Source organism: Sphaerodactylus townsendi, linkage group LG12 (assembly GCF_021028975.2).
Source record: "Sphaerodactylus townsendi isolate TG3544 linkage group LG12, MPM_Stown_v2.3, whole genome shotgun sequence".
Classification (NCBI taxonomy): domain Eukaryota; kingdom Metazoa; phylum Chordata; class Lepidosauria; order Squamata; family Sphaerodactylidae; genus Sphaerodactylus; species Sphaerodactylus townsendi.
The window spans coordinates 18,716,130-18,860,308 of NC_059436.1; the positions used below are offsets into that span (position 1 = coordinate 18,716,130).

A 144,179-nucleotide genomic window follows, 5' to 3' on the forward strand; every position below is an offset into this window, starting at 1 on the left:
GCACTCCAGCTGTTATGGACTACAATTCCCATAAGCCCCTGCCAGCATGGCCAATCGGCCATGCTAGAAGGGACTGATGGGAATTGTAGTCCATAACATCTGGAGTGCCAAAGGTTCGCCACCACGGGTATAAGCCCTTAACACCTTGTTAAAGTAACTGCAATGTTGTTGGGAACTACTGGGAAGGTAGTTGTTTATTTTTGCTATGTATGTAGTTGATGGGAGTTCTTCTGGGGACCTTCATCATCTTGGATCCCATTCACCAAGCCTCTGAAGTCTTCATAAGCCAACCACCAGCAGGAAGAATTGGACTTGGCATTTATCAGTAGATTGTAAATATAAGGACTTGAAATGCAACCTAAAAGGACTGTAAATTGTAGATGTTAAATGTTAATGTTAAAAGTGTTATTTGTTAAGGAAGTAAACTATTTTGTTTTAAATTTAGTTCTTTGCAACTCCTTCCAAGTTCTGTCCCACAGAACCCACAGATAGAGGTTACACAGACACTCAAGTTATGATGCCAGCTGAGTCTTTTGTGCAATTTCATTTTCCACTTTCTGAAAACACTTTAAGATTTTCTCTGTCTACTGTCTGGGCTTGATCTTGAATACTGTACGTGGCTAAAAACTGCATGTGGAGCCCCAGAGCAGGACCAACAGCACCCGAGGCTGTTTTGACTCAAAAAAATGATGTGGGAGAGAACCATTTTGCCCTACCAAAAACACAAACTAAGTGATTACATTAATCAAATCAAGAGTTTCTTGAGGCTTGAAAGGTTGTGGAAAGCTCGCACACAAACAAGAAGTTAATTTGATTTTTAAAATGAAACCAGGAGAGCCAGTGTGGTGTGGTGGTTCAGAGAAAGTACACTGTAATCTGGAGAACCGGGTTTGATCCCCCGCTTTGCCACTTGAGCTGTGGAGGCTTTTCTGGTGAACCAGATTAACTTGTGCACTCCACCACATGCCAGCTAGGTAGCCTTAGACTAGTCACAGTTCGTCGGAGCTCTCTCAGCCCCACCCACCTCACAGGGTGTTTGTTGTGGGAGGGGGGGAAGGGAAAGGAGAGAAAGGGTGGGATATAAATCCAAACTCTTCTTCTTCTCTTCTATATCTGCACCCATTGGGTCAGTGCAAAAAGCAGCCTGCTATGCCAGTGTAATAATACTCCAGTTATTTCATACACCGAACAATGCTGAAGCAGAAGATCCGCCACATTAAAAAAATATGCATCCTATCCTCTGGCAATCATCTCTTTTTAAATTGATGTCAACCAACCTCCTTAAAATGTGCCTTTTGCATATTCTCTTCCTTTAACTTGAAGTTTTGAGGATTTTGTGAAGACACCAGTAAAGATAACTACAGGCCATGCTTAAAGACAATGACTAGACACTTTTATCAACTATTTTCAGATATGCACTCCTTATAGACCAATCTGGCATGAAATTAGTGTCTTTTGATTGTAATTCTCACCTTATACAGAATTCTAACTGGCTGTAACTAGGAACGTTCTATGTATAATTTATGCATCGCTACTGCTTGGGAGTCCACCACAAAGGAGAGTTAGAATGCAACCTGTTGGAAAGAATAATCATCCACACTTCTTAAATGCCTCAGGTTATTCCCTGCTCAGAAATTCATCCACGTCTTCTCCACCTTTCATTTCTTTGTAAGCTTACATCAGGGGAGAAAACTCTTAAAAGTTTCCCTTGCATACTCGCTGGAGGAAAAGAAAATGAATTGCCTGCATAGGAACATGGAAAGCTGGCTGAACTAACTCCATACCTACATCTTTCCGTAGTACAACTTACCATTTTAAAAACTTTCCATCATATTTCATTTAGAATCCTAGGCCCTTTCTCATGCACGTGGCCTTTTTTACATGCGCCTAGGGGATGGCAAAAACGCTGGCCCCTAGGGAGTTGGTTCTCAGATAGTGCATGAAAGCTGCATCAGCAGCTGCGACCAACTGCCTCCCCCCCCAGCGGCGCGAAGCCACTGTTTCCAAACGGTTTTCTGGGAACAGCAGTTTAAGACTAAACAGCGGCTCCAGACTAAACATACCCAGCTCCTTAAGCCGTTCTTCATAGGGTATGGAATCCTGACCTGTTACCATTTTGGTCGCCCTCCTCTGGACCAGTTCCAGCTTATCAATATCCTTCTGGAATTGCAGCACCCAGAACTGGACATATCTGACTTATGGTGACCCTGGTATTCCTTGGAGGTCTCCCATCCAAATACTTGCCAAGGCTGACCCTGCGTAACTTCTGAGATCTGACAAGATCAGGCTGTTCTATGTTATCATAAATCCAATGCAAATTTGACCGAGTAAACACGTGTTCAAATGCTGTAGAAATCACAATCCTAGACATCATAAATGACTGTGCTTCGGAACAATTGGTCAGAGCTAACCAGAAGAATGGAAAGATGGAAAGATCTTTGACTTGGTTCTGAGGAGGAATTACTTTCTCATAGCATATATCACACTGCTTCTACTTGCCTTCTTCTCTATTTGGTAATCCACCTTTGTTGCATTTTTGTAGTATGTATTGTACTGTTTATTGTATGTTTTATACTGTTCTGAGTGCACTATTCTCTCATTTTGCAATCCAGTCTTACTGCATTATTGGTTATTAATGAAATAAGTAATTAACTAAGTAAATGTTCTGAGAAATACTAAGTCATACAAAACAATACCAGACTAGAGGGTTTTACAGTCTGACTCTATACAGGGCAACTTCATCGGAAGAGAAGGGGATCTAATTTTGCTTCTCTTCACACTATTAGTACCAGGCATAACATCTATTGGAAGACAGATTCCACAGTTGTTACATGGAGAAACAGCCTTTTAATTCATTCATTTTAAATCTCGTGCCTATTAATTTCAACAAGAGCCCTTCAGTTCTAAAGAAAAGTTTATGTTCCCCCTCAGCCTAACTGTACTCACCACAAATGACTCTCCATCTCTCTCTCACACACACAGACACACAAACACACACTTAAAAGTCCTATTTGAAATGCCAAAGACCTTTCACAAGCTGCTGTCCTTTATTTGCTGCCAAGAAACTAATATATTCCATCTTCATCCCCAAATGACTTAATGGCTGTAGATATTTAAAGGAATTCCCTAACACCCCACCCCCACCCTGCCTCATTCCCTGGGGCCTTTAATGCTTTTCATAGCTACAATTAGCTAAAGGCCAAGTGCAACCTTTTAAAACACCCCAGCGCTTCATTTCATCAATCATCCTGCAAAGAGAGGGAATTAGGCTGCTAATGTTAATTTCATCAGACAGAGAGTTGATTTCCCCCCAGGGTTACTGTGTGACTTACTGTGTCAGCTTAGACTAACCCTAAATTACCCAGACTCCAGTCTTGTGCAAAGAGGGATGAGGTCTACTGGTGAACAGCTAGGCTGCTGAGCCAGATCTATCTGGACCATGCTATTTTAATGCACAAGGACTGAGAAAATCAGTTGTCTCTATTCTCTTCATAGGAAAAGGTGCAAGGAATGAAGAATTTGAGTTGAAGCATTCTTAATGATGCTGGGCATCAAGAGATGAACTATAATGCTAGTGTAGTGTACTGGTTAAGAGCAGGTGGATCCTAATCTGAAGAACCAGGTTCGATTCCCTACTCCTCCACCTGAGTGGCAGAGGCTTATCTGGTGAACCAGATGTGTTTCCGCACTCCTACATCCCTGCTGGGTGACTTTGGGCTGGTCACAGTTCCCTAAGAACTCTCTCAGCCCCACCTACCTCACAAGGTGTCTGTTGTGGGGAGAGGAAGTGAAAGGCACTTGTAAGCTACCTAGAGACTCCTTACAGGAGAGAAACGTGGGATATAGATCCAAACTCCTCCTCCTCCTCCTCCTCCTCCTCCTCCTCTTTTTCTTTCCATGAAGATCATTTCAGAGGTAGCCATGTTAGTCTGCAGTAGAACAACCAGGTTAGAGACCAGCAGCACTTTAGGGACCAACAAGATTTTCTTGTTAGTTTCCAAGGTGCTACCAGACTTGAATCAAGCTGCCTTTTCCCCTACACTCTAAAATATGTACTTAACGTATCTCAAGTCTGAGAAAAATGATCTTTCAGTTACCATCTTTCAACTTCTGACACCAATGTCACCCATCTTTCAGTCTAGTTTCTCAGAACGGCTTTATACTTTACAAGGAAATGGCAGTGCAGCATGCAAAGATATCATACCTCGATAACATGCCTCCCAATATTTGACTTTACCCTACTTTCTCCCCGCATGCAGACCTATCTATGTGCACCGAGTCAACCAAGAATGATCTTCCTTAAAAATTATGGGCACAATCCAGTTCAAGAAGTTCCCTCTTTGGCTATATTGTGCCCATGAGCCTTAGAAAGATGTGTCAAGTTTGAAAAGCTGAGGCTCAGACACTGCTGGCCAGATACCGGTTCTGCTTTGCCAGTGAATCTACACCTTCTATTAAGCAAAAGGGTGAATTTCTCACAGTGGAACCTTGAAAGTGTCCTCTGTTGATATTTTCATGGCCTAGATCCCATCCATTTGTCATAATCCGCCAAGAACCTTGGGTTTAAATTGACAATTTGAGCAACTGGGAATGTCAGAACAGGTTTAAGCTCTGGAAAGCAACTCACACAAAATGTGTCTGGGCCTTGAAGAGGACACCACCATAACATCAACAGCCAGTCTGACATTTTAATAAGATGAGAAAGAACAGATCTGGTAACTTTCACATCTTGCCACACCTTGAAGGCATAAGTTTGGAAGGAACACTTGGAAACACACTACTCAGGACAGGACATAATTCTCAAGCAGGCTGCATCAATTAAAAAAAACAGGATATGTGCAGACTGTCCTCACTGGTTAGCTCAGGAAACACTAAAGTGGATTTCTAAATAGGAAAAAATTGAACTATATTAAAATAAATTAAAAGGTCAAACTGACAATGTTTTTTTCTGAATCTGCTTAATTCCTCCTGAAGTAATGCCAGCTCTTGCATTACTTTCACAGGTTCCACAGTCCTCTAAGAAACAAGGAATATTGTGGCAGTAGTGTAATGCTCATTAACTAAAATACACAAATGCCACATACGGAGATGTAAGTTTACCTAAATGGGCTCTGTTGGATTTTGACCCTGCCGTATTTTGTGGATGAGCTTTGAAACATGTTTTCAGAGTTCTTTTTTCCTTCAGAGGCCTGTATTATTTTTGTGCACACCACACCACAAATGCTGTGCTGATCAGATGGCCAATGTTGTCAGCTCCGATCTTCAGAGAGGAGGAGGGTGGCAGGGAGGCAGAATCCAGGCACTCTGCTTCTCAACCAGGTAGCCAGCAATTAAGATACAGCAGAGTCAATACTCCTATTTCTCAAACTTTTCCTACCCAGTATCCATTTCCATGCTATTAGAAAGAATTCATAAGCCAAGGGCAAGTTCCCTCCATCTACGCCTCTATGTCCAGTTCGTTGGCCTCCCAGGGCAACTGGTTGGCCTTTGTGTGAAGAAAAATGTTGGACCAGATGGACCACTAACTGATCCACCAGAGAACCTTTTATGTTCTTCTGCCATCTGCTTTACCAACCAGCATCGTCTGGATTCAGTTTCAGTTGTTCGTCATGAATACGTCCATGTCTGTAAGGCCTTGGTTCAGCGCATAAATTACAGGTGACAACAAATGCCAAATGAAGCTAACTCAAATGAAGACAAGTCTGAGGGTCTTTCTGGACAAATGGTTTGTCAAGAAATAAACATACCGTTGTACCCTGAACATTCATTTCCCAAAGGTTTATGATCCCAAAGTCTTTGCAACCTGAGGACCCTGTGAACTTTGCAAAGGCCTTCAGATACAGAATAACACCCTAGGAATATCCAGGCCTCCAATCACAAACCAAGGAGTCATGAAATGGCAATCACATCTATTGCCACAAAACAAATGCTGGCAGAAAAATCAAATGATTAATAATCATCAAATTCCTATGAATGCCAACTGTCAGAATGAAATAAACAAGCCACTCATCAATCAGCAAAGTTTTTAGCCCAGACTAAGCAAACCATCTTGTTGTCTCTTTAAACTATCAGCTCCGTGTTAAAGCTTTTTCTCTTCCTTTTAGGAGTCACCCGAGACACCATACTTATGATGAGTGAAAGCATGAAATGCCCACAACTGCTAACAAACTGGTGGCACCATTAGAGAGTTGTATATGAGCTTCAGGGATGTGGAAGTAATGCAGTCTGACTGTTTCCGCATAAAAATGGCTTTTTTCCCCAGCTGAGCTTGAATAAATGAAAAGTACAAGAAAGTCCACACTAACTTGGGAGCCAGAGCCATCTATCCCTAGCCGGCTATTTCTGAACAACTTCAACGCCACTGCCAGAGGTATTTCCAGTTCACTGCTGGGAGTCTATGAATAGGATGTTTTTCTTACTTTTTGCAAGAAAATGAAAAAAAAAACAACCCAGACCACTTGATTTCGACACAGGGCTGGGGGTGAAAATCCTTGTAAGCTTAAAACAAAAATCATGCTTGCTAACCAAAGCATTTGCACTCCGTCAGATACTAAGCTACCTAAAATGGATCTGTGGATCTATAGTTGTTTGTAAGCATTGAATTCTGCATGTACCTTTCAAAGCCTGAAATGTTTCTGAAGGCTGCTGTGATCTAGGAGTTTAGTACTGAAAAGGTGTTTTAAAACAGTGTGACTTCTGAGTTCATTTGTGTGTACAAAGGCAAAAATGTGGTTAGATCCAGAGGTGGGATCCAGCAGGTTCTCACCAGTTCCTGAGAGTGGGTTACTAATTATTTGTGTGTGCCGAGAGGGGGTTACTAATTGGGTCTGCTTTCCCATTAGAAATTCCGTTAGGTCCAAAAATAATAAAGTCCTGTTGTTTCCTATGTGGCTGGTTAGCAAAGGTAGAAAACGGGATAATTCTCCCTGATGGGCTGTTTTAAAAACATGTTTTAGAAATATGGTAAAGTTCCTTGTTTAAGGAAAGTATCCTCCTTTTGATTTCTAGAAACAAAATTAAATATTTGAAAGTATTAAGCATTTGATAGGCAATCAATTAGAGGAGAAGTAGTTGTTTCTGTTGGCAGTAGATGATAGGACTTGCTATAATGAGTTTAAATTATGGACAGAAAGATACCAGCTGGAAATTCGGAACTTTTTTTTACAGTAAGAGTTTTTTACAGTAACAGAGCAATTATTAATGCCCCACCCCCGGAATGCCTGGCCACGCCCCCGTCATGCCCCGCCCAGCCCCGTTGGCGCTACGCCACTGTTTGAACCCCACCACCATGGGAACCTGTTACTAAAATTTTCGGATCCCACCACTGGTTACATCCATTTGTCTACTTCTGAGATCCATTTGCCATTCAGCATACAGGGCTTAAAAAGCAGCTAACCAGAGATCGGGGCTTAGACTTATTGGCAGATGTCAAGTTTACATCCATGCCATCTGACCTGTTTTGAGATCTTTGCTGTCAAAACCATGGGAAGGGCAATAAATTGGACAGTGATCTTAACTATCCCTGTTCAAAGTATTTCATAAACCTAAACATGTTCCACCAGCGATATTATTTGATGAAAATGTGGCCAAGCAAAGGTGATACTTACTTGATCTTCAAGCTGAGAGCCAGTGTGGTGTAGTGTTAAGAGCAGGTAGACGTTAAACTGGGGAACGGGGTTTGGTTCCCCGCTCCTCCACATGAGGGGCAGACTCTTATCTGGTGAACTGGATTTATTTGCCCTCTCCTCCAGGTGAAGAATGCTGAGTGAATTCTGTCAGCCTCACCTACCTCACACGGTGTCTGCTGTGGGGAAAGGAAGGGAGAGGAGTTTGTAAGCCACCTTGAGTCTCCTTACAAAAGAGAAAGGCAGAGTATAAATCCAAACTCTTCTTCTTCTAATGATTTACCAAATCTCCCCGAACAAGACTGACTTTCCCCCCACATTAAAAAGTACAGGAGTCTTATGGAAGGCAGAAGCTGGCAATTCTCAACATCCTACTCCAGTTGTATTTCTCGTCCTCTATTTTATGTCCTGAGCATTTCAAAATATACCTTCGTAGTCATGGGAGATCAAATGGGATTGTGTACTTTCAAACACCATAATCTACTGCCTAACACTGGTTCAACGTGGGATTAGCCCAACCATTGAACAACGTGAGCAGCTGGTCTACAGGGAAGCAAATAGAAGAATAATAAGATATGCAAAGGTTTTATTTTTGCAAATGTACAGACACCAACTATAGCATGTTCTTTGCAAAAGTCACACTGGAAAAAACATGACATGAACACCTGCTTCTGAGAAAAACATCTTTCAGTCTGTTTTTTTCTCTTTTGAGTTCATTTTAGTCTTTCAACCAATAGTGGCTCCCAGCTAAAGAAGAACTCAAAAGAAGATGAAGAAGAGGAAGTGTTTGGATTTATACCCTGCTTTTCAGTCCCTGTAAGAAGACTCAAGGCGGCTTACAAACTCTTTTCCCTGCTTCTCCCTACAACAGACATCTTGTGAGGGAGGTGGGGCTGAGAGAGTTCTGAGAGAACTGTGACTGGGAGCCCGGCAGGAACGGAAGAGTGCAGAAGCAAATCTGGTTCACCAAGTAAGAGTCCACCACTCATGTGGATGGGGGAATCAAACCTGGTTCTCTATATTAGAATCCACCAGCTCTTAACCACTACACCACGCTGCAGGTGTCTTTTGGCTCTAGATCCTTATCCATCAGAGTTAGTACTTTCATGTTCCTTAACACTGTTAACTGTCATCTACTATTTGCCTTGGGACCCATACAGTACAAGCTAATGGAGACTTGCAGGAAATAAATAACCACAGTAAGAAATGCACAGAAAAGCACGGGCATTTGCAAGACATTTCCTTCCCTCTTCATTGTCTTATGTTTTTCTGAGCTCAGTAGTTTTCACTGAACACTGGGGAATAAGTGCAGAGTAACGACACTTCTCTCTCTTCCTTCTCAATGCATCGCTTCTATTAAAATGATGAAGCCTAGCTTGGGACATCGTCTGCCAGAGCGATAATGTGGAGTGACAAGCTCGGTGCTTCTTGGATTTGGGAGCGAGAGGGGGGAGGGGTAAAATGCACTTTTCTCTATTGATTTGTGTCCTCCGCTGAAAAATCAGCAGTGTTCCCACTGCACGGTTTAGGAACCAGCCTCCTGCTCACCCAACCGAAACCAGAAGTTCTGAAGGGATCCAAGTTCTTATTCACAGCAGAAAAGAGGGAGGCACTGCCCGCCTTAGCAACTGCGACATTTGGATGGAAGGGACATGGGCAGGAGTGACTTTAATGAAACATTTCTCCAATCTGAAGCTTTCCGGCAGCTTCTCTGGGGAGAACAGATAATTTCATAGGCTGGCTGAATGTGGTGAAGTGAGAAATTTAGCAGAGGGATGCTTCTGCTGTTACTGTTAACTGGCGATGCGGTATCAATTACCCAGTATGTGTGCCTATCTCAGTGCCAAATCTTTTACATTTATTTAGTTATGAATTACGATCCAGTCACACCCAGTTTACTTGAGGCTGCTTTTGAAATAAAACTGGCAGGATTGATACAGCACTTCAGTGCTTGAAACATGGCATATACTTTATCTCATCCTTACAACTCTGTGCAATCTATTTCTATCATACTGCAGAAGAGGAAGGGGTAGCAACTTGCCCACGGCCACCAACTGTGAGTCTGTGGTTGAAACTCTGTCTCTTAGTCACTAGGTTAAAAGGTCTCAGGAATGCGACCAAGTTGCTGTTCTGCTACTCCACCTCTATAGATTAGAATCATAGAGTTGGAAGAGACCCCAAGGGCCATCAAGTCCAACCCCCTGCAATGCAGGAACACATAATCAAAGAACTCCTGACAGATGGCCATCCAACCTCTGTTTAACAACCTCCAAATAAGGAGACTCCACCACACTCTGAGGTAGTGCATTCCACTGTTGAACAGTCCTTACTATCAGGAAGTTTTTCCTGATGTTTAGGTGGAACCTCTTTTCCTTCACCTTGAACCCATTACTCCTGGTCCTAGTTTCTGGAGCAGCAGAAAACAAGCTTGCTCCCTCAAGATTGGTAGTCCCTCAGGATTGGTAATCTTCAACCTTTCTAGACAAATCACATACATTTAACCCAGGGGTCCCCAAACTTTTTAAACAGGGGGCCAGTTCACTGACCCTCAGACTGTTGGAGGGCCAGACTAAAAAAAAACTATGAACAAATTCCTATGCACAAATGATTGTAAAATGTTTGATTTCACCTTTCAGCCTTTCTGTCATGGTCTATTTTTAGAACAGTGACCAAAGTATGTCAAGTATAGGGTGGGCTCCAAATATTGTTGGGGAGGCTGTGGAATACCTTCCCCTGTAAAAAAAAGCAGAACTTTCCCAATGAAGCATTCCATCTAACCCGGGATCAGGTATCTTCCTGGGTTCTTCCTCCCTAGCAGCCAGCGAGCGATTCACCAGCCTGGCTGATGCCAATGGGAGTGAGGCGGAACAGAAAGCCTGAGAGCAACACATGGAGTAGCCGAGAGGGAAGGGTGGAGCAGGAGTTGCCACGTGTAAGGTTTCCAACTCTGGGTCAGAAAATTCATGGAGATTTGGGGGTGCCATCATGTAATTGCAATCAACAGCCATTGGGGCTGGTTCCTCCTCTCCCTCGAGCCCCCACTGCATATGAATGGAGCCATCGCCGCCATGCCTGGCGGGCCGGATAAATGCCTTCAGGGGGCCACATTTGGCCCCCGGGCCGTAGTTTGGGGACCCCTGATTTAACCCCTCTCTGTTAGCATCAGAAGGAACCCAGAATGCAACATGACACCACAGGACAGAAGTCAACATCTCCAAACTGATCTATGCAAAAAAGGAATCTTCTCTACCATTGACTGACCTCACCTTACTGTCTTGTGGTAAAGGACAGGCAAGAGGTATGACACTTTTATTTATATATTTATTTATTTATATTTTAAATTTCTAGGCCGCCTCTTCCCCGAGGGGCTTGAGGCGGCTCAACAACATGGCTGTTATTAACAGCAACTCAACAACGTGACATTAGACATTAAAACTCCGGCAGCAGTTACATATAGTTTGAACAATCCAAAAAATTCAAGCAGGTTAAAACAGTTCAAACAGTTTAAACAGGCACCCCACCTAAGGCTAAAAGCAAGGGGGAAAGGAAAAAGAAGGAAAGGGAGGGAACAGGTGGGCCCGGATGGAGTCACAGCAGGCCCAACCAAGATGACAAAGATGGAAATCGGCAGAATTTCAGTGGAATTTCAGTGGGGGGCAGTAAAACCGCGGCCAGCCTCTCCAAAGGCCCGGTGGAATAATTCTGTCTTACAGGCCCTGCGGAACTCGCTAAGGTCCCGCAGGGCCCGGACTGATGGGGGTAAGGCATTCCACCAGGCAGGGGCCAGAGCCGTAAAGGCCCTGGCCCGGGTCGAGGCCAGCCGCATCGTCGCGGGGCTAGGGGTCACCAGCAATTCTGCCACTGCCGAACGCAGTGGCCTATGTGGGACATAAGGGGTGATGCAGTCCCGTAGATATGAGGGCCCCATGCCGCGTAAGGCCTTAAAGGTTATTACCAGCACCTTGAAGACGATCCGGAACTCCACTGGGAGCCAGTGCAGATGGCATAGCACTGGGGTGATATGGTCTGAGTAATCACCACCTGTTAAAAGCCGTGCCGCTGCATTCTGGACCAGCTTCAGCTTCCGGATCAATCGCAAGGGAAGGCCCGCGTAAAGCGAGTTACAGTAATCTAACCTCGTGGTGACTGTCGCATGGATCACAGTGGCCAGGTCGGACTGGGAGAGATAGGGGGCCAACCGCCGTGCCTGGCGAAGGTGAAAAAACGCAACCTGGGTAACATGAGCCACCTGGCTCTCCATTGACAAGGCAGAGTCCAGGCAGACCCCCAGGCTACGTGCCAGGGATGTCGGGGCCAAAACGACCCCCTCCAGTGTAGGCGGCTAGAATTCCCTTGGTCTCTCCCCCCGGCCCAGCCAGAGGACCTCCGTCTTTGATGGATTGAGTTTTAACCTACTCTGCCTCAACCAACCAGAGACCGACTCCAAACAGTGCTGTAGAGCTGCAGTTTTAATCTTTTAATGCATGTACTAGAGCAGCAGTTCCTTCCAAAACAACAAAATGTCAGCTCAAGAGGGGCTCAGCAACTCACCTGAGGGCCCCAACCCATAGACCAAAGACCTGTAGAGCATTAAAGTCTGCAGATCACATAGGAAGGCCCCAGAACCAAGTTGATGGGCATTACTTTTGTACAGATTAGGTGCTCCTTAAACATATTTAGCCCTATATTATTCCAATTACTGTTGCAACAGATAGATTCAGGCAGGTAGCCGTGTTTGTCTGAAGCAGCAGAAAAACGTTGAGTCTATTAGCACCCTTAAGACCAATAAAGATTTATTCTTGCATGCACACAAAAGCTTATCCCAAGAATAAAACTTTATTGGTCTTAAAAAGGCCACTGGACTCAAACTTTTTCATTGCAACAGAATACCTGACCTGTGAATCCATTACCTGCTCCCATGCACAAGCAGTGGTTCCAAGCAATCCAGTCTCAATCAACCTAGTTCATGAGGAAACATGGTTGGCAATGCAGGAAATGGAAAAGGGGAAGGAGAGAAAAGGAGCAGCAGAGACTGTGCAGGAACGTTGCTGCCTTCCAGTTCCATAGTAAAGAATGGGATCTGAGCACCTTTGTGCCTTCTGTATCCTCTAAGCAATATTCCAAATGGAGATTTTAAGCAAAGTTGGTAATTAGGACATACCAAGTTAAACTAATGCTGCAAAACCAGGATCATTTAACAAGGCAGATGAAGGGAATGCTCCCATCAGTCTGAAACAGGAGAAAACTTCTGCTTCCCCAAACTGTGAGAACAAACGGGAGCTTAAAACATGCCAAGAATTACATATTGTTAGTGCATGTCACAACACTTCCAAATTAAGCCAATCTAGAGGAACAGCTGCACTTATGAAATTATAGGGAGCTCGCTTCTGTAACTTGTACCTATGGGAGTGCGATTGGCTGACTCACCCCCCCCCCCTTTGATCCCAAGACTGGAGCTCAAGACATGCTCCGGGCACTCTCCATTTGGTGAAGGGGTGGTCGTGGCCTCTATTTAACACAGGTACAGTAGTGGCAGACAAGCTGGTATTCCACTCCACTCTGTGGGGAGTCACCTCCATTGAGAGACAGGCAATCCAAAGACCGGGACTTCAACAGCTGGGAGGGGAGCAGTCACCCCCTTGAGTAAACAACGGACCATAATTTTGGAGCAGTTTCTTGAGATTCTGCTGCCCTATGCTTTTGGTTTTTGTCAGTTTGGATGTCCTTGAATTTACAACAGTGGTAGCTGCTTCTGCAGTCTGACCTTCTACAGTGGTCTGATCCAGCAGAGCTCTTCGTGTATTCTTATACAGGTGTAGTGGTTAAGAGTGGTAGACTATAACCTGGTGGACTGGGTTTGTTTCCCCACTTCTCCACAAGAAGCCTGCTGGGAGACCTTGGGCTAGTCACAGTTCTCCCAGAACTTTCGCATCCCCACCTAATTCACAAGGTGTCTGTTGTGGAGAGGGGAAGGGAATGACTTTGCACTTGGAGACTGCTTAAAGGTAGAGAAAAGTGGGGCATAAAAACCAGCGTTTCTTTTTATGGCCCAGCCTTATTCCCTCTATGGATGAGTTATCTAGATTGATGGAACTAGAACTAGACCGCCCCAGACAATTCCCCAGTGCAGGAGAGGACAAATCACATCCGGTCTTCCTTCTCTTCTCTGCCTTCTTGCTCTTTCACTGCTGCAAGGGGATAAATACTGGGTGGGTGCCAGAACTGGGCACTGATATTGATGGACGGTGTGATCTTTTGTGCTGAAACGTACGTTGGTATTGTTTCTCCCGTAACGCTGGTTCTCCTCCAACAGCTATCCATGATTATTCCATTTCTATTTATAATTATTCTTTTTAGTTTCAATACCAGTCTTCTGGGCGTGCAATCTCCATCCCTCTATGTCTGTGTCTGACCTGAATCCTTTTAACCCAGACAAAGAAGTTGACATGCGATGTGTCCTAAGCACATTTGGTAACAGCTACTTGACTTCCATTTATATAGATGATATCGTCGGGGTTCAGCTGAATGTGGGGTGATCATCTATTAGCTCAATTTGCCAGGTACTGTCTGAGCTGTAAGCCAGCTGACTGCCAACCTGACCTAGGTACTATTACCAAGTGCAGTACCCTAGACTTTGTAGGCAAGAAGACCGCACAAACAGTGTGGAGTTATGGCTCTGTTCTCAATCACCCAGCTACATACTAAAAAGGAACTGTATGTTGTATTTGCTTGGAAACAAGCTTATTTTGTTCTGATACTGTCGGATTGTTCTTCCTCCTGGACTTGTTTCAGAATGGCCAGTCAGACCATACCCCCATTATAGTACCTTGTCAACCAGTGGTGGGATCCAAAAATTTTAATAACAGGTTCCGAAGGTGGTGGGATTCAAACAGTGGCGCCCCCCCACACACACACACGCACCTCCAATCCCTATTGGGCAGGGAGGTTGCTTTAGTAACCCCTTCTCGGCACTCAGAAAAAATTAGTAACCACTTCTAGAGAAGTGGTAAGAACTGGTTGGATCCCACCTCTGTTGTCAACATCAAAAAATCTCAACCTGAAGCTCCTCTAGTGGTCCTTAACCTTTTAAGCATCCATGTTCCAGCTCATCCTTTTTTTCTTCTTGGTGAAGAAGTGACACCTTTGATCACTGCTATCGTCTTAGTCCCCTTCCACACATGCAGAATAATGCGCTTTCAATCCACTTTCACAATTGTTTGCAAGTGGATTTTGTATTCCACACAGTAAAATTCAGCTGCAAAGTGCATTGAAAGTGGATTGAAAGTGCATTCTTCTGCATGTGTGGAAGGAGTCTTATAGAGATACCCTCTAAGTGAGGTTGCTGTTTAATCTACCCCACTATGGTCTGGAACCTAGTCAAAGCCATAATTATTTTGGGCATCGTTCCCAAGCCAGAGAACATTCTTTTTCCAGCACCCACCACACTCCCCTTGAGCCAAGATAAGCAATGGCGGTAACAGCCAATGGAGAGGAGTTTGGGACACAGCCTGGAAATGAAGTGACTCTGCCCCACCCACGCCCAAACTCCCAGGGATGCCTGTTGGCATGTCTACATATAGGTTGCACATATGTGTGTTTGTGTATTTACATTCACACACTCGTAATAACCTGTCAAGTGTAAGCATTTGTTCAAAGAGAATCTATACAGCTGTTCTTTAACTGCCCGATGAATATCTGTTTGCTTAACCATTTTGACCCGAGCAAAAGTAACTTGCTTCTCCATAGAAGGCAGGGCTGCTCTATTACCAGGAGTAAGCAAGAACTCACCCACATGACCAGCTTTGGCTGCTAATCCGGGTTGATGGCAGGGAGGGGCAGTTCTGGGAGTCAGCCATGTGTTTAAAATCATACAGTGCGTGTTTCTCCCCCCCCTCCTTTTCCCCCTCCTTTTCTTTCCAGACATGCAAAATTACTTTGTGCAGCCATAGATGTGTCTCTCAGCTGCGCTGCCTCTGCATTCCCTCTTCCAGATGCTGACAGGCTCCGAATTGGTGGACAGAGAAAAACAGCTCCTCTCCTATCTGTATGGACACTGGATGGGGGATGAATAGCAGCAGAGAAGAAAGAGCAAAGTTGGTTATTTTTCTGGCACATGGATGCAATTACACGGAGCGCATTCCAGAGGCGTTACTTTGAATTGTGAGCAGGTCTGCTTGCCATTGCCGAGTGGAAAGAAGTGAAAAAGGAAAAGAAAAGTCTCTCTCTCTCATTCTCTCTCTCTCAGAGACGGAATGTCTGCACTTTCTATCCTGATTCTAGGTAAGATGGAAGGTTTTCATACATTAATTTATTAACAAAACTGAAGTTACAAACGTAACTGTAACCAATTCAGGAAGGGGCCAATGGGGGGAAAAGCACTTTTTAAAAAATTGGGGATCGAAGTCTATTGTTCATAGACCGGGTCTGCTTTTTGTTTTCATTTTGGTTATTTTCACAGTTAACGCAAGCAAACAAAAGTTAAAAAAAACCCTTCTTCCTCCCCCTGTTAGAATTTACCCTACTTGAAATGTGAGACTACATTCCTTGAAAGGTACAGATGATTTTTATATAATAAGCTATCAGAGTTCAATTCAAATTTGGAAGAAAATGTGTATTTTGCTGACAGGGTTTTTTCGCTGATAGATGCAGAAGACTTTTTTTTTAATAATACAAACCATACGCAACTTTTGTCTTTCTCGAATGTGAACAAAAGATCATTGTTACGGGATGGTGGCCGATCAGCTTAGCGTCTGTTGTATGTATGTGTGGCAGGATATACTTTTGTGCTAGGATTTATTTCTGATATTTTAAAAGAATCCATTGTTTCCAATTGACACCGTAGTCAGCCCAAATTAGAAACAGATGTGTCAAAGAGGGAGGGAGGTGCGGGAGAGAGTGGTAGAGGGGGACGGAAGGGATTAGAAAAGATAGAGGAAAAGGGGAAAGAAAAAGGGGGAAAGGAAAAGAGCATGTAGCGGAGGCGTAGAGAGAAGACAAAGGTCTGGGTGATCTAAGAGGAGAATGGGAAATAATGAAGAAGGAGAGAGGCAATAAAGGGGAATATGGCTATTTTGCACATTACAGAAATGCAAACGAGGATTGCAACCGAATAAAATAATAGGATCTACAATTAATCGTGGCTTCCCAGCAAGTGTAGGTCTGCCTTGTTCCCATCTCATTTACACTTTTCATTTTAGATGCACACCTAACGAATCAGAGGTGAACAATGGGAACATATAGCTTGCCAGGTCTCCCTCCACTGCCAACAGAGGTGGGGGTAAAGGGCAGGGTTTCCAGCTCCAGTATGGGAAACTCCTGGAAATCTGGGGGCGGAGCCTGGGGAGAATAGAGACCTCAATGGGGTACAATGCCATCGAGGCATGCCGGTTAAATGACCAAATAAAGAATCTGTCTGTCAGTCAGTGCCATGGAGACCCTCCGAAGCATCCATTTTCTCAGTGGAATTGATCTCTGAGCTATAATTCCAGGGGATTCCCAGGTCCCTCCTGGAGGCTGGCATCCCTCCCACCAAAGTCCATCATTTTAAAGCTGCACTGATTTCAACGAAATAGAAGATAAGCATGCAGTGGAATCTGTTCCATTGAAATCAGCATCAAAAGACTTGTGGAATCTTAAAATTTGTTGCTGTGAACCAAATAATCATGAGTTATAGGCCACTTCCTCAGGTGCACAAAGCGTTATCTTCCTCTCTGGCTCATAAAAGCTTTAAGATGTCTCGAGACTCCTTGTCATTTTGGCAGCGACAGATTAGAAAACTGAAACCAACGGGCCCTCAAAATGGAGCTAGGTAATTGCTCTAGGGGTAAAGTCACCCCAAGAAACTGCAAAGTAGACAGACAAACAGTGCACACCAGAGAAAGCCATGAAGCAGGGAGTGGTACTGTACTAAGGCATTGTACTTAAAATAATTGCTGCAGATGGTGAGACTCCCTCGCTCAATAAGCACACCACAACGACAGGCTGGAAAGGAATGGGCCGCAGCCCGTTTATTAAACATCAAACATATGAACAAGAACTATTTACATCAGAGCTGGGCGGCAAACGGGTCGCACATCACATCCCAATGAATGGGAAACTGGCGGGAAGGGAAGCCCCAGAGATCATACTCCAAAATGCTTCCACACTTCCCGCCCCTGCTGAGGAGACGGGCACCGGCTGAGCCCCAAGGCCGACCCCAGCCCGTCTTCCTCCCGTGCTTGCTGGGGTGTCGGGCAGCGGCCCGGCCTGCCGGCCTGCCAGCCTGCCCGCCCCACCCCCCGGCCCTACATAGGGCGCAAGCCTGGGAGCCCCAGCCGGAAGGCTCGTTCTCTCCCCAGATGTGCGACACCGTTGCAAACCTGCCAGGACTGTGACAGTAAGGACCCAAAAATTCCCGCCAACCCTAATTACAGGGAGGGTGGGTGGGCCACGCCTTGCTGGTTCTCGCCGCCGGGAAGGGCGCGGACCGGGGAAGGCGTCTTAATATACCCAGGCTCCTCCCGCCTTTTTGCTGGGAGCCAATCATTGCACCCGGTTCTGCAGCTTGCCGCCAGGCCATGCATGCCCCTTATCTTGCTGCGTTGCTCACCACGGCAGCAATGGCTGCCCCTGGTTATTCAGGTGCATCTTATTTTGTACAATACATGGAATTCATTGCATCAGAGAGTGGTGGAGTCTCCTTCTTTGGAGGTTTTTAAACAGAGGCTGGATGGAGATATGTCAGGAGTACTTTGATTGTGTGTTTTTAAACAGAGGCTGAATGGACATATGTCGGGAGTACTTTGATTGTATGTTTTTAAACAGAGGCTGAATGGACATATGTCGGGAGTGCTTTGATTGTATGTTCCTGCATGGCAGGGGGTTGGACTTGATGGCCCTTGGGGTCTCTTCCAACTCTACGATTCTGAGATTCTATGTCTCTCACTGACACTTATGTTATGTATCCCATACAAAAATTGGTAACTATTCCCCATGGATGGCAGGAAATAAAGGCTCAGCTTCCTGTGCCATCTTCACAGAACAAACAAAACAAGTTAGCATGGAGGAGGTAAAAAATGGAGGAGGTAAAAAATATGACAGTGGAGGGAATGAGTAAGAAAGCAAAACATAAGTAAAATGAGATGAAGGCTGGTCTCCCTTGTGATGAAGCCTCCTTCTTCACCTCTCTGGGGACTCCACAATATGGAAAGCGAGCTTCTCCCTCACTTTCCACTTACACATTGGACTGACAGGCAGGCAGCTCTGTGAAAAAAAACTCGGTACCCGAGCCTCAAGAGAGCTGTCACATCTTGATCCCTCCTCACCACGCTGGGAGAGTGGGAAGTAGAGATAATGACAGGAAGTCTCCTAACCCTCATAGGAAAGAAAGCTAAGGGACAAGGGGAGAGCAGGTCAGAAAGATGCTATAGGGGATAAGGTGTATGGAAGCACAAGGAAATACGCGATGCCAAGTGGTGGCAAACGATGCTTCCAAAAGTCAGAGCGTGAAACCAATAGGAATAGCCACTGAACTAGCAAATGAGCATGAATGGCACACCAAGATCACTAACCCTTATTTATTCAGAACATTTCTATGCTACCTTTTTACCCATTTTAGGCTCCCCGAGGTGGTAAACACTGAACATTAAAAAGGCATTTTAAACATAAACATATACAAATTCCTTAAAATAATTAAATAAAACACATAAACTGATAACAATGCATAAATAGGAAGGGAGACTAACAAGAGCTAACAAGCGAAAACCAAAACTCAACAAAAACATTTTTCACTCACTCGTGGAAGACAAAAGAGAGAAATGAATCTCTTCAGCAAGAGTGTCAGGTTTCTGCCTATCTAAGGCCCCTTCCGCACATGCAAAATAATGCGTTTTCAAACCACTTTCACAACTGTTTGCAAGTAGATTTTGCTATTCCGCACAGCTTTAAAGAGCACTGAAAGCAGTTTGAAAGTGCTTTATTCTGCATGTGCAGAATGAGCCTAACCTCACATGGTGGCAGCAACCGAAGCAGCACCTCTGAAGGCAAACAGAGAAGGGCCAAATGGGAGCAGGTGCTTCTTGGTCCTTCTGGTCTGTGGGCCCCAAGGAGTATAGGGATTTGAAGACCAATTCCAGTACCTTAAACTGAAGCAATTTGGGGGCCAGTGTAGATGCCCCATTCATCAAATTCCAATAAAAGTTTCCGTTATTCAGGGTAGTTTCAAATGTTCAATCTTGTCTAAAGAGAGGAACAAGAGGCATCTAAGTAACGTTGCACAAAATCTGTGGTGGAAGAGCAAGTGGAGGCATGGATCTCCTGGATTAGCCATCAAGTCCCAAGGAAGGAAGTGCATTTTTACACTCTTTTGACTTCTGGGATCCATTGTAGTATACACTGTGAAATCATCTTCAGAATGGCAAAACTCTATTATCAATACCCGCTACAATTTAAAGGCAGTTTATTTGCAGGAAAGGTGATAAACATGGTAGACCTGTCATTGGGACCTTGAAAAAAAATCTACCATGGTCAGATCATTGGAGGGGTTGTGAATGGAGGCTTCCCCTGCTTCCAGTGTTCAATCCATAGCGACAGCTTAAATCCAAAGACAAGCTTCTCTGTCCAGCTAAAGCAAGACGTTGCTGGCCATGATGTTCTCATCATGCAAATTGCACCCAATAGATGAACTGAGCAAAGAGAAGTGTAACCATTTTTTAATATAAGGGGAGGCCCGTTCACAAAGGCCTGAATATAAAATATGCAGAATCCAGAAGGTTTTTATGTGCTGTTGCCACCCGGAGATCTCCCATTATTACAGTTGATCTCCAACCAACCAAGATGAGTCCTTCTGGAGCAAATGACTGCTTTGGAGAGTGGATTCTATGGTATTATACTCTGCTGAGGCCCCTGCCCTTCCCAGGCTCTACCCCAAAATCTCCAGGTGCTTTCTAACCCAGAGCTGAAAACCCTGTGTGTGTGTGTGTGTGTGTGTGTGTGTGTATGCGTGTCACAGAGATACTATGTTCACACACGTAAAGTTCACAGCACAATACTTCACACACCTGACAGCTCTTACTTTCTATGGCATAACCACCATACACTTCTACTACTATTTTAATTTTATTTATTTATTTATTTATTTATTTATTTATTTATTTACTTACTTACTTACTTACTTACTTACTTACTTACTTACTTACTTACTTACTTACTTACTTACTTACTTATTGGTTTTGTATACTGCCCTACCCCCGGAGGGCTCTGGGCGGTGCACAACATAATTTCCTCATACAACATATACAAACAAAACCCCATTAAAATTAGATTAAGTTAGTTTAAAACACAGCAGTAATTAACAAAGATGGCGTCAGCAATAAACCCCAATTAAAACCCCTCCCAGAGAGAGGGGGGAGACAAAACAGGAAAGTGGGTCCCCTAGATGGCAAAGGAACTCCAAGTATTCCTAAATATAACATTCAAACATTATTCTAGAAAGGGAAGAGGGCAGCATAGAATATACAGTGGTACACTGGAGCCAATATTGCAACAAGATAAATGTGATGACCAGAGTTTGGAAACATAAAAGCTGGAAACATAAAAGTATTTAAAACATAAAAGTATTTAAAACTGCAGTGTGTCATACATGTACTTCAAATTCCATTACAAAAAGAAGAAAATCCTATGTACGCTTCTGCTTATTAAACTATAAACATTCCGATGACCCAGAAGGTAATTTTTTCCCCTTCCCATCTATACTTCATACTAGGTAATTCAAGCAGCTGCGTGCTGCTTAAAAATTCTAGCATGAGCTTTTGGGGGGCTAGCATGCATGTCATCCAATACATACCACGCATGTACCTCATCCAGTGTGCTCTAAACATTGCAGACATAGTCCAGAATTTTTAAAATTGTTAGTTTTCAAGGTATCACAAAACTCTGACTTACAGCAGCAAATTGATAAGGATATCCCTCTGGGACTGGTTAGCATGGAAGTTTTCCCACTTATCGCATTTCGTTGGGCAAAGCGGAAAATCCAGGCAGTCTCAAGGCCAAAGTCCTGCAACTGACTTTGAAACACAACCAGAAAAGGACTCACTGGCCGATTATCCACTGCAGGCTGTTCCCCACCTTTGCCCTGCTCTGGCACGAAAAGTCACACCAGAAGTGCTTTCTCTTTCGGCCCACCTCAAAAAGGAAGCACGTTGGGGCAAGAAATCTTGCGCTTCCGTTCGTACCACCTGCCACAGCACTGGTGGGCGATTGGCCACTCTGTGGCAATTTTCTCTTTGCCCCCCTATTCCTGCAACAGGTAATGTCAGCAAGCATATTCTTGTTGCAAACTGTCTTGGACACTTCTCAGAACAGAAGGCTGGGATAAAATTAATCTGCAATTGAAGCTTGTCTCCTGCTCCTCAGCCAAGTCTGAAGCCTTCCATACCCCAGGAAGCCATCCTGGGACAGAACTGGCCATAGAGCTTCCTCATCCGAGGAAAGTATTTGGGCCACAGAACATAAGAACATAAGAACAAGCCAGCTGGATCAGACCAGAGTCCATCTAGTCCAGCTCTCTGCTACTTGCAGTGGCCCACCAGGTGCCATTGGGAGCTCACATGCAGGGTGTGAAAGCAATGGCCTTCTGCTGCTGCTGCTGCTCCTGAGCACCTGGTCTGCTGAGGCATTTGCAATCTCAGATCAAAGAGGATCAAGATTGGTAGCCATAAATCGACTTCTCCTCCATAAAGCTGTCCAAGCCCCTTTTAAAGCTATCCAGGTTAGTGGCCATCACCACCTCCTGTGGCAGCATATTCCAAACACCAATCACATGTTGCGTGAAGAAGTGTTTCCTTTTATTAGTCCTAATTCTTCCCCCCAGCATTTTCAATGTATGCCCCCTGGTTCTAGTATTGTGAAAAAGAGGAAAAAAAAGGTTTTAGAGGTGGCCAAGAAGATTTGCTGGATAGATGCCCAAGTTAGAAAAGTTGGGACGTGTCAACACAAGCCTCTTGGAGAGAGATTTACACACGCATAGAAGATAAAGGTCACAATATCGATTCAAGGGTCACAATGATGGTACAGTCAGTGACAATCACACGTTCAGAAAGTTTCAATGTTATCAGTGGGCCTATTCACAGCTGACATATAACAATTCTTTTGCACCTTGACTGCAGCTACTTCTTTAAGGGGACATTTGAAATGGCTTTTCTTCCACTACTGAAGTGTCTAGAAATATCACTGGACACAAATGCTCCGCATCAGTGGGGATTTAGTGATGTGGGGCCATGCTATGCAATCATGAAGAAGAAGATTAATGAGGAATAGCAGGGCATTTAAGCAACCTCATCCCCAGACCTTGTTTACATGCATTTTCGTTGAATCCTGGCAGCCGTCTCGGTGGTGCTGCACAAGAAAGAGGGGCAATCCTAAGAGAAAGCTGGAAAAGACATAGCCTAGAGAGAAATAAAAAATCTGAAGATGTCTTTCCTGCTCTATCACGGCACTACTGAAGGCAGTTCAGCAAATCCCACAGCAAAAGAAACCTCACACTTCTGCCAGGATTGCCAAAGATGGAAAAAATACAATGCAAGTAAAGTTTAAATTGCCTCTGCCACCCGCTCCAGCGTTTATGCTCCATATATCAGCTGGATGTTAAGACTGCAGTCCTATGCACATTTACCAGAAGAAAGGTTGCATTACACTCAGTGGAACTTCCTTTTCAGTAAATGGTTTTAGGAATGCCTGCAAATCATATTTACAAAGATAGAACATTAAATTCAGTCTGCAAACTGGATTTCTATATCACCCTTTAGCAGAGAGTTGGCAGCCCTTTAGGTAGCATGATGGATTAATTTGCTGAAGATTTCCAGGTTGGAATATTTATGTTTGTGTGATCTTGGATAAAATGTTTGCACTTTGATCATTCAAAAGCTTTATTGGGTGGACTCAGGAATATCAGATCTATTGGCTGAACTGAAAAGCCAAGCAATAGTACTGATTTCCATTTATTTATTTATTTATTCGTTTGTTTGTTTGTTTGTTTGTTTATTAGATTTTGTGGACCACCTCATCCCCAAAGGGCTCTAGGCGGTTCACAATACAATAAAAACCAATAAGTTACTTAAAAACCATCTAAAAACATTTACAGTTCAATATGCAGCATCAATTCCAATGATAACAGACTAATCATATTGGTGGCACCCGGTCTTAAGGTCGGACTTAAGGCTGGGAGGGGCTGGCAGCACTCAAAGATGAGACCAACCGGGGCACCGCCAGAGATGACAAAACCATGGCAGGTCCTCACAAGGGGGCAGTTTTATATTCCGCCCTACCCCCAAAGGGCTCTTTTATTTTCAACCCAATTCCTAGCTGAAACTGTCAAATCAGCTTGTGAAGGTACTATGAAATTTTCTTTGGGAATTTTGATATTTAGAATGATGACTATGAATGCTCTGATTACATGTTCAGATTACAGAAGTTGGAATCTTAGTACAGAATTGCACAAAAATGGCACTTTGCCCATTTTTATTAGTCCTACGAAGCTTGTAATATATATACCAACCCGGAAGCTCCTAATGGAAAAAATAAGTTTATTTTATTTGCCCACATTTTCTTTGTGTCCACTTGCTTGCACTGCTCATGGATTATGGTTGCTCTACAGCCTGCAGTATATGCTTGCAGCTAGAGGACTGCAGGACTGTATTTTTATGCCATCTTGTAAAACAAGTAAGGTCAGATAAGATCAAATTTTACACGGGAGACTTGTGGATACGGAATCCCAACTGCTGTAGGCAGCAGTCAGCACAAAATGACCATGCCCTCAGTGGTAAAGCTGCAAAGCAAAGACTCTGCAGGGCCCTTCTTACATTAAACAAAGGTGTTGATTAGATTAGATTTTGGCACTTGATAGTCTCATGAAGTGGGAGGGGGTGCATTTTAATTGAAGAAGAAATCACCTCCAACAAAATACAACACCCCAGCCTAGGTGGGAAAGATGTGCCATTCATCTCCACAGATAAGGCATGTTATCAGTTGTGTCTGAGGCCCCTTCCGCTCATGCAGAATAATGCACTTTCAATCCGCTTTCAATGCACTTTGCAGCTGGATTTTACTGTGCGGAATAGCAAAATCTACTTGCAAACAATCGTGAAAGTGGATTGAAAGTGCATTATTATTCTGCATGTGCGGAAGGGGCCGGAGAGATCCCAAATCAAATGAAATTTTTGCTTGCTAAGGAAGCAGGGAAGCACATAAATGAGTCTCACATTAAGAACGTAAGAACATAAGAACAAGCCATCTGGATCAGACCAGAGGCGGTTTCAAGTTTCAGCAAGTTGCTTGTGTCACTTTCTTACTTTTCCCTCTGGTAAATCCAGTGAAAACACTCCCATTGATAAGAAAGCACATTAGGTACACAAAGAGGTCTCTTTATTTGTTATTGTAGGGCAGGAACCCCACTCACAATTGACCCCTTCTAAACTAGAACATGTTCTTGGTTTCATTTCCACACATTTGGCTGCTCCTTCTTCTCAAGCGCCGTGTAAGCTGTTAGCCATTTCTCACATCCTCAGAGGCGCAGGCATAATATATGGTTATAAGTACAGCATATGCGCATGCATATATGCAGTCTTGATTTCAACAGCGCCTCCACATAAAACATAAATTAGGAGAAGAAATCCTTGATTTCCATTCCTGACTGCTCCTTAGGACAAGCATCAGAAGGAGAGCGTGGCACTCTTCCACCATGTGCATATTTATGAGCTGCTTTGTTCAGCTCACTCGGCTAAAAATATTTTTTTTAAAGTGCCTTGATAAAAATTTTAAAAGCTAAGGAAATGTCTAATATGGTACTGAAATCCCCATCAGAGCAAGGATGCAGAGGAGCACCAGGAAATGGCGCAAAAGAACTGCTCCGTTACAGCCCAGATCAGTGATGGCGAACCTTTTTGAGACCGAGTGCCCAAATTGCAACCCAAACCCCACTTATTTATCGCAAAGTGCCAACCCGGCAATTTAACCTGAATGCTGGAGGTTTTAGTTTAGAAAAAAACGGTTGGCTCCCTCTTCCTCCACCCCACCTGCTCGAGCAGGGGCCAGCCTGCTCTAATCTCCAGCAAGTCCCGTGCGCACCGCTTTGTGCCTCTCAAGCATCTCTGCCTCCTCTGCACCTCCCCCCCCCTCGGGCAGCAGCCACCTGGAGCACAGGCACCAGGCCTGCCAGCCAAGTCCTCCCTGCTCACTGCGGTGTGCGCACGTTGTGCTCAGTGGCCCAGGCCAGCCTAGATGTGTTTCTGGGGGGGTGATTTTCCACCCCCCCCACATGACGAACTCTGTGTGTGCGTGCCCACAGAGAGGGCTCCGAGTGCCACCTCTGGCACCCGTGCCATAGGTTCGCCATCACTGCCCCAGATCCTTCGATATCACACAGAAGCAACAGTCAAGCACTTTCTTTCCATTGTTCCCCCCAACTTCAAAATTAACAACAAAAATTCATAGGCTTTCAACCTTTGAGGCAAATCACTCTGTGACATCATTGTTTAAATTTAGAGGGGGATTTTTGGAGGGGGTTCGGATCGTTAGACTTCAGGCAAAAGCCTCAGAGCCCAAGGCCTGTCACTTCGCATTACTTCCAGTGCCACTTCCAATTATTTCCAATCACCATTCTAGGGACAAGAGGAAACGGAGCCAGATTCTCCAGCATCAGGGTTTCTTTTTTCCTTGAACAAAAAGGTCATTTATCAACATGTTGCTGATAGAAAGGTCTTTAGGACAGACCTGTTGCAGGGTGCATTTGGGACAACAAGGGACAGCAATTGGACAGCTGGCTCTTAAGATTTGGGCCATTTGAATTCCACTCTTCTAATGGAACAAAACAACAGGTTTGAGCTGCAATAAAAAGTGTATTTTTTTTCAACTCTACCAAGCTTGAAAATCAGCACCTTTCTTAAACTTAGCCCACCTAGCCAGCTATACCCATGCTATAGTAACCTCTGGACTTCACTGGAATATGGCGCTAGTCATCAAGATGACTTAAAAAATTCAGTTGATGCAAAATGTTACAGCTAATCTGCTGTCAGCAGCAAGTAGTTATACACCTTTTAGACTGATTTTGAGATTGCTGTGCTGACTGTTCCCAAATTCAGTGTACAGTGCTGACTTTTTCCCATTAGAGACCTTCATGGCCTAAGGACCCACACACTTGAAGGACCACCTTTTCCATGCTGTTCTCCTTGTGAACTCATGGTCAATGCCCGTGTGGTGTAGTGGTTAAGAGCAGGTGCACTCTAATCTGGAGAACTGGGTTGGATTCCCCGCTCTGCCATTTGGGCTGTGGAGGCTTATCTGGTGAACCAGAGTAGCTTGTGCAGTCCAACACACACCAGCTGGGGGACCTTGGGCTAGTCACAGTTCTTCTGAGCTCTCTCAGCCCCACCTACCTCACAGGGTATTTGTTGTGGGGAAGGGAATGGAAAGGAGATTGTAAGCCCCTTTGAGTCTTCTTGCAGGAGAGAAAGGGGGGATATAAATCCAGACTCTTCTTCTGTGACCTAAGGATTGCATCTATCCTGCTACTGTGATGTGAGGGTATCCATGTCATGGCACCAGAGATTGGCAAAAGGTAGCTCATGATCCACCATCCATCCATTTCCAATGGACTTCTAAGTGCTCCTTGATTGCTGGGATCCTTGCAGAAAATGTTGGACTAGCTGAAGTTGATCTCAGTTATCTAGCGAAGCTGTTCATAAGCAACAGTGCATAATCAGTATTAGCACAATTAGTTATGCCGTAGCTGATTAAAACATGCTTAGTATGCAGTCTTGCTTCATAAATCAAAGCACACTGGTAGACCAAGAGAAATACTATTTTTAAAATACAGAAGGCTGAAGTCAAACCACAAGCCAAATTCTAGAAGGATTTGGAGCAAGACAATGTTGTGACACCTTATTGACAATCTGGATTACGACAGCGTGTTTTGAGGGCAACCTGTATTTTCAGAGGTACACACAGCTGTCCCTCGCTACAGCGACTAGAAAAAGTTGAATGTGAGGTTAATTCACTGCTTGCTTTGTAAAGCTGGCTTTGCTTTTCCAGTGACGCCAAAAATCTGTAACTAGTTAAAACTGACTTTTCAGTGGGAGTTCACAGCCTTTTCTTGCACAATTTCACTGCTTGTTGGTAAAATCCTATGCAGCTTTTCCAGTCTAAATCCACTGGAATGAATGGACCTAGATTGCATCGGACTGCACTATTAAATTCTTCCAGAATAGAAGGAACAATAACCCAGGCTTGGCTTCTCTCAGGTGCTGCAACAAGCTGTATCTGAAGCAAGCTAAAACCTGACAAGGGAACTGAGAAATTCAAGCAGAGAAAGGAAGCCACAAATCTATGTATCTGTCAGCTGTCTTCTAATGCCTTAGAATCATAGAGTTGGAAAAGACCACAGGGACCATCAAGTCCAACCCCCTGCAATGCAGGAACACACAATCAAAGCACTCCTGGCAGATGGCCATCCAACCTCCCTTTAAAAACCTCCAAAGAAGGAGACTCCATCACACTCCGAGGTACTGCATTTCACTGTCAAACAGGCCTTATTGTCAGGAAGTTTTTCTTGAGGTGGAATCTCTTTTCCTTCACCTTGAACCCATTACTCCTGGTTCTAGTCTCTGGAGCAGCAGAAAACAAGCTTGCCCCCTCACCAACATGACACCCCTTCAAATATCTAAACATGGTTATCATGTCACCTCTTCACCTTCTCTTCACCAAACTAAACATTCCCAGTTCCCTAAGGCTCATTCCGCACATGCAGAATAATGCACTTTCAAACTGCTTTCAGTGCTCTTTGAAGCTGTGCGGAATGGCAAAAGCCACTTGCAAACAGTTGTGAAAGTGGTTTGAAAATGCATTATTTTGCGTGTGCGGAAGGGGCCTAAGTCTCTCCATGTAGGGCATGGATTCCAGACCTTTGACCATTTTGGTTGGCCTCTTCTGGACCTGTTCCAGCTTGTCAATGTCCTTCTTGAATTGCAGTGCCCAGAACTGTACACAATATTCCAGGTGACTGTTCAGTGGGAGACTTACACCGGCCCAGTCATTTGCTTCGATAAAACATCAAAGTAATTAAAGCAAGCAGAAATGTACTGCTTTTTCTCACACTGAAGCATTATTTCGACATTTAACCCTGACAAGCGGCATTTCTCTTCTGCACTTCATGCTTTAATACTTATTCATGGCAGAAACAGCCTGAGAAGCTGAAATGTGTTTTTGGGATCAACATGTGAAAAAGTTTTCCATAGTATACTTAAGACGTACAGAAAGGGTGCAGATTGCATAGTCACTAGTTATTTAAGTAGATATTCTTGCAATTTGTGAAGCGGGCATTGCTGATACTCCCAATACCTGCCTTTTTTTTCCTAAATCCATAACCCAATTTTAACAGGCAGAATAGTTTTAAGAGAAATTTTGGGACTCATTTTTGCCTTCTGCCTGATGCAAACAAGGATGGACCACTTGACTAATATGCAGCTCCATCTTGAAAGCACAACTTTAACTGCTACAGGTTGACCATTAAATGAATAAATAACCAGGGGACTCAGCTGTCCGTGCTTGCTTGGATTCTGGCTACTTCCATGGTGTGAGTGAAGACTTTGAACAGCAAAAAGAACTGATGAAAAGGGAAAAAAAGATTTTACAACTGCTGGATTAAAAGTAAGAAATGTGTGGCAGCATTTAACTTGCGGAAGAGAGATCACACCTGTTGAATGCTCGAACAATGGAACACTCACATCAGACCCAGATGGCAATTTCAAGTACAATGCAAGAAAAATACAACGATGAACATTTTCAAAGTAGTGCAAAGAAGGGATTTTTAAATATCTTGGTCTGTGTGTGGCTCTGGAATGTGACAAGATGAGCAACTCTGTGAGTCTCACCTAAAATGGTTGCTTTCCTCCAGCAGCAGAATCAAAAGTAGAATTAAGAAACCCAATGATCACTCCCACCAAGTCAAGTCCCATAAACCAAAATTCAGGTCATAAGAACATAAGAACAAGCCAGCTGGATCAGACCAGAGTCCATCTAGTCCAGCTCTCTGCTACTCGCAGTGGCCCACCAGGTGCCTTGGGGAGCTCCCATGCAGGATGTGAACGCAATGGCCTTCTGTGGTTGTTGCTCCCGATCACCTGGTCTGTTAAGGCATTTGCAATCTCAGATCAAGGAGGATCAAGATTGGTAGCCATAAATTGACTTCTCCTCCATAAATCTGTCTAAAAGCTATCCAGGTTAGTGGCCATCAGGTCCTTCCCGGACGAGCTCTGAACAAGTATTTTTGTGAGCAAGAAACATTCAAACAGGCACAAAAGCCATAAATTCAGGCAAAGTGTGGACTCTCTACTAGCATGCAAGAAGGAGAGGGAAGACCAGAGTGCAATGGCCAAGCAGCCTTTTGGGGTTCTGGCTACCAAATAGCATAGTGAGATGGGGAAGTAGAGCCCAGGCATAGATTTGACAACTCCCACTATGCAGACCCTCATTCTAAGAATCCCACCCTGTGTGTAAGCCACCCTGACTGGCCTTTGGCTGGGACAGGGGAGGATATCAATTCAAATGAAGTAAAGAACAGAAAAGCCAGGTGGGAAGGTCAGAATGAAGTCTTTGTAAACTGGGGAGGGGGGGGGATATGTACCAGGATGTGTAGCACTGTAGCTTAGTAAAATCAGTACTGGCATTATAACAAAAGGCTGTAGGGTCAGAAGCAGCTAAAAGATACACCCAAAGCAATATTCAGCAGAAGCAGCAAGATGCTATCCTTATTCAGTTCTTATACACACCACCCTTCATTTTGGCCACCCAATTCAGCACTGTTGGTCACCGAGCAAATCATGTTCTCCCTCTCTTGTCCACATTCCCCTTTATTAGGTATTCATCACCCAAGTCCCACTCTTTGTTTATATTCTAAGAACATAAGAACATAAGAACGAGCCTGTTGGATCAGACCAGAGTCCATCTAGTCCAGCACTCTGCTACTAGCAATGGCCCACCAGGTGCCTTTGGGAGCTCACGTGCAGGAGGTGAAAGCAATGGCCTTCTGCTGCTGCTGTTCCCAAGCACCTGGTCTGCTAAGGCATTTGCAACCTCAGATCAAGAAGGATCAAGATTGGTAGCCAGAGATCGACTTCTCCTCCATAAATCTGTCCAAGCCCCTTTTCTGCCGCACATCCTGGGCTATGAATGGCTGCAAAGGTATCGGGGAGCCTGTGCTCTGTTAGAGCTGCAGTGGGAAGCCATCTTTTCCTCTTCAGGGGAGCGCAATTATGTACAGTAGCATTTTTGCTGTTATTACTTTCCAGTGCTAAAGGGCTTTGCTTTGGGATAACACAGGATCAGGACTAAACTGCCACTCTTTGCCCCTCCTGCAGCTCCCCCCCCCACACACACACACATTTCCAGCACACTTAAAGTTCTGGCCTTATAAATCAGAACTGTGACATTGTTACTACATAACGTTGATTTATGATGTCATGAAGGATTAAATACTAATCCTATCCACATCCGGCTGGTTTAATTGGAGGCTAGGATTATACCCTAACATACAGAAAAATTCCAATTGTATAATCAGCTGCAAAATATCCTCGGAACTCTACCCAGGCTCTTTGAACACAATATATTATGTCTCTGTCCCTTGCCGTGCAACACGTATACGCAAGTATATTTCGACCCAAACTCACATACCCAACAAACCTAACGGAACTGCAGGTTGTTAAAAGTTTCCAAGCTCATAGTAAAATTACTAATGAATTCCTAATTTAAAATTACTGAGAGCTTGGGGAGAATTTTGGACTCAATGCTAACTCAGTTCTGATTTTTTCACTCTTCCATTCTCAGCCCCTTCATATCTGTAAGATTATTAAATATTTTTTCTCTCTCAACTGAAATAAGCTAACTGAAGCTGCATTAATAGTTTCCGTTCCCTCTTTGGATAAGCCTCCCATGAAAAAATCTCCAATAGGAGGCAAACATGAGAGAGAGAGAGAGTTTATGCACATAGAACAATTTATTTAACTGGCCTGTTAAACAAATTATTTGAGATGCCAATATTGCCTGTCTTCTTTAACAGTGACGCTCTAAAAGAAAAAACTGTTCCCAAAGCTATACCACTCGTCTATTAAAGGCACAGAAACCCTCTTCAGGATGAAAACATGCTGGAAGTCCATGCTATGAATGGAGACAGACTATAATTTTTCAGACGGCCGAAAGAAGCATCATTTGAACATGAATTAGGTTAAAAGTGGAGCAGGGTAGAAATTTGAAAGGAAAAAATATTCCTGTAACTCTTAGGAAAAACATATCTATCTATCTCTCTCTCTCTTTTGACAGCCAAGGTGGTGTAGTGGATTCTAATCTGGAGAAGCAGGTTTGATTCCCCACTCTTCCACCTGAGTGGCGGAAGCTTATTTGGTGAACCAGATGTGTTTCCACATTCCTACATTTCTGCTGGGTGACCTTGGGCTAGTCACAGTCTCTTCAGAGCTCTCTCATCCCCATCTCACAAGGTATCTGTTGTGGGGAGAGGAAGAGAAAGGAACTTGTAAGCCACCTTGAGTCTCCTTACAGGAGAGATAGGTGGGGTATAAATCCAAACTCCTCCTGCTCTCCTCGTACTCCTCCTCCTCCTCCTCCTCCTCCTTTTCCTTCAATTTGGGATTGCCAAAAGGAAAAAAAGCTAAAATAAACAGCAGAACAATAAAACAGGTATAAAACATATGAACACAGGAGTTTTAAAACATAAAATAGGGCTTCTTCCATCCATTTTAATGGATCAGCATGCTCATACAGGAACAAGCAGACCTTTATGTTCCTACACCCTGTACTGTTTAGAGTTTTAATGGGAATAACAAGCACCTACAGCCATCCTCAGAGGTTCACAGGCAGCTAGAGTAGTCCTTCCAAAACAGAGGAGATATTATACCTTTTAGTCATGCCAGCTAGCACTAATGTAACACTCTCATCTCCATTCACATTTTTCTGGAGGTTTTTGTAATGCTTCGAAAACCTGGCACAAAAGATGTGCACAAAGACAGCCCACCACTCAACAGATTTCTTAAGAGCTTAACAAAAATTCTGCTTGATTTCTCTTAGAAATCTTTTTTGTCTTAGGCCCCTTCCGCACACGCAAAATAATGCATTTTGAAACCACTTTCACAACTGTTTGCAAGTGGATTTTGCTATTCTGCACAGCTTCAGAGAGCACTGAAAGCAGTTTGAAAGTGTATTATTCTGCATGTGCGGAATGAGCCTTAAAAAATGCAGCAAATAAATCTGAGGCACGAGATACCTAATAATCTCTAAGCAGATACACGAAAACAATCCCAGTAACACAGTGGGGTAGATCTGGCAAGCCATATCCTCAGAATCAATTCTATTCAGCCAACAACCACAGCACAGCCCTGCTTTAAATCAACAAATGCATGGTGTGGTTGCAGTGACAGAGCCATTATTCTGGGCCAAGTGAAAGTTATTCTCTCTTTGTTTTCAAAGTCTTTAAAATATGTTCATAGCAGTGGATAAGGAGCAAGATATGAGAGTTATAAGGAGACTTGTGGGGACCTTTGTGAGGCTGGCATTATGGAGGATACAGCTTTAGAGGGGGTTTTCTCACTGTCCCTTCTCAGAATCTTCTCATGGCATTGATCTTCAGTAAATATTGCAACTTGAGACCCCCATATTCCCTTCAAGAGCCTGTCTTTCTTGAATTCAGTTGCATCAGTTCACTGGAAAGACAGATGAAGCCAATTCCCATTTGAGAAAACCGGGCATGTACTTTTTCTAGCGTGTCAACATCCTGGAACCTGCAGTGTTGCTATAGTTATGTTTTCAAGTTTTGTATAAAACAGCTCTGCTGCTTTCCAGTTACTGACGCACAGGATTTTTGCTCTTGTTTAATAGTGATGTGCAATATGCAATAGGAAACAGCCAGTAGTACATTCATTCAAGTTCACATGTAATGTTTTGAAAGCACACCAGAAACTTTGAAGACATTTCAGAACAGGATAATTACCGGTAAGATCATTTCACATGACACTAAAGTGCTTTTACTAGTGCACTTTCTGTAATGTCAATATCTGCAGTGGACAATAGTTGGACAGGTAGCCCCATCCTAAGACCCCAGTACTAGTGGTATTTAGTCACTATCCTACATTTTTCCTGCCAAGAGAGAGCCTAGCAATGGCTCATTCCGCACATGCAGAATAATGCACTTTTAAACTGCTTTCAGTGCTCTTTGAAGCTGTGCGGAATAGCAAAACCCACTTGCAAGCAGTTGTGAAAGTGGTTTGAAAACGCATTATTTTGCATGTGCGGAAGGGGCCAATGTCATTAGAGTCCATAACAACTCCACTGGCACCCACCAGTCATGTTGTAAAGGGTTCAGGAATAAATCTAAATAGCAGCAGCAGCAGCAGCAGCAGCAGCAGCAGCAGTGGTAGTAGTAAGAGTGATGGCATAAAAATGCCAGATGGCCAATTAATCAAATGCTACTAAAAGGAAGCCTATAAACACTTGGGCATTTTTCAGCAGGATTACATCAAGTATAGGCAAGTGAAGACTGGGTCATCAGAGAATACACACAGAGGGTCAAGAAAATTTTGAAATCCAAATTAAATGGTGGGAATACCATCAATGTCATAAACATCTGGGCCATACCCGTCATCAGGTGCACCACTGGAACCATCAACTGGACACAGACTGATTGGGTAGAAAAACCTGGAAGCTTATGACAGTGCACTATGCCTTACACCCACTAGTGATACTAATAGACTATACCTGCCCCAGAGATCTGGTGGCAGAGGATTACTGAAAGGAAAGCGAACAGTGGAGGAGGGGAAAGTGCACTGGCCAATTATGTGAATGAAAGTCAAGCACAGTCATTGATTGAAGTGAATACCGGGAATTTACTGCAAGTCTAGAGGACCTAACAGGAGTACAGAAAAAAATGTGATTAAAATGAGGATTGAAAGCTGGCACAATAAAGCATGGAAAAGATGAAGGACCTCTTAGGAGTGTGCGTCTTCCTACATTGATGAAAAATAGGATGAAAATAATGGATATTTTTTATAAATGTTGAAAGAAGAATTGCATGCACTTGCAAAAAGGTCATACATGGAAATCTGAAGAAGAGAGAAACTATATGAACCATGGAACAGGCACAGAATTTCAGGGTCCCATCAATACCAGAGCCATTCATATCCCTATTATGGATATCCTAGGACTAAGCCATACGAAAAGTCATACTCTGGATCTTCTATTTTGTACTAAGCAAGAATCTGGTGACCTAATCAGGGAGATACTGTTGAGTACCTTGTTATGGACTGATCATTTCTTGGAAAAGGTCTAGCTAACTGTCATCATCACCCCCACTATATCGAATCAATTGGAAAGTTTGCTGTTATGGATCAAAATGATTTCCAGAAACCACAACCAGATTTTAAGAGACCTCAAGGCAGTTCTGTTGAAGCCCCAATGGATGTCTGGATTATGAAGCTGATCGAGGCATTTACACAGAATCACACCCACACACTCCTAAGAGGTTTACAACTGAGCTAGAGGAGATGGAGTGTGAAAGGAAACAACTGGAATGACAACATCAGATGCTCATGCTGAATTGAACATAGCAAGCACAAATTCTTTCAGAAAGCCTATGAAATGATGTTCACCACGGTGAATAAGACTTCCTTCTCCACTGCTATTCTATCAGCTGAATCTCAACTAGTACAATAGTTTAAGGCGATTATGAATTCAACAGCTCCTGGGTGTAAGTCCCAAAGCAATAACAGATTGCTTTTCGTATTGTCGAAGGCTTTCACGGCCGGAATCACTTGGGTGCTGTGTGGTTTCCGGGCTGTATGGCCGTGTTCTAGCAGCATTCTCTCCTGACGTTTCGCCTGCATCTGTGGCTGGCATCTTCAGAGGATCAATTCCACAGATGCAGGCGAAACGTCAGGAGAGAATGCTGCTAGAACACGGCCATACAGCCCGGAAACCACACAGCACCCAAGACTGCTTTTCATCAGTGATGATTTTGCACCTTTCTTTGCTAGTAAAATCACTCCGATCTGGCACAGCATGGACTCCAGTTTTCCTATAGATGTTCTCCCTTAGATAAACCCTGCCTGGTTACATCAGTGGAAAGTTTTGGTTTCTTGAGCTATGCTAACAATATAATCACAACTATGACGGTAACGTCATCCAAGGTAGATTCTTGCCCTAGCTGGTCAAAGCATGTGGAGAAAAGGTTATAAGTTTATACCTCTTTGGTGGAGAATTTTTCTTCCCCTAAAGCAGTGATGGCGAACCTCTGGTATGGGTGCCAGAGGTGGCACTCAAAGCCCTCTCTGTGGGCACGTGCACACAGAGTTCATCATGTGGGGGGCGAAAAATCACCCCCCCACACACACACATCTAGGCTGGCCTGAGCCACTGAGTATGACGTGTGCGCACCGCGGTGAGCAGGGAGGACTTGGCTGGCGGGCCTGGTGCCTGTGCTCCAGGTGGCTGCTGCCCAAGGCGAAGGGGGGGGGGGTGCAGAGGAGGCAGAGATGCTAGAGAGGCACAAAGTGGTGCCCGCGGGACTTGCTGGAGGCTAGAGCAGGCTGGCCCCTGCTCGAGCAGGTGGGGCGGAGGAAGAGGGAGCCAACTGGTTTTTTCTAAACTGAAACCTCAGCATTCAGGTTAAACTGTCGGGTTGGCAGTTTGCGATAAATAAGTGGGGCTTGGGTTGCAATTTGGGCACTTGGTCTCAAAAAGGTTCGCCATCAGTGCCCTAAAGCCACTTAAGGAAGTGGTTACTACTTTTAAAAAATCTGCAGATCAAGAACTAATTGTGGATCAGTTTCAAACTTATTTATTTTAGTTAAGCTAATACAGAGAATTGTAGGGTTTTTTGGATAACGAGTCTGCCATTGACCCATTTCAGGTTAGCTTCAGGCCTGGCTATGGGACAGTTTTAGTTGCTCTTGTGAGCCATGTCTATTTACAAATGGATAAAGGGGGAGTGCCAGTCTTGATACTATTTGGTTGATCTATGTCGTTTGATACAGATGTTAATGCTATCTTACTGAGGCATTTAGACCTGAAGATGAAAAGAATGACTCTTGTATGTTTTTTATCTTTGTTAACAGATTGTATACAGAGGGTATTCTGGAAGAGATTATGGTGCATACTTTGCATGGAATTGGTTTGGTTCTGAGTCTGTAAAGATTTTGGGGGTGATCTTCAATCCATCCTGTTTGTGAAAAGCTTTTTCAACTGTATCAGGAAGGCAACTTATCTTTCCTTCTAGACTTAACTGGCCTGGCACGTTGACCCATGCCACTGCAAACCTTGACCTTAGACTATTGTCATGTTTTCTACACTTGAAAACAACTCAGAAACTTACTGTGGAATAGCTCACAGGAGGCCAAATGATCTGCCTCCTTCCAAGAATTTAGACAATGATGCATGATAGATTGTCTTCAATGGGCCTTTGGTGGATAAGGGCTATATTTGTATCTTTACAGGAGGATTGCTTTAATGAAACTAAGAACTGCCCTCCATCCTATAAAGGGAACAGTGTGGTATACAAATGTTTCAATTAAATAAAAAGTCCTTCTAAATTTCAAAGAAGCCAATTGCAAGCACACAGATGTCTCCTGTACCTCTGACAGTGGTACAGAAGAAAGATCATGGGGGTAAAGTGTAGAGAGCTGAGGAAGGACATGGTAAACCACCCATAAACATAGTCTACCTAGTAAACATTGTGATGTGATGTCACCCCATTGGTCATTAATGACCTGATTCTTGCCCAGGGAATTACCTTTATCTATTAAAGTCCAGCAGGCAAATAGTCTGCCAGAATGTTTCTTCCCTCTGAACTTCTGAAGACTTAGGCTCATTCCGCACATGCAGAATAATGCACTTTCAAACTGCTTTCAGTGCTCTTTGAAGCTGTGCGGAATGGCAAAATCCACTTGCAAACAGTTGTGAAAGTGGTTTGAAAACGCATTATTTTGCGTGTGCGGAAGGGGCCTTAGATTTTTTTGAGGAGCTTCAGCTGTCCCGGAAATTCTATGCAAAAGAATGTTGTACCTTGTTTCTATTCTATAATACATCACCTCTTGCTATACTGTTCCCTATTCTCTGTAGATCAAATAGAGCAAGAGTAACATAATTATGCAATGTAACAGGATTACACTTCCCAGCACTAGCTGGGGATACTCATTTACATCTCCAACTAAATATCTCCTCAAATTAACACATTTTATGCAAGTGAGCTTTGATGTGAAAAATGAACATAATATTTAGCAGAGCTCTTCCTCCTTATCAAGGAGCGCCATTTAGGGAGAGTTTCAGACCACTACTGATTAATGCTGGGCCTAGACCACTGAGTATTAGGAAGTATTTAAAACCCACAACAAATACTCTTGAAATAAATTGAGGTTAGTATGTGTTTTGCAGCTTAATCTTGAATATGCCCTAAAGCAGTTCTTTGAAACTTATACTGTAAATCCTATACACACACAACTGAAAAATCTTAGCTTCCCTAAACCCTCAAGTGATGCCCCACCCCCATAAATCCTTATTCCTCATTTTCACCAGATGTTATGGGGTAATCTTAAGTAAGTGGAGGTGCCTAGATGAGAAACAAGCCCTCAAAAAAGTAGCCGGGTTCGGATCTGAACTGCGACATAACAGGCAAGCAGTTTGTATTAGTTGCACATTGCTGATGTTGAAGGGAAAGACCTCCTTGTTGCTTTTAATCACTGCCGGTTTTATTTTTCTGTGTCATCCCTGCCAGTGCCTATAAGCCTCAAACAAAAGAGGCCATCCTGCCCTACCACGTTGGGGTGGGGGTTGAAAGTGAGGCATTCCCTTCAGCAAGGATGTGGCAAACAGACTCATATGTTCCAATGGGAGGGGGAAATCCTGGGAGAAAGTGCGTCAAACCCAGTCCAGATTCTGACGTCTGCAACATGCTTTAGGTTTCACTTGAAAACAACACTTGAGAATCCCTCATTGGACATCCAATCTGCTAAATTTTGTTTTAAACTACACCCTGAGTTTAGAGGTCACTGATACATAAATTCCAAAATGTGACAAGATATCCCAGCGAACATGCAACTGCTCCAGTCCTGCTTTTGAAATACAAACCTTGAAGTTGTTTTAAAATCATTAAGACTTTGGCTCCCAATTTAAATTCTGCCATGAATTACTATTACAGGACAAAAATACCAAGATCTTAGCATAAGATCTTTCCTGATTCAGAAAATCCATGTAGTAAGCAATAAGTTATGACCCATCATAATTGTGCAAGTAATTAATATGTATGTATTATAAACATTACTGCTAGTAATTTTTATGTTTGCTGGGCACTGGGACATTACACGTTTGCTGGGCACTGGGTCTACTAATTTGACGGGTGATGTTTCTTCTGCATGCATTACAATACATCTGTAAAGGACTGTAAAGGCAGAGAATTCACATAATATTTAAGACGCAGGCATTACAATGTTCATCACATTTTGTCCTGTCTAGTTTCCATTGAAAATCAATGTTTTTAAAGTAGTATAACTTGCCCAATGTAAATCAGAGATTTAGTCAAAAAGTAGTTTTTTGAAAAATAAAACCTGTCAATCTTAGCCAAATAATCATCTGCATTTTTGAAAACTGATGTAACATTTATGTGCTCATCTTTGCATGTGTTTCCAAATCTCCAAGAAACAGAATCCAGATGTTAAAATCTGAGATAAAATATCTTTTTGAGTGAAACAGCCTGAGCAGCAAGAATAGTTTTTTTTTTTAAACTCCAAATCTGGCAGTTTATGGATTAAAAGAAACAGAAAGCGTACTGGCATTGTATCTAGTAAAGGGAGCTACAAAAGAGCTCCACCACAAACTGAACATGGCATGTCAAACAAAGCAAGATTTACAGCAAATATCTCCTATTTTACAGCTTGTTTGGAAAACAATTCCTTTTTTAAAAACACAGAAAGTCCAGGAAATAACGAAGATTGTGCAAGAACCATCCATAACTTGTATTTCAGTTCAGTTTGGAGTGCAATTTCCTGGTCTGGATATTGCATGTGCTATCAGAAGTTTTTCTTTTTAGATACTGGGGAGAGACACAGACCAAATCTGAAAAGCGCATTCTGAAGGCCGGTTTCCTTTAATCTTTGCACTTTTTAACGCATTCCAGAAATATTACACAAGGAAACTCAACAGGCACAAATATAATATGAAAATATGTCACACTGATACTTCTGGGAAATCATGCCTTATGCCACAGAAGACTTATTTATTTAATTAATGTATAGGTCGCCCTCCCCCGTGGGGCTCAGGGCGGCGAACAACAGGATAAAATAGGATAACATAGTAGTTTAACAATTTAAAACCCACAAAATTGCTATTAAAATTTCTAAGAGGTGTTAAAAACATGCAGAGATGGCGAGAAAAGTTCAAACCCCACCCCCCCACACACTGAGTCCACTGGAGGCCTGATGTATTTCTTCTTTCCTCACCTGAGCCCCCTGCCCCATTCTGAGCCCCAGCTCCATTGATTCCGTGAATCGGCTTCCTCTTTGCCGCCACCAGCCCCGAGAGCGAAGCCTTGCTGGACAGTTTGCCCATGCTCCGCTCCCAAGATTCCACCTGCAGCTTCTTGGCCTGGGGCTCTTGAGTCCTCCTGCAGGAAGTCTGTAGGCTTGGCTTTAGACAGCAACTTTGCAGGGGGGCGAGCAGATTCTTGGTCGGAATCAGAGTCTTCCAACAGCCGCCTCGCCTGGGCTTCCTCCAGGAGAGCCTTCATCTCCTGCTCATCCTCCTCCACTGCCAGCCGCTTCTGCTCCTCCTTGTCATCCTTGCACTGCTGCAACATGGATTCAAAGTCCACGTGGGCCTGGCACTGGTTCAGCTCCTTCAGCTCCTGCAGGTTCTCCAGAATCTCCATTTTCAGCTTGGAGTCTTTGGTTCTGTTCTGCAGAACCTTCATTGGGTTGTTGAGCTCTTCATCTTCTCTCTCCTTCTGCACCCGCTTCTCCTCCTCCTCCTCCTCCTCCTCCTCCTCCTCTAGCAGCCTTTCCGCTGGGAAGTTCCATGTAGCCCCATGTTCCAGGGCATAGTCAATGTTTTAGGGGTCTGTCTTGAAAGTGATTTCTGCAAGACAGTGTGTACATTTGATATAAAACCGGAAGATGGGAAGTCCCAGGTAGGATTCACTCTGAACTGTCTCCTTGCGGGCATTAAACTTCTTGCCCTTGTAGATGTACTTGCCACATGTCTTGCACCTCATGTTAAAGGGAGCCATAAGCCGCACCACATACTGCCGGTCCTTTGGAAGTTTAAGCTTGGGGAACTTCGATGGATTGAAGTCTGGAGGGTAGTATTTATTCAACACTTTTCTCTCTGGCTCATTCCGCACATGCAGAATAATGCACTTTCAAGCTGCTTTCAATGCTCTTTGAAGCTGTGCGGAATGGCAAAATCCACTTGCAAACAGTTGTGAAAGTGGCTTGAAAAGGCATTATTTTGCGTGTGCAGAAGGGGCCTCTGCCATCTTATCATTTCACACTTGACTCTCCCTTCCTCTCACTCTCAAGACTTCTGGGATCCTTGGATGTCCCTGCCCCTCACACTATTTGCCCAGAGGAAACCACCACCACCACCCCCCTCATAGATGGAAGTTGCACAAGTAATTCGGTATACATCTGGTGGTAACTCTGTAAAGTTATATCCAAACCACTTCAGAAAGATTTTTGCTTGCCGCAGAAAAATTATAGAGCATTTGTAATTATAGGGCAGAAGTCTAATCCAAAACTGGCAGGAAAAGGGTTGGATATTCTCCTTCTCTTATTATAAATAATGGGGTGAGCCATTTAATTAATAGTCTGCCTTTAACCAATTCATTGACTATATTCACACTGAGTCTTGTGACTGCCAGAACATCGCTATAAATACTGAAAGCAGTTTACAATTTAATAAAAACTGCTATAAATTGTTTGAAGATCATTTTAAAGATGAGCTTCAAACAATTTATAGCATCTTTAAAATGGGATTATTATTTTTTTTTTGAAAAAGTGAAACTCGTGTCTCTACCCATATTACTCAACAAGAACTTAAGACGACTGCTGTTAAATCATTTTAGACCCTGGATTTTATGACCTTACAGAGCCCCCATATACTTTCAGTGTAAAGCTACATCCTCTTTTTGTAACCCTCTTCTGCTCCAAAATGCAGCCCTAACAATATGACTGATTTATTAAGCAGATGAAAGCTTGGAGCACTAATAAATAGGTTTGCAATTCTGGAAGAAATGATGACATAAGAGCGTTTTTCTTTGTTTCAACAGACTTAACAAAATATTGGATAAGCAAACAAATTTACACAGAGACATGATCCACGTACAACCATTGTCTGTTGTCGTAAAACAAGCCTTAGGAATATCTAGGGTTCCATTTTCTCTGCCTCTTCCCTCACATGCAGCTTAGCAACTTTTCACTTGCGCTTTCTCAATGAACCATCACTTGCCACCATCTGAATCACAAATGGCAATTTCTCTTCCATCCCAGCTAGGATACTAAATCACAGTTTAATCCAGGTTTGGAATCATGGTATGGATGGGGTAGCTTGTGGTTTAGATGAAATAATAAACAACGGTTTTGCTGTAAAAGCAGAAGCAATGAATTTAGGAACCACATGTGAAGGGAGGAGAGAGGTATGGTATGAAGAATTTCTACAGATTGTTATCATGGCAGACTATGGTTTGTTATGCGGGAAGCACTTCCCTGGTGCACAGGGCTAAATAGCATTCTCTTCCAGATTATGTTATTAAGAAGGAGAGTTTGGATTTATATCCCCCTTTTCTCTCCTGTTAGGGGCTTACACTCTTCTTTCCCTTCCCCCCCCCCCCGAACAAACACCCTATGAGTTGGGTGGGGCCGAGGGAGCTCCAAAGAACGGTGACTAGTCCAAGGTCACCCAGATGGCATGTGTTGGAGTGCACAAGCTAATCTGGTTCACTAGATAAGCCTCCACAGCTCAACTGGCAGAGCAGGGAATCAAACCTGATTCTCCAGATTAGAATCCACCTGCTCTTAACCATTAACCCACACTGGCTCTATATTAAAGTGGTTATTGCTAGTATGATTCACAGCTGAGAATATGTTTAGTTTCTTTGCTCATTTCTACAGAGTACTTAACTCATTTTTGAGGAGCCACATGGCGTAGTGGTTAAGTACTTGCACTGCTACTCACACTGTCAAAGGTCGAGCCCCCTGTGAGTCAGATATCCTGGCAGCTGGCTCATGGTCAACTCAGCCAGCCATCCATTTCTTGGTTGGTAAATGAATACCTAGCTCATAGCTAGGGGGTAAAGAATAGCCGGGGAAAGCAATGGCAAACTACCCCACAAAAATGGCTTGCCTATGAAATCACTGCTTGCAGAGGTACTCCAGGGTCGAACACGACTGAAGGGGAACTTTACCTTTACTTAACTCATGTATACAGTTTCAAATATTTAGTGATCTGGTGGATCACAAACTAAAATTACAGGGCAACTGATGTTTAATTTACTCACTAATCACAAGTTTTCAGATACAATATACCTAAACTATGCAGCTCAAAGGCATTTGTTTGTTTGTTTTTAAATTCCCAGATGTCTTTGTTTGAATGTTGCTAATCCTTTTGTATGTATTATTCAAATCAAGGGTTCTGCTATGTGTGTTCAGGAGCAGTTTGGGATCCCTTTCGTTTATTATTCAGATCATTAAACTGACAGTAGAATCCTGTGCAGTTACTCCAATCTAAATCCACTAGCATCAACAGACTGAACTCTGCGTAGGATTGGACTATCAGGACTGGGCAGACAAACCCTTCCAAATCATTTCAGCGAAACAGCAGCAAATTTGTTTTACTGCAGAGATGCAGAATATCACTGCCAGTCGCTTACACTCGTAAGAAAGGGCAGCCAAGCACATGCTCAATAAAACAGAACTCTCCTAAGGCACCCTTGTTTAAGGTACAAAGCAATGAAAAACTGCTTGACGTGCAGCAGAATGCACAACGAACAGAGAAACTGCAAGCTTGGTCCTATACACATTTCTTTAAAAGTAACTCCAGTAAATTAAATGGTTTGTTCCCTCAAATAGGTTTGCATACAATCACACCACCTAACTTCCATATATGGATATCTCTTAAAGAGGCAAAGATGTGGTAGTTTCAGTGATCAGGACATTTATTTTTGTAATGTGATTTCAGACACATACACAGACCCCGGTATTCAAGACTGTTGACAGTAGAACAGGGAACAGTAGAACAGATTATTTGAGAAAATTTGTATCCCGCTTCTTATGCACAATGCACATGATAAAACACAGAAAGTGAACATAAGAACATAAGAACATAAGAACAAGCCAGCTGGATCAGACCAGACTCCATCTAGTCCAGCTCTCTGCTACTCGCAGTGGCCCACCAGGTGCCTTTGGGAGCTCACATGCAGGATGTGAAAGCAATGGCCTTCTGCGGCTGCTGTTCTGACCACCTGGTCTGCTAAAGTATTGTCAATCTCAGATCAAGGAGGATCAAGAGGTGGTGATGGCCACTAACCTGGATAGCTTTAAAAGGGGCTTGGACAGATTTATGGAGGAGAGCCCTTCGGGGACGGGGCGGGATAGAAATTTAAAGTATAAATAAAAAAAAATAAAGAAGTCAATTTATGGCTACCAATCTTGATCCTCCTTGATCTGAGATTGCAAATGCCTCAACAGACCAGGTAATCGGGAGCAACAGCCGCAGAAGGCCATTGCGTTCACATCCTACATGTGAGCTCCCCAAGGCACCTGGTGGGCCACTGCGAGTAGCAGAGAGCTGGACTAGATGGACTTTGGTCTGATCCAGCTGGCTTGTTCTTATGTTCTTATGTTCTTATGTTCTTAAGATTGGTAGCCATAAATCGACTTCTCCTCCATAAATCTGTCCAAGCCCCTTTTAAAGCTATCCAGGTTAGTGGCCATCACCACCTCCTGTGGCAGCATATTCCAAACACCAATCACACGTTGCGTGAAGAAGCGTTTCCTTTTATTAGTCCTAATTCTTCCCCCCAGCATTTTCGATGTATGCCCCCTGGTTCTAGTATTGTGAGAAAGAGAGAAACATTTCTCTCTGTCAACATTTTCTACCCCATGCATAATTTTGTAGACTTCAATCATATCCCCCCTCAGGTGTCTCCTCTCCAAACTAAAGAGTCCCAAACGCTGCAGCCAATGTAAAGTGTAAAAAACATCAAACAAAAGCCATACAATCAGGAATTAGATTGAAATTTAAGCCTAACCAATGGGAATGTTGTTTCTCAGTTCACTGTGTGGTTACTTCACTAGGATAAACGTTTGGACATTATAGTGAACAGATCACTGGCTCGGTTACCCCAGTAACAGGGACAGGTTTCTGCTTCTTTACCTGCTCTGGTACTTGTCCCTTCTAAAATTGTCAAAATGCAGTGCCGATTTCAAAAACATGCATGCGTCAAAATGCTCGAAAACCTGTCTCCTCCACCACCTTTCTTCAACTCAGCCATCATTAAAAGATGCAAAATTGTCAAAGGCTGTTCTTGAGACTGTGCTTCTAAAGTTGTCCTTAGTGTCACAACAATAGCACCATGAAAGGAACACAGACTGAAAGGAGTTTTGACTTAGGAGCTTTACGATCTCTCAGTGCCATTCTGATTGGCTGAGCTCTTCAGTCTCCCTGGAGGCCAGTAGATTTAATGGTCTTCTTTTAGCTGTCTCATAATGCAAAAATGAGTAAACATGTAGAGTTTGGCGTGTGGCATTCTGCTCTACAGCCTTGTGTCTGGAAGAGTGGCCGGGTTAGGGAAAGAGATCCTCGCGTTAAAACGCTGGCATGGATTTCTTCTTAGCTTGTTTAAACAAGACGGCTGTGCGGAGTGTAGCTCGGGGAAAAGAATGTGAACTGTTTGGGACTGGAGGTTTCTCTGGGCTATGGTAGCTGTCAGATGTATATACACAAGCTATATCAGAATGAGATGCCTCATTTCTCTTGGCAGTTGTGCGCATTTCACCTGATTACCATTTATAGTAAATGTTCTTTAATGAGCACAGTTGTGCTTGGGCCTGTGCTGACACAAAGGCAAGACGGAAATTGCCCAAGATTGCAAGATGCTTGACGGGATTCTGGTTTTTTCGAAGAAATACCCACACCTTCTGAAGGGATGGGGGAGCCCTCCTCCTCCTCCTCCTCCTCCTCCTCCTCCTCCTCCTCCTCACAATTCTGAATGAGCCACAGATCTTGATAATCACTGACAGCTGTGGCTTAGTTCATGCTGCAACTTGCTCCCTCCAAGAGGAATCGGAGATTAGGACATTCCCTGCCACTGGCAGAAGAAGCCCAAAGAAGGTCAGGCCAGCATAGTGCACAAAAAAGTCAATATTGTGATTTATAATCCTGCATGGCAAAAGAACATAAGACTGGCTCTGTTGGATCAAGCCAATGGTCCATCTAGTCCAGCATCCTGTCTCACACAGTAGTCAAGCATTGGCCCAGAGGCATAGTGGTCAAGAAGATGAAGAATTTGAATTTATATTCCTTCTTTCTCTCCTGTAAGGAGACTCAAAGGGGCTTACAATCTCCTTTCCCCTTCTGCCCTTCCCGCCACAACAAACACCCTGTGAGGTTGGTGGGGCTGAGAGAGCTCCATAGAGCTGCAACTAGCCCAAGGTCACCCAGCTGGCATGTGTTGGAATGCACAAACTGGGGCCGTTTCCGCACGGCCCATTAATGGCACCCTGGGGACGGGAAATACGCCGTCCCCAGGGACCCATTCGTACAGGCGGCGCTGCTGCAACGCAGCAGCGCCGACCTGACTCTGCTCCCTCTCCCCCAGGGCGGCGTCAAGCCGCCCTGAAAAACAACCCTTTAAAGGGTTGTTTTTCCTTCAACAGCGTGTTCCCGGCAGCGCATAGGTGCGCAGACAGCACCGCCGGCTGAACACGCTGCTGAGCTTCACCGTCCGACTCACCTTGTCGCAAATTAGGTTGCCTGCTGGCTGTCAAAGCGCCATAAGCTGTCCTCCGACCCTGGAGGTCGGAGGGCAAAGCGTGGGCGTGGGCTTCGACGCCGAGCAGGCGAACCGGCTTGCGACAAGGTGAGTCGGACGGCTGACTCCATCAGGGGAAGAGGCGGCTCCGATACGGAGTCAGCCGCCCGGCTGTCGCTTCTCCAGAGGCCGTCCATCTACCCGGCGACTCCAGGGCCGTTGCATGCTTGCATGCGAATGGCCTCCGCCTCCACGCCGGCGGAATTCTTGCCGGCGTGGAGGCGCCCTTACGGCCGTGCAGAAAAGGCCTGGGTTTGATTCCCTGCTCTGTCACTTGAGCTGTGGAAGCTTATCAAGTGAACTGGATTAGCTTGTGCACTCCAACACATGCCAGCTGGGTGACCTTGGACTAGTCCCGTGGTGGCGAACCTTTGGCACTCCAGATGCTATGAACTACAATTCCCATCAGCCCCTTCCAGCATGGAGTGCCAAAGGTTCGCCACCACTGGACTAGTCACAACTCTTCGGAGCTCTCTCAGCCCCACCTACCTCACAGGATGTTTGTTGGGAGGAGAAAGGGAAAGGAGTTTGTCAGCCCCTTTGAGTCTCCTTACAGGAGAGAAAGGGGAGGTGTAAATCCAACTCTTCTTCTTCTCCTGTCTGTGCCACTGTGGAACCCAACAGGAGGAGGAGGAGCTGCATCACTGCCATGGTCCCCTGCCCCCACCTGGACTGAGGGTGTCCAAGCTATAAATGTTCATGGCCATCACTGCATTCACTGGCAGAGAACTCCACAGTTTAAAAGAATTAAAAGTATTTCCTTTTGTCTGTCCCAAATCTAGTGCCCCTCAACCTTACAGGGTGCCCCCAAGTCCTCTGAACTGTAACACACAGCTCAAATTTTTCATGGAAAATGGGATTATCAAATGTTTGGATAAATGGGAATGTTATTTAAATATGTTTGGCTTGGCTAAAGTTAAGGAGATAAAAAATTAGGCCAAGGCCAATGGTGCAAAATAATTAAAGATATATTTTATGACTCAGATAAAATTCCCTATGTGTTTCGCCCAAGAGGCTTCTCCAGGAGAATATCCTTGGCCAAAGTTAACCAATGAATGTTAGATACTGTTTAGTTTGGTTTATTAGATTTATGCCCCACCCTTTCCTGACAGGGCTGGGAAATTGCAGCCACCTGGGACTTCAAAGAGCTGGTGATGAGACATCAAACCAATCCTAAAGGACTTTGATAAACATACATCAATCCTCCTTGAACTAATTTCCCTAGATTTGCACCAGGAGGAGAAAGCTGCCAAGTGAAATAGCATTATATATCTTATTTGTGGATCACCTGCGTAGAGACAAGATAATTTAACACTACCAGAATTACTCACTTTCAGAAGCTGCGGTTGATCAGCTTTCAAGGTAATGAAAGAACACAAAACTGGGCTACTGGATTTTATAACAACAGATCCTAGCGCAGAGGAAGATGTCACACTGGTGATGACTTCAGATCAGAGTACCATAGCCTTCTTGGCCAGTATGGGGCTATCAGGGTGATTTTCCATCAGTTTCTGCTTCAACTTTGTGATCAGTTAGCCTTTATGCTTGGCCTCATTTGGGTGGGTGGAGGCACCTAAAAAGAGCGGAGAACACAGTCACTTGATGATTTTTCACCACTGCAGTCAGATTGACACTGGCCATCTCAAAATGGCTCCGGATGTGACTGGAGGTTGTGGGATGCAGCCTCCACTGTGTCTGTTCTAATATCCTGCTCAGCCAAGTCACTAGCACATTCATAGTTCTAGCCATATGTTCCACATTTTACTAATACCAGATGTTTTCCTGCTCATGTTGTTAAGTGTTAAGGATTCATCATGAAGGGACCTTGATCTTGCACACACCCACACCCCTTTTCTGTTCATGTATCTCCCGTTGCTGACGTTTGACTATATGAAGAAACATGCCACGTCCGGTTTGTGTTTTAGAAAAAATAGCAGTGCTAGTCTGACGGTTCCAAGTTCCAACCTCTTGGACTCTGCATCCAATGCATGTGATCCTTCCGCTTCTTGAAGGTGATCTCCCCACCTGAGGGGACTGCAATCCACACAACTAGAACGCACACAGAAACTGAATCAAGGTCACTCATTTTTCTGGGAGACCACCAAGTAGTTTTCTAAGCTGATCTAAACTTCTATTGCCTTTCTTGGGAAAGGAACATTTTGTCCCTTTGATTTTACCCAATACAGCTTATTGCGTAATTAATGCACACTAATTCCTTGCTTGTTATGTACATATACATTGGTGTGTGTGTGTGTGTGTGTGTGTGTGTGTGTGTGTGTGTGTGTGTGTGTGTGTGTGTGTGTGTGTGCGTGTTTGTGGCAAAGATTGTGTTTCCACAGAACTCAACCCATGCTTTTGCAACTGGGGAAATGTGATGATCCAGCAATGAACTATCCTTCAGTAAGCCACAATCAGATGCTATTCTCTTGAACAGATGAGGCCCCAGGACACACAACCAAACCCATAGATAAGACGTTTTTAACTGCGGAATTCTGTCAGGTGATTTACCTACGTGCGTCTCTAGAGCTCCCCTCCACACACACACTTTTAAGTTAAGCAGAATTTATTACTGGCAAGACAGCATTGCTGTTATCAGCAAATAAAAAGCAGTGACATTAAAAGTAATTGACATTAAGATGCTATGACATTAAAATTAATCGTGTTTGATAGTTGCTTGAGATTGCATCTAAAATGCTCCAGGGTTCGAGCTTCAGCACATTCTGACATTCAGTCCTCCCCGCACTTTGTGCCTCTGTTATGCAATGTTTTCCCCCCACTCCACTCTCTGCAACCATCTGCACTGTCAAGCTGTGTAGATGGGGTACATCTCTCTCTGTGTGTCTGCACACACAAAAGGATGAGCACAGAGCAAGAAACACTGAAGCATGCAGCTGAAAGGGACTTCAAGGGTTATCTGGCCAGCTCCCTGCACCATGCAGGGAATGCACCACTATGCTCCCCCCCTCCCCCAGTGGCCCCTGCTCTGTTTGAAGATTAAAGGCATCTTGCAAAATGGGTTTAAGTTAGGAAAGAGAATGGCTCGATTGCTGGATGCCTGCTTAGAACTCACTGCCACAGAAAACAATTGAGGGGATGTTTTCCAGTTTCATTAGTGTCACAGGAGCTGCTGCAGCGCACTGTCCAAGAAAACAAAACAATGTTCGGGAGTTCCCAGTGCAAATTTTGTCTCTGCCTTGTGAACTCACTAGGTCGTTTTTATTTTTATTTTTCTTTATCTTTATTTACCTTTAATAGACATAGGTAGATCAAAATTTACACAGACACATTCTGCAGTCTCAGTTATAATTCAATAGCAAGGAAATAGTCCATATAGCTTGATGGTTGACTTCGAGGGGTTCAGATCACTTCAGATTTTTTTTAAAGAAATAGCCAGAGCAAATGACAGGAAATACCCCTACACATCAATGTAAAAATACAATCTAATATAAAATTGCAATATAAATAGATCTGATTAGCAAGTTAAAAACAAAATAATACAGCAATATCGTATTTATTTATTATTTATTTTTTACATTTATACCCTGCCATATCTCTACGACTCAAGGCGGTATACAATGAAACAATCAAATAAATACAATAAAGCAACCCACTCCCCCCCCCCCCCATCTGCTAGCCTATTTTACAGGGCTTTTGTAAAGGTTGTAACCAGGTTCAAATTCCCGCTCTTGCCATGCAAGTTTGCTGGGTGACCTTGAGCCAGTCGCACACTCTCTGCCTAACCTACCTCACAGGACTGTTGTGAGGTTAAACGGAGAGAAGAAAGATATCAACTCCTTTGCGTCCCCATTGGGGAGAAAGGCAAGATGTAAACAAAGTGAATTGGATAAATAAATAATCTCTATACCAGGCATATGAAGACCCCTATGAACCAGGTTTCAATTTTTCATGGCAACCTTGTGAAAGAATTTGCACCTAAGAACTGCCACTTCCTGACACCCAAAAGTTTTCACACCTTCAGTAATAGTGTTATTAGGAAATTCAGTAAGTACAACTCCCAGCCATACTCTCCCTTCACTATCCTATTGGATATCGTTTCAAGCCAATCCTTTCAAGCCAATCACACCCAATCTTCTGCTATTCTTAAAATGGAAAATGTTCTTCTATAAGAAGAATGTTGGAGATTTCAAATACTATTTTAAGCAATTACTGGTTAAAAAATTAGTCCAAATTCTGCACCAAAAAAGCCAGGCAATCAATTCTACTCTAAATTTTGTAGGGTAAAATATTTACACGGATGGCAAATTTTGTTAGCCAAGCCAACAATTGTTTTATTTTCACTGCTCTCTCTCTCTCTCTCTCTCTCTCTCTCTCTCTCTCTCTCTCTCTCTCTCTGAGGAATGTGTGGATTTGGGTTAAAAGAAATGATGCATCTGAAAAGAATCCATATAAACGTATGTGCTCATGTTTGAGGTATGTTAGCTGTCTGGATTCTTTTGGTATCTCAAGAAAGAAGGAACCTTTGTCCTCCTTCATGGAATGGAGTGGATGTAGAGCCCTACATAAAAACGGCCTTTTGCAATCTTGTTTCCCTACAATGGGTACAGCAGGATTTTGGTGCTGTTTAGAGCTGCGATCTCAACGTGGCGCCTGAGGGCACTATGATGCCCATTTTCTTCTTTTGCAAACAGTCAACACTGCTTTTTCCTCCATCTTTGCAGGAGGCACTTCAACAAAGCCCAGGAGACTCACCTTTGGGTCTGTAGGGACCACCCATTCTGAAATAGCTGCCCCCTCATAGAAAGAGGACTGGCTTGGAACCTCAGGAACCCATTTTGTGATTGGCCATGCCTACCATGGAATCCATTTAGTGGTGGATTCCATTCTTCTTTCTTAAATCTCCGAGTGTGCGCAGCCTCAAGAAGGCTGGGTGACGCCCTGGTTTAGAGGGGTATGGAAAAATCCAAAATGCAAGTGACCACAATTTTATAAGCAACAGGACTGATATTCTGAAGAGCTTGCCAGTATGCATGCATACAGTCAATTGTATGTTTTAGAAGTTTAGCTGGCATGTTTGAAAGGCTGCCTACACCGGTTCATACATCTAACCAAAAATGCATCCCAAGAAAGAGATGAACTGTTCCTTCAAACTACTGAATACAATACCCAATAAAAAGATTTATCTAGTCAGTTACCAGCAGCAAGCAACACAGTATATCTTGTTTTAATAGGGACAATGAAATCACAACTGTTATTGCATTTAGACTGTTCCCCAAATTTAAATCACTTTCCTGCATTGTTTACATACTAATCTTTATCCTCCACAAAGGACAAGGGAGAATAGTTTCCCTAAAACTTTTACTCGTTTATGCACCATGAAAAGAGAAGAATCGCCAGTGATGCAAGAGGAATAAAGCTGACATTAGTGTACTGACATTAAAGATGGCTTACAGAAAATATGAAGTTTCAAAAATACTTCCCCTCATAATATTTAATAGAAGAAGAGGAGGAGGAGTTTGGATTTGTACCCCACCTTTCTTTCTTGTGAGACTCAAGGTGATTTACAAGCTCCTTTCCCTTCCTCTCCCCACAACAGACACCTGGAGAGGCAGGTGGGGCTGAGAGAGTTCTGAAGAACTGTGACTGGGCCAAGGCCACCCAGCAGGAATGTAGGCGTGTGGAAACACGTCTGGTTCACCAGATAAGCCTCTGCCACTCAGGTGGAAGAGTGGGGAATCGAACCTGGTTCTCCAGATTAGAATCCACCTGCTCTTAACCACTACACCACACATGCATATGTGCACCTCTGCAAAAATGTGGCGTAGGAGGTTAAGAGCTCTTGTATCTAATCTGGAGAAACCGGGTTTGATTCCCAGCTCTGCCGCCTGAGCTGTGGAGGCTTATCTGGGGAACTCAGATTAGCCTGTACACTCCCACACACGCCAGCTGGGTGACCTTGGGCTAGTCACAGCTTCTTGGAGCTCTCTCAGCCCCACCTACCTCACAGGGTGTTTCTTGTGGGGGGGGGGGAAGGGCAAGGAGATTGTAAGCCCCTTTGAGTCTCCTGCAGGAGAGAAAGGGGGGATATAAATCCAAACTCTTTTTCTTCCTCTTCTTCTTAAAAGTTTTTCCATTACATCAATGTCACATTCAAGTGCAAGTAGCTGATTTCAATTAAGGGAACTTTTTCACAGAATCGGATACTTCTGTTTTCAGCTAACCTTGAAAGTAGCAGTGGGAGTCTCCAGACCCCAATTCATTGGGAAAAGAATCTCTTGTGCTTGTGCAGAAATAACATAGGAACAACCTGAATAGTACCATGCTATGGAGATCTTCTAGGAATTATCCTTTCTAGCTCACAACGATGCTATTTCGTGCATCCCAGCTCTGGGGGGAAAATATTATTACTACTGCATACAAATGTAGCTTAAAGGCCATCAGCAACTAGACAGATGATAATTTTTCCAGGCACAAATGAAAATTTCTGCTTTCTAGACTAAGCTATACGCACTACCCTCTGACTTCTAAGAGTGTGTTCTTTGATAATATAGTGGCCTTTTCATATTTAATTAGCAGATGTGCTCTGTAGCTGTCCAAATGAAGCAGCATTGGTTGAGGTCCAGCATGCTAGAAACGTTGTGCTCATTCACCAGTACTCAATGACATCCCATAGCTCTCAGCTGCAGTATCCTTCTGTTCAGGTCACCGATATCAACATAGCTGGTTTGTGCAAAGGTCTCTGCAGCTTTGGCTAGACCTAAGGCAGCCTCCGGTCTAAAACTGGGACAACAGCCCAATGAAAGCTGCTCTATTTCTTCATGCAAAGGTCAGTGCTTGTCAGGCAAAGTTCATGTATGCACTCCACTCCAGGGCTTCCCTGAAAAAGCATATTTGGACTCCTGGGCTCCTGAAGCGTTTGCTATAAACAAATCACAGCAGTGCGCATTTAAGGCAGAGCAGGAAAAGAAAAACGACTCCAGGCAGCGCCTCGACTTTGCATGAGGAATGTCCCAAGTTCCGTTCCCAGAACCTCCAATGAACAAGGATCAGATAAGAGATGATATGAAAGACTCCTACCTGAAATGTGGCCATTCTGACTGTGTTAGACTGAAAGGGGCTTTCCTGACCTCTTACTTAAGGCACCCCACCCCACGAGGTGGGGGCCACAATAGAGAATGACATTCATGGTTTTATTTGTTGTAGGACCTTTATGTTTCCCATGCCTTACACAAAACATGAATGACTTCACTAAAATGCTGACATGTGTTCATGTCCAGTTGGTCACCTCCCAATTCAGTCTTTGTTTGGGCCTTTCCTCACTTACCTTAAGCCCCGCGCTACTCTCCTCAAGTAGCGCGGGGTCCCCCGGCACTCCCCACGACAGGGGCGGCGACAGCACAGCCGCCCCAAAGCTGCCGCTGTTGCGCCCCCTCAGCGCACGGCATCCCTGGCGCTCTTGTAAATGGCGCCTTTTGATGACCCTGCGCAGAGGGCAGGGTCGTGGGGATGCCCGGGCATGCGCCATGGATGCCGCTGAGCGCGCGGCATCGGGGGGATCGTGGTGAGTGGGGAAACGCCCTTTGAAAAGATTTCAGGACACACTGTTAGCATGTTAGTCTATTCTCAAATCCAGACATGATGCTAATATCCCCAGAAAACGGGGGCCTTCTTATACATACAATTTTATTCATACTATTCATTATTTATTTTTATTCAGGCCAATCCATAATATTTCTATTCAGGCCAATCCAATCGTATAAGAGTGGAATAAAATGTGTACACCTCACAGGATTTCATGTGAGAACACTTGATTATCATTTTTAAGATAACAGTTTCTTGGTACTGCTTCTAAGGAAAACTGTTTCACAGAATACAGGCGCAAAAGAAAAAAGAGCAAGAGAAGTATTGATGCTTTCTTAGAAGTGCTCATAGTGATGGGCAGCTATCCAGAGGGTATCTAGGGAAAATGTAGCCCGGTGCATAATCTTTTGTGCCCCCACCCCTGTATGGGCGGCTGCCCTCCCCCACCACAACCAAACAACTTTTTTTGCACCAGGTCTTGAAGTAAGTGTATGGACCTGGGAGAAGGAGGAGGGGTGAGGGGGCAATTTTCGGGGTGGGGGGACGTGACTAAATAGCCACAGCCCGGGGACATTTGACCCATATGTCCCCCTGGGCGGTATGCCCCTGCATCTATCACTTCGTATGCAGATAGACTGCAGCTTTGAAGCTTGGATTTATCAGCAAAGAAAACCCATCTGATGTGAGATGGCTACCAATCTTGATGGCTACCAATCTTGATCTTCCTTGATCTCAGATTGCAAATGCCTTAGCAGACCAGGTGCTCAGGAGCAGCAGCAGCAGCAGGCCATTGCTTTCATATCCTGAATGTGAGCTCCTAAAGGCACCTGGTGGGCCACTGCGAGTAGCAGAGTGCTGGACTAGATGGACTTGGGTCTGATCCAGCAGGCTAGTTCTTATGTTCTTATGTGATATCTGGACTAAGACTAGGTAACTTTGGGAAGAATTTCAGAAGCTCCAGAAAGGTTCTAACAGAGCCCCCAAAACATTTTCCAGCTGCAAGGTGATTTTCATGTGTGGCCATTTGCAAATACTCGGATGGATCTGCGATCCCATGAGTGGGAAGAAATACTATAGAAACCGTTCTTTCTGAAATGATGCCGCATAAAGACACTTAAATGCTATCGTCTAATATTTTATGGACAATAAGGAAGAAAAGAAGGGACAGTGCTGTCATTTATTTATTTATTTATTTGCTGGGTGAAGACTGGCTGCACACGCACATTTCAGCCTAAGTGAGGATATGAAAAGTGACACCGAACTAATCTACCAGGTATTCATTTTTGTCTCGTATTAGCACTGCTTGTAGGGTATAAGTGAAACGTCTTATCTGGTTATGTAGAATTATTGGAACATGCTCAGCACTTCACTAGTATGATATGAAAATGGCTAATACAGAATGATGCGGGTACCTGAGAGGCGCATTAGCTTTCCCAGATTGTGATGGCTGGCCACACATGCAAAACAGTAAGGTTACTTTTTAAGAACTGATTTGCCTTTTTCAAAATCAGACATTTCAACACCATTATAACCAAATGAGTGCCAGTTGGTGTAGTTGTTAGAGTGATGGGCCCCTTCCACACATGCAAAATAATGCGTTTTCAAACCACTTTCACAACTGTTTGCAAGTGGATTTTGCTATTCCACACAGCTTCAAAGAGCACTGAAAGCAGTTTGAAAGTGCATTATTCTGCATGTGCGGAATGAGCCATGGACAAGGATCTGGGAGAACTGTGTTCAAATCCGTGCTTTGCCATGGAAGTTCACTAGATGACCTGGTCACACCAGTGGTGTAGTGCCAACAGGGCAAGGGAGGCGATGCCCTGGGTGGCACCGTGGAGGGGGCATGGTGGGGACATTCCGGGACATTCCGGGGTGGGTGGCACCAGGGGTGCAGGGGGCGTGCGTGACCTGGGCACAGTTCCCCCTCGCTCTCCCCCAGGTCACACACACAACCTAACCTACCTCATGGGATTGTAGTAAAGATCAAGTGGAGCAGAGGAGAACAATTTAAACTGGTTTGGATCCCCACTGGAGAAAAAGATGGGGTATAAAAGAAGTAAATAAATGCAGAAAAACAAATGGATTCAGTAGGAGAGAACCTGTTTGCATGCAACAGATCCCAGGCTCAAACCCTGGCTTCAGCTGAAGGATTTCAGGTGGCAGGTGTTGTGAAAGATCTCCTGGGCCCATGGCTTTAGAGATCCATTCTCAGCTACAGACAAGTGGACGGGCCTTCAGACAGATGAACTGTCTGACTAGATATAAGGCAGCATAATAAGTTAGTCAGCTCTGTGTTAGTGTACTGTAGTGTACTGTTAAACGCAAAGTGTGACTCCCATGAAGACCCTGGGTCTCCTGCAGGATTAGTTGTACTTTTGGATATCCAATCAAGCCTTTTACTTCTGTGTATTCTATTTTCCTCTCACACCATCAGTTTAAAATTGCTAGGCCTCTTTCCACACATGCAGAGTCATGCACTTTCAATCCACTGTCACAACTGTTTGCAAGTGGATTTTGCTATTCCGCACAGCTGCAAAGTGCACTGAAAGTGGATTGAAAGTGCATTATTCTCAGAGGTGGGATCCAGCGGGTTCTGACCAGTTCCCGAGAGTGGGTTACTAAGTATTTGTGTGTGCCGAGAGGGAGTTACCAATTGGGTCTGCTTTTCCGTTCGAAATTCCACTAGGTCCAAAAATCATAAAGTCCTGTTGTTTCCTATGTGGCTGGTTAGCGAAGGTAGAAAACGGGATAATTCTCCCTGTTGGGCTGTTTTAAAAACATGTTTTAGAAATATGGTAAAGTTCCTTGTTTAAGGAAAGTATCCTTCTTTTGATTTCTAGAAACAAAATTAAGTATTTGAAAGTATTAAGTATTTGACAGGCAGTCAATTAGAGGAGAAGTAGTTGTTTCTGTTGGCAGTAGACGATAAGACTTGCTATAATGAGTTTAAATTATGGACAGAAAGATACCAGCTGGAAATTAGGAACTTTTTTTAACAGTAAGAGTTTTTTACAGTAACAGAGAAATTATTAATGCCCTGCCCCCAGAATGCCTGGCCACGCCCCTGCCGTGCCCCGCCCTGCCCCATTGGCGCTACCCCACTGTTTGAATCCCACCACCATGGGAACCTGTTACTAAAATTTTTGGACCCCACCACTGATTATTCTGCATGTGCGGAAGGGGCCCTAGTTTCTCAGGAAGGTGCCATTTTTGTGTCAGCAGGTAGGTTAATATTTTGGGACTGCCTTCCATCTTGGAAGAGTTGTGGATCCCATCTTTTACACATGATTTTTTTCACAATCTGGAAAATATATCATCTATGTATTGTCAAAGGCTTTCACGGCCGGAATCACTTGGGTGCTGTGTGGTTTCCGGGCTGTATGGCCGTGTTCTAGCAGCATTCTCTCCTGACGTTTCGCCTGCATCTGTGGCTGGCATCTTCAGAGGATCATCTGAAGATGATCCTCTGAAGATGCCAGCCACAGATGCAGGCGAAACGTCAGGAGAGAATGCTGCTAGAACACGGCCATACAGCCCGGAAACCACACAGCACCCAAATATATCATCTATGTCATATGTTCTTTTACTGTATAGTACAAGGCCCTTCTGCACATGCAGAATAATGCACTTTCAATCCACTTTCTATGCACTTTGCAGCTGGATATTACTGTGCGGAATGGCAAAATCCACTTTCAAACAATTGTGAAAGTGGATTGAAAGTGCATTATTCTGTATGTGTGGAAGTGTCTTGGTGACGTACTTTGTAACACGTGTTTATCAAACTGGAGCCCAACAAATAATATCCATTAAAAGAAGGAACTTCTATCAGCTGAATGGAGCTTTGCTGTCTCCCCACATCCTCCACAAACCTCCCCCAAGTTCCGCTTTTGATGGACCAAATGAGAGTCAAATCAAAATTCTTGCTGCAGGAGGAGGGGGAAATTAGAAGAAAACCCTGCCCCCGCCCAGTAGAGAAAGTTAGTGTTAAGGATTCACTTCTCTGGCTCTTATATGAAAGTTCTTTGGTGTCCAGTTTTCATACTAGGTCTATCACAGTTATGTGGCAGCATTCACAAAGATATCATTTCACCGGAACTACACAATATGTTATAACACTGTGTTGCCATGAGGTAACTGTCTGAAAGCATTATAACACAAAGCTGTGAGCATTCTGCACACATGCCAAGAGACTGTTACCATCTGTGATTCTAACTTTGAACAGTCTGCAGAAAGACAATCTCCCATTAACCTATCATCTCAGTAGCACAGCAATTATAAAAGCAGTAAATTAGGGCTAATGTGGGGTTTATTTATTTAACAAAATTGATAACTGCCTTTATTTATTTATTTATTATCATATTTATATACCGCCCCATCCCCTGAGGGCTCTGGGCGGTGAACAACAAATTAATATTACATAAACAATAAATAATTAATATAAATAACATCATTAAAACATAAAAACATAAAATTAAAACATAAAATTTATGCCCTTATAAGAGCTACCACACTGGTTAAATTAAAAAACATACATAATAAAATCACATCTTACAAAACCATTAAGGTAAACGAAATTCAGACCATCACAACAATTAAAACCAGAGCTAAAATACCGGTACAATGTAAAAACTACAATGAAAACGTTGGGTGGGAAGGAGAGATCATTGAGGGAATGTTGAATGAAGCAAAAAAGTCTTTGCCCACTGGCAAAAGACCACTGGCAGAAGGGGGGACAACCCGTCTCCTAGAGAGTTCTAGAATTTTGGTGTCACGACCAAGAAGGCCCTCACCCTGGGTTGCCACCTGCCTAATCTCAGAAGGCAGGGGCATCCAAAGCAGGGCATCAGAAGATAACCACAGTGGTCAGGTAGGTTCATAAAGTAGGAGGTCCTTCAGGTATGTTGGTTCCAAACCATATATTTCAACATCAACACCAGCACCTTGGAGGATTCCCTGACACTGATTGGGAATCAGTACAGGTAGGCCAAGACTGGAGTGATATTATCCCTACAATGCATTCTAGTCAATATCCTGGCTGCCGCATTCTGCACCAATTGACTTTTTTGAACATTTTTCAAGGGCACTTCCATGTAGACTGGACTGCAGTAATTTAATCTAGATGTAGCCAGGGTGTACACCACAATGGCCTCGTCTTTCCTTCCCCAGAAAAGCAGAAGCTGGCTATTTCCCAGTTGCCGGTTTGCTGTGAAAGAAATCAAAGCAGGTTTCTCTGCCTGGTTCATGGACTTGAACCAACAGGTCAACTCTGAACCTTAATTTCCACCCTTGTGCACAAAAGGTCACACTCAAAATGGACCAGCATCCTGGATCAATGGCAGTGCTTGCTTATGATGGGCTTGAAAATGTAGCATTCATCATCCTTTACCATTTTATGATCCGTCACCCTCTTTCCATTCATATTTTTAGCTTTGATGTGGTGATAATATTAATGAGATCTGGAACACAATTTATCATGTTGTACCCTTTCTAGAGGGAAAGGTAATCCCCTCTGCAAACACCGGGTCATTACTGACCTATGGGGTGATATCACATTACAATGCTTACTGTATTCTTTGCAACAAAAAGAACTAAGTAGAATTGTGACTTCATTTGGCATGTGCGGGACCGTCTTTGTTTTAGAACAGAGCTAGGTAGGCACTAGGACCCAAGAGGAGCATTCTAAAACAAAGGCGGTCCAGCACATGGCAGATGAGTAATTGTTGAGTAATTACAATCAAGAGAGTCTTCAATCTGCTTGCTGAGAGAGCACCTTGACTCTCAGGGCGTTTCCCCACTAACTCATAGCCCCCTATGCCGCGCTCTACTCTCAGCGCGCGTCATTTCTGGCGCGCGCCCGGGCTTCCCCACGACCCCGCGCTCTGCACGGGGTCATCAAAAGGCGCCGTTTTGAAGAGTGCCAGGAATGACGCGCGCTGAGGGGGCGCGTCAGCGTCGGGGTGGCTGCGTTGTCGCTGCCCCTGTAGTGGGGAGTGCCGGGGGACCCCGCCCTACTTGGCTACAGTAGTGCAGGACAGAAGGTAAGTGGGAAAATGCCCTCAGTCATCAGGAAACAAAACTTTGTAATGTGAATAGGATAAACATTCTGTGAGACATTAAAATGGAAAAACGTACATAGAGCACACTCATTATCACCTAACCTTAGGTCTCCAGTTTCGTACATATTGGTTAGAATTCTTCCCACTTTTCAGTTTCTCTATCTGTGCTCAGTCAGTTAATCTTCCTATTCACCAGGATTTATTCTGCTCCACCTTAAGGGGACTACATTATAACAACAGTTCAGCAATTTTTGTAGATGAGATCATGTTTTTTATTGAAAGCATTCTGCCATCTACTAGCCCTCATCTCTGACAGTAATCCTAGTATTTTAAAAAAGTGCATTAATGCGCCTTCAACATGGTCTTATTTTTAGTGCTTATTCAGTCACTTTTCCAAAGGAGCCAGAAAATAATGGTCACTCCTCCACCTACATGCCGGATTGGTCATCTCATGTTTCAGCTGGTAGGAATGTATGCGCATCACCCATCAGATCCCGAACTTCTTATTTCTCCTAACTAGCTTTTAAAACCATTCAGTTAAATTATTCTGTTTGACTTGATCTTTATTCATTCTTTTGCAGTTCAGATTCCAAATGACTCACATCATCATTTCAAAGAGCAAATCAATTCGCGTTCCTTTTATCTGGGTGCAACAGGGCCTCCTCCTGAAAGCCCGAGTCCTGAGCACATGTGATTCAAATTAGGCAGGGCCTCCGAGGCGCTCTGTCTCCACCGATGGGCTTTGCTGACCTCCCCGTTGCCAGTGCAGCTCGGCTGTTCCCTGTGGGAGTTAACAGCAGTAAATATTTTTTATTCCAGACACTTCAGAGCTCAACCAAATTCCTGAAAGCCTCGAGCAGCCTCGGAGAGCAGGCTGCGAGCAACATGCACACAGGGCTGGGTCTCACTCATTTCAGCCCGCTCACACTCTTGGGAGGAGGTGACCTATAGCCTCTCTCCTCCCGCTAGCCAAAGAATACAAAGAGCAGATGTCACAGCACGTACGGAGTCTGGCTTAAACTGACTGACTATCCCACACCACGTTCCAACCAATCCCCAGTTTTTTTCCCTTTTGTGTAAAAAGACACCATGTTCTAATTGCCCTGGCTTACAATGTTGTAGAGGCTAGCCAAATTAAAATTTAAAAAGAGATTTTTTTCCTTTAAAATGTTTTTTAAGTTTATTTTTCTATTGGTAACAAACGTAGACCTGTGAGTATTATAGGATGCTTCAGTAGAATCATCGAATCATAGGCTCATTCGCACATGCAAAATAATTCACTTTCAAACTGCTTTCAGTCCTCTTTGAAGCTGTGCGGAATGGCAAAATCCACTTGCAAACAGTTGTGAAAGTGGTTTGAAAATGCATTATTTTGTGTGTGCGGAAGGGGCCATAGAGTTGGAAGAGACCCCAAAGGCCATCAAGTCCAACCCCCTGCAATACAGGAACACATAATTAAAGCACTCCTGTCAGATGGTCATCCAGACTCTCTTTAAAAACCTCCAAAGAAGGAGACTTCACTACATTCCGAGGTAGTGCATTCCACTGTTGAAGAGCCCTTACTGTCAATAAGTTTTTCCTGATGTTTAGGTGTGTGGTGATCCCCCTCCCCCTCCTGCAGTTGAGGCTGACAAGCCGTCCCACCGTCCCTTTCCGAGGTGTTGGTCTCCTCGTCTCGAGCCCCGGTCTTCCGGGGTCTTAGAAATGTCAGCTGCCTGAACCACAGGGTGTCACGCAGGAAGGGGGGGGAAAGAACCCTTCCCTTCCCTTCAGGCCCTTGTCCTACCCCCAATTGGGGTCTTTCGCCCCTCCCCAAGGGGCTGCTGTCGCCCGGGCTGAACGTTCGTGCTCACACCCCCGAGAGGCAGCGGCAGTCCCCACGCGTTGCCTGCGTTCCGCCTCGCTGCGCTCCTCCACCGCTTCCCCGTTCTCCCTCTCCGTCTTGGTCTCTCCCTTCTCTCCCTCCTCTGTCTCCTCCTCTTTCCACTCCTTCCCCGACTCTCCTTTCCCTGACTCTCCTTTCCCTCCGTCCGGGCACTGCCTTGGAGCCCCTCTGACCCCCGCGAACGCACTTCTCTCTCCGGGCTCCCACAACACCCTCCCTCGCCCTGTCACGACCAGCCCCCTTCTCCCAGCCGCCTCCTCCTTATATCCACTCCTCCCGGCTTCTGGGGCGGTCCCTGCTTCACGGCCGCGCCCAGCTGCCGCAACGCGCCACAGCTGCGCCGGCAGCCTGACGAGCCGCAGAAGCGCCACCTCGGTTCCGCCCGGCCGCTTCGGCTCCCTGCCGGGGCTTCCCAGCCGAGGCGGGCCGCCGGCGGGCTCGGCTGCCAAGTCGCGGCGAGCCCCGCCCCCCCGGCTGGTCGAGTCCGGGGCGCGTCGCCACAGCAACCCCCGGACAAGGTGGAATCTCTTTTCCTGTACCTTGAACCCATTACTCCTGGTCCTAGTCTCTGGAGCTGCAGAAAACAAAGCTTGCTCCCTCACCCACATGACATCCCTTCAAATACCTAAACATGGCTTTCATGCCACCTCTTAACCTTCTCTTCACCAAAAGATTCTTCTATATAAGTTTAAAATGTGCATACTTTGGAGAAGTGCAGAGGCTATCATCTCACCCATGCCCTAACCACTTTTTCATGCTGAATTTCCATCCCAGGTACTAATGTCTTTAGAACAAACAACGCTCACTATGCAACAGGGCATCTTCAAATTGAAAGCTACTACTGAGGTAGAGCAGGGAAGAGGGATAATGCAATATTACGATAGTCAGCCATGTGCTGTTTTGTAGTTGTTACAGCCTCAGAATGGAAAGCTGCCATGAGAAATGGCTGTGAAATGGGTAAGGTAACAACTGCACCAGCCAAGAAAATAACTGGTCTACCCCGCCCCTCAAATAGCAATTTAATAAAGGCAGAATGTTCCAGCAGACTTGGAGCCGGAGCTCAATTTCTGCTTTGGTTGTCTTCCAGCCTATCCATGGGCCATGTTATTAATCTTGTATTCTATTAAAAAAAAAAAAAAGGAAAACCAAACTCCATGTCTCTCCTATCCTCACCAACCCCAAAGTATCAGTTTTCCACATTTACATTTCTGCAATTTAAAAGTGCCTCATGACAAGGAGAGGACAATGCACAAATATTTGCTTCTTCTGATGAACACTGAACCTCTTGACAAGTTCAGTTTTAAGAAGATAAGATTCAAGCAATGCAGGGATTCAATGTGCCTAGACTAGAACTCCATTAAAGTATAGTGGATGTTTCTAAGTTATTTCACATAGGATTTTAGGGGATCAAGCTCCCTGCAGATGAAAAGGATTTTTAAGATGCCTAGTTTGCAACGGTTATTCAAGATGCAAGCTGACAGAATGTTAGTAGCACTTCCCAATTCATTTTAACCTTTAACCTGGTGCTTGCAGTTGCAAGTTTAACCCTTGCAAGCACAAACTGCACATTTGATTGATCAAGAGACTGAGGACATTCACGCAGTTGTGGTCTCCTTCACATTGAGTGTACATTCCCTTTGGTTTGATTCTCGGTTATGCACACATTTTTCCGTCTTCAGAACTCATTGTGCTGTCAAATCAGAGAATCCCCATGGTTTCCAAAAGCGGTTAAAGTGCAACTTTTTCTCTCCCTTCACAGGGAAAGCAAAGGAGATTACTGTGAATTAAGCTTTATTCAGGTTTTCTCACTCCCCACCTTCTCCTGCTCGCACAACAGCAGTTTCGTGGGACCACCATTTCTGATCAGGAAGTCTTTTTTTAAAATTTTAACATTGAGGGTCTATTGAAATTGACATGAAATTGACATGGTGTAGCTAAGTAATCCTAGACCAAAGACAGCAGCCAGAAAATGAACGTTGCACAGAAATGAGGAAGCAGGGGGAGAGGCAGGCAAAATGGCAGATTGGCTCAACTAAGGACATTTCACAGGAGGAGAATTCCTGTGTAAACAAAAAACGGCGGGAAAACCCCCCACCGTGAAGCAAACAGCCATGGGTATGTGCACGCATGAAGGGCCTTAAATAGAACCTTACCTTGTTTGATGACAAGGTAACTTTCAGTTTCCATGTCTGTTGATCCAGCCTTATCCCAAGCACTGCCAAATCATTAGTCAAAATTGCTTAGTCCCTCTTCCCGCTGTTTTATGTTATTTCCTTTAAAACTTTACCCAAAGGAGACCCAAAGCAGCTTACATCATTCGCCTCTCCTCCATTTTTCTCACAGCATCCCTGTAAGGTTAGGCTGAGAATATATGATTGGCCCAAGGTCAACCAGCAAGCTCCCATGACACAGGAGGGAATCAAATTGGGGTCAGTCAGATTGCAGTCGGTCACTCCAGCCGCTACAGCACTGGCTGTCCTACTAGGCAGCCCTCAACACCAAATCTTAAAATACAAATCAGATGTCTCCAAATCATGACAACCTGACAAATTAAGGGAAACACACACACAAGAGTATTACGTTCTTTATTATCTAGTCCAGTGGTTCCCAAACTGGGATGTGAGCCAGAGTATTATGTATCAGATTTGCTAATATGAGGGTACAATTTTAGGGAAATAGGTTGCCAAGTATGTGAGTGAAAAAAGATTGGGAATCACTGATCTAGTCCAAGGGATGGAAAACCCAGTAATATCCTAGTGATGATCCACAATTTTGGGTGGGCCAATGCAAGTAGTTAGTTGAAGAGATGTAGATGGGGTAGACTTACAGTGCAATCATATACAGAGTTACACCCTTGAAGGCACCTGGCTTAGAAAGGCATGACTCTGCTAAGGATGACACAGTTTTCAGTGGTTTCCACGGCATTCTTATGCAACACAGTAAAAAAACTACAACATAAGGTATAATTGGGGAACATCCCTCCTGCAGACATGGATGCCAGAGGAACTCTGCAATATGATGCTTTCTTTATCCCTGGCACATCACCATAATAGAAGAAGAAGGAGGAGGAGGAGGAGGAGGAGGAGGAGGAGGAGGAGGAGGAGGAGAGGAGTAGTAGTAGTTTGGATTTATACCCCCCTTTCTCTCCAGTAGGAGACTCAAAGAGGCTTACAATCTCCTTTCCCTTCCTCCCCCCACAACAAACACCCTGCAGGGCGGGTGGAGCTAATTAAAAAACAAGTCTTGTTTTCTAAGCTCTTAAACCACCTTGTTTTATTTAATCTGTGTTTGAACACAGATGATGGTAACGTTGCATTTAAAAAAATATGTCAGAACTAGTTTTGCCAGTGGAAAATTTAGAACCTCCCAAATTACAGCAATTTTTCAACAGGAACTAAACTTGGAGTAAGACAAGTATTGTCTAGTTTAGCAGTCCCACCATCTGTCCTTCGGGCGCCCTCTCGTGGTATAACTGCTGTAGAAAAAAAAATCACACATTGGGAAGATATTGCATAGATGGCACCAGTTAACTGTTTTGAGCATAATTCCCACAGTAAAAAGGTAAATATCAACTCAGGGCCACCATACTTAGCTAGTGAGTGTGGTGTGTCACTTTATGATAGAATAATCTGTAAGATATACAAGCTCTTTCGGAGAAGGAAATGGTTAAAATGACATAGACTTTTTTTGAAAAAAATCTGTCAATCTTTAGAAATCCAAAAGTACCAATGCTAATATATAGGAACCAAAAGTAAGTGTTATCAGTATGGAACAGTAGCAGCACAGGTATTTATTTGACTAGGATCTCTCAAGGGAGCCAATGTGGTGTAGTGGTTAAGAGCAGGTGAACTTTAATCTGGAGAACCAGGTTTGATTCCCCACTCCTCCACATGAGCAGCGGACTCTTATCTGGTAAGCTGAATTTGTTTCCCCGCTCCTCCACATGAAGTCTGCTGGGTGACCTCTCTCATCCTCGCCTAAATCACAAAGGGTTTGTTGTGGGTAGAGGCAGGGAAAGGAGTTTATAAGTCTCCTTGAGTCTCCTTACAGGAGAGAAAGGCAGGGGGTATAAATCCAAACACCACTTCTTCTAAACCTCTGAGACAGAAGCTGTGGAGGAAGGTGATAAGAATCCTGAGTTACTAGAAAAAGTTGTCACACCAGTCAGCCATTCTTCAGTTGCTAGAAGCACATCTCTGGGGCTATGATTTGTTCTGCAGAGAAGGAGAAAAGGGAGATGCAATCATCCCATCTTTGTAATTCTCCTCATTATTTCTGTTATCTTTACAACAAAGGAAATGGAGCCAAAAGGCAGAGCAGCCTCAACAAATACTAATGGATTAATTCACCGTGAACACACCAACCTTGCGCAGCAAAATTATTATAACAGAAATGGACCATTACTATTTTGCTCGTTGGCCTTTGTACTTCCCTGATTGTCTTTAGAAACAGTTAATTAAAAACCCAATAAGGAATCACTGTTGGGAAGGGTCTTCTCTAAAGCAGTGACCTCATTTCAAAAGTCTGTGCCTGCCAAGGAAGGAGACTCTCCTTGGGTTTTGTCCATATTCTTTTTATCTCTAAATTTTACATTAGCATCAGAGTCCCTCTAGTGGTTAGAGCTTGAAGCATGAAACATGTGCACATTCAAACCCGATAATTTCACTCTTTGGTTGTAACATATGTATTATTCATGCTATGCAGTTTTATCTTTTGTTTTTCCTTCCTTAATTAAAGAGCATGTTAAATTAAAAACTGTAAACAAGGCAACCTTCAGAACTCTAAAATGTCCCTCCTGATGCTCTCACTGAGCAGAGAAAGTCATTTGTTCAGTAGTTTTGGAGGAAGAAAAGGGTTGACTTCAGAGCTGATTCCTTGTGGAACTGGGCAGCCTCCCCCCCAAAAAACCCCACATCAAACGCACACAATATTGAGCACAGATCATGCAATACAAATTATTTTCTTTGTCTCAGGTAAGGTTTGTTTATTTTTGGAGCGGTGGTGGCCGCCAAAAGGGCATGAAGATAAGTTATGAATCTTGAAAGCTCCTACTCCAGCAATCTTGCTGGACTTAAATCTTGCTCTTCTGCCATTTCAGTAAGACAGAAAACCTACAACTAGGACTATCCATGCCAAGTACTCAAAATGGCCTCAAAACAGCTCACTAATTATGAACAGGAACTTAGGTGGGGTTGCATTAAAATTCTCTACGTGTTCCAACACTTACGATGAGCACCTTTAAGTTCAGCAGAACGTCAGAGATGAATGACTTCTCAGAGGTAAATGACAGAAGCTGTTCTGAATTGTACTTCTGTCATCTATTATTATTATTATTATTATTATTATTATTATTATTATTATTATTATTATTATTATTATTATTATTATTTATTCAATTTCTATACCGCCCGATCCCCAAAGGGCTCCGGGCGGTGAACAACATAATATATAAACAATAAAAAGGAGCAAATCTGGTAAAATACAAACATAGGCTCCGTCAATAAAACATCTTAAAATACATAAAAACAGCGGCTAACAATTAGCAAATTAAACAAGAGGCTCAATTTAAAAACCCACCCCAAGAAGGGGGGGACGGCAGGCCCCTCAATATGAGGAGCTCTGTTGTACCAGTGCCAAAGCAGGAGCAGTGGGGGGGCACCATATCAGCGGCTGGACACTCCAAAGGCCCGGTGGAACAACACAGTCTTACAGGCCCTGCGGAACTTCTTCTTCTATTACTGTGTGCAGTGACACTGAGTTTATCATTATGAACAAAACTTGATTTTTAAAAAGGCATTTCAACAACCTCTGGTTGAGCAGTAGATCAGAGCTAATTATCTATTACCCAACCCTATTCTGACAGCTACCAATTAACTTCTGTCATTCCTGGAGGTAACAACTTATTATCAAGCTTCCCCCTTACTTGGCTGAGACTGCAGTTTTGCCTAGAACATCAGCTCTGCAAAGCAAAAATACAACCCCCCCGACGATATACCAGAAAGACATAAAGACACCAATCCCAAAATGGAAGGTGTAAATCCCAAAATAGTTGGTGTTACCACACTGACGAAGTCTATCTTTGTGGCGTAGGAGCAGCAGTGGTGTAGGAGGTTAAGAGCTCGTGTATCTAATCTGGAGGAACTGGGTTTGATTCCCAGCTCTGCCGCCTGAGCTGTGGAGGCTTATCTGGGGAATTCAGATTAGCCTGTACACTCCTACACATGCCAGCTGGATGACCTTGGGCTAGTCACAGCTTCTCGGAGCTCTCTCAGCCCCACCTACCTCACAGGGTGTTTGTTGTGGGGGGGGGGGGCAAGGAGATTGTAAGCCCCTTTGAGTCTCCTACAGAAGAGAAAGGGGGATATAAATCCAAACTCCTCCTCCTCCTCCTCCTCCTCCTCTTCTTCTTCTTCTTCTTCTTCTTCTTCTTCTTCTTCTTCTTCTTCTTCTTCTTCTTCTTCTTCTTCTTCTTCTATCTTTCAGTTTACCTTGACCATACCTATCATGCGAAGAACAATGCCTCTTTACAACATTTATATGACGGTCTATGTGATCAATGCAAGAAACTCATATCACAAAAACATAATAAAGTTCAATGTGTCAATAAAAAAGGCAACAGAATACATGTGGGAGGAGAAAGTTTATAAACAGACTTTGATGCAAAATCAAAGCAGCACAGGAAATACAATAATGCTGCGAAAGCCCAGCAAAACAGACAAGACACGGTTTACAGGAGCCAGCGCTTGTCAACTTGTCTTGAGTGCTGCTGAGGCATATTTGCTAAAGATGCTTTACCATGATGGGACACTTTCTAATTTTGCTTCTAGCAAGCAAGTTCCTTAAAGCTCTCCTGCACAGCACAACAGATTGGGCAGCAGGGCATTACTTATAATATGAAGAACCCAGATACAGAAACCGGTGCATCAGGAAGCGAAGAAGAGTTTGGATTTATACCCCACCTTCTCTCCTGTAAGGAGACTCAAGGTGGCTTACAAGCTCCTTTCCCTTCCTCTCCCCACCCCTTGTGAGGTAGGTGGGGCTGAGAAAGTACTGAGAGAACTGTGGCTAGCCCAAGGTCACCCAACAGGAATGTAGGAATATGGAAACACATCTGGTTCACCAGATAAGCCTCAGCCACTCAGGTGGAGGAGTGGGGAATCAAACCTGGTTCCCCAGATTAGAATCTACCTGCTCTTAACCACTACACCACACTGGCTCTCAAGAGCATAAACACCAAATGCTGGTGTCACTGAGGCTGATACAACATAATGCTGATGGTCACAGACATTCTCTATCGGCACTTCCCAGCTCGAAAAAGGAAGGAATGCATTCAGTGCTAAATGTAAACATAACAGCTTGTCATTCTGAGGATACACAACAAGCGAAAGAGTGATATTACAAGGATGGGAAACAGAAGAGTTCAGGGATAGGATCCATTAACTTCCAGCTGACCCATGTTGTAGCGTGATAGGAAAATGCTAAGGCAGCTATTTACTGGGCTCACTGGTGACATCTGACTTTTTGTCTTTCAGCTTCCTGTTCCACTTGGATGTCCCATGCTCAGACAGTATTTAAAAGGGTGGCTGAAGCAAACGTGACTCTGCCCTGTCACCATCGGCTGCACAACTTGGAGCCGAAAAGCCTGGACATCGAATGGCTGCTAGAAGATTCTGAAGCTGACCCCAGAGTGGTACGTCAGTCACCTTAAAAGAAAATTAGAATAGTCATTCAGCCTTCACACAACCAGCCAGAGTTACTTGGGCTGTGATACAAAATCAAGCCCTGAGACAGAAGGAGTCTGATACATGACATACACCATGATTTCTAACCAACCAGACAGGTCCACAAGTGCCATTGGTGGGATATGAGAAAGAATTCTGCCTTCTCTTTTCTGAGCTCTCGGATGGGCTTGGCATTTTAAGAAAGAGCATTTAAAGAAGGAGAATATAGTCCTCTTGACCACCTGGCCACTTGGCATATAGTCCTTTTGAGTCCTTGACCACAAGAACATTTGTGGCTGTTTCTATGCAGTGAAACACAATGAAAAATCGGTTTTTTAAATGATTGAGATGGTATTTTTCCAATAAGAGATTAACTGATGAGGAATTGTAGGTATTTCCTACATTTGTAGGAGCAGCAGTGGCGTAGGAGGTTTGTAGGAGCAGCAGTGGCGTAGGAGGTTAAGAGCTCATGTATCTAATCTGGAGGAACCGGGTTTGATTCTCCGCTCTGCCACCTGAGCTGTGGAGGCTTATCTGGGGAATTCAGATTAGCCTGTGCACTCCCACACACGCCAGCTGGGTGACCTTGGGCTAGTCACAGCTTCTCGGAGCTCTCTCAGCCCCACCTACCTCAAAGGGTGTTTGTTGTGAGGGGGGAAGGACAAGGAGATTGTAAGCCCCTTTGAGTCTCCTGCAGGAGAGAAAGGGGGGATATAAATCCAAACTCCTCCTCCTCCTCCTCCTCCTCCTCTTCTTCTTCTTCTTCTTCTTCTTCTTCTTCTTCTTCTTCTTCTTCTTTTTACCTGATTATGTAGTTCTGTTAATCCTGCTGAAACTACTGCAGGAACCTGGCTGACATGATTCTTTGCTCTCTAGACCTTGCTGAAGACCATGGATGTCACTAAAAAACGGTACAAAGGCTCTTTCCGCATGGGCCAATTAAACCAGGATAACACTGGTAAAAAAAATCTGGATTGGGGGGAACTTCGCATGAATCCCGATTCTAATGCAAATCTGCTCCGCATTTCCCTCCACCAACCCAGGTTATTCAAGAATCACACTTTGGTTCTTTTTTTTTAGTGTGCCTTGCTGAGAGAGTGGCCGTGGCTGCAAGGCGCATTATGCAGCTGCACCTTATTGTTTTCCTCCTCTCTGCCTCTCCTGTGTGGCCAAGGATGTCTAGAGACATTGGTATGGCTGCATGGGTCATCTGTGGTCTGCTGTGTTGCAACACAGCAAAGAGGGCCAGGGACAGCCACAACAACAGACGTGCCTCCATGCAAAAGCGCCCATCGTCCAGCTGCATTGGCTCTGGGGCCACCCGCCTGGAGCCATGCAAGGGGCCCGGGGCTGCACCGGGCTCATGTACCTGGCTGCACCCTGTGTGTATTGGCTCATGAGGAAAGGGCCTAAGAAACCATGCATGAATTTGCTGGGAGCCATCTACAATCGCAGAAATCTGTAATGGCTTGGTTGGATTAGCGTATGGCACTGTACATTTCTGAGCTTTGGCTGGGGAACTCTAACTATGCTTCAGTGGTTCCTGATTCCTTACATTTCTGGCCCAAGTGGGCTCTCAAATCTCCCATCCTCTGGTGTACAGAAAAGTAGGCTAAGTTGCCTTCTGATCTCCCAGAGTATGGGACTTCTAATCCTCCGAACTGTTATCAAATAGTGAAATGGCTGGTTCCACAATATGTCAATGATATGGGAATTTGGGAAATGCTAAATGAGAAGTATCTATCCTAGTACCATAACTAGGGCATGGAACATTTGTAAACTTTTGACAAGATGTAATTGGGAAAAGATATTAATGCCATGTGTGTATAAAGTACCTTAACTTATGGTTTTTCTAAAATTTGGTCAAATTACATCGCGCTCTGCCAAATTACAGATGGATGAGACAAATCATATTGAGAGTCAGCATGGTGTAGTGGTTAAGAGCAGGTGGATTCTAATCTGGAGAACCAGGTTTGATTCCTTATTCCTCCACCTGACTGGCAGAGGCTTATCTGGTGAACCAGATGTGTTTCCGCACTCCTACATTCCTGCTGAGTGACCTTGGGCTAGACATAGTTCTCTCAGAACTCTCTCAGCCCCACCTACCTCACAAAGTATCTGTTGTGGGGAGTGGAATGGAAAGAACCTTGTAAACCACCTTACAGGAGAGAAAGTTGGGGTATAAATCCAAGCTTTTCTTCTTGATTTTATGATGGACAGACATTTTAGGCTTTATAATAACAGAATGTTGAACAACTAAAATGCTCTTAACTATACAACCACAAAAGCAACTGCACAGTGCAAGGAAGGTGCTGTAACATGTAGGAACATCGCTGCAGAACCTTAATTATTGATCATATTTTGCGTGACACATTTGTTGGATTATAATTTTGTTAAATGTCAGGCCCCTTCCGCCCATACAGAATGATGTACTTTTAGTTCACTTTCACAATGGTTTGCAAGTGGATTTTGCTGTTCCGCACAGTAAAATCCAGCTGCAAAGTGGATTGAAAGAGCATTATTCTGCATGTGCGGAAGGGGTCTCAGTAATTCCAACTGCCTTCCTCTCTCATATTGGGAGGTTTTTCATTTTTGTCACCTAATCTAGCAACTGCAAAATGAGAAATGCCGCAACTGACGAGTAGATTTCTGTTCCTTTCAGGTGATTACTTATGCAGGAGGCAATATCTACACCTTCCTAACGGAAGAACAAAAGGGTCGTGTTTCATTTGCCTCCAACTTCCAGGCCGGAGATGCCTCCTTGGAGATATCTTTTCTACAGCCGAGTGACACCGGGCTGTACACGTGCAAAGTGAAAAATGCTGGGCAGTACGAATGGACTCGCATCACTCTGAAGGTTCTGGGTAAGAGCACTGTGAAATCATTCAAAGCAAAGATTTAGCTCTTCTCTGCCACACCAAGTTTTCCTGGCTTCCGGTTATCTCAGCAATCTCTTCTACACTTCCCTCCTCCCCAGAGAAACCTTCCAAACCAAAGTGCTGGAAAGAAGGAGAAATGTCCGAAGGAAAAGAAATGACTTTGCAGTGCAACTCTGCCTCGGGCACAAAACCCATAACGTATAGATGGAAACGTGTCATTGATAAGGAGGGGAAAACTGGGTCCCTTCCGCACACAGCACAAATCAGTAAGTCACTTCTGTTTCAAATCTATCACATTCACTAAAGAATCACCCCGGGGCAAAGGTTCTCTTGCATGCTTACTTTCCTGCTCTGTCCATTCATAGGGATGGTCACTGCCTGAAAGAAAGAGGCGAGGAATGTCCAGCAAGTTATGTCCCCTTATGTCCCCGCTCGGCCTCTGCGTTCTGCAGTTTATTGGAGGCTCCTGGGCCCTCAATGATACAACTGGCCTCTACCCAGGCCAGGGCCTTTACCGCCTTGGCCCCTGCCATCAGGGCCCTGTGGGACCTTGGACAGTTCCGCAGGACCTGCAAAACAGAATTGTTCCACCGGGTTTTGGGGAGGCTGGTCACTGATATGCCATCCCCTGCATGCTATCGTAACGGACTGTGTACCATCGTTATGTCCAATTCCCCAAGGGTGTCACTATCTTGATCTGTTTTGTATTATTTGTTTGCTTTGGTTTATGGTTTGAAATATTCAACTGAAAATTATGGTTTTAATGGTATTTTATGTCTAATTGTACACCGCCCAGAGCCCTTCAGGGGTGGGCGGTATAATGAGTCCAATTAACAAAAATGTATTGTTGAAGGCTTTCACGGCTGGATTCAACTGGTTGTTGTGGGTTTTCCAGGCTGTGTGGCCATGGTCTGGTAGATCTTGGAACACAGCCTGGAAAACCCACAACAACCAAATAAAATAAAGTTATACACTATGGCTTGCACATGCCCAGTGCCAAACACAGCCCCACACAGAGCCTATGATGATGACGGTTATCTCCCTTCCCACATGTTTTTCCAACAACATAGAGTACTTTGCACCAGGTCTTACAATTAAACTATACCAACGTGCACAGTGAATTAAAAAATGATACAATTGGGCAGGTGGTGAAACAGTTACCTGATTCTCATTTCTATATGTTTTAGTATACAACCCAATCTATGGGTTGATATAAAGCTGGCTATACAGTCATCCCATTATTTATCAACATGAACAATTCACTCAGTTACAGTGTGAATCAATTCTCCCTCACACCTTGGCCCCAGTTTTTGCTTTGATTTGAGAGTCAGGTCAAATTGGCAGAATATTTGAAAACCATTTAAAATCACTTTACAGTACAATGAATGGTAGAAGTCAGAGACAATCCGCTGACCAAGATAAATTGTATATACAAGTCTTCACGGAAATTCAAGGAATTTTATCAGTTACAACATGAGGTATTGCTGAAGGCTTTCAGAACCAGAGTCACTCAGCTGTTGTGGGTTTTTTGGGCTGTGTGGCCATCATCTGGTGGTTTTTGTTCCTAATCTATTGCCCAAATCTATGACCAGCATTTTCAGAGGCATGTCATGGTATTATATGTTTCTTTCTGTGGCACAGTGTGGAGTCTTCTGCAAAGGTTACCTGGCTTCCAATTTTCTCACCAAGTTCATCTGCATTCACTGTGCCATGGACAGAAACACATCTGACCATGACATGCCTCCTAGGCATCTCAACTCCTCGTCTGAAGATGCCAACCATAGATGCAGGCAAATTGTTAGGAGCAAAAAATATCATGTTACAACCACATAATGAAAAGCTCCCTGGCTGCTCAATCTAACATGATGCTTTGCAGCTTCTTCTGTAATTTATTTCTTAATGTAATTCAAGATAATTGCATTCCCCAATTCATTTGTTAAACCATGTTCCCCAATGTTCTAGACTTGTCCAATTCAGCACAAATTATGATGAAGAATCTCACATGGACTGATTCGGGGTCATACGAATGCACTGCCTTCAATGAAGCAGGACAGGACAGCTGTATTGTACAGGTGACTGTGCAGTGTAAGTATGTGCTATTTAATACTAGGATAATTTCAATAGCAACAGTACCTCTGAACTGTTTTCATTAGTGAACTATCCCTCTGCAGCAAAGGCCACACCTGTGACCATGTACCTAAGTAATTTTAATTCGAAGGATAAACACAGCAGATTTATAATCAGTTTTCCTGGTATTTTAGCATTAAACAGCAGCTGCCAGGGAAGGAAGGACTGGTACTATATCTGTAAGAACATAAGAACATAAGAACAAGCCAGCTGGATCAGACCAGAGTCCATCTAGTCCAGCTCTCTGCTACTCGCAGTGGCCCACCAGGTGCCTTTGGGAGTTCACATGTAGGATGTGAAAGCAATGGCCTTCTGCGGCTGTTGCTCCCGAGCACCTGGACTGTTAAGGCATTTGCAATCTCAGATCAAAGAGGATCAAGATTGGTAGCCATAAATCGACTTCTCCTCCATAAATCTGTCCAAGCCCCTTTTAAAGCTATCCAGGTTAGTGGCCATCACCACCTCCTGTGGCAGCATATTCCAAACACCAATCACACGTTGCGTGAAGAAGTGTTTCCTTTTATTAGTTCTAATTCTTCCCCCCAGCATTTTCAATGAATGCCCCCTGGTTCTAGTATTGTGAGAAAGAGAGAAAAAATTCTCTCTGTCAACATTTTCTACCCCATGCATAATTTTATAGACTTCAATCATATCCCCCCTCAGACGTCTCCTCTCCAAACTAAAGAGTCCCAAACGCTGCAGCCTTTCCTCATAAGGAAGGTGCTCCAGTCCCACAATCATCCTCGTTGCCCTTCTCTGCACTTTTTCTATCTCTTCAATATCCCTTTTGAGATGTGGTGACCAGAACTGAACCCACAGTACTCCAGAATGGTCGCTTTTGTCTTTATATAAGGGCATGACAATCTTTGCAGTTTTATTATCAATTCCTTTCCTAATTATCCCCAGCATAGAGTTTGCCTTTTTCACAGCTGCCATACATTGAGTTGACATTCCCATGGAACTATCAACTAAGACGCCCAAATCCCTTTCCTGGTCTGTGACTGATAGCACTGACCCCTGTAGCGTGTATGTGAAGTTTGGATTTTTTGCCCCTATGTGCATCACTTTGCATTTTGCTACATTGAACTGCATTTTTTTGGTATCATCTGCAAACTTGGCCACCACGCTACCCACCCCTACTTCCAGGTCATTTATGAATAGGTTAAAGAGCACTGGTCCCAATCACGGATCCTTGGGGGGGACACCACTCCCCACATCTCTCCATTGTGAGAATTTTCCCATTTACACCCACTCTTTGCTTCCTGTTTCTCAACCAGTTTTTTAATCCATGGGAGGGACTTCCCCTCTTATTCCTTCATTGCTGAGTTTTACCAATAGTCTCTGGTGAGGAACTTTGTCAAAAGCCTTTTGGAAATCCAAGTAGACAATATCCACTGGTTCCCCCTTATCCACATGCCTATTTACATCCACAAAGAACTCTAGTAAGTTTGTAGGAATAGGATTTGCCTCTGCAAAAGCCATGCTGACTCTTTCTCAGCAGGTCTTGCTTTTGTACATGTTTTATAATTTTATCTTTAATGACAGATTCTACTAATTTACCAGGAACAGATGTCAAACTGACTGGCCTGTAATTTCCCGGGTCCACCCGAGTTCCTTTCTTAAAGATGGGTGTGACATTGGCCATCTTCCAGTCTTCAGGGATGGAGCCTGATTTCAAGGATAAGTTGCATATTAAAGTGAGAACATCAGCAATTTCATGCTTGAGCTCTTTAAGAACTCTTGGGTGAATGCAATCTGGGCCAGGGGATTTGGTAGCATTTAGTTTATCAATGGCTGCCAAGTACTTCTTCCTTGTCTATCACTTCATTCTTTGCTTAGTTCCTCGGATTCTAGCCTCCTAAGAAGCCTTGGTTCAGGTGCAGGAATTTTCCTCACCTCCTTCTTGGGTGAAGACAGATGCAAAAGAATTCATTCAGCTTCTCTGCAATCTCCCTGTCATCTTTTAGCACACCCTTTGTTCCTTTGTCATCTTAACGGGCCCACCGGGCTTCCCTTGCTGGCTTCCCCTCTGCTTTGGATGTAAAATTTGAAGAACTGTTTGTTGCTGGCCTTGGATGTCTCACAGCCATGCGTCCCTCATAATCCTTTTTTGCCTCCCCACAGCTAACTTGCTTCTCTTTTGCCACCATTTGTGTTCTCTCTGGCATTCTTTATCAGTTAAGTTGGACTTCCATTTTCTAAAAGACATCTTTTTTTTCCTATTAATTTCCTCAACGTCCCTTGTTAACCATGGTGGCTTTCTTTTGGACTATGCATTGCCTTTTCTAACCCGTGGAACACATCTCCAGTTGAGCTTTTAAGGCTGTGTTTTTAAATAACCTCCAAGCATCTTTGGACATTTTTGACTCTCTTTGATTTTCCCTTTCAGTTTCAAGCGCACTCATCCCTCTCATCTTTGAGAAATTTCCTTTTCTGAAGGCAAATGTAATCATATTTAGTAGTTGTCACTTGTTCTGGTGATGCAGAGATACTGAATTGGACAGCATTGTGGTCGCTGTTCCCTATCGGCACAAAAACACGGACTGCCTGCGCCAGGACCTGGGTCCCACCTAGAATTAGATCTGGATCACCTCTCCCCTGGCCGGTTCTACAACCATCTGCTCTAAGCCACAGTCATTTAGCATATCCAGGAATGTCTCCTCTCCTTACTAAGGACCTGAACATGCATTTTTCCAGTTTATATGGGGATAGTTAAAATCGCCCCATTACCACTGCTACATTTTTGTTTCTTTGTTGGCCTCTGAATTTTTTTTTTTTTCCATCTCAGAATCCCTCTCTGTAGCTTTGGTCAGGGGGACTATAATATATTCCTACTGTTAAACCATGCTTCACCCCTGGTATTGATATCCACAAAGCTTCTGTAGGTAGAGGAATCAGCTCCCTCTGCATTGTCTATTTTATGTGACACTATGCTCTCTTTGGATGTAGAGGGCCACCCCTCCCCCCCACACGCCCTGTCCCATCCCTTTCCCAGAGCTCCAAAACCTGGGGATAACAGTATCCCACTGGTTCTCCTCTATTCCACCATGTCTCTGTGATGCTCCACTATATCACTGTCCTCCTTCAAAACTCTGTACTCCAGCTCCCCCATTTTAGGGTCTAATGTTTCTAATTTTTATTAGCATAGAGACATCTCTTGTATACTCTGTCTCTGTCCCTAACCAGGGATTTATGTGTTTGGCCCTCTAGCCTTTTTGTAGACACTATCACTTATCACATTGCTATGTTCTCTCACTTCTAGCGTGGTTGATTTAAAAAAACCTCCTTCTCTGTCTGCATCCCCATGGACTCTGTATTCCGAACCTAAGTCACCCTTTCAGCTCCTGGTCGGTTTTCCCCCAGGGATCAGTTTAAAAGCTGTTCTGCCACCTTTTTAATGTTGAGCGCCAGCAGCCTGGTTCCTCTTTGGTTAAGATGAAGCCCGTCCCTTTTGTACAGGCCTGCCTTATCCCAAAAGGTTCCCCAGTTCCTGACAAATCTGAAACCCTCTGCCTTGCACCACCTTCTCATCCACGCATTGAGACCCTGTATCTCCGCTTGCCTAGCTCGCCCTGCGCGTGGAACAGGTAGCATTTCAGAGAATGCCACCTTGGGGGTCCTGGATTTTAACCTTTTCCCTAGCAGCCTAAATTTAGCTTCCAGAACCTCCCGGCTGTAGCACTAGAATACAAAATACTATCCTCCCACCCACCCTTCCATTTTCCCAGTCATTCTCCAGAACTGCTACAAGGAGTAAGAAAGATAACTAACCATATTGTGCCCTGGACATAAATTTTAGTTGGAAGAAGAAGAAGAAGAGGTGTTGGGGGGGGGGCAGGAAACGCAGAGCGGATCCATGTTAGGATCAGGATCCATTCGAAGTTTCCCCCATCTGGATTTTTTACCAAGTTTATCCCAGTTTAATTGGCCTGTGCGGAAAGGGCCATGGATAACATGAGGGCCAGGAGAGAGATCAAAATGTTCTACCTTATAATATTACATAGCAAATGTAAAAAGGTATGTGTTTGTGCATTAACAGATGCACGAAATCTTGGCGTAATTGCTGGAGCAGCTTGTGGAGCCATTGCGGTGCCCGCTCTTGTCTTCCTGACTGTGTGGCTGACTATCAGGAGGAAAGAGAAGAAGAAATACGAAGAAGAAGAATCCCCAAACGAAATCAGGTAATTCCCTCGCCTTTTATAAACTGCCCCAGGCTATCCACACAAAGCAGCTAACGTTAGCACAGATGGCTGGATTACTTGCATACTATATGTTCTGAAGACAGTGCCGGTCACGATTTTTTTTTTAAAGATACAGCCGAGCTAGGAAAAAATCCAGAAGGCAACCAAGTTGATAAACGTATTGGAATAACTTCCTTGTGAGTTTGTTGCTTTTCAGTTTAGAACAATGACTGAGTTGGTATGTGGTTGAGTTGTACAGATTTATGGACTTATGGTGTGGAGAAACTGTGGGGAGAGAACTATTTCTGCCTCTCCCATAATTCTAGAACTTGGGAGCACCAAGTGAAGTTGATGAACAATAGATTCAAGAGGTACGGAAGGAAGTAGTTCACTTGGGGATTCAGCAAACTGTGGAATTCTTTGGGTATAGTGACAGTTACTAGTACGACAACTTTAAAAGGTGATTAAATAGCTTCATACTGGTTATAATGTCTGCTATCCATAATTACTGTGTTGGAGATTATTAAGAAAGTTGGGCTCATTCCGCACATGCAGAATAATGCACTTTCAAACTGCTTTGAAAGTGATCTTTGAAGCTGTGTGGAATGGCAAAATCCACTTGCAAACAGTTGTGAAAGTGGTTTGAAAACGCATTATTTTACGTGTGCAGAAGGGGCCGTACTGAAAATAAAACAGCCAGTATTTTAATGGCCTTGAATAGATCTATGGTGGGGCCTCATTTGGAATATTATGCGCAGTTCTGGTCACAGGCTCTCAAAAGGACATTGCAGAGCTGGAAGCAGTACAGAAGAGGGCATTCAAGATGATTAAGGTGTCAGAGCCTTTTTTCTGTAAGGAAAAGCTGATGAGTGTGTCATTCTACATTTGGAAAAGAGGCAGATAAGGGGCGGGGGACATGATAGGGGTTTATGAAATTACTAGCACTAAAGCCCATTTTAAATTAAAATAAAATGGGCTCAAGAATGGGGGAAGGGAGTGTGGGAGACCCCCCTCCTCTTCCCTCTAGGAGAGCAGCTCATATTATTTGGAGTGAGAAGGCTCCTGGGTTGGGGGAAGGTGGGTAGGGATGGGATGGGATGTCGTGAATCCTGCATACCCATTGGCTTGGGGTTCATCGTCAGACAGTCCATCCCTTAGGCAATTACATATAAGGATACTCGGGGTAGCAAGTGTGGACTGAGAATTTTTTTTCTTCCTCTCCCAAAATACTAGAGCTTGGGGTCACCTAACAATGTTTGTGGGCAGTAGATTCAGAGTAGTGAAATACTTTACTCAATGAGTGATTACAATGTAGAACTGGTGGTCAGAGGATATAGTGTTGGCCACAGACATAGATGGCTGTAAAAAGGGGTTGGACAGATTCATGGTTCATCAGTGCCTACTACCCGTGGTGACTAAAGGGAGCCCCCACATTCAGAGGCAGAAAACCTCCAAATGCTAATGCCAGGAGGCAACTTCAGGGGAAAGCCTTCATCTCTATGCCCTGTTGTTGGTCTTCCAGCATGACTGAGAAAGGGGGCTGCTTGATGGATCACTGGTCTAATCCAGAAGGGCACCTCTGATGTTTTTAAACAACCAGTTGTACTAGATGAGCACCATGTAATTTCTAGCTGCATGTTTTATTAAAAATAATTATCTGTTAGGAGTCCGTGGTCATTTCATGGTTTTATATCTTGTAATAGCTGTCAGATCCAAGAAAACAACACCATATGAACCTGTACACTGAGCTGGATCGCTGGTTTATTAAGCTAACAATCCTGTGTACCAATATAGTTAATGCTGAAAGATTCAGGTGATGCTGTGAAATATGGAAGTTGCTGGAATAGTCTGGCATTTGCTTTCAACATCCAGAAGATTAGATCCTTAACAATGAAGTTGCATTTCATAATTATCTGAATAGCAACTGATAGACAGACTTGCCTGGTATTTCATAATTGCTAAAACAATTTGATTTGCAGTAGTCCACTAAAAAAACAATTCAGCAGGGCTGCTTGGTGTCTGCTGAAAGCATTTTACATAGTGCTAAATAACCTTGTTGTGTTTAGGTTCTGCGGTCAACCAGGTTGCAGGGCTTTTGTTATGAAGAAAATATCTGAACTTGGTATTGCAACAGAGGCACAGATGCTGAGGGAGGGAGGGAGGGAGGCCGGCCGTCATACTTTGGTGTGTGAGTAATACCTGTTGGTTTGGCAGAGTCATCTGTGGAGCCTGGACTGCTAGAGCTGCAAACTAGTCCCAGAATGCTTTTAGTGCTTGTAACATCTGTAGGCATTAGTGCTCGGCAGATTTGTTCTGCTTTGCTGCTGATAGTATTTGATTGTTATCTGGTTCTTGCATTTGTTACATTTGTACCTCTTGCTGAGCATATCAGAATGAGTGTAATTAGGGGAGAGGCTATTGCTCAGTGGTAGAGCATTGGCTTGGCATGCGGCACTTTGTGCTTATCTGCACAGCACTTCATTTGACACGCTGGCCTTTTCCACACACAACACTTGCCCCATTTAGAAGGTCTTTTCAATCCCATCACTTAGCTCAATGTTTGTTCACACTCCCCTCTCCAAAACATTGTGAGAACGGTTCATTCATGTTCCTCTAGGTTTCCTGTTTAATGTTTGAATCACAAGGTGCATCCTCCTATCCCATGACTGGTAGGTTTACTCAGGAGTATTTTTAGAAGACCTTACCAAAAGGCAAGACCCAGTATATAATTTCTACTGGACCAGCCTCATTCACATGCTTATTAACGATCTCAAAGAACCCTGTAATTTTCTGCACCCTTTTCAAAATTACGGTTTCATTTTCTACTTTCCAGTCCTCTGGTGTGGAGATCAATTTTAGTGGCAAGTTACATATTCTGATGAGAAGATAAACTTTTCGCTTGAGTCTGGTGTAAGTACCTGGCCTACATTTCCAAAGTGACAAGAGCAAAGAATTAATTCAGTTTCTCTGCTCTTCATTCAGCAGTCCTTTCTCTCCTATTTTATCCAATAGTCCAACTATCTCCGTCTGGTTTGCTGATCTTAATACATTTGAAGAAATACTTATTGTCTTAACGATTTTACCAATCTGTTCCTCAAATTCTCTTTTTGCTCACCTGTCACTTTATGGGGATTTTGTCAGAATCTCTGATTCTTTCTGTTCAGGAAAACCTTCCACATTTTAAAAGAAGTCCTTTGGCCTTTATGTTATCAATAACTTGGGTTGTTAACCACACTATCATTCGTTTGGATTTGGTACATTACTGAACTTGAGATATGCTTTCTATCTGAGCTTTAATTAATATGTCATTAAAGAGATCTATCTCTGTTGTTAAAGCATGGTTCTAACTAATTGTCTTATTTTTGTAATGTTTCTTTTTTTAAATTACCTGCAATTGTTTTAAAATTTTAGGGCAACTTTGCACCGACATAAATAGTGAACTCTCATTCTCAAGTTGTAGTTGCTCTCACCAACATTACTTGGAGCATTTGCCAAATCATCCCTTAGGGACTAGTTATCTCAAATGGGAGGCTCCCCAGCTCCCACCAGATTTTAGCTAAACCACCTTCCAAATCAAAACAAGTCATGAGATCCAAATTAGTTTATGTGTCCTCAAGAAACAAGGTATACCACACTGGTATAGACTGTAGCACAAGCTTTTCAGTAACAAACTTAAGTGGCTTGTGTTGATTTTAACTACTACATTGTGGTCCCAGGAATCTCTATAACTAATGTTTACACCACAGGCAAAAACTTATATAACTGCTGATGTTATTTGGGCCATATAGTTACATATGCACCCTTGGACTTCAATATGTAAGCTGTTGGTTCTGTTAATGACTTCTGTGATGCAGTCTTTCTGGTCAACAAGTATTTTTTTAACCTCCAGGTATTAACAATGCTGCATACTTTCCAACAGCTTCCCTTTGCATAATAATGGACACCAATACCATTTGGCTGTGATATATGTGAACTAAAGAACAAAATTTATACTCCTTTCCACATATCATAAATGATGTAGTTAAGTGATGAACTACTGAATATCTGACAAATGACCCAGAACCTTTGCAAGTTTCTAAAAAGTATCAAGAAATCCATGATGCGCAAGTGTTTTTGGTTCTTAACATTTATTAGTTTCATTATGTTGCCTTTCTTGATTACAGAGAAGACGCAGAGGCACCAAAAGCCCGATTAGTCAAGCCTGGCTCCTCTTCTTCTGGTTCCAGAAGTTCACATTCGGGTTCCTCTTCTACAAGATCAACAGCCAACAGCGCTTCCCGCAGCCAACAGACATTGTCAACAGAGGCTACCCCTCATATAACTCCAACACAGCACAGCCAGGTGAATGCAAATGGCAGGGAAGCTGAGCCAAAGAAAATTAACCACACCAACTTGGTGAAAACAGAAGCCACGTCAGCCATGGTGCCTGCACAGAGTAGGGCTTTCCAGACAGTTTGATTACTCTGTATCTGTTCAGATGTCCAGAATTCACACTAATCACCAGCCATATACCATTAGCTTAGTTTATCTAAAAGCAACTTTTCTCCAACATTCAAACACTAAACACAGAATGAAAAGACCCTCACTCTGTATTCTCTACATATTCTTTTTTGAATACACCTATAGACTTGAAAAGAGAACTCGCTTTTAGTAATTTTGCTTCCTTTTTTGCTACTAATTCTCCAAAGAATTAGGAATGTTGATTTTTTAAAAGCTGGTGTCTGGAACTAAAAAATTTTATGAGACACAAAAACCATAATATTCTAACAGAATTTTGAAGGGGACCAAATTTTCACAGTTCTATACGAAATACATACGCTCGTGAGAGATTATCTTCTCAGCTGTGGCACCAGCTTCACTGATGAAATTATTTTGATCAGTTTCAAAAGGCACTGACAATCACTTTTTGCTGAATTACATAAAGTAAAATGTTACAGCACCAAGAGAGAAATTACTACTTTGAAAGAATACCAAGCAGCAATGAGGTTTCCCGGTTCACTGGAGAGAACTTCTTTGGACATTAGAGGGTATGTATAATTTTTTTTAAGACATTAGTCCAGCATGACAAAGGCAAATTTGTCCTTTGATCTTCAAAAGCATTATCTGCTGCAGTTAAAGGCATTATGCATATCTTAATGGACTATTAGGACATGAGAGCAGAACAAAAACCTGAATTTCTTTAATATGTTTAAGTTTTCAGTTTTAAAAAATTATGATAGAAATCTCCAGAGAAAAAATATGGATAGTATACTTCTCTCCTTTACTCCAGGAAGAGGTACATGCAGTTTTAGAATAAATATTGCTTTATTTTTTTTAAAAAAAAAACCACCTCTCCCACACACAGAGAATAATGTTAGATGTTAACTAGAAAGTTTGCTTGTAAGGCAATTCATGGCCATTTTGAAGCAAGTTTTCAGACATACAAATATTACAGGCACTGCAAAGTCAATTAAAAGCAGCTTAACAACTTGAAATGTAGAGTTGATGGGCTGATGTTATCAATGATAAGAATTCAGCAATGTCTCCACAGAAGACATTTATAAGAACATCTGCAGTATAACACAATACAAGACATATTTTAATATGTATAAATGGTCTGATTTAAAGTGTTAATCATTCTATACCTGATGTACCATGGAGATTACTTCATCACTTTGCTGAGCACTTTGGAATTGTCACTTTCTGTAAGAAGATACTCAACTAGTAGTACCACTGGCCTGATATAGTAGAACAGTGACTATTTCAGGAACATTAGTGGCCCACTGAGATACTGTCAGTAAATTGACAGTGAAATATTTGGGACATTACATGTGGAAGTGAACTTTTTAAAGCAACTTTTAAAAGGGAAGCAGAGGAAATAACAGGGAAAATCTTATGTAGGAGTCTAAATACAAAAATACTTGAAGCTGGAAAGACCCATACCCCATGCATATGCCTGATTATCTAAACTAAATTTTCCCCATCTCAACCTAGGAGCCCCATGGTGCAGAGAGGTAAGATGCAATACTGCTCTGTTCACAACCCAAGATCAATCCCAAAGGATGTCAGTTTCAAGTAGCCAGCTCAAGGTTGATAAAAAGCCACCCCCCCGCCCCCACACACACACACACCTGGCACTGGAACATGCTGCGCAACATCACAACAGCATCTCAAGGCCCTTTGCACCACAGCAGGTGGGGGTCAGGGGCGTAACCAGGGGAGGAGCCTGAATTAAAAGGCTCTCTCCCAGCCTTTGCCAGCGTTCCGCCAGAAGCCCATCTGTCAAACTTAAACTGCCCTTTTGGGTCCATTGAGGCCCATAGAGACTTCTTGGCAGCAGGGAGGCTTTTTGACTGCTGGGAAGCCTCTTTTGGTGCGGTGGCTGGGTGCCTGGCTCGTGGATGGGGCTGCCCGACTTCCATCTTTCCATGGTCAGTAAAATGAGCACCCAGTTTGCTAAGTGTTGACTGGGGAAGAAAGTGGCAAACCACCCCGTTAACAGTCTTCCTAGTAAATGCTGTGAAGTCACCCATGTTCAGTAATGACCCAGTGCTTGCACAGGGGGACTACTTTTGCCTTTTATCAACCAAGGAAGTAGCTGGAGAGTCTTAACACAGAGAAAGTTAAACACAGAACATACGGATAACTGAAACAAGTAACTTTAGATAGAGCTAAATTTATCAAGTAGATCATAATAACAGTGGTAAAAAAATTATGATTTATCCTAAACTATTTCCAGACAATTCCAATCAGCAACCTATTTAGTGCATATGCTAGTCTATATCTACTGAACTACTCTAAATTAGATCCTCTGCTAAGAATTTTCTATACAACATAATCATTATCCACATTACATGCACATGACCCATGCCCCTACTATTGGAAATAGATTCACCAGCCAAACCTGCCATTTTAGATGCTACTGTTTAAGAAACCATTCCATGATATTATAGGCAATAATTAACTAAAATTCACAGATATTAGACAGAAAAAATGAACTTTATAAATAAAGGATGGGCACAAGATTATTTCAAGACATCCAGAATTCACTTGCTAAGGAATGTAAGTGCAATGGCTTTTGAAATCAATACGACACTAAAAGCTACTTCAGAAGGGAAGCTACACTCATTTTATGAGATACCAAACTTTGTTTTGTAAAATATTGTATTTAAAGCATTTAATGTTATCTTGTATATCCATTACATTTAGTGTGGTTGCATACATCTTCTCTTATTTTAGTTCCTGATGGGTAAACTTACAACACCATTCAAAGTTGATTTGCATCCTTCCAACTAAATCAATTGATGCCACAGAAGTATAATTCTCCTTAGGATGGTACTGTAAGTTTACTTCCCTTCTGTCTTCTATTACTGTGGTACTTGTACTTGGAATGAGCAATACAAAAAGGGAAGCAAATATTTATTATCGATTCCTTTGAATCAACAATTTAGTAAGACTGTTTTGTTGTTCTTTTTAAATAAAGATACTGCTGTGCAAAACTGCAGTTTTAAAAAACTCAAAATAGTGTCTTAAATTTACTATGTAACTAGCACTCTCAGCTAGAGATCTACATTGTAATTTTTTTGACCTTGCCACTCAGTGATCCCAGCTCCTTAAACCCCTATTCAATTAATGTTCCCACCTTAATTTTACAGTTTTAAGAGACTGTTTGAAACTGGGAACAGAATAGCATCATGGCAATGAAGGGATGTGAAAACTGGGAGAAATTGCCTCTAGCTGGCTTGAGAATTGTAGTCCTTTGATCCCGAGAGGTTTGATATATGGGAAGAGGGAGAGGTGTTCTATTTCTGGTGGCTGAGGGGGAGGTCTTGGGAATCTACACTACATTAATAACAGCCAACTCTTCCATGATACTTTAAAATACACAGTTTCATACTGGCATTTTTTTAGTTTTTAGTTTCAAACTTTTTTAGTTTGAAGCAGATTTTATCATCTTTACTCTCAGTTAGACAATGCATAATACATAAAATACATGATAGAAATGTATACGGTATGGTCAAAGACTACTAGGAAATGCAAGAAGTAACAGCAGTAGGTGTATGACGTTTCTTTGCACAAAACTAATTGCATCATTTGCATAAACCACTCCCAACAGCAATTGCTGGTTTCATACTACTATATATTGCAGCAACAATATGCTTTTAGCATATTTAAACAGACTGAAAAACAGCAATAAACAACAGCTACAGCAAAATGAAAGATTTCAAGCTACTGGATGTACACATCTCCAAGAAATTCTACAGATCAGATAGACAACAAAAACGCTCTTCTGTTAGGGGAAAATAGCTGTAAGAAATAAATCCCGTGGGGTCTTGTTAGAAGCTATAAATTTCCATCTGAAATAGTTTAGCCATTCTTATAAACTTACAAATAGCTCCTACCAAAAAAACAACTCACAGGTTCCTGACAATCATAAAACAATCCCTCAGTGCCAGAAAGAGAAATAACATGAGATTCTGCATAAAGAATCTTCCCATAACGAATCCATGTGAAGAAAAATAAAACTTAGATTAACATTTCTATATAAATGGCATGTTAGCATAGAAGAGGGGGAAAACCCAAACTATATACTATAGGTATAGAAGAAGCATCCTCTGTGATGATTTTAAGGGATTAGAAGAGAGATTAGAAAGAGACTGCTGAATTACAGCTAATAATGAAGATCAAAACAATGCATTCTTCGGGACTGAATACAATGCATTCTCCAAGTTTACTACCGGACTGAATATCACACCTAATCCAGTCATGCCTACTTACAATCTAGCTGTATCGGAAGAAGTGACATGCAATTTGGGAAAGCTCACAGCCTGCCAGAAATTTTGTTAGTCTTCAAGTTGCTACTGAAGTCTAGCTCTTTTCTAACTGCCACAGACTAACTCAACTATCCACTGTAGTCTGTGATGAAACAGCTATGACTTCAAAAAAAACTCAGTAGGGGGGAAGAAACCATACAATGCATGACGCTCTAAAGATAACTTCTGCAAACTGCTTTCATATGCCATCAATGGTGTAAAGCATAGCCTCTGTGTTAAACCAGCTAGGTTCCAATGTACTCCCAATTCCTTACTCCTCATCCCTGAAAAGCATACAGCAGGCAATTTTGCTTGATGTATTTAATCAAAAAGATGTGGAGTGGGGAATTCCAATTTATGAAAAAGCCTCATAAGATTTGTAAAAATGTAGGGCAGAAACCAGATGCTGTGAAAAACATTCAAAATGTGGATAGAAATATAAAAATCCCTGCAATGTTAGGAGAATAGAAGCTAGTACTGTCAAAGGTTTTCACAGCCAAAATCAACTGGCCATTGTGGGTTTTCCAGGTTGTGTGGTCGTGGCCACATAGCTTATTATTTTATGCAGGAGAAAATATACCATTGAACACAGGATCTGTGATATCTTTTCAAATCTCCATTCTAAACCTTTTTATATCCACTGGACTTCTGTAATGCTAAAACTGTACTCCGAAACTACAAAAATATAGACAGAGATATATTTGGAAAAGCACTTCAGACCCTCTACATGTGCCACAAGCTCTTCTTTTCCCATTTCCTCCCCACCAACCCCACTTGATCTTAATACCCAGTTATTACTATTATTATTTCATACATACATATACGCTGGTTACTAGAGGGGAAAAGATGACGTCTTTCAATAATCATAGTAAAACCTTGGACCTTCCCTGCAGAACTTGTTTTAATCATCAGGCCTACACCCTGGAATACGTGAATGAAGGCCTGCCTTTAAGAAAACCAGACTAGTCAACACATATCTGGATTATGGAAGTCAGAACTCAAACAAATGTAGTTTCCAGGAAGGGTGGAGGATTTTCAACATCATCACTAAGATGCATATGAAAGTAAATGATAGGACGCTGACTCACAGGAGCTCAGAAATGCTCCGTCTAGATAGAACTTCCCTTAAATTTTGTCAAATGACCTCTTACAAAAGAGTGCCTTTGAGCATGATGTAACTTTCTCCAGAGAAAGGCACAAATGAGGCCTGCTGCTCTTTTCAGAAGTTACAGGTGTTTTATCTAGCACAATTCTCAGATATCAGCAGCGGTGGGATAGGAAAACAGCTTCAAACCCCACTTGATCACATCACTTTGAACCTGTCACCCACACACTCTTCACCTAGCCTACCACACAGGGTCGTTGCCAAGGGGTAGAGTTTCGGAACCAGTAAGCTCGGTTCGAATCCCAATTCATGTGATGTAAGCTCCCTGAGTAACTGTGAACCAGTCATACTCTTATCCCAGCCTACCTCCCAAGATTGTTGTGAGAATAAAATGAAGCAAAGAGGTAAGCAAGCTGCTTCAGTCCCCCCTGGGGAAAAAAAGCCAGATATACAAGGGGGGTAACAAAAGCCACTGAGACTTCCTCAGAAACCGGATAGAACGGGATAAAAGCCGGGGGGGGGGGGGGGGGAGAAGTTGAGACCTAAAAGTTAGAGAGGATTCGTATCATCTACTTTGACGTAAATATTTATTCCGGCCAAACAACCCTACGCGACCTGCACGTCCTTATTTAACCCCCCCATCTTGGCGCTCAGCCAGGGGCCTGCAGCAACTCAGCTTCCTCGTCCGCCATTTTGGCTCCCTTTCTTTCTTTCTTTCCTCACAGTGCCAGAAAACGGCAATCGCCACCCTTCCCGCCCGCTGAGGTAACCAGAAATCTGATTGGCCAGTCAGCCCGCGCGTTCCCAAGACCCCACGATCTGATTGGCCAATTTGATCCCCTCACGTCATAACTCCCTTCCAAGCGCGCGCTCCCTTCCCCCCTCGTCTATCGGCCGTTATGTAAATTCCCGATCCCAAATTCCGACTACGATTGACTCCGCTCCATACATAGAGACCCTCCCCCAACCCCCACCCGCCTATGCAAATATTCGGCGATCGACGGGCTTCTATAGGCTCGTGGTGGCTCCGCTGGCTTCCTTGCGGCTCCCGACCCACGCTCGCTCTCGCTGTGGGAAGGAGGAAAGTTCTAGAAGAAAAGAGGAGGGCGGGGTAGAAAGAAAGGGAAAGAGTCAGCGAGGAAACGAAGCCGGCCGGCCGGCACGGTGAATCACTCCCTTTCCCCGCCTACTTTGCCTTCCACTATTGCGTCACACAAGCCGCGCGCACGGCCTCTCCGCTCATTGGCTGGCGGCGCCGCCAGGCCGGGGACAAGCCAGGCAGGCGACGCGTACCGATTGGCCCGGTGGCCGGAAAGGGGCAAGGCCTTTCTGGAAGGTTCTCCGGGGTTTTATAAAGCCCACAGGCAGCGGGGGGAAGTCGCTTTGATACTGCAGGTCGCGTGGTGTGTGGGTCTTTGCTGTGCACTGAGCCGGTAATGTATTGGGGGGGGGGGGGAGAAAGGAGGGAGGAGGAGGCTTTGTTCTCTCGCGCTCCGCTTTGTTGCCTGCTGATCCGTCCCCGCACTCAGTTTATGATATGGGGTGGGTGGGTAATTTGGTAGGGACAGCTTTAATTGTCTTGGATCCCCCCCAGTAGCTGAGTGGTCACGTGGTGGGGGCTTGCTTTGTGTGCCCCTTGTTAGCTTTATAAACACCGATCTAATTGTGACACTATTGCAAAAACGTTACTCATGTTCTCCCTTGCCAAATCTAAACATCCGTCATGGTTCCCTTTGCAATATCTGGATGTTGCAATGAGTAGTGAAAAAGAGGGAGGGATGCGAATTTGATGGGGGGGGGGAATATGCAGTATGGGGGAGAAGGGCGCGGTCCCGCTGGATAACCCAGGCGAGTGGCTCGGCCTTCCTCCCTCTTTCCCCATTTGCTGTGGGTGGTTTTCCAAGAAATCCCCTTTGAGCAACAGCAAGGCTTACTGGCGTGGGTGGGAGTCACAGGGGCAGCAGGGGGCGAGAGCGCCTTCCGGAAGGACACGTGTCGCTGGGGCATGAATCTCCTTTCATTATGTAACCGAAAGTTGGTTGTCGGAGGCTAAGCCGTAATTTGCAGCGGGCGTTCGCCAGCCCGATGTTGCGCTTCCTTGCTCCCGAGTTCCAGCCCGGGAGCCTGGCACGCTTAAGTCAACGAGGGGCCGCTTTGACGGCAAAAGGGGCCAGCATTGAAAGTTAGCAAGATTGCCGGAGGCTAAATTTTGCAGAGCCCAAAAGGTCCCTTTTGCGGGCGGGGGGGGGGGGTGTCTTGGCCTCTAGGAAGCTCCTGCCCTCCCAGATGCTCGAGGTCTTCTGCTTCAGACACACACACGACTGCAAGGGAATGAACCCGATCCTTTCTGAATATCCTCCCCGGCTCCTTGAGGTGGTGCTGTTATTCGGCTGTAGCATCTTCCAAAAATGGTGGCGGCTTCCAAGCCGGGGGGGTAGGAACTGTGGTGCGCAGAGGGAAGGGCTGCAGGGTTTCTTGCGGGGCGGGGGTCTTTGGAGCAGTCATCTTCGCCCAGAGAAAGGTTGTCTTTCCCCCATGGCGGACCGTTAGGGCCGAGCAATGAAGCGGCAGGGGCCGGCTGTAAAAGCGGTGCGAGGAATGTGGTTGCCGCAGGCCGGGAGAGGCCGCCATTTCGCCGCCTGCTCGCTTTCTCTTCGTCTCCCCCCTCCGCACGTGCTCAGCAGCGCGCTCTGCCGGTTCCGGGAGGCACCGTAGCACGTGTCTCGGGCTGGCACCGCCCCCTTGCGGGACTCCCAAAACTCTTCTCGCGGCTCCTGGCAAAAGGCCGAGGGGCATGCTGGGAGATGTCGTTCAGTCTTGCGGCGTCCCACGTGGGCCGGCGTTCTCCGTTTCCGGGCAGAGCACGTGGTGCGTCTTCAAGGTCGCTCTGATCTTGAGCTCCACCCAGAAATCGGAGGGGGGAAGGGCCGGCCCACAGGCTGAGGGCTTAATGGGGAGGTATTATTGGCCAGTATTAAGCAGTTAACAATTTTGAAACAGATGCTTGTTTTGTTGCAAGTATTTATTTCCCCATCATCAGGTTAGCAGCATCATGTAGTAGTGCAAGTGCTGTATGCTTATTAAAGACAATTAAGGGAAATAAGGGCCTGCTAAAATCATAATGAAAAAAGGTGATATACAGTTACCTTATATAATTTTGTTTAATATCACAACTGCCAGTTCTTTGGCTGGTTGTTTGTCTCAATTCAGGCTTCGCCCAGAGGCCTATGATGATGCATCACCAAAGTATTTGTGCGGATCCCTCTTATTATGTATTCCTCATCCTTTTCAGTAGTCTTAATTGAAGATTTAGCTATTTTAGTGTCATAACTGGGTTTTTTTTTAGCCTGTTCATCACAGCTGGCTGAATTTTTTTTAGCTATTTGAAATTTATTACTATTAAAGTTGAACTGCAAATGTAATGTTTGCTGAGGTGTGCTTTTTTGCAGTAGTTTTAGCTAAGTGGTCTAATCTGAAATCTCTTTTTATGTTTGCAGCTACCATGTCTAAGGGACCATCAGTTGGGATTGATCTTGGCACCACTTATTCCTGTGTTGGTGTATTCCAACATGGCAAAGTGGAAATCATTGCCAATGATCAGGGTAACAGAACCACACCAAGTTACGTTGCATTCACAGATACAGAAAGGCTAATTGGAGATGCCGCAAAGAACCAAGTGGCAATGAACCCCACCAACACGGTTTTTGGTAAGAGAAAGTTCCAACTACTTAATGAATGAACCTCTCAATCTGCAACATTTGTTTGCATCAGCTATATGTTTAGCTGGGGTGAAACTCACTGAAATAGAATTGCTTAATGACAGCTTTTTCCATGAATTCTTAATAACGTGAGCTATAAGGCTTAATTCTAATTATTACGATGCAAACAGGAGGGGTATTTAACATCTTAAAAGCTTGTGGATTTATGGAAGATTTTGTGAATCTTTTTGAAGTTCTAGAGATCTCTACTTCCGAAAGCCCTAAAGTGCAGTGTTGCATTTGACAATACCATCATCCAATTTTCCATTAAGGTGTAACTGATTCTACATGCAAACTTTCTTTACAGATGCCAAGCGCCTGATTGGTCGCAGATTTGATGATGCTGTCGTCCAATCTGATATGAAGCACTGGCCTTTTAATGTTGTGAACGACGCAGGCAAACCGAAAGTTGAGGTGGAGTACAAAGGAGAAACAAAAAGCTTTTATCCAGAAGAAATATCTTCCATGGTGCTAACCAAAATGAAGGAGATTGCTGAGGCGTATTTGGGAAAGGTGAGGTTTTGAGCACCCCAGTTGAATTGAGCTCTAGAATTGAGGTGAATGCTTTATGAATTTATGCACAGTTCTCAACTTCTGCTCTTTCCTTTCTAGACTGTTACAAATGCAGTGGTAACTGTCCCTGCTTATTTCAATGACTCCCAACGCCAGGCTACAAAAGATGCTGGAACCATTGCTGGTCTCAATGTGCTTCGCATCATCAATGAGCCCACTGCTGCTGCTATTGCTTATGGTCTAGATAAAAAAGTGAGTGGAAAGCAAATACAGTTGGTGGGAGGAACCTTGGGTAGGGCTGCCCCCTTTTGACTTCATGACATAACTTCCTTTTGTTGTGCCTGTCTAGGTCGGTGCTGAGAGGAACGTCTTGATTTTTGATCTTGGCGGTGGGACTTTTGATGTCTCTATCCTCACAATTGAGGATGGCATCTTTGAAGTGAAGTCCACTGCAGGTGACACCCATTTGGGTGGCGAAGACTTTGACAACCGAATGGTTAACCATTTCATTGCCGAGTTCAAGCGCAAGCACAAGAAGGACATCAGTGAGAACAAACGGGCCGTTCGCCGGCTCCGCACTGCCTGCGAGCGTGCTAAGCGTACCCTGTCCTCCAGCACTCAGGCCAGTATTGAAATCGACTCCCTGTACGAGGGCATCGACTTCTACACCTCAATCACAAGAGCTCGTTTTGAAGAACTGAATGCCGACTTGTTCCGCGGCACTCTGGATCCTGTGGAGAAGGCCCTGCGGGATGCCAAGCTAGACAAATCTCAGGTGCACGATATCGTGCTTGTTGGTGGATCCACCCGAATCCCCAAAATCCAGAAGCTCCTTCAGGATTTCTTCAATGGCAAAGAGCTGAACAAAAGTATCAATCCTGATGAAGCTGTTGCTTATGGCGCAGGTAATTAAAATTGTTAAGTTTTTGATAGTCAAGGGCTTTCACGCCCAGAATCACTAGAGTGTTGTGGGTTTTCTGGGTTGTATGGCCGTGTTCCAGTAGCAGTTTTTCCTGATGTTTCACCTGCATTTGTGGCTGGCATCTTCAGAGGATCCTCTCTGGAAACCCGGAAAACCCACAACACTCTTGTTAAGCTTTTGACAAGCTTAAAGCTGTAATATTGCCTACTGCTTAAGCTCATGTGTGGTGTTTTCTATGAGACGCAGGAGCTTTACTGTTGACCTGGTTTCTAAAGCTTATTCACTTAACAGAATTAGCCAAAATTCATGAGAGAGCAGATTAACGCATTTAATTAAAAGTCAGTTTCTCATGCGCCTGTTTTTCTTTTTGTAGCTGTCCAGGCTGCAATTTTGTCTGGGGACAAATCAGAGAACGTTCAAGACCTGCTGTTGCTGGATGTCACTCCCCTGTCCCTGGGCATTGAAACAGCTGGTGGTGTCATGACGGTTCTGATCAAGCGCAACACCACAATCCCTACCAAGCAGACCCAGACATTCACCACATACTCTGATAATCAGCCAGGTGTACTGATACAGGTATGAATAGCACATCTTTTTGGATTATGTGGTTCAACTTAAAATCAGGATGCAGTAACATGTTAAGTTTCAGAAAAGTTTTATGCCTAAATACAATTGTGTTGAGTTATTCAAAGTTGCTTTGAGGTGGTGCTTAAGTGGTAAGATAACTGCACAGATTTGGCCGCAATGATGAAAGTGTTTCCAAAACCATTCGTAGTTTCCACCAGAGGTCGAAAGACCCGTGTTGGCCTAAAGAACCTTCCTTGGATGTCTGAGCGACCATCTAGTGCACACTTTTTATTTTGACTGAATTAGCTTTCAAAGAAATGAATTCTGGGAAGGTGCCCCCTTTCAGAAGCTCAAAGGTTAATTTGTATCTTCAGGTTTATGAAGGGGAGAGAGCAATGACCAAGGACAATAACTTGCTGGGCAAGTTTGAATTGACTGGCATCCCTCCAGCCCCGAGAGGTGTACCTCAAATTGAAGTAACGTTTGATATTGATGCCAATGGTATCCTCAATGTGTCAGCTGTTGATAAAAGCACTGGAAAGGAGAACAAGATCACTATTACCAACGACAAAGGTAAGTGCTGATAAAGTTTCCGTTATGATCTAGGAAGTGCCATGAATTCAGATGTCCTTTGCTTGTTTATACAAAAATCACATCTTAATTTACGATAAAGTGAGTCTATGGCACAGTTACTATTTTTTCTGTTCACGTGTCTCCTAGTAAATTGCTTTGTCTAAAGCGTGCAGCAACAAAGCAGTACAGCATGTCCTGTGTGTACTGGCATTTACAAGGAAAAAAACAGCAATGCACTATGTAACAAAATATAGCCTCATTGCAATAACAGTTTACAAAACATGTAGTGTATTACAAACAGCCATATATAGTGCATATGTAAACCAATACTACAAGGTTACACAAGTCAGAAGACAAGCTCAAAAAACCAAAGGTCTTGTAACCAGAAGGAAACCAATTGCAGCAATGGCAATGTCTGGAGACAATGATTCTTAGTTGCGTTAGCAGACACAAAGGCCAAGAAGAAATGTTTCTGGGTTCAGGAGAAGCCAATGGCAACAGCTGTAAATCGGCTTTGCTCTTTCTGACATTCAAAACTTTTCCCAAATGCATGCCATATTTATACTTTGTGTTGCTGTATTTATAGAGAAATGAACGATACAGTCTATATGCATATTTCATACAATGCTTTTATGTGTCAGCATAGCGTACTTCCATCTTAAGGTGAGATGAAGTGTTCTGTTCATTCCAGCGTTCTGAACTAATTGAACATTCCAACAACTACGTGAATTGCACAATATGTATGAATATTTATGCACCATAGCAGAATAATAAATATAACATTTTACCATAGCACAAAATTTAGAAGCGCTAGTAGTTGTCTCCCTGGCCAATTCACATGCATGAAGTGCATAGCAGCAACACAATGGTGAGTCCTGAGCCAGCGGCTAAACTGAAACTTGGGTCTCTTTTTCCTTGTAGGCCGTCTCAGCAAGGAAGACATTGAGCGTATGGTGCAGGAAGCAGAAAAATACAAGGCTGAAGATGAAAAGCAGCGAGATAAGGTGTCGTCCAAGAACTCGCTGGAGTCCTATGCTTTCAATATGAAGGCGACTGTTGAAGATGAGAAACTTCAAGGGAAAATCAGTGATGAAGACAAGCAGAAGATCTTGGATAAATGCAACGAAATAATCAACTGGCTGGATAAGAATCAGGTATGGACCTTGGGAGGGAATAGTTCTCGATGCTGTCCAATTTTTAATGGCATGGGGTGTTTCTGCTAACCTTGTAGTTGCTGCCAGATCTGTTAATGGGCTGCTTGGCAGCATAAATGAAATAGGCAGATGATTTTAGCTTGGTAAGTGGTTCTAGAAACCACTGTAGTGACTTTGTGCTTGGGATTGAAGAACAGTAACATGGTCGCAATGATGAAAGTGTTTCCAAAACCATTCGTAGTTTCCACCAGAGGTTGGAAGACCTGTGTTGGCTTAAAGTACCTTCCTTGGATGTCTGAGCGACCACTTCATCATGTATTCCTTGTCTTAACATCTGATGGTCTAGTTCTCTCTTGTCAAATGGCAGCCAAGAGCTCTCCAGCCACATTTACCTGGCATTTCTTCAACTCAGAGTTGGAAGGGGTGTAAAGGCCATCTAGTTCAATCCATGCAGAATCACTTAGAAATCAAGAGGGTTAACCATGCTTCCTTGTGGGTTTGTGTTATACTTATCCTATAGACACCTACACAGCATGTTTCAATGATTTTGGATAATAGCAACTAGAAGGGGGGGGGGTCTCTGGAAGAACTGCATCCTGGCATGTTCATATGATGTTTTAGCTCTACTGTTGAAAATCCCAGCTTTGTGTCTAGGCAGGCATCTTCAAAATGACCTGTTTACCACTTGTGACCCTTGTTCCCTTTCCTGTATTTTAGACTGCTGAGAAGGAAGAGTTTGAACACCAGCAGAAGGAGCTGGAGAAGGTTTGCAATCCCATCATCACCAAGCTGTACCAGAGCGCTGGTGGGATGCCTGGAGGCATGCCCGGAGGCTTCCCTGGTGGTGGAGCTCCCCCTTCTGGAGGAGCATCTTCTGGACCAACCATCGAGGAGGTTGATTAAGATTTTGAAATGGCATTCCACAGAGCACCTTCAGGAATGAAGGACTCATACAAGGGCATTCTTTATGCTTTGAACGTGTGCACAGGGAGGGGAAGGCAAACAACTTTTGCACTTTACCAGTACTGTAAAACAAAACATGAAAATGCAACTTGTCTTAATAAAATGAACTTATTTAATTGGCAACATTAAAGATTTGTTTTTTGTGATTTTCTTATTTGTAATAATCTGCTCCAGTGTTCACACCTAACCTCTGGCTTGGTCTGAAATAGCGTGAATAAGCTTGCAGATGCAATATAGTTAGAGAAAATGCTCTGCAAAGAGCCACCCTTGAGAGACATGTGAAGTACCAGCAGGCTTAAAATTTAAATTCATGGACTAATAGCTGACTCTGACCTAATACAGTTATCCCTTCCACATAAGGGGTTATGGGGCATCTCCCCCCACCTTCAGTGACGTGAAAATTTCCCCCCTTCCTTTCATGCCAGAGTAGTCTGATTTTTGTTCTTTTAACTTCTAAAAAGTAGTAGTGTATATTTATGGTATTAACATAAAATATGTTGATACTATGCAATACATATATTTTATGCACTTCTGAGTTTTTAAACTTTTTCTGTATCATTTGTGGGCCTTTGTGTGTCATCTGACTTCTACACAACTCCCAAAAATTCCCATTGAATTTCTTATGCCTACCTGCAATATATCAAAACTAAGATGGAGAAGGGGTAATTGTATTGCTGTTCCACACAAACCTCACCTGTAGTTACCGATGAATGTTGTAAGGATGAGCTAGGATTAAACACTCCTTTAAAATAAAGCAGTATAATAGTGGTTGCTTGAACGTTAAGGTACACTTGTGGGAAAGTTTGACTCGGGTTTCTAGGGTGAAGACTTAGTAGAACGCTAATGAAAGATTTGAGTTACATATATGCTCTTAAGCAGCTTAGTGTTAAAAGATTAAGGGGAAGATACTTTGGTGGTTTAACAACCTCTAAGAATAGCACCTTTGCATTTCCTCTGATGAAAGGGGGCCCAGTTCCTGTGACCATACACATTTGGTGAACAAACTGAATAAGTCTTGGATTGACCATCTAAGCAGAATTGAGCTGGTTGCCGTAATGTGCAGTGGAGTTTTCATAGGCCTCAAATTCTCCACTTTTCTGGTCCCTTTGAACGAGGTATTGCAGCATTGGCTTAGACACGATAAAAATAGTAAATGGCCATTTACATGTACTCCCTTTGCCAAGAGAATTTTAATGTGTATTCAGACTTGTTCTTTCTCCAATACCTCTTCATAATACTTCACAATTACTGCCCCTGCTAACAGCTCGAATGATTGCATGCAGAGGTTTTCCACTGTTAGATAAGGCTAAAAGCCCACCTACTTTTCAAAGCTGCTTATGGATAGGAAGTTTAAACCTTGCCTTCCGTTCCAGAGCTTTGCACTCGGTAACTGCTTCTGGAAAATGGTAGCCGCAACTAAAGGCCATTTACCACAACACCCTTGTTTTCACATGTTTTTACCACTGGCTCCACCCCCAAGTCTACAAACCTTACTATATATCTCAGAAAATGTATTAAGGATCTATCCATTACAGCTAATTAAATGGGTTTGTAGTCCACAAAAATAAAATTGATCTCTACAAGTCTCAATGTTTGTCATTTTCATGCTGAGTTCAGGATTCCTTATTGTGACATAACAAGGTCAGGTGCTCCTCTTTTGAGTTTCTCAAATCCCAATTGCAGGTTTGTCTCCATTGTTTATATATATTGTTAATATATATATATGCTTCCCACATATAGAGTGATCCATGTGGTTTAAAAGCACAGGTGTTTTGTCATTGTTTGCCTCTGTAGCAACACTTGACTTTCTGATGGTCTTCCATCCAATTCATACCAGAACTGATCCTGCATAGTTTTAGTGATCTAAAAAGATTGGGTTAGGCTGGACCATCTAGGTAAGGGTGTTAAGACGAGCTTATAGCAGTGCTTCAAATGCAAGTAGAAGGCATCTTGAGAAGAGGGGCAGAAATCAAAGTACGCTGATACAAAGAGCTTTTCAGAGTTACCTCGACTGCGATCCTGGACTGTCTATTGGTTGGTCACAGCAGCTGATATTGGTTGGTCACAGCAGCTGACATGTCGCACCGTGATCCAGGCTAGTAAAATCTAGAGAAAGAAAACTGAGGGGAAGCTCCCCTTTATTGACTATGAGTTTACAGCTCCCCCCCCCAAAAAAAAAGTGATATAAAACACCATTTGGAAGAAAACTAAAGATTGTTAACATGATTCCAGTCCTTCAAGTGATCTGAAATTAAATCTACTTGTAATTAGAAATGTGTCACTTGCCTGCCTTGTAATAAACTAGGGATATTGTCAGAGTCATCTTTGGATACCAAAGGGATTTTGTGCCTTTGACACATTGGCTACAGAGCCAATGAGAAGGTTAGAGGCACAGGTGATTCCTGGGGAGTAAATTGCATGTCTTCTGCAGTATATCCAGTCTGGAACAGCAGTTGAAGCCAGAATGCTGGTTTTGTCCACCAGATGTCAGCAGCTGTTAACTTATAAAAGACCCATCTTTTTGATAACTTTAAATCATAACTTTTAACCATCTCTTTTCCTTTAGTCAAGAGAAATCCAATATGCTTTTATGTGTTTTGATCTTTTTGTAAACTTTGCAGCGTTGCAGAAATCAAAACTGATCTAAGATGATTGATAGCCCACGGAAAGTTGTTCTGCTTCCAGAAGGTCTGTTTTCTACTATTGTAGAAGTTTTTCTAGGTTCTTGAGCAGCAGCATGGTAAAATGGGGGTCATAGTTACCTCTCTGTGACCTTCTGGGCAGTCCCAAATGTGTGCCTGTGCAGGAGGCCACTCGAGCAACTACAGTTACAGGTGAATGCAGCATTGGATGACATCAAACCATTGTCCTATTCAGCCCTGTATTGTCTACAGCAGTGGCGTAGGAGGTTAAGAGCTCGTGTATCTAATCTGAAGGAACCGGGTTTGATTCTCCACTCTGCCGCCTGATCTGAGGCTTATCCGGGGAATTCAGATTAGCCTGTACACTCCCACACACGCCAGCTGGGTGACCTTGGGCTAGTCACAGCTTCTTGGAGCTCTCTCAGCCCCACCTACCTCACAGGGTGTTTGTTGTGAGGGGGGAAGGGCAAGGAGATTGTAAGCCCCTTTGAGTCTCCTGCAGGAGAGAAAGGGGGGGGGGGATATAAATCCAAACTCTTCTTCTTCTACTCTGAATGACAGCCACTCTGTTGGATTTGAGGCACAAAAATTTCTTTCTGTGGGTCAGGCTTAGTTTCCCCTCATTTATAAAATGGGAACAGAAATTATTCTCTCTTAACACTTTTGTCAATCATCAATCATATTTTGGCTTGGTCAGTCTTTTTTTGATTATTTAAACAACAAAACTTAACAACATGCACATTTGTCAGTCATCAAATCATTAATCCTATTTTGGCTTAGGCTAACCAAATTGTGCTAGGTTTGGTCTTGGAAATTCTTCAGTTAGGCTCAATACTTGTAGCTCAATTTATAATGCTCTCAAAGAATTTTGGCCTTTGGCTCTTCCGAGACTACCGCTGACTGCTTTCTCTCATGTCTTGTGTGTTGTCTTCAAGAGAAGAGGGTGTTGGCTATCACACACAAAGCCCCTCATGGTCTTGGTCTTTCTTATGCCATGGGGAAACAGCTGCCCATTCACACACTTCCCCTGTTGTGGCTTCCCCCTTATGGAACGGCCAGCTCAAGAGATCAAGAAAGCTCCCAAACACCTGGCCTTGTGTGAATACAGTTGCCAACGGCAGCAGATGACTGGAGATCTCTCGCTATTACAACTGAGCTTCAGGTAACAGACATCAGTTCACCGGGAGAAAATGGCTGCTTTGGAAGGTGGACTCCATGGCTTTGTGCCTTGCTAAGGTCCCTCCCTTCCTCAAGCTCCACCCCTGCCCCCCCCCCCAAATTTTCAGGTATTTTGCAACCCAGAGCTGACAACCCAATCTGTGAAGCGTGCACAACGGAATCATTCAAGAGGGCTTTTCTGTGCAGGAATGTACAGTTACACTGCAAAATGGCTCAGTCTGGATAAATTATTATAGATTGTGGTATATACTGCTATGTATGGCTTACTGTATGTAGGTTCTTATTCTGGAGTTTTTGTACTGCTTAATATGTCATGGCTTCCATAATACTAGGCTTCCATTTTTTCTGGAGGTTTCAGACTTTTAAAATCCTAATGCACTGATGATTGAATGCCCCCCATTTTGTTGACTGTGCTGACTCACTATGTGTAATCCTCTTTGAATCCCCGTGAGAACGGCAGACTATAATAATACATAAATAAAAAGTATGACTTGATCTAAGGGACAGGGAGTGAGCTTCATGTCGTTGAGCCCCTGGCCACAAGTTAAGAGGAAGTAAAGGATCCAGCAGCACCTTAAAAGTTTAACAACATCTATTCCAGCATAAGTTTGAGCTCACTTCTTCGAGATGAAATGGGAAAGAAAGCAATATAAGGAAAAAAATCACAGGATTAGGAGCAGGAATCATTAGAGCAGCACTCTTAATTGCAACACTTTACCACACTGGCTCTGTTTTGTAATAAAGTAGAAATTAGAGTATTAAAACTGCAAAATGCCATTGACCGGGGGTGGAAGACAGGTTTAAACAAAGGAAACGTTACAAACATTCACGGCCCGTAAGAATGACTTCCTTCATCCAGCTCCTGAAATAGAATTTGATCGCTGCAAAATGTCAACAGTCACATAAAGTCACGCTTTCCTTCTTCTGATCACTGGTCTCCGCGCTTCCTCAGAGACGGCTCCAAACGCTTCCCAAAGTCCAGAAGTTCTTCTCGAGTGGAACGTAGTGCTCGCCAAAGGGGACTCCAAGTAGCCGCTGGCTACCTTTTAACTCGAAACTCAGGATGACCATCTTGGCATCTATGAATGCTATTTTAAAAATCTGCATAGAGAAGAAGATTTTGTCCCTTGTGGCTGTCAGTGAAAGGAAATGTGAAAATGAACCATTGTAAAATGAGGACGGTCATTGCCAGGAAACCTCAAGATTTCACACCCAATTGTACAATATCCTACCATTTCATGCAGAAAATCAAAGGCATGCTGTCAGGGTTAGCATTCAAGAAGTTTGTGCTGGTTGTAATTTTTTTTTTCTAGTGACGGGTTGACTTTTTCTTACTCTCAAGAGAGACTAGAGTTTGATTTCTAATTTCTCCTGCTTAAGTATGATTTATTAATAATAAGGCCTTTAATTAGCTGACAAATGGGTACTCTAGGCACTGAGAAAAAATATATATACATCGCTAACTTTCCAAACACTCATCCTTGATTGATTTCCCAACAATACCTAATTCTATTATTCAAAATGATTTCCCCGCGGGTGCTAGTTTATTGCTGTCATCAAATATCTGATGAAATCTTTAGACATGAAATATTAAGCCAGCGAGCAACAAATCGCACATCGAGCTAACATGTCACAAGCTACCCAGAGTTGGCGTTGGAGAGTAATTTGAAAGCGAGTGAAGTGATAATGCCATGCGCATGGCTTTTGTGAGTATGCATTAATGTGTCTTTGACTCGGCTGCCCATTGACAGCAAATTGACTTGTACTAATAGCATGCAGGAGGGGAGGTGAAGCTCGTGGGGGGGCTTGCGCGGGGATGGATTGATGCAGCAAATAAAGAATATCGACTGGCAAACTGCAGCGCCTTGGCAGCCTTTAATCTACAATTGCCCTCGATGGGAATGTTTTAATGCAACTTTAGCATCAATTGCATTTAAAGGCCTTTGGCCTGCCCGCTGCAGGGCGCTGTGCAAACGGCAGAGCTCGGAGTGTGCGGTTGCTTCAGAGCTCATGGCTATCGATTGCTTGGAGCTCGGGAGCCGGAGTTATAATTATTTAATTAAGCTCCTTAATGGTTATCAAATATGAACCCTTCTGTCGTTTTGTTTAGGGAATGTTACCCTGTCGGAAGTTTTGTGGTTTGATCTGATTCTCTGCCCAGCGTTGGCCAAGCAAGGGTGGCTTCTTCCCTTTGGAAGAAGTTGCACAGAATGTTTATGATGAGGGAGGAAAGCGTGAATCTGCCCAGGAGCTTGCGTGAAGCTGCCTTATATGGAATCAGATCTGTGGTTGACAAAGGTTGAGGTAGAGATCTTTCATGTCGCCTGCTATCTGGTCCTTTCAACTGGAGACGTTGAGGATTGAACCTGGGACTTTCTGCATGCCGAGCGGATGCTCTGCCACTGAGCCATGGCCCTTCTGCTTCTGATGTCCTCTACTAAAAACCTAACATAGTAGCACCACTGTACTCAGCTCACACCAGTGCTTTCTTCAGGCCTTCCTCCAGAATCCACAGCTTTCATTTAGTTCATACCCACATTCAATAACGTACATGGGGGCTGCCAGATCTTGGATGAGAAATACTTGCTACTGCAAAAAAAAACACATTGTACGCCCAGACATGGAGAGAGGAAAAAGCACCAACCAAGGAAGATCGGATGCAGAAGATTACAGAATATTCAGAAATAGCACAATCCACAACCTTATTAAAGGACAGTAATAACAGAGAAGTTTGTGGAAAACTGGAAACCTTTTATGGACTACCTATTGAAAAAATATGGTAGAAGATAAATAATCGCAGGATTTGAGATTGAAAAGAAAACAGGAGACTGGGGTAGAATATTAGAAATGATAAGGTGTGTAACTGATAAATTGTTTCATTTTAATTAGAACCTAGAACGGATTAGAATTCAATAATGAGATGGTGGGAAGTTAATACTTAGTTATTTTCTTCTTGCACTTCAAGTTCTTGTTTTGTATTGATGTGGTGGGGTGTGAAAGTGTTTATGTTTAATTTTTGTTTTTTTGTTTCTGTATATGTTGAGAAAATAAAAATATATATTAAAAAATATTTGGAAATGTCAGGGGAGGAGCCTGGGGAGGTATGGTTTGGTGAGAGGATGGACCTCAGTGTGTGTGTTTAAGGCCACCAACCAGAGGTGGGATCCAGCAGGTTCTCACAGGTTCCCGAGAGTAGGTTACTAATTATTTGTGTGTGCTGAGAGGGGGTTACTAATTGGTGATTTTGCCACGTGATTTTTGCCTTAGTTACGCCCCTCCTCTCAGCAGTAGTGCGCAGAACTTGAAGCAGTCTAGCAGTAGGAGGCACCGGCGTATGGCAGCTCATGCGTGCCCTTTTCCCCTCTCAAGGACCTGTGCATGGCTGCTGCCCTTGCTTGCTGGCCAGCTCCACTCCAGGAAATGCCCTGTTCCCCTGAATGCCCGGCCACTGAGCCAGCCCCCCCCGCCCCACCCAGCCCCATTGGTGCTATGCCACAGTTTGAATCCCACCACCATGGGAACCTGTTACTAAAATTTTTGGATCCCACCACTGCCACCAACCTCCAGGTGGTGTCTGGAGGCCTTCTAGAATTACAACTGATCTCCAGGAGGCAGAGATCAATTCCTCTTGACAAAATAGCTACTTTGGGAATGGAACTCTATGGTATTATACCATGGACCAAGATCTGGGACATCCAGGTTTATAGGAAACCCCCTGCAGGATCAGACCAAGGCCCATCAAGGCAGTATGTTCGTAAGTGGCCAACCAGGTCTTTCTAGGAAGTCACCGCCAGTCCTACTGCTACTATCATTGACACACATACAACAACACTCCTGTGTTGAGCTAAATCATTTACTTAGTGAAGTGAAAAAGTAATTAAGGTGCCTTAATAATATAGAACAGTATAAACATACAAAACCTTCCACCCTACAAATGTGCACAAAACATGTATGAATCAAACAATTCCCTTAATAACAGTCTTTTTTTTTTAAATAATGTTTATTAAATTTCAAAAGATAATACAAACGTACAGTCATTTGACATTCATAATTAAAAGATATTTAAATTATAACATTGTACCTCTTACCAAGGTTTATCTTGTTATGATCCTATATATTCTAACGGCTAATGTAATTTCCAACCGTCACGTATTTTCCTTTTCTCATATTAACTATATTTACCTTTTAGCTAGCTTCTCTACACTCTTAGCTTTTAAATTGAGGTACTAAACATGTTGTTTTAAACGGTATACCTTGACTGAAAACCAAAACAGATAAATTAATCAAAGTCATACAATAATCTCTTGCAACAATGTTATTACAGTAGTTTCTGAAGTATTGGACTTAAAAAAATTCTCGTTTGTAATGGGTCCAGTCCCTTCTGTGCATCTTAGCTTGTATTATTCCTGTTAACAAATCTAGATCCATGTATGTCCATAGTTTACTATACCCAGTCTGAAATGGATGGTGGTCTTGGGATGTCTCCAATACTGCTAGTCTGATAATGAGCTGAAGACTCATGTAAGCTAATAATTCTAGAGTGACATATAAGTTTTACCCTGTACAATCCTAACAGATAAATTGAGCATTACAAAGTTCAACTTTAAAATCGTATTGTGTTTTTTATGTATTTTGTCCAATATCCCTGTAATTTTCCCGCATGTCCACCAGGGAGTGGAAAAGGAGCCCACAGGTGCCATCTCCAGCAGATAGGTAGGAAACTGCAGCTTTGGCCTTAGATATCTTCAAAGGAGTAATGTACACCTGTGTATTGCTATTAGCTTTCACTTATATTTTCTCAACATCTATACATACCATATCTCTATATGCATTCCATATTTGTTCCCATTCCTTCTAATACTATGTTTCTTTTAAGATTTTACTCCATCTATCATGCTGTTTTGGATTAGTTCTTCTTCTCTTGTATCTAATGTTAATAAATAATTCAGAGCATTTTACCTATTCTGTTTCTTCTTCCGCCCTCTTATTATATCATCATCAAAAAAAGCCGCTCTCGCTTCAACGTGAAATCCCTGCTAAGCTACCATCCTTCTTGAAATATACAATTGGGTGTAAGCAAACCGGTTAATTTGTCTCTCCCCACATAATTTGATCTTTATGATATGGTTGTTGCGACATTTTAATAATGTCTCATGATGTTGGGCCAGGACTGTTCTCTTTTATCTTTTAATTGGAGCTGACTCTACCTAGATACCCGGAGCAGGGAACATTTCTTGTAAAACATCTTTGTATTTATCCCCAGATCTTAATCAGTCGGTTTCTAAATATAATGGTTATTGAATAACCTGTATTTTATTTGGTTCCACAAAGTCTATCGTGCCATCCCATTTGCATGTTGTAGGCTTCAAGCGCCAGTAGTAGTTCCGCGATCCTGCAAACAATCCATTCCTGATCCATATGCATGTACATGAAATTAAATACAGTTGCATATTTGGTAGTGTCCAACCTCCTCTCCCTTTGTCATTGTCATTATTTGCATTTGCAACCTCGGTTTTTGCCATCCCATATGACTTAGATATATCAGTATCTCCAGTTTCCAATGGTTTTCACTGTTGATAAAATGGAATATCTGAAAAAACATACCCTTAGTAACACTGACATTTTATAAGGGCTATTCACCACAAAGATAATTTTATTTTGTCCATTTTTTGTAAATCTGTATTTTTTTCCCACAATGGAGGTAATTTTTCCACCATATTTTGGTTGTTTTTCCTAATGTTACTCCTAAATATTTAATTCTTTTTCTATTTTACATCCATAGATTTTTCTTCAAGAAGGCTGCCCCTCCTTTCTTCAAGTTGCCAGGTGCAATTGTTCCTTTTCTTTGTTTATTGTTAGACCAATAGCCAATTTGCAGACAAATTCCAAATCTACCAATATAGTTTATTTTAGTATGGGGATCCTCTAGACTGACATCATTCCCTTGGATGTTAATTAATAGGATTTCCAGCACTATTATAAATAATTGCGGGGAAAGAGGGCACCCCTGTCTAGTTCCTCTTTGTATAGCTATTTTTTCCGATAGAAAACCATTAATTTTTATAGACTAACCCTTAATAACAGTCTTGACGGCAACGGTAGGGAGCTAGAGTGATGCAGTAAGGGAGGTTAAGAGAGCTCAGGTAATTCAATCTGAGGAACCTGGTTTGATTCCCAGCTCTGTCAGCTTGAGCTGTGGAGGGCTTATCTGGGGAATTCAGATTTCAGTCTGTACACTCCCACACACGCTTCAGCTGGGTGGACCTTGGCTAGTCACTCTGGAGCTCCCTCAGCCCCACCTACCTCACAGGGTGTTTGTTGTGAGGGGGGAAGGGCAAGGAGATTGTCAGCCCCTTTGAGTCTCCTGCAGGAGAGAAAGGGGGGATATAAATCCAAACTCTTCTTCTTCTTCTTCTTCTTCTTCTTTGGAATGCGAAGTGTTCAGCAGAAGGCCATTCTATCTATAACGCCATTCATGACAGCAAAGCATTTTCAAAGATTACTTCTTCAGTAGATGTAAATAATCCTCTGCGCTGTGATAAATAAACCAAAATATTATGCAGTTATCCACACAAAGGAATTTTAACTCCTAAACATTATACACAAACACTTACAATGGATAATTCAGATGAATTATCACATTATCCATCACAAACTATCACGAATTATCACAAACACATTATCCATTATGAATTATCCATTGTAAGTGTAATGTGATACTGAGTTATGCTTGCTGCCAGCTTTTACTCTGGACTGCCTGACCGTGCCTTCACAAACACCTGTGGCACTTGCCCTGGTGGAGGGGCAGACCCGCCCATGGGCTGTCGTAGCCCTCCACAGTGCTCAAACATGATGCAGAGTCCCATGCCAGCGTCCTGCCATATACTATTGCTGCTGCTGTGTTGTATGGTTATAGATTTGTAAATTGTTTTAAATTACCCTAATTTTTATATGTAAAAGCTGTCCGGGCCCTGTGGGACTTTGGGGATTTCCACAGGGCCTGTAAGACTGAGTTGTTCCACTGGGCCTTTGGAGAGACCAGCCACTGAGGGAGGCTCCTGCCCCCCTCCTTCACTCCCCCCATGGCCCACACCATCAGGACCCATTATTTCAAGACATTTAGGAGGGTTTTGTTGGCTGCATGCATGCTTTAAGATATGACTGTTGTTTTAATTCTATGTATGTTTTTAGCTGATGTTTTATCTGTAATAATCGCTCTGTGCATTAATCACTCTTGATTCCTTCGGGGATAGGGCGGTATACTAAATTTAATAAATAATAATAATTAAATAATAATAACAAAATGTTGTTTTTAGCCTGCTGTGTTTCTAATGTTACACATTGTTGTTGTAGGTTCGCTGTACTGCATAGATTCTGGGATGGGCGGTTGAAATCCACATATATAAATAAATAAAATAAAATAGGGGGAGCAGTCTGGTGGCCTGGTTGAGGGAACTGCCAATACTAGTCAGCTTCCATCTGCCCACGGTTGGCACCTGAGGCTTTGAGCCCAGTGGGAGCTTTTGGGGGGACAGAGAGACTTTTTTGTGCTTTTTGCCTCCCCGTGCCACCAGAAAGCCCCCTTGGGAACAGCAGGGCGGGGTGGAGCGACTGTGGCGCCGTGTCCACACACCCAGCCCTTTGGATGGGGCTTCCCATTTCAACCCATCTCCTGCCTTATGGGTGAGTAGATGGTCACCTTCGCTAACCTGGGCGGGTAGACTTCGTGTATGCTACAAGACACACATATAATTCTCAAGGCAATCAAGATACAAGATAGTTTCTAAGGCTGCTTGCCCTGTCGGTGGAACGGTAGCTCTAGAAGGCTATGCCTCATGGCCGGTGGCAAGATAGCCAGATGCGATAGCTGTTTCCCACCCTGTGACAGGGCGGGAAACGGCAGCGCCCCAGAAGGCTGTGCGCTCCTGTGGCCGCCCGGGAGGCTGCTGCACTGCCCTGCGCCCCAGAAGGCAGTGTGGCAGCCTTCCAAAACCCGGGACATTGGGGAAAACCCGCGAGACGCGGGACAAGTTCTCCCAAGGCGTGAATGTCCCGCCAAAAGCGGGACGGATGGTCAGCTTACCCCAGCTCCCTCCCCAGGCTTCACCTCAAATTTCCAATAATTTCCCAAGCTGGAGTTGATGAGACCTAGATGAGACAGTTCATCTGTTTCTACGCTGTACCACCCAAGGCTCACAGGAGGCAATCCTCCTCGATATCAACACAGAAAAATATACAAACCAGAAAACGTCTAGTTTTCTGTACGGGAAGCCTTGTGTAGGTGCACATTCAATTATGTCAGTGTGTACTTGTGGTCTGAAATAGTACAGTCCAAACACAGGTTTGTCTCTCTTCTGCTGTCTGTGAGGCTCCGTTTCAAGAAAGCGACTGTGTTGATTGCATGTCCTCAAAAAGGCTGCTTGTTTTGAAACACAAGGAAGTTTATATTAATTCACTGCAAAGCCCTTGTCAGTTGACCAAAAAGTAAACCCCCAAACTTTCATCTCTCCAATGGCAGCTTGGCTGCAGAAAAAGACTAAGAGGGGGAAAAGTGCAAGAAAATGATATTCTTAATGCATATTTATTACAGTTTCTCCCATAATGGAACTCGAGGCAGCTTCCACGGGTAGGAGAGTTCTTAGAAGGTCTCCCATTCCCGCACTGACCAGCCCCGAGACCTTTTTAGCTTCAACAAAGCTGCTGCATCGCCCGCCCTCGCGGCCGTCCCCAGCAACGGTTAATAAAACAGGTTCTCATTCTGCACATTTCCATCCCGCACTGCAGCCATTCCTCATTTCTCCCCGGCTTTATTCAGAAAGCTTCCATCGTCCTCAATAGACAGGTGTGTCAAATCAAACACTGCGCCGAACACGGAATTCAGGTGGCAAAATAAGACCTTCTTAAGACTGTATTTGTATTCAAGCTTGGTTTGAAAGCCAATGTATTCATCTTCACCTTTATGTTTTTAAAACCCCGGACACTTCCGAAAGGCTCCATCCTAATTTTAACAACCTGATTCTTGCTTTTCCCTGGCAGGTAATGCAGCTCTGCAGACTCCTTTATCAGTATTCTCGGCTGCCTTCCGACAGATGCTCATTTTCTGTTGCTTCAACCCGCGCTGACCTCATTTTCTATCGCAGAGCAGCCAAGGAGTTGGTCAAAATTAGTTATATTAGTGGCTCCGGCTACACTCCGTTTATTTGTGAGGCGACAAATATTTCAGCCATTAGGATCTTTCGGTCTCTTATCAGCTTAAATGCACTCACTTATATTCCAAATCACTTCCTAATTTAAAAGCCTATTTGTCTAGATTGTCAAAGGCATGGGAAGAAAGGGAGGGAAAGAAATAAATAAAAAAGCAAACAATGCGGAGCACTTACGCACTGATAGGCGATGTACTCTTCTGTACAAACTCCTAATCACTTAGTGTGTAGGAGAGGCATATCGCAATTCCCAGGATGGAAATATCATCCCTAGTCAAATATGTAGTCTTGGATATGGCAGATGGAGGGAGGGAGGAAAGGTCTGTGCCTCAGTTTCTCCACCCATGAATCACAGAATGATAGAGTTGGAAGAGACCCCAAGGGCCATCAAGTCCAACCCCCTGCGATGCAGGAACACACAGTTAAACCACCCCTGACATATATTCATCCAGCCTCTCTTTAAAAACCTCCAAAGGAGACTCCACCACTCTCCAAGGTAGTGCGTTCCACTGTCAAACAGCCCTTACTGTCAGGAAGTTTTTCCTGATGTTTGGGTGGAATCTCTTTTTCTTCACCTTGAACCCATGACTCCTGGTCCTAGTCTCTGGAGCCTCAGAAAACAAGCTTGCTCCTTCACCAACATGACATCCCTTCAAATATCTAAACATGGCTATCTTGTCACCTCTTAACCTTCTCTTCACCAAACAAAACATCCCCAGCTCCCTGAGGCTCTCCTCGTAGGGCATGGATTCCAGACCTTTTACCATTTTGGTTGCCCTCCTCTGGATCCATTGAAGCTTGTCCATATCCTTCTTGAATTGCAGTGCCCAGAACTGTGCACAATATTCCAGGTGAGGTCTAACCCATGCAGAATAGAGAATCACATCCCTCGATTTAGACAGCTGTTCATGATTCTCCAGAAGTGTGGGAACTGCCACAAATTGTTCAGGGAGAGAAGAGACCTCAATTATTTTTTTCTTCATGGATTTCAGGGATTAGAGCCTCACTCAAATCTGAGCAATTGTGAGCCAATCAGAGCCCATTAACCTTCATGGGGTGGGAGGGGTTGAGCAAAACTCAGTTCAAAAAGGGGGAGGAAGAAGTTTCTCTTTTCAGACCGGGACTTGGAAGCTTTGGCTAATAATGGCCCAGTCTGCAGAAGTCACCTAAAATGTTTGCAAAATGTTTTTGATTCCCCCCCCCACACTTAACCATGATGTTTGCCCACACTCTCCCCCTTAAAATAATTCCTTGGAATTACCATGAGGAATTATTTTTCCCCTTATACAGGAGTTATTTTATAGAATTGATACTTCTATGCCGCTACTTGGCTGCGATTCTCTGTAGCTGGGTAGACCCCTAATGGATCTCAAAGATTTAACCCCCCAAAAGAGAAAACAAACACAGAAATGATGAAAATAAAGAGCAAAGGGGGAACAGAGTGAGCTCACAGACGCAATAAAATGGCACCAAGGAGGAAATTCAGGGATGGCACAGAGATGTGGAAAACAGCAGCAGGAAAAATAAAACATATGACAGGTTGCAGTTGTTCTAAAACAGTGGTGACAAACCTATGGCACAGGTGCCAGAGGTGGCACTCAGAGCCTTCTCTGTGGGCACGCGAGCCCAGAGATCATTGTGGGGGGGGGGGAATCACACACCCCCAAACACACATCTAGGCTAGCCTGGGCACGATCCTTTACCTGGGAGTAAACTCAGTTGCTGGACATGGGGTTATGGTCATGATTCACCCATTCGAAGCGTTGCATGGTTGCTTCACCAAGCTTACTCCTGAGAAACATGCACCTCTGAATGACAACCTGCTTTTTCCTAAAACTTGAAAACCTCAGTATTCCTGGTTGAAATTGCCGTGTTGGCACTTCACGATAAATATACAGAGTGGGTTTTGGAGTTTGGAATTTGGGCACTCAATTCTACGAGAAAGGTTCACCATCACTTTATTTCCTAAAGGAGACCTTGTTTTCCTGTTCGCATGTGTGCTGTGCAGGCAATGACTGGAGCTCATTGAAACAATCCAGGTTGATTTTGAACCTTCAACACCTCTCTTTTTAAAATTTCCTGCAATTTCTCTGGAGAAAATGGCTGCTTTGGCTGTTTGGCTTCATACCTCACTGAAGTCCCGCCTCTCACCACACCCTTCCCACCTCAGGCTCCACCCACATAATCTCCAGGTATTTCCTAACCCAGAGCTGCCAATCTTGTGTAACCTCCACACTAAGCAAAGCTGCTGTGAAACTGGAGAAGGAGGATGTTCATTCATCTGCTTCTTTCCCTTTTATAGATCTATTACTTAACTTTGGAAGTTATACTGATAGCGTGTTCAGAATTTTGTCAGAAAGGAGAAAATGAGATTTAAAGTTGTGCAAAAAGCAGTGGGATACAAGAGCACAGGACCAATGCATATTTTGTTTCTAAACCCTTTGAAGAATCTAAGGCCCCTTCCACACATGCAGAATAATGCACTTTCAATCCACTTTCAATTCACTTTGCAACTGGATTTTACCACGCGGAATAGCAAAATCCACTTGCAAACAATTGTGAAAGTGAACTGAAAGTGAATTATTCTGCATGTGCGGAAGGGGCCTAAGATTACTTCCCCCATGCTTCTGCAGTCATGAGGACTGGAAACTTGTTATTTCAAAATTATAACTGACCTCAGGGTTCTGCAGGTATCGATGAGATTCTGTGGCCCTAGCAGTATAGCTTCTCAGGCCTGTTGCATAGGCTGCCAAAATGAAATGATAGTAAAGAACTACTTGTAGCTGATCAATTCCCTTAAACAGTTGCTGGAGACATTGTGTGCATGAAGCCAATAAGAGGTCAAGCATTTCAGTGTCATCATCATTGATCAAATGAAAGACTGGCTGGATACAGAGTCTAATACTGGAGGCTGATGCTGAGGTCAGTTATAGCTTGGCGGTCTTAGAACTCTGGACAACTTATAAAAACTTAGCAATAGCCTCTCTGTTATTATGCAGAGTTGCAATCCACCTCTGTAGACTAGGCAAAATTCCTTGCCTAGTGTACTAGTTGGAGGTGCTTCCTTAACTGTCTTCTGTAACTAGTGGCTGCTACAAGGTGCCCACAGCAACTATACCCTTTTCAGGATAAAGATGACAGGAGATTTGGGAATTCACCCACCATTCTCTGGACTGTCTTTGTTCTAGAATGTTCCTCTTGGATCCTGGTGCTTACCCAGTTCTGTCCCCAAGATACTACGACCCAAGTGGAGCTTTGTAGAACAAAGACAGTCCAGGAAATGGCAGGTGAATTCACAAAACTCTTGTCATCTTTATCCTGAAAAGGGTATAGTTGCTGCACCCACCTCACCTGTTTCCTAATAGGCTGAAAAAATCATTTTTGCTGTTTGAGGGAAAAAAAGCAAAAATCAACCACAATCCAAATGTTATCTTTTATCAGGACCCTCTACAATGATCCAAAACAGTATGCAAGCTTCTGAGTTTACCAGAACACTTCCTCAGGATAAATGGTACTATATTAAACAAAAGAGGCGAGGGAGAAAAGAGATGTTTTGGACTATGATTTTAAGCACATTTTCTGACCCAGCTCAATGCCAGAGAGCAAGTAGATATACAGTGGTGTCTGTGGTGTCAGGTTGCCTCCTTCAACAAAGAAATTGCAAAGGCCAGGGCTGGTTTTCCTTGTATCTCTCTGGCTGATTCCGCATGGGCGAAAAACAGCAGTGTGAAAACGGTGTGAAAACAGTATAAATCTTTTTATACTGTTTTAAACCCTTTTACATCATTTTCACACCGTTTTCACACTGCTTTTTTTGACCCATGAGGAATCAGCCTCTGATACAAAATTCACAGATCTTTTATAGGGCCACAGTAAAAGAATTGGTAGTCATTCTATTAACAATTTTTGGTGATAAATTCAAGGCAATGGGCAGATGTGGCCACAGGAATTAGGTGGTGGCGTGATCTTTGCTTTGGAGGAAGCTGGTCTGGGAAACTGGGAGTGAAAAGTTACATCAAGTTGCAGCCAATTTATGACGATCCCATAAGATTTTCAAGGTGGTTTGCCACTACTTGTCTCCACTTAGCAACCCTGGACTTCCTTGGTGGCTTTCAAGTTCTAACCTGGCTTTTGAGATCTGACAAGATCTGGCTAGCTTGGCCAACTCAGTAGGGGCCTTTGGAGAATCTCCTTTCTTTCTTTCTTTCTTTCTTTCTTTCTTTCTTTCTTTCTTTCTTTCTTTCTTTCTTTCTTTCTTTCTTTCTTTCTTTCTTTCTTTCTTTCTTTCTCTTTCTTTCTTTCTTTCTTTCTTTTGCTCATTCCTTTTATGCAGAATGAAATTGCACTTTCGAAGCTACTTTCAATGCTCTTTGCAAACTGTAATGGAATTAGCAAGAATCTACTTACAAAAGAGTTGTGAAAGTGGTTTGAAAACGCATTATTTTGCCTGTGCGGAAGGGGCCTTTCTTTCTTTCTTTCTTTCTATATTCAAAGTGATACAGTAGTGAAGCTTTGCCTGATTTACACTTTCCACAACAATAAACTTCCTTTACTTATTTTTAGCACCAAAAATAAAATTTGAAAAAAAAATGGAGCACACTTCAGGGTATTTGTTAAGTTTTCAGCTTTTGACTTATGCAAACTCTAGGAGTTCAGCTACTGATGGAAATGTATTGATTTTAGTCCCCATATTGAATGTTTTTTTTTAAAAAAAAGAAGCAGGGGGAAAAAAGAGACAGCTCCCTTGGTTCCAATTAAAATCACCTGTTAACTTTAAAAAGTCCCTTTTAAAAAGGGTTTAAAAGATTTTCATTTAATTGATTCCATGTAAAATGCCCTTTACAATTACTGCTATAAACTGGTTGGTACCTGCTGAGTAAAATCCTATGTTGATCAAGACTTCCCAACCCTCATGACTTTTCACACTGAGTTTTTAAATTCCTTATTGATAGCTTGCATCTGTCCGCAATGGATATTTTTAGTGAGCAGCAAAAATGAGTCAGAGAAGCTTTTAACAGACTGGAATGGCTTTATTTGGATTGTGATTGTGTTAACTAAGCTGTGAATGACCTTGAATATATAGACCACTGGGCACACCTTCAACGATAAGACTGGTTGGAAGACCTTTCCCTTTCAATCTTCCTTTCTTATCACATTTCGGTCTAAACATTTTAATCAAGCTGACCTTGTTTTGTATGATATCACCCAAAAACCTTGATTTAGAGATTTACATCCTTGATTTAGAGAAAAAGTGGCCAAATAAACAAATTTTCATGGATTATTTTTTTCAGTTTTAATCAGTTAATGAACCAATTAATCTGCATACACTTACACATGGAATATGAAAGGTGTCTTATTTCTTGGTCAGGAGAAAGGAGGGATATGAGTATATTAATAAACAAATAAAGATAACACCTGAATAAAAAGGCTTTTTTTCCAGTTGGGTTTTTCCAGATGTTGTATACCTGGGTCCCATTGGGAAAACCCAGAAGAGGCACTGGTACCAAGATTAGAGGAAACAAACTGCTTCTTCTTAGAAGGTCACCACCACCTTTAGATTTGCAGGTAGATATTTTTAAAAATATTAAACATTGGAAAAACCTGCAGGATGATTAATCAGGGGCATATTTATTTATTTGCAAACATGTCGGCCACTTTTTTCATTTTTGTTCATGAAGTGAGCGCATTCAAGGAATTTAGAATGATTTTCCTCAAATAATTAAAATACACGTGCAATGACCCACCCCCTTCTTGTTTTGTGAAAAAATAAGATAGGTGCAAAATACTGTTTATTCATTCCTTTCTTTCCATAGGTATATATCACTGCCACCAGGAATTTAATTCCAAACCCCTTTTAAATTTCTCCTAAAATATAGTATCTGAGCCCTAAAGCGATTTCACAGGTCTATGTAGTCCTGTGGAAGAAACCCTCATAAGAGACTGCAGGATTCCAGGTTAGGAGCCCAAACCAGAGTGGGGTGCTGACTGAATGTGGTGTGGGCTCATGCCAAGGGGGGTGCCCACCCCTCTGGCATAGTGGGCACCCCCACCTCCAGGAGGTGCTGTGCAGCTTCATGGTGGCCACACCTGGATGTGTGGGCAGTTGTGCCACTGCCACTCACCTGGTATGGAATCCTGAACTGATGGGGGAGGGAGCTTTCCGGGGGCAGACCCAGGGGTGGAGCCAATTGCAGGCAGTTTCCACCTGTATGGGAGACCACAAAAAAAGAGGAGAGTTCGGATTTATATCCCACTTTTCTGTCCTGTAAGGAGACTCAAGTCACCCAGCAGGATTGTAGGAGTGTGGAAACACATCTGGTTCACCAGCTAAGAGTCTGCTACTCAGGTGGAGGAGTGGGGAATCAAGCCCAGTTCTCCAGATTAGAATCCACCTGCTCTTCACCACTACCCCACTAGAAGAAGAAGAGTTTGGATTTATACCTCCCCCTTTCTCTCCTGTAAGGAAACTCAAAGGGGCTGACAATCTCCTTTCCCTCCCCCCTCCCCGACACAACAAACACCCTGTGAGGTGGGTGGGGTTGAGAGAACTCCGAAGAGCTGTGACTAGCCCAAAGTCACCCAGCTGGCGTGTGTGGGAGTGCACAGGCTAATCTAGTTCCCCAGATAAGCCTCCACAGCTCAAGTGGCAGAGTAGGGAATCAAACCCGGTTCTTCGGATTAGAGTGCACCTTCTCTTAACCACTACGCCATTGCTACTCTACACGTTGTTACGTTAAGGCAGGCAGTGGCAAACAGCCTCTGCTCATCTTTTCCCTTGAAGTCCCAATTATGGGTTGTCATAATTCATCCATGACTAGATGGCACTTTCTACCACCGGTGACGGGAAAGTTGAACTTGATTCCATGGCTTGCTGTACTATCTCTGGTTAGACAGATTCTGTTTTGTAGTTCTTAAAAAACCTGTGAGACCGTTTTGCCCCCAGATGATGATAAGCAGGACAAAATAACTGAACATAATCATTCTTTTGTGTGGGGATTTGATCCCTACAAAGAAACCAGAGGACTCAACAAGCTGCTTAACAAGAGTTTAGCTGTGGTGCATAGTTATTTTTGTAAAAAAAATAACATTTTTTTTAAAAAATCTCTGAAAATAAAAGGAAACCAAAGACTCCAGTAAAGGTCTGGGGGGATTAGATTGCTCTTTTATCTCGGCTGAAAACAGTTGGCCTCTTCCCAACAGATGAGACCCTATGATCCTGGTGTTTCTTGTTCATTTAGGGGTAAAAAATTACCAGCAAGAACTCAATTAGCCTCATACTCAGCTTAGCCTAGTTTGGAACAAGAGTTCCCTAAGCCAATACTTTGGCTACATCGTTTCCACAATAGCAGCATCTGTTTTATTATAAGGGCCTAATTAATTCCACCATAGGCACATTATGTATTAACAATGCCCTCCGAGGGTAGGGGGCAGAGGGACCTCATCCTCTCTTTATTTATGGTCTCTTTTTCCAGGTCTTCCCCAAAAGTCTAGAGTAACAGACTGCATAGTTCAGGACATATTTGAATTATTCTCTGACCTCCCCTGCTTACATTGATCCTGCATTTAAACTCTGCCTGGGCTTTCTTTAGGGGAATTGCCAGTTATGTTCCTAATTCTGAAAGACTGTATATTGGCTTCAGAGTTGTCGTGTAGGGAGATAGTTTTTAAAAATTTTCTTGCACTGGGGAAGATGTCAGATTGTCCAACAAAAGGTTAATGTTCCCCAAGCAAGTTTGACTAGAGGGGGAGGGGGTTTTAGTGGGAGAGTTTATTTACTTCATTTATACCCCACCTTTGTCCCCAGAGGCGATCCCAAATGGCTTGCTTCATTCTCCTCTCCTGAGAGCCAGCATGATGTAGTGGTCAACAGCAGTGGATTCTAATCTGGAAAACCAGGTTTGATTCCCGACTCCTCCACATGAGTGGCAGACTTTGTCTGGTGAATCTAATTTGTTTCTCCATTCCTACATTCCTGCTGGATGACCTTGGAATAGTCACAGTTCTCTCAGAACTCTTTCAGCCACCTAAGTTTGGAATTAGGTTTCCAGCAGCAGCTAGAAAACTGCCTTTTGCTGCTCACAAGTAGACCATGGAAGTTACTGTCTTTTCCTGTTTGTCCTCAGCATCTGCTATTTCAGTGGTATTCTACCCCTGAACTGGGAAGCCCTATGTAGCTATGATGACTAATAGCAATCGGTGGGCCAATTATCTATGAATGCATCTAATTCATGGATGACCAAAGCTATGTAAGGCCTTGACTAAATGATCAATTCAGCAAGTTCCTGGTTAGTAATTTGACATGAGTACTTGTCACAGATGTTAACTGTTTCAAACAATAATATTCATTACATGGCATAAATATCTTTTTTAATCTAGAATGATGTCTCTTTGAATTCTGGAGACTTTTTATCCCATGAGTCATGCTAACTTTCTCATGGAAATTGTAAACATATCCACAGTTCATGGAAGGAGACACAAAGGGTATAGAGCTTCCATTCCTTTGGTCAGTTTGGAATCAGAACTCAGTGGCTGGTAGATATTAAAAGTATTATCCCAGTGGTGGGATTCAAATAATTTAACAACCAGTTCCGAATTTCCAGTGGTGGGATTACAACCAGTTCTCCAAACTAGAAAAAGATTAGCTACCGGTTCTACCGAACTGGTGTGAATAGGCTGAATCCCACCACTGTAATATCCCCCCTTGAGCATAATACATATGTTCAAATGCAGAAATTATTTCCATACTCTGCTGACATTCACAAATGGTGCAGTCCGATCTTAGAATTACTCATCAAATACTTCAAGTTTCCTTTTTCTCTCCTTTACAAACCTGTGAAGTGGAATTATTTACCTGTTCCATCTGATCCTGGGCACCTTACTTGGAAGCAGGTACCACACAGTTTGCTTTCAAGTCAATTAGGACTGAGACTGCTGCCCCAGACTCATCAGAGAGAATCGGTTGCGTTTGCAAATGTGGGTCTACATCTGAACCCAGGCCTGGGATATGCTGAACATGTCATGAATTTTCCAGATTAGCCTACTTTGTAGGGTGGCGGTAAACCACTCTGCAAAGAAAATTAAATTTTGTAGGATTAAATTGCCTTAAACCTCAGTATTTCCATTTACTTGGATTTGTGAAGTATGCGTACGTTTTTAAACTGTCAATCAGTAGGCAGAATCAAGGCATTAAAAAGCTCCTTCAGTGTGATGTGGAAAGAGCAGAGTTGATTGAGATGTGTCGGTTCAAAGCATATGTCCCAGGCATCCTCGTGTTATAAGACAGGAATTGGACATGGCCGTCTATTACTGGAAAGGCGTGTAAATGTGTTCCTGAAAGTGACCTTGTGTTTTGCCAGAGAGTAAGTTGTTTGGAAGTGCTATTAAAAAGTTATTACCCTAATTGGAACAACTATTTAAATATGAAATGGGGAAAAAACAACAACCACATGATGGCTATGAGGCCTTAATGGATGGATGGATGTGCCAAGCAGGCAAGACACTTTGCTTCCTGCCCTTTTTTTTTTTTTGCTGCATTTGAGACTCCAACCCCCCCATCCCAATTCCAAATCACAATAGCTAAATTAGAGAAGACGGGCACTCTTAATTCATCCAAACAATCACTTAATGGGGGCCGTATTATTCCGCAAAATAGGCAACTGCGCACCGATCCATTTTACGGGCCATCAATAAAGTAAACCACGGGTGCTTTTTAGATTAAGCCAAAAAGAGGCATCGGTGAAGTGCGTAGATGTGCGGGCGAGGGGGATGGATGAGGTAGAAGGAAAGTGGTGAGCAAAAGAGAGTATTTATCTTTACACAAAATTTGTGCGCCGGTAAAGTGCAGGCAGTGAGAGGAATTTCAATTACTTAATCAGAAGGAAAATGGAAGCGCCTTTAAGTGTTGCGGTTGGAGCCAGAGAAACCTAATGTGGGCTGACACTGAATATGAGGGAAATGGGAAGAAAATTAAAGCTGCTCCTACTTAAATCATATGGTTACAAACAATAAATTAATTTCTCGATGCTTTCATTTAAGTGTTTAAGTGGAAGGTTTTATTCTTAATGTTGTGTTGTTACACAAAACAAAACCCTTATGCTCCTCTAGGGCTGATGGTTTCCCCCACTGTCTTTCCCCCTCTTCATGCTCGATTTGGGAAGGAGGGCCAGAAAAAGGAGATCCACAGTAACATTTAGTATTCTTTTGTTTTTTATTTAAGATACTCGGCCCCACCCATATAGTAGCTTATACCGCATGCTCATTAAAGGTAATAAGACAGACAATGTCACAATACAAAACCGTAAACTAGAATAGATTGAACGCATGTTTGAAAAGGAAAGGCAGTTGCAAAACAAGGGAAAAGTTATTTGGATAGGCCGAGACCAAACATGGCTAGAAAAACTAGCTAAGCACACAATTAACTTTTTATTAGTTTGTGGATGTGTGAACAAAAATAATATCCACAGGCGGATGGTGAGGCCAGAGCAATCACAGGATAAAAATCTTACAAGAACATTGCATTTTGCCAAAAAAAATGTCTAGGCACCCATGTCTTCCACAACTGTTCAGTGAGACCAGCCAATCAGCCTTTATTTTCAGCTAGCCCTTGGCTTTTAAGATTTTACCTGAACATCTGGCACATACGTGGCAAAGTATCCTGCATGTATACCATGAAACAGCAAACAGCTAACAGGACAGATATCCAGTATTTGCAAAATAACTCCTTGGTTTAGAATTCCTGTTCCTTCTGCGGTTGAAAGCAGTGAGCTGCTACCAGTTTTGGGAAATGTGGAGGCAAGGAAGGAGAAGAGGGAGTTTGGATTTATACCCCAGCTTTCTCTCCTGCAAGGAGACTCATGGTGGCTTTCAAGCTCCTTTCCCTTACTCATCCCACAACAGATACTTTGTAAGGCTGATGGGGTTGAGAGAGTTCTGAGAGAACTGTGACTAGCCCAGGGTCACCCAGCAGGAATGTAGGAGTGCAGAAACACATCTGGTTCATCAGATAAGCCACTGCCACTCAGGTGGAGGAGTGGGGAATCAAACCCCGTTCTCCAGATTAGAATCCACCTGCTTTTAACCACTATACCACTCTGTTTAGAAATGGCTTGCCATTGTCTGTCTCTGTGCAGCAGCCCTGATCTCCTTGGGGGACTCCCATCTAAGGGCTTGACCCTGTTTTGCCTCCAAGATCGGGCGAGTCTGGAATGTCAAGGTCAGAGCAAACAGTCCTTACTGTCTCTTTATATAGTGCTGGATCCAGGCAGCCTTTCCCCTTGTTATCACCCTATTTCCTTCTGCCCTACAGCTCCTGTTCCAAATGGCTTTTGTACATGCTGGCCCCATGATTTCTGTTTGGTGATCAAAGTCAACCTCTTCTTCCTTCATCACCAGCAGGAAAGCTGGTTGGAACAACCCATGGCAGTTTCTAAAAGAAGATTTACAGCCCCACCAATGTCTTTGCTTAACTTTCTAAGTCCTGCCATCGTTATGGTATTGGATTTAAAATTAGCCGAAGACTAGGACCTGGGAGATTTGTGTTTGGATCCCTCTTCTGTTATAAAGCTTGTTGGGTGACCCTGGGCTAGCTTAACCTACTTTACAGGGTTGTTGTGAAGATACAGTGGAGAGGGGGAATAATGTACACCACTCTGAGCTTTTTGAAGGAAGGGCAGGTCAAAAATATGTTAAATAAACTGGGGGGGGGGGTTGCTGGACTGAGGAAGAGACATACTGGTTTGCCTGAAACTATTCAATGAGTTCATATGTGGGAGAGATTTTAATTTTGGGGCTTCCTAGTTCACAGCCTTGATTCTGCAACTACCCTTCCGGAAAAGTTGTTCCAGTCTTCCCAGAACTGCATAAGGGTACTAAATAAAGTTGCACTATATGAGTTCAACCTCTGAAGTATTTTGGAAAGCGATATTGACATAGATCAGATACCTTTAGAAAATGTCATGCAAGGTAATACCGCAGGGTGTCCTCATCTGAGAACTTTCTCTTTGGAAATGAACAAAATGGCATTTGCCAAATGTAATCTCCAGTTTAAAAGCAACATTTGAAGATCCATTTGCCTGAAGCGCTGCGTGGAACCCTGCCTTCCCACCCCTAAGAATTGTCATCCACTTCTAGGGTGCTTAAAAACTGAGTACCCAGATATGGAATGAGTTGAAACGGTCAAGAAGCCATCTAACAGAACAAAATGTATGATGTGCATAAAGTGTGTTACTCGGATCTTGCTAAAACACATCTCTCCCTGCCCGCCTTCCCCTCCTGGCAGTTTTGATCCTGAAGGTCATGATACTCAGGAGTCTAGCTAATGGAACCAATGTTTTCCTTTAATCCTTACAATAAACCTTATCTGGTTTTTTTTTCCTTTTGGGGGGGTGGGGGGTAATCTTGACCAAGCCTAGAAATAGAAAACGAGAAAGTAAATAGCGATTTAATTATCTCTTTGTCTGTGAAAGGATATTTCTTTTAGATAGCTAGATTATGTTTTATGTATTAATACCTATTATGCAGAAGGAGGAGGAGGAGGAGGAGGAGGAGGAGGAGGAGGAGAAGAAGAAGAAGGAGAAGGAGAAGGAGGAGGAGGAGGAGGAGGAGGAGGAGGAGGAGGAGGAGGAGGAGGAGGAGGAGGAGGAGGAGGAATTATTTGGATTTATATCCCACCTTTCTCTACTGTAAGGAGACTCAAGGTGGCTTACAAGCTCTTTTCCCTTCCTCTCCCCACAACAGACACTTTGTGGACACCCAACAGGAATGTAGGAGTGCAGAAAAACACCTGGTTCACCAGATAAGCCTCTGCCACTCAAGTGGAGGAGTGGGAAATGAAACCTGGTTCTCCAGATTAGAATCCACCTGCTCTTAACCACTACACAATGCTGGCTCTCACCAACCATGGAACATTTTACCAAGGACAATTGTGGATTCTTTGTCTTTGGAGGTTATGAAAAGGTTCAGGAAGAACTTAGCTGGTTCAGATCATGGAGTTTAGACTAGATGACCTATTTATTTATGTAAATGCTGCAGTATAGCCCAGGCACAGGGCAAACAAAGATCGGTTTAGTAAAACTAGAAAGAAAGAGCATTACCCAGCTGCAGACAATGATGATCCATATGCCATTGAATGAAACCCAGGAGTGCCAGGTGGGAGTGAACCCTTCGGAACAAAAAGCCCCAAGATGCGAATCAAAATGCGGAATGATTGCAAGATGACCTGAATGAGGGAAAATTAACCAAGTTAATGGGTTACTGCAACAATAGAACAGATCTATAGCAGAAGAAGGGATTAACAGGGATCTCAGTGCACAGATGGGGTTAGTTTTAATAATTACATTGGTCTCCAAGGTCTGAGTAATGCCCATGTGTACACCTTGGTTGGTACATGGATAATTAGTTTGTGACCAACTGAAGAAAGAGTCTATTTTTTTAAGCAACTAGATTCCAATGAAACATCTGAGCTGCCAGATCAGCCTTTCCCAGCATTGTTCAGCTGTTGAGCTAAATAGTGGGTGTGTATCCAGGTGATCTTGCAACAGCAGACTGGGACAACTACCTCTCCAAAAGCCTTGAGAAACTTCTGCCCTTCTCACATCCTGGTTCTACAATGGACTTGCCAGAACAACAACAGAGACCTTTAATGGCATAAAAGAGAAACATTTAAAAGCAGTAACAAATACAAAAGAAATGCAGCGCACACTAATTCAGGTTCCTTCGTCCAACAACATATGTGAAACATTCAGGCACTTTTGTTGTAATGTCAGGGTTCTTTGCTGACAGGAGAAATTTGATTTTTCTTTCATCTGGCCAGTGCATTTCTTGTAACAATGGCACAATTTACTGGGCTTGCCTGCCATTGTATCTTGGACAATGCAATAATATATGTTTTATGGTTTCAGGTAGCCTTCAATGGATGTGCACTGCACTTCATGATAATGACAAGTGGGGGAAATGAATCCTTAAAAAAGAGAAGGAACTAAATATTTAAGACAAATGGGTCAATGGTCAATATTAAAGACATCAGGGATAGAAGAGGCAGTTGGAAAGGAAACTAGCATGATGTAGTGCTTAAGAGCAGGTTTAGATTCTAATCTGGAGAACTGGGTTTGATTCCCCACTCCTCCACATGAGTGGCGGAGGCTTCTCTGGTGAAAAGACCATGGGTGACCTTGGGATAGTCACAGTTCTTCAGAACTCTCTCAGCCCTACCTACCTCACAAGGTGTCTGCTGTGAGGAGAGGAAGAGAAAGGAGCTTGTAAACTGCCTGGAGTCTCCTTACAGGAGAGAAAGGTGGGATGGATATAAATTCAAACTCCTCCTCCTTCTCTTCTTCTTCTTCTTCTTCTTCTTCTTCTTCTTCTTCTTCTTCTTCTTCTTCTTCTTCTTCTTCTTCTTCTTCTTCTTCTTCTTCTTGAGTAACAAAATTGTATGCACAAACAGGTCCATTATAGGATCTCAGATAGCAGAGCATGGACAGACCTGTGACTTTGGAGAATCATTACCAGTTGGAATTGGCAGTCACAATATTATAAAAAAGTCTGCTTGATATATGTCTGCTCTGTATACATACATGGTAGCATTTGTATACATCCAAAGCTGAACGTATACATGTGAAGCATGATTTGCTGTTGGAGGTCTGCTGTGCAGATTTTTAAAAAGTTGCTGCTTCAGTAGTTGCCACCACAATGTGAGGACCTTCACCGCTTGACTGAAGGCAAGCTGAGTGTGTGCAATAAAATGTTTTTAAACAATATGGCCATTTTCAAAAGGCATCCTGTGAAACAGCTTCCGCCTGATATGTTATTATTACACTTATGTGTGACCTCCCTCCTTGATATTTTGTGATCGGCAGCTCCGCCTCTTCTGGCCTCCATTTCGTGGTTGACTTTACTTCTTGTGGCAGCCATTTTGTGATTGTGTCCACCACCCTGTGTCAGAATATCATAGGCTCAAAAAGGCTGGGAACCCTGACACGTCTGTCACTTCGATGTAAAGAAACCAGAAAGTGATCGGGAGCAGTGGTGGGATCCAAAAATTTTAGTAACAGGTTCCCATGGTGGTGGGGTTCAAACAGTGGCGTAGCGCCAATGGGGCTGGGCGGGGCACAACGGGGCGTGGCCAGGCATTCCAGGGCGGGGCATTAATAATTTCTCTGTTACTGTAAAAAACTCTTACTGTAAAAAAAAGTTCCTAATTTCCAGATGGTATCTTTCTGTCCATAATTTAAACTCATTATAGCAAGTCCTATTGTCTACTGCCAACAGAAACAACTACTTCTCCTCTAATTGACTGCCTGTCAAATACTTAATACTTTCAAATACTTAATTTTGTTTCTAGAAATCAAAAGAAGGATACTTTCCTTAAACAAGGAACTTTACCATATTTCTAAAACATGTTTTTAAAACAACCCAACAGGGAGAATTATCCCGTTTTCTACCTTCGCTAACCAGCTACATAGGAAAAAACAGGACTTTATGATTTTTGGACCTAATGGAATTTCTAACGGAAAAGCAGACCCAATTAGTAACCCCCTCTCGGCACACACAAATAATTAGTAACCCACTCTCGGGAACTGGTGAGAACCTGCTGGATCCCACCTCTGATCGGGAGCTTTGCTAACCATAAAAGGCAAGTGGCACAGGTTCCTTCCACTGTTTTGCAGTGATAAATCATGTGCAAATGGATTGTTGCAGGCCACCTCCTGATGTCCCCCACACCTACCTTCCTCCGTCAACATTTAAGTCACATGGCCCCACCATGACAGTCATTAAAACCATGGGCATTTAAGAAACACAACCAAGAGAAACTTTTTAGGATTTTTTTTATTCTGGGCATTTCCCCATATATTGCTATCCTTTCAAACTTATCTTCATAATCACCAGGGCCAGAAACATGCTTTTATTTATGTGACAAATTGAGGCATGCTCTCAGGATGATAAGAGTGTATTAATACCGGATTGCATCAAGGGCATTATATAGAAGAGTAACCCTCCTGCATTTCCTCAGTATCTTCCTTTTTTTTTCTGTCTCCAAGCTTGTAAAAAGAAACAGGGCTTCCATCTTTCCCTCTTTTCTGGACAAGAAAAGATTGATCTTTGAGCACGCGGCAGCGTTCGCTTTAACCTTCATCCCGATGTTGCTTTCTCCCCTCGGGGTTTCCCTCCCCCCAACCTCTAGGCTTTGCTGAAGGCCCGTTTCTTTAATCTTTGGATCTTCTTTGAAAAAGAAATATCACTGATGACTAAAGAGAAGCTCCAGTCCTCCCCGAGAAGTAATTGCCTTAGATGAAATGGCGAGAGCCAAGCAGCTTAGCCGTCTCCCTACCTGAGCCGCTTCTGTTAATAAGGTGGGCTTTAAGCCTGTTCCATCACAGTTAATTCATTTGCTTTGCCCATTTGCTCGGACAGGAAGACTTGTTAGCCCATTGGCTCCCTCAAGTATGCAGCCCAGATTCTAAAGCAAGGCAGGAACTAGGTTTTCAGGAAGCGGGTGAATACACCGGCAGAAGAAAAGCAGATATTATGGAATGGCATGCTTCAGAAGAGGCCATTTCTATGCATAGGGGGCTGAGGGCATGCATGCACACTTATTTATTTATTTGTCACCTGCTTTTCCCCCCTGTTTGGACTCAAAAGTGGCATACAGCATTGTTCTTCCCTCATCCACCCTTTCACAACGACCCTGTGAAATTGGCCAGGCCAAGAATTTGTGACTGGCCTCAAGTTTCCGCATTAGAAGAGGGGGGATTCGAACCTGGTTCTCTTAAGGTCCTGCTTCTTCACTCTATCAACTATGCCCTACCAGCATAGCAATTCTTAATTATTTCTGATAGTGATAAATGTGATATCCAATAACTTTTTTTTATAAGACTGACTAAAATATATGTCTAAATGAAAGAGTGTATATATACAGGGTGGATGATATTATACACACATTCACAGGGCCAGGATCTAAACAAGAGACTAACTTCATTTGACGTTCTCCAGGAGGGTTGATGGGGTTACTTGAACAATAGAATCCCCCCCCCCCGCCATGCAACATGGCAAACCATTTTTATCTCTCTTCTCTCCCATTCCATTGTCACAGCAGCCCTGTGAGGTAGGCTAGGCTGACAGTGACTGGCCCTAGGTTACCTCATCAGCCCTGACTGAGTGAGAATTTGAATCCAGGTTTCCCCAGTCATAACTCAGCCTTTTAACTGCTATACTGCACTGCTTTGAAACTGAAAGAAGTCTCAAAAGCAGCTTGTGACATTGATACAGGAGTCCAGTAGGATAGGTAGGTAGGTAGGTAGGTAGGTAGGTAGGTAGGTAGGTAGGTAGGAAGGAAGGAAGGAAGGAAGGAAGGAAGGAAGGAAGGAAGGAAGGAAGGAAGGAAGGAAGGAAGGAAGGAAGGAAGGAAGGAAGGAAGGACGGACGGACGGACGGACGGACGGACGGACGGACGGACGGACGGACGGACGGACGGACGGACGGACGGACGGACGGACGGACGGACGGACGGAAGGAAGGAAGGAAGGAAGGAAGGAAGGAAGGAAGGAAGGAAGGAAGGAAGGAAGGAAGGAAGGAAGGAAGGAAGGAAAAAAGAAAGAAAGAAAGAGAGAGAGAGAGAGAGAGAGAGAGAGAGAGAGAAAGAAAGAAAGAAAGAAAGAAAGAAAGAAAGAAAGAAAGAAAGAAAGAAAGAAAGAAAGAAAGAAAGAAAGAAAGAAAGAAAGAAAGAAAGAAAGAAAGAAAGAAAGAAAGAAAGAAAGAAAGAAAGAAAGAAAGTGGGGGGGGAGAGAGAGAGAGAGAGAGAGATTCTTTGGGTGCATAAAAGCAGCTCCCCAGAGTCTCAGAGAGCACCCATAGTGGGTGTTTCATTGTGGCAAGCATCAGTCCCAGTAAGGGTACAGTTATCCCTTCCACATCACAACTTTCCCCATCACAGTTTTGATATATTATGGGTTGGCATAAGGAATTTTGGGGGAGTTTTGCAGAAGCTGCAGACATAAAAAAAAGTTTAGAAACTCAACTATGCACAAAATATGTGGATAGTATTGTATAACATCAACATATTTTATCTTTTAATATCCTAAATACACACAATTTCCTTTTAAAAGTCAAAATAAAAGAAAAAGAAAAAAATTAGATATGTTCTCTGGTACAAAGGGAGAGACAAATGTTTTTTGCATGGGGGGGGGCAAGCAGTGGCTTCGGTCCAAGGTGGCAGGGAGATGGCAAAAGGGTGCCAAAAATCCTTGGTCCAACCCTGGGAAGGGAGGAGGAGGAGAGAGAAGTGGCTTGGAGCAAATTTTGGTTCATAATGTGTGAAATAGCCATGGAATATCCAGTTGTTGCTAAAATTAGTGTTTCAATTTCTGTCTCTTGCTAATAGTAATCATAACAAACATGGTCAGTATGTTGCAGACAGAATTTGCTTGTTGTTGGGTGGTTCGGGCCCAGTGGAATGAGAACTGGGGGCCTTCTTTTTGTTGAAGATGTGAACATGGATCAATGTGTCATGCGGGTTTGCATTGGATGTGTTTTGCTGTATTGGTTTGTTTTGTAGCTATTGTGTTTTTTTAATATGCCAATAAAGGCTTTCTGTTCCAGTTGTTGCTCAGAAATCTTGTGAGTTTGTTTATTGCTGTCAAGTCACAGCTGACTTATGGTGACCCCAGTGGGGTTTTCCAGGCAGGAGACATTCAGAGGTGGTTTGCCATTACTTACCGCCCCATCACACCCCTGGTATTCCTTAGAAGTCTCCCATTCAAATACTTGCCAGGGTGAGAGTGTGTGACTGGCCCAGTGTCACTCAGCAAGCTTCCATGGCGGACTGGGGATTCGAACCTGCATTTCCCAGATCCTAGTCCACTGGTGGCGAACCTTTGGCACTCCAGATGTTATGGACTTCAATTGCCATCAGCCCCTGCCAACATGACCAATTGGCCATGATGGCAGGGGCTGATGGGAATTGTAGTCCATGACATCTGGAGTGCCAAAGGTTCGCCACCACGGTGTCCAACAACTTAACTGCTATACACACTAGACATGAAACATAAATCATAAACTTGCTCAATGTTAAGTGATATAGGAACCCTGATGGTGAGGGGGAAACGATATGCGGGGGTGGGGGGGAGTGGAAACTAGTGTTATTTCTGAGACACCAAAATTTGGGAACTTTCTTCCCTGGGAAATTCATCTGTCCTCTTATGTTGCTGTCTTCCACCAGTGAGTGAAGACTTTGTTTTATTTGTCGTTCCTTCAATGACCCCTCCTTCCAAACCAATGTTTCAATTGCTGCTTTTATGAATTTCTATGCTTTTTAGCTCTGCTTTTAATTGCTTTAATAATGGTTTGGGGCTGCTTTTGAAGGCTTTTAAATGAGATTTTTATTATGTATATTTTAATTTGCTTGCTGCCTTGGTGGCTTTTCAGAGGGCAGAAAGGCAAGATACAAAATCTGTAAAATAAAATACAACAAAACTATTATGCAAGTGGGTCTTTTAAAAACTACAGTTAAAAGTGTGTCCCTGTGCATAAAGTTTGAGAACCACTAAAGCTGTTTTAGTACTTGCTTCTGGGTTTGTTTTAATGCCTCCATTATAACTAGATACATTAATGTTCAAAGAATGACATGGTGATCCCTGAAATATTGAGACCCGTGGGAGATGAATCTTCCTGAGGCTTTTTTCATTACCCTTCACACAAACATGAGGGATTTAAAGTAACATTAACTCGTGTTCTCTGAGTTGCAGGTTCATTAAACTATCATGATTGCCGTTTCTATTATTTTCGAGGTTTTGCCATTTATTTACCATTTACCAGCTCATACATATGGATGCCACGGTTTACACTTCCTGAAGTACTGTACTTTTCCGTCTAATTGATTTAGGTAATTAATTTGTTCTACCTGCTGGATCAGATGGAGCCGCTGTCCATGTGCCCAAGGATTACCACTTCTCTTTCTAACATCCCTCCTAATTATCTAATAGCATGGGTTGCGAGAATTCTGGCTCTATTAAAACATTTTGACTATTAACAGCCCCTGACTGGAATTATGATGACAACTCGATTTCGACAAATTAGAGCTTAAAATCAGGGAGATGCTCAGGAAGATGAAGGAGAAGTGCCTTCTTTTAATTTCCCCGAATTTAACATCAATAATTAGAGCAATTTTCTGAGATGCGAGCCGAAATTATCTCAGCGATGATGTGGTGTATCACCCTAATTTTAGCAAATTGACTCTGGGGAAATGAATGTTACAGATTAGGAGGCGGTAAAACACACAAACAAGCAAAGATAGAGACAAGGAAGGGGAGAAAAACAGGTAATAAAAGGTGAAGCAAAAGGTTTAAAGGGGCATAAAATGGAATAAAATCTCAAGAGGGTAGTGTTTGGGAGGAACTAGGTGAAAACTAATGATAAAGGAATATAGGAAACAACTCCAAGATGAAAAAGAATAAAGAAAGCTTTAGAGCCAACTTTATTTTTAAAAAAGCTTTGGGCTAAACAAAAAAGACTCTTGCACGCAGCCATAGTAGAGCTGAACATCAGAACAAGCTAGATATTTCAAAAACACTTTGATTTAAATAGGGTTGCATAATGGATGGACTGCAGGGTTTCAGATATCAAACCCCCAGTTTTCTGTTGCTGTTCAGTCATTATATTCTCTCTGTGTGACTGAGACATGACTTGGCCTAGCTTTACAGAGCTGGCAGGAAAAAAATTGAATTTTTTTCTGCATCGCCAAAATACATAAGAACTGTGTGATAAGAAACCACTGTGTTCACTCTTTGATTTGCTGGTGTGCAGGCTCCAGAGACCTTTGGCTACCAGACACATGATTACCATCAGCTACTATCAACAGCAATTTATTGAAATCTATACCATATCCCACCAGAGGTACACTGACATAATTGAAATCAGTGGGGTTTACACCCCAACATTTAAATCAAAAGTTAAATCCTGATGAATTCTTTGGGGTTTACTCCCAAGCAATTCTGCACAGGTTTATAGCCTTTAGCCCTAAAAAGCATTTAACTGTGTGTGGTTGATCATACTTATTAATAAATTCCTGTTATTTTGAGGCTGCATTCCTAGGCTATAAAGTAAGTCCCCTTGAATTTAGGAGCAAACATAGGTTTGGCTCATTAGAGAGAGAAATATCATCCAGACTATGGCAAAATCACCCACTGATGCAGCAAAAACAAAGAAATGCTTCCGAGATTGTTTGACTTTGTTCTCGATAATTCCTGTCACCCTTTTCTGTGTACAGGTTACATTGATGTCTGTATCTTAGTAGAACTCAGAACAGGCTGTTGCAGCCCAGAACAGAGAGTGAAGCTGGTCGCCCAGAGACTCCTATTGCTAAACTGTAATTCCAGTCTAGATCTTTCCACACTCTTTTCTGGGGATACTTTAGAAAGTATATTTTAACATTGCCAGGTATTTTGTGGTAGGATGTGAGGCACCTATGCTTGGATGACCCTGTGCGATGCTTGCACATCCATCTGTTTTCTTACATATGCTCATGACACAGGACATTATATCCACCTCCATGCTGCGCAACCCATGCACATGTGTCTGCAACACATTCCCTTCTTAGGCACCCAAGAATGGACTGATTTCTGTGCATGGATATTCTTTGGCTAGGGAGGGAAAAGACAGAGAAGAAAGAGGAGAAGAAGAAGAGTTTAGATTTATACCCCACCTTTCTCTCCTGTAAGGAGATTCAAGGTGGCTTACAAGCTCCTTTCCCTTCCTCTCCCCACAACAGACACCTTGTGAGGTAGGTGGGGCTGAGAGAGTTCCAAAGAACTGTGAGTAGCCCAAGGTCACCCAGCAGGAATGTAGGAGTGCGGAAAAACACCTGGTTCACCAGATAAGTTTCTGCCACTCTGGTAGAGGAGTGGGGAATCAAACCCGGTTCTCCAGATTAGAATCCACCTGCTCTTAACCACTACACCACACTGGGAAGGGTGCCTCTGGGTCCCATCGTTTTCCCAGTAGTCTGTGCTATGGCCCCCCAATGCCCACCGCTTACCCCCTCTACTGATAGGCTTTGGGCTCTTTCTCGGCCAGCCCTCCGTTCAGCACCACGGACAGCGACGCCCTCCTTCGCCAACTCTCGCCATTCATGGGGGGGACACCAGGCAAAGCCGCCCTCCCTCCGCCCCGCTAGTGCGCGATTGGCTCGTGGCAGAGCCCCCCCCCCTTGGCAGAGGCCCACAAAGGCGCCCCCTCGAAAGCCCCCAGATCCCCCTTGCTCTTCCCTCCTGACTCCTCCTCGGCGGGAAAGCGGCCGGATAGGAGCGCCGGGTAGCTTCGCCCACCAGCACCTTCCAGCAAGCCCAGACCCGTCTCCAACCCCGGAACCGAGATGAACCTCAACTTCACTCCCCACTCGGTGTCTTCCCAGAGGCCGACCTCTTTCTTCATCGAAGACATTCTGCTCCACAAGCCCAAGCCCCTGCGGGAGGTGACCCCCGATCACTTCCACAGCGCACTGGCCCCCCGGGTGCCCCTCCTGGACTATGGGTACCCTCTGATGCCAGCGCCAACCATCCTGGCACCCCACCCGCATCACCCGCTGCACAAGCCGGAGCACCACCATCCCTATTTCCTCACCGCCTCAGGTAAACTTCTACCTTTTCTCCTGGAGGGCCAGATAGGCACCTGGGGGGGGCGGGTTAAGGGGGGCTCTTAGGGCCAGATCTAGACGGTTGGGCTGGCAGGGGTCCCGAGGTGGTGCTGTGTGGGGGGTGGGTGGGTTATGGCATGGGGTCGCTCCATCCAACCAAACCGCGCGGGGCTGCTAAATCTACCTGTCCTGCAAGGCTTGGTTGGATGGCGGGACCGCATGGCATAAAAGTTTGTCCGGCTCCACTCCTGGGGTTCCAGTTTGCAAAGTTTCTTTTGTGAACGCATCACGGCCTATGGTGGCTACGCCACTTCTGATTCCCTTCTCCTTGGAAGAGCCAGGTCTGCTTAGCTAGGCCAGGGAAAATAGAAAGGAAGCAGTGGAGGAAATTTGGCAATAACCCGCTCCAACGCAGGTGGGGCAAGAGATCCGGTTGGGGGATTCGTTCCGTCCGCACGCATCGCCCTGCCCGGTTGCTTTACGCAGCCTGGTTGGGAAGCCTGGCTTTCCTTGGGAATTTCCTTTCCCCAACCAGGGAAAATGGAGCTGATGGAGAGAGATGGAGCTGGCCATTTTCTTGCGCGGGAGTGGACAGTGGGAAGAACCGAATCGGTTCCGAGTCGTTGGAGGACCCCCCGGTGGCTCTCCGTTCTCTGGAAATTCCAGCCGAGGAAAACGTTCTAAATCCGGCTGAAGCAGATATCCAGCCCGTTCCAAAGATTCCCAGAGGAGGAAAGAAAGAAGGAAGATAATAGAACCGCAGTCACAGCAAATAGATGCCTGCCTGAATGAATTGCTTTTACACGGTATAAAAACACTGCATTTTCCCTCCATCCGAAGCAACGCGACAAAGTTTCCACGACATAACTCAGGTGCGTCCAGAATTTGTTGAGAATCTGGTTTTTAAAAGAACAGGGGACATACTTTATTTGCAATCCATTATTCTTGCCCCCTTTTCCGTGGACAATAGTCCCGGCATTTTCAATTAACAAAGGAACAAACAATATTTCGCTAACTTTTGAGAATCGATTTTGTGAGTCCGCTATGGGATGAAAACGAGAGAAGACGCGGGACTCCCCCTTCTCCAAACACCCTACATTTAAGGAAACTCGCCTGCGGTTCAAAATTCGCAATTTAAAAAGGGCAAGACACGGTCAGGAAAATAAAGCGAAATCCCTGATAGCCTGGAAAAGGTCGCCAAGAAGCCTTCATTCAAGTACTCAATTGACGCTATTTTTCCTCATTTATTTGTATGCCGCTCTTGCTTTGAAATGTACCTGCATGACCATGTCGTTGAAATAATAATAATTACAACAACGACGATGATGATGAGGCTCGAATTATAATGAAAAGCCAACAACCAGCTAAAGAACTGGCAGCTGTGATAATAATAATAATAACAACAATAATAACAACAACCAGCTAAAAAACTGGAAGCCCTAATATTAAACAAAATTTAATACTGATGATGATGATGATGATATGGCCAACTTTTTCTGCGCTCTCCACAAGATGCTGCAGACGGTTGGACTTGCCCACGCAGGTGGGTGCCCCTCTGTTCCCAAGGTCGCCTGCTCCGACTGCGACCCAACAGCGGATTTCTTTGACGTTTCTTTGGAAGGCCCCTTCTGCACATGCAGAATAATGCACTTTCAGTCCACTTTCAGTGCACTTTGAAGCTGGCTTTTACTGTGTGGAACAGCTAAATCCACTTTCAAACAGTTGTGAAAGTGGATTGAATGTGCATTATTCTTCATGTGCAGAAATGGATTCCACAGGGCATATTCGTAACGCGTTACAACCATTATAGAGAAAATGAGTTCATTTATAACTATCGCAACGTATTATAAATATGCCGTGTGGAATCCCTTTTGAGGCGAAAGAGAAGAAGAAGAGAAAGAGAAGAAGAGCGCAGGTGCTGAAGAGCGGGGACCCTGAAAACAGGGAAACCCCAGTCCCTTTCTTTCAAGCCCTTGCATGGAAAACTTTCTCAGGATCTGCGGAGCCAGGACAACCACGCGAAGCTTCTGGAAGGTCCTTTCCCGAATGACCACAACCGGGGGACAGGGGCTTCCAGCAACCAGCAGCCCCCCACCCCTCCGTAGGCGCCCCTGGAAGAAGCCGGCAGGTCCCGGGGTTTGCAGGCATGGAGAACTGACTGCAGCGGATCGAGGCCGGCGAAGAGAGATGCCAAGCACGCTCGCCCGTTCTCTCAGGCGGTCGTCTGCCTGGTGGGAACCGATTGTGGCGAGGCGGGGTCCTTCTGGGGACCACCAGACTTCTTTCCGAGGGAGGCAGATTGACCCACCCTGTCCCTGACCTTTTAGGGGTGTTTATTTTCTGGCAAGGCAGAAGTTCAACCGGCAGAGTTTCCACTGCTGAATTGTTACAGTGGTGGTGTGGGGGAGGAATTACTGGACGATGTATTTAGATTTTGCCTGCCACGGGGCTATTAGAAAGACAGGAACAATTGTAGGGGGCGGGGGGGGGCGATGCTTTCGGACGGCCCTTCGGAGCCTTAGTCGCCAAGAAAAGAAGCCACAGACCCGGAAGTGACTAGTTCCAGTCAGCCCTCCGCCCCACACTCGCGACCACCAGAGGATGATCATGCCGGCGTACTTTGCAAGACAGTGGTAACCACCGCTGAGAGAACGGGCGCAGAGCACCCAAACTGATTTTATCATCTTATTATCCAGGTGGGCGGATGCTGACATGAGACAGACAGGATAAGAGGCAGCAGGCGAGATTGGAGAGGAGGACACGCGCGCGCGCTCCACGCGTGACGCCCAAGGAATCCACCTACCCGTCTTTATGCCCCTAAAGCAAAAAGCGGTGTAGTTACAGTACACCAACTATTTTTTTCTTACTATGGGTTAAAGAAAGGGAAACAGTCATTGAGCGTTACAAGGCAACAGGATGCAATTAGGGGGCGGGATTGCGGGGTATAGACTGGGTCTTCCCGCATTCTCGTTCTTCTACCTCGGATCAGTTACCCCGCTTTGTACACTGGGTCTACTTTTTCATTCGGACTCCCCCCTTCTCCTCCACCGGTCATTTCCCAGAGCCTTGCGATGCCTCGTTAGTGAAGTGGGAAAGCCACGGATGTGTTGGGGCAGTGCTTACTCTGGATTAATTAATCCCGAATCAAATGTTGTTTATGGATTCAAAAGGTTCAGAGAAGTTTCGGGGTGAAAGGGGGGGGTCTTACGGTCTGGGAAAGACAAATGTCCTCGTGGGCTGTTGGGGGAGGGAAGAAAATGTGGTCTGCCGGTAGAGACGGGAATAGAAGTGGTCTGCCTCCTCCAGGTGAAGCCTGCTGGGTGATTTTGGTCCAGTCACAGTTCTCTCTGAACTCTCTAAGTCCCACCTGCCTCACAAGGTGTCTGTTGTGGGGGTGGGAAGGTGATTGTCAGCCGCGTGGAGATTCCTTAAAGGCAGAGAAAAGCGAGATATAACAACCAACTCTTTCTGTACCGCTGGTCCCCGAAAGCGCCAAACAGAGGTAAGATGCTCTATCTGTAACGGAGGAGAAATTTGATGAGTCTGTGTGTGGGGTCCCTATTCTCATTTAATTTCGTTTGGGGGCGGGGAGGTTTATTCTGTGCAGTTTGTATGCTTGTGCGAGAGGGCAAATCCAGACCTACCTGCGTGGGGGAGACTGAAGAGGAACAGACAAGGGTGATTCTTGAATGAACGAACGAATGAAGCTTTATTGGCATAAATTTAAAACACAGTATAAAAAGAGGATGAAAATACAATTGACAGTTGATAAACATTAAATACATCATTTACGCTTGATTATTTCAAGACGGAAGTTTGCAAGATATTCATTGCGTAAGGGGTCAGAATTACTCAAAAGACTTGAAATTGCAACGGGGTCAGCAGAGTCAGTGGTCAGTAATGGAATATGGGTTGCCTCCTTTTCTCTGACTCCTTCAGTTCTTCAGCAATGAAGAAGGGAGTGGGTGGGCTAGAGATTCATTCTGTCCCGAGTTACACGAAATGGGTATTCTTGAATGTCATTGCTCCTCGCTTTGGGGAAGGGGCGGGCAATGCATTGCAGAGGAGAGGGTTCGGGAGACCTATCCATTCGCTTCCCCCGGGCCACAGGAGGAATGGAGCCTCCTTGTTCACAGGCAGCCTACCTTGGCGGGTAAGAGGGCCTGATTTTTGGTCTCCCCAGGGGCTGGCTTCCCAGAGGAAGCTTGTTGTGGAAGGGCAGCTGGGGGGACGGGTCTCCCACCCGGGGCCCATGGTTCTGCTCGATTGCGTCCTAGTGGTTTAGGTCAGGTGCACTCTAATCTGGAGAACAGGGTTTGATTCCTCACTCTGCCATTTGAGCTGTGGAGGCTTATCGGGTGAACCAGAATAGCTTGTGCACTCCAACACACGCCAGCTGAGGGACCTTGGGCTGGTCACAGTTCTTCGGAGCTCTCTCAGCCCCACCTACTTCATAAGGTGTTTGTTGAAGCGGGGGGGGGGGGGGGGGGAAAGGAGATTTTAAGCCACTTTGAGTCTACTGGCAGGAGAGAAACGGGGATAACAATCCAAACTCTTCTTCCTCCTCCTCTTCTTCCTCCTCTTCCTGCAGGGGTGCCGGTGCCTGCCCTCTTCCAGCCCCACCCGCACGCTGAGCTGCCGGGCAAACACTGTCGGCGCCGCAAAGCCCGCACCGTCTTCTCAGACTCGCAGCTCTCTGGCCTGGAGAAGCGCTTTGAGCTGCAGCGTTACCTGTCCACGCCGGAGCGCGTCGAGCTGGCCACGGCGCTCAGCCTCTCCGAGACCCAGGTAGGACCCGGGCGAATGCCCCCCCCTCCCAAAAAACGCTCGGGTGGGGGGGTCTGGCACTCCAAGCTCCCTGGAATTCTTGGGGGGAGGGGGCTCTTCAGAATGACCAGGGGGTCTTCAAGAGACCCCCTTTTCAACCAGTACGGCTTGGATCGACTTTCTGTAGGTCCCTCTTGCTGATGTCCTAGGGGAGCCTTCGCTGGGCAGCCTGTTTATGAAGGACTGTCCAAAAAGAGATTTAAAAATGACATTTCACACCATTGAGAGCCAGCGCGTTGTAGTGGGTAAGAGCAGGTGCACTCTAATCTGGGGAACCGGGTTTGATCCCCCACTCTGCCACTTGAGCTATGGAGGCTTATCTGGGGAACCAGATTAGCTTGTGCAACAAATGCCAGCTGGGTGACCTTGGGCTAATCACAGTTCTTCAGAGCTATCTCAGCCCCACCCATCTCTCAGGGTGTTTGGTGGGGTGGGGGGAAGGAGATTGTAAACCCCTTCGAGTCTCCTTAGAGGAGAGAACAGGGGGATATAAATCCAAACTTCTCCTACTCCTACTCCTCCTCTTCAGCTGATGAACCAGATTTGTTTCCCCACTCCTACATTTTTGTTGGGTGACCTTGGGCTAGTCACAAATCTCTGAGAACTCTCTCAGTCCCACCTACCTGTTGTCAGGAGAGGAAGGGACAGGTTTGTGCTTTTGTACGCCTTTGTAAGCAGCTTTGAGTTTGCTTACAGCAAAGAAAGGCAGGGTGTAAATCCAGAACTCTACTCTCTTCTTCTCTTAGGCACAGCATTCTAGGGAGAAGGCAAGGGTGGATGCTTTTCCCTGGCCCCTTCCACACATGCAAAATAATGCACTTTCAATCCACTTTCAATGCACTTTGCAGCTGGATTTTACTGTGCGGAAGAGCAAAATCCACTTGCAAACCATTGTGAAACTGGACGGAAAGTGCATTATTCTGCTTGTGCGGAAAGGCCCCCTGAGCTTTCGGTCTGCAGGACAGGTAGTTTTAAATAGGACATCAGCAGGCCCCCATTGACAAGATGTCCCTTCCCGTTCCAGAAGCCACTGGATTTTGCTGAAGGGATCGACTGACCCCCTGGTTTCTATCCCTCTAGCCGCAAATAGGCAAGCTTTCTACAGCGAAGCTGTTGAGCATGTGCAGAGTGCTTTCCCCTCCAGCAGAGGAACCATAGCCTGTCCTCTGCGTACAGTTAGGGACGGACGGGAGAAGCATTAACATTGCCCAAGGGTAAGGCCAGCCTCAGTTTCCCGTCTGTAAAAATGCAAGAATAGTATTTTCGAAGTCGTTAGCAACGTTACATGAACGGGCGGGAGCGTGGAGGGGGGGGGGTGACCTCGGCTCCCCACAAGAAATCTCTTGGCAAGCATGGGTTTCTGGTAGCCCCCCTCCCCCCATTATTTCACCCGCTTTGTCGTTTCTTCCCTCCCGTTTAAACCCATCACGATCCCCAAAGGGAAAACGAGTTCATTTATAACGATTGTAACTCTTTATAAATATGCCGTGCGGAATCCAATCCAATTCTCCTCCACAAACCCTTGCGACCCGTTTTGCGCGGCATCCTGAACCAACACTCAGGTGTCTCCTCTCAGGTGAAGACCTGGTTCCAGAACCGGCGGATGAAGCACAAAAAGCAGCTGCGGAAGAGCCAGGACGACCCCAAAGCGCCCGGCCAGGCGGAGGGCGCCGAGCAGGGAGCCAGCGAGCCGGAGCCCGAACCCGCGGACCAAGCCCGAGCCGGCGCCCCCGAGCCCCGCAAGGGCAGCAGCAACCCGCCGGCCCCCTTCCTCCTGGACGAGGCAGAAGACGAGGTGGACATCATCGAGGGGGGAGAGCTGTGCGGCGCCCAGCACCTACTGTAGGGCCCGCGAGGCCGCGACCCCCGAAGAGGTCGAGGCGGTGGCTGCGCGTCCCGACGCGGACTTTCAGAGGCGAGGCAGGACAGGCGCGTTCACACGGGCGCCCTACAGCCCCTCCGCCGCCGGCCCCGAGGCGATCCCAAGCCGGCTTGTAAGGAAGTTTGGGGACCCAGGAGGGGGCCGCTGCAGGAAGAGACGGTGTCTCCCCGTCTTGCACGTGTGAACTGGTCACGGGCGGAGAATGGGGTCCACTCAACTAACCAGCCTCTTTCCCTCCCTCTTGGCTGCCAGGGACAGTTGGAGACAAGCAACTGGGTGGTGGTCATGGGGTGTCAAGCCGGAGCGGAACCTTGGGCAGACGGGCTACTTTCTAGTTCCACTGACTGGGCGGGGAGGGGCGGTGGGACCTGGCCGCCAGGTATGGCATTTGCAAGACAAGGCTGAGAAATCCACTTTGCCCCATAACCTTGGTGGGCGTCGTCTCTGTAGGGTGGTCTGACTCTCCCCGTCCAGACTGACCTGCAACCGGCCGAGAGCTTAGAAGAGGGGCTGGTTTTAACACGGGGGGAGGTTCTCCCCGTTTGGAAAGTGTGGGGAATGCGGGGTTTCTTGGACGTTCTCCTTCTACATCAAGGGGGTTCCGCCATCTTCCCTTTCCCTGGAAAACGAGGTGATCCCATGATCCACCGATGGATGGAAGATATAATGAGGGTCGGTCCAAAAGACAGCGCCTCCCTTCAACAGGACAGCCCTTACGCGCAATGAAATACGCCATTCACTTCAACGAGGTAGCTTTACGCAAGCGCTTGGCTGGCTGGAGGTTGGAATGGATGGCGAGCCAGCGTGGTGTAGTGGTTAAGAGCGGGTGGCTTCTAATCTGAAGAACCGGGTTTGATTCCCCACTCCTCCATCTGAGTGGCGGAGGGCGGCTTAGACGTGTTTCCACACTCCTACATTCCTGTTGGGTGACCTTGGGCTGGTCACAGTTCTCTCAGAACAATCTCAGCCCCGCCTACCTCACAAGGTGTCTGTTGTGGGGAGAGGAAGGGAAAGGAGCTGGTAAGCCACCTTGAGCCTTCTTACAGGAGAAAAAGGTGAGATCACCAACCAGCCAAGCACTTGTGTAAAACTCACCTTGAAATGAATGGTGTTTTCCATTGCGCGGTAACAGCTTTGGATCGCACCTAAACACGTTCTGCTAAAGACCGGCTTTTAATAGCTGTTTCTCTCCTAAAATATCCCTCAAAGGGAGCAATGGATAATTAAAAAAAACACGCAAATACTACAGGATGGTATACTGGTGCTCAAAAGTGCAGGGACAAAATATCTCTCGTGTATCTTGCTGTACCAACCGATGAATTCAAAGTGGAGAAATGCCCATCAGTTTTAATTTGCGAAGGACCCTTTTTTTAAAAAAAACATCTACAAAGATGATAGGATTGGGGAGCTAAAAGCCGTATAGAAATGCGCTTCAGAAGAAAGAAAGGGAAGAAAAATCGTAGCCCTTGACTAAAGAGTCTGGCGTTATGGAAACCTATTTACGTGCGTCTGTAACCATGTTTCCTCAGTGGCAAGACCCGTTCTGTTTCATGGGGCTTACTACTCCCTTTTAAACATGAAAAGAAACACAGCTTTCAGTCTTAGAAAGTGACTCTTTTGTTGTGGTTTTGTTAAACACAACCACACAACTGTCTGAATTGTATACCCTGTGGCATCTTCTTGGCATCATTATTTTTAAATAGCCAGAGAAAGAGTTTGGCAGAACTCAGCAACTGGAGACAGCAGAACCAATCTTGCTTGGCCTTAGTGTGGTGTAGTGGTTAAGAACAGGTGGATTCTAATCTGGAGAACTGGGTTTGATTTCCCCACTCCTCCACCTGAGTGGTGGAGGCCTACCTGGTGAACCAGATGTGTTTCTGCACTCCTGTATTCCTGCTGGGTGACCTTGAGCTAGTCACTGTTCCCTCTGACCCCTCTCAGCCCCACCCTCTGACCCCTCTCAGCCCCACCCTCTGACCCCTCTCAGCCCCACCCTCTGACCCCTCTCAGCCCCACAAGGTGCCTGTTGTTGGGAGAGGAAGGGAAGGAGCCACCTTGAGTCTCCTTACAGGAGAGAAAGGTGGGGTATAAATCCAAACTCCTCCTCCTCCTCCTCTCCTCCTCCTCCTCCTCCTTCTTCAGATGCCCCCTCCCCAACCCTTTTTTTTTTTGCCCAGGGGAATCCTGTAAAGACTTTGAGTTGTGGCCGGTGGTTGAAAAGGAGGAGATAAATGTGCCCCCCCCCCAAACCAGGTATAATGAGATTTTCCTTCTGAGCTTGTTTACATGTTGTTTTATTAAAACTCTTGCCTAACAGTTGGGCAGGTGATAGCCGAGCCTGCTATTTCTTCTGGCATGGGCTCTATGCTGGGTAAAGCACAGGTGGGAAATCCCTCCCAATTTATGGCAGAATCAGCCGAAAGCTTGCCTTTCTCTGACCAGTTGGTCCAGTCTCTCTGGGTTGGATTTCTGGTCTCCTGGTCATCCCTCTGGTAGGAAAGGTGTGGCAGCTTCTGCTCCTTGGTGCCCTCCGCAGTCTTGCAGCAGCCAAGAAGGCCAATGCAATTCTGGGCTGCATCAATAGAAGCATAGTGTCTAGATTGAGGGACCTAATAGTACCTCTTTATTCTGCATTGGTCAGACCTCACCTGGAATACTGTGTACAGTTCTGGGCACCACATTCAAGAAGGATATTGGCAAGCTAAAATGGGTCAAGAGGAGGCCAAGCAAGATGGTAAAAGGTCTGGAATCCATGCCCTATGAGGAGAGACTTAGGGAGCTGAGTATGTTTAGTTTGGTGAAGAGAAGGTCAAGTGGTGACATCATGTTTAATTATTTGAAGGAATGTCATGTTGAATCTAGAGCAAGCTTGTTTTCTGCTGCTCCAGAGACGGGACAAGAAGTAATGGATTCAAGGTACAGGAAAAGAGAATCCACCTAAACGTTAGGAAGAACTTCCTGATGGTAAGGCCTGCTGGAATACAAGACAGTGGACTATGCTGTCTCAGAATGTCTTTTTCTTTGGAGATTTCAAAACAGGCTGGATGGCCATCTGTCGAGAGTGCTTTGATTGCATATTCCTGCATGTCAGCAGGTTGGACTGGATGGCCCTGGTGGTCTCTTCCCACTCTATGGTTTCATGAACCCTCAAATGACTGAAACGTGTTAAAAAATTTCCCCCCTGTTTTTGTGGGTTTAGAGTCTACAAAGGAGTACCTAACAGGACAGGCCACAGGGAGAGTCGAAGCCCAAATAAAACACCAAATAAAACCAGCTGCTTGTCTTTCTTGCACTTCCCCTCCAGTATTCAAAGCTTGATGGGCCTCTTGCCTCTGTTTTTTTAAAGGATGCTACACATTTTCCATGCCTCCAGTTCACAGGTAAGGAAGGGACAAGTTGGAAGCCTTTCAGCAAAGGGTGGAGGGAATGAACAATTAGCTCCCCTTCCCCCCACCCCAACAGCTGAATCTTGGCTGGCATTGAGTTCCTTCTCACCTTGGCCCCTTCCACACATGCAGAAAATTGCACTTTCAATCCACTTTCAATGCACTTTGCAGCTGGATTTGACTGTGCAGAATAGCAAAATCCACTTGCAAACAATTGTGAAAGTGGATTGAAAGTGCATTATGCTGCATGTGCGGAAGGGGCCCTAGTCCTAGGCTGATTCCGCATGGGTCAAAAACAGCAGTGTGAAAACAGTGTGAAAATGGTGTAAAAGGGTTTAAAACGGTGTAAAAGGGTTTATACTGTTTTCATACCGTTTTCACACTGCTTTTTTTTGCCCATGCAGAATCAGCCCTACATCTTAGCAGTTAAGCACTGTAGAGCAACTGTTTTTTACTTGTACGAAGGAATCTGGTCAGGCAGTCTTCAACTTGAGCAGCACATCCCTGGGAGAAAGATATTTTTGGACCCCAAGAATGTGAACTTCACACCCTCCGGCCAGACCCATAAAAAGAAAATTTTCAAAGGGGGGTTGGGAAATTGAGTACCAGGGTGGTGAGCACGTCATTATTTATTTATTTTATTTATTATTTATGCATTTGTGCTTTGATCTTGATTTACCAATTTTGTACCTGAGATTCAAGGTGTAGACGTAGCACAATACAATGTAATTGAATAGTGTGAGGGATCTAATAAGCAATGTAATAAATAGAGCTAGGATTACAAAAATTAGAAAAGTGCAAAAAACATTTCAGGCATCCTATGTTACCACCACCCCGCCCTGACTTCTTAAATTAGAGCCCTCCAACCCCTGTAACTGCTCATTCTGTTCAAGCCAGTTGCATTGAGAATTCACATTTGGAAGATGAATGTTAGGATTCATACTTTTTAATCTCAGTGCCTACCCTTTTTTAA

At 44.0% G+C, this 144,179-nt stretch overlaps 3 protein-coding genes, 2 non-coding genes and 1 pseudogene across 5 annotated transcripts; 5 read left to right on the forward strand and 1 right to left on the reverse strand.

The window, feature by feature from the left end:
* Positions 1-15,541: 15,541 nt before the first annotated feature.
* LOC125441899 (CXADR like membrane protein) lies at positions 15,542-86,620 on the forward strand. The gene is made up of 7 exons (XM_048512887.1): positions 15,542-15,905; positions 69,744-69,901; positions 72,595-72,796; positions 72,910-73,077; positions 74,774-74,896; positions 78,978-79,119; positions 83,283-86,620. Exons 1-7 carry the CDS (start codon positions 15,878-15,880, stop codon positions 83,575-83,577), a joined length of 1,116 nt encoding a protein of 371 aa, XP_048368844.1. The 5' UTR covers positions 15,542-15,877; the 3' UTR covers positions 83,578-86,620.
* On the reverse strand, positions 39,713-46,865 carry LOC125441649 (annotated as a pseudogene).
* Positions 86,621-90,297: 3,677 nt separating the features above from the next.
* On the forward strand, positions 90,298-97,596 carry HSPA8 (heat shock protein family A (Hsp70) member 8). Its single transcript, XM_048512886.1, has 9 exons — positions 90,298-90,449; positions 92,514-92,723; positions 93,082-93,287; positions 93,387-93,539; positions 93,637-94,192; positions 94,583-94,785; positions 95,151-95,349; positions 96,271-96,503; positions 97,221-97,596. The coding sequence occupies exons 2-9, from the start codon at positions 92,519-92,521 to the stop codon at positions 97,404-97,406; spliced, it is 1,941 nt and encodes a 646-aa protein (XP_048368843.1). The 5' UTR covers positions 90,298-90,449; positions 92,514-92,518; the 3' UTR covers positions 97,407-97,596.
* Positions 94,949-95,046, forward strand: LOC125442317. The gene has a single exon (XR_007245972.1). It is a non-coding gene; the product is annotated as a small nucleolar RNA SNORD14 (small nucleolar RNA).
* On the forward strand, positions 96,709-96,806 carry LOC125442316. Its single transcript, XR_007245971.1, has one exon. It is a non-coding gene; the product is annotated as a small nucleolar RNA SNORD14 (small nucleolar RNA).
* A 35,254-nt stretch (positions 97,597-132,850) lies between the features above and the next one.
* On the forward strand, positions 132,851-139,854 carry BSX (brain specific homeobox). The gene is made up of 3 exons (XM_048513607.1): positions 132,851-133,106; positions 137,703-137,899; positions 139,515-139,854. Exons 1-3 carry the CDS (start codon positions 132,851-132,853, stop codon positions 139,782-139,784), a joined length of 723 nt encoding a protein of 240 aa, XP_048369564.1. The 3' UTR covers positions 139,785-139,854.
* The last annotated feature ends 4,325 nt before the right edge of the window (positions 139,855-144,179 follow it).

Bases quoted from the DNA above. Each gene is read 5' to 3' on its own strand.
- LOC125441899 (XM_048512887.1), top strand. From the start codon at position 15,878: ATGTCTGCACTTTCTATCCTGATTCTAG. The intron at 15,906-69,743 runs GTAAGATGGAAG...TTTGTCTTTCAG, and splicing joins ACTTTCTATCCTGATTCTAG to CTTCCTGTTCCACTTGGATG. The intron at 79,120-83,282 runs GTAATTCCCTCG...TCTTGATTACAG, and splicing joins GAATCCCCAAACGAAATCAG to AGAAGACGCAGAGGCACCAA.
- HSPA8 (XM_048512886.1), top strand. From the start codon at position 92,519: ATGTCTAAGGGACCATCAGTTGGGATTGATCTTGGCACCACTTATTCC. The intron at 92,724-93,081 runs GTAAGAGAAAGT...CTTTCTTTACAG, and splicing joins CCCCACCAACACGGTTTTTG to ATGCCAAGCGCCTGATTGGT. The intron at 94,193-94,582 runs GTAATTAAAATT...TTCTTTTTGTAG, and splicing joins AGCTGTTGCTTATGGCGCAG to CTGTCCAGGCTGCAATTTTG.
- BSX (XM_048513607.1), top strand. From the start codon at position 132,851: ATGAACCTCAACTTCACTCCCCACTCGGTGTCTTCCCAGAGGCCGACC. The intron at 133,107-137,702 runs GTAAACTTCTAC...CTCTTCCTGCAG, and splicing joins CTATTTCCTCACCGCCTCAG to GGGTGCCGGTGCCTGCCCTC. The intron at 137,900-139,514 runs GTAGGACCCGGG...GTCTCCTCTCAG, and splicing joins TCAGCCTCTCCGAGACCCAG to GTGAAGACCTGGTTCCAGAA.